The sequence below is a fragment of the Cryptomeria japonica genome, chromosome 2, assembly GCF_030272615.1.
Source record: "Cryptomeria japonica chromosome 2, Sugi_1.0, whole genome shotgun sequence".
In the NCBI taxonomy this organism is placed as follows: Eukaryota; Viridiplantae; Streptophyta; class Pinopsida; order Cupressales; family Cupressaceae; genus Cryptomeria; species Cryptomeria japonica.
In genome coordinates this window covers 3,714,177-3,858,355 of record NC_081406.1, presented here as the reverse complement: position 1 = coordinate 3,858,355, position 144,179 = coordinate 3,714,177, and the positions used below count along the sequence as shown (strand labels likewise).

The following is a 144,179-nucleotide window of genomic DNA, read 5'->3' as shown; positions in this document are numbered from 1 at the left end:
ATAGGATTCCGGTTAACCCTAGGTCCTCAATGACTTTGTATTCTGGCTTGATTGTTCCAGAGCTACCCAATATCACAGATTGATACATTCCCTTGATCTCCTCAGCGCCTATATCTTCCAAGGTGCACTGAATATATGCCCTTACATCTTCTACATACATTATGTCATTGGAAACCCTCAAAAATGCGCATGCAGAGTCTTCCTTCTTGGCTATCTGGGGAACTTCCTTAAAAATGGGTCTCAACCTATCCTTGACTTCAACAACTGTGGGATTTGCAATGAAAGTAGGAGAAGATGATCCAGATGCCATTTCAAAGAAATACCTGAAAATGATCGTCGGTTTGAAAATTTGATTACTTCTCAGATGAATGCTCAAAATCCTTTAGAATGCCTTTTCTTGCTCTTGATCACCTAAGATTCGCCTTTGCTTCACTCTGGTTTGCTTGAATGTTGGGTGAGTGAAAATGAATCCACTTTCTCTTTTTATTAGCGAGTAAACCCTAATCCTTCACTGCCATAAATGCTTAGCGATGTACCCTACTGGATGTCAGTTTCACAGTTTCATGTCGAGTAAACCTCCATCAATGGTCAATACCACTCTCCAGATCTCTTCCAGGGAATATGCAAGATTTGCAATGAGTTTGTCAACTCCTAAGGTGTATGCCTCAATTACCAGTTGAATTTCTTGCCAGTGCAGGAATGCTCTGGTCTACCGGTGGAGTTACAGGTGCACTTGCATCTCCACTTGGTTGTTCAGATTTTCTAACCCATCTCTTGGTGTGATCATGTCGTATTTCATCTACCTTCTGCTTTCCTTTCTCATTTTCTTTATCATTACCGACCGATTTAGTCTTGCTTCTGCAATACTTAGCAATATGACCTATTTTATTGCATGCATATCATGTAACATTGTTCTTTTGAATTGCTTTAACATATTCGGTATCATTCCTTGACCTACATTGATTAGCCAAATGTCCAAACTTTCCTTATGCATGACATTTGACATTTATTCTATAGTCTTCTGACTTATGACCATATTTCTTGCAATTTGTGCATTGACCAGGAACATAATCGTAGTTTTGATTTGCTCTATTTCTACATTGTTTAGCCATATGCCTAAATTTATTACAAACAAAATATCTACCATTGAATTTATAAGCATTAGATTGCCTTATTGGTTTCCCTTGTTCTGATGAGTTCTGCATACTAGTTGTCTGATCTTTATTTGCAATACCGGAGCTTTCACCTTATACAAATCCAAGTCCTCTATAATCATCACTCTGCCTTTGTCTTTTCAGTAAATCATCCAACTGTGCAACACTGATCCTAAATCTTTCTTTATACTCACTTGCAATAGTCAGATCATCTCTCAGAGTTATTATTTGTCTTTCAAGCTCTTGTTCATTATTTTGGGATTGCACCAAATCAGTTTTCAACATATCATTCTCATGAGACAATCTGTCACATTCCTTAGATTTGTTCTGCAGAGATACAACAAGATTTTCTTCCTTCTTCTTTCTGTCCTCAATATCTTTTGACATCCTCATAGTCAGGTCTTGCATTTCATTCTTCATGAGTATGTTTACTTTACTCAGCTTCTGACATTGTTCTTTAAGTGCATCTTTCTCTTCATCATCCAAGTTTTGCAAAAGTTCCTTCCTCTTAGCTTGAGAAAATGATAACCTTTCTTGCAGGACAAGAATGAATTCATTAGCAGAATTCAATTCATCTTGTAGTTTCAAGTTCTTCATCCTTTTAGCATCATAATTCTCAAGTTCCATCTCAAGTTTCTTCTCCATATCCATATTCAATGATTCCGGTTTCAGGATCTTCCTCAAGTTGTTAAACTTCTTCCAAGGTACCAAGCTCTGATACCAATTGTTGGGATCCAAAAACACTGAGAGGGGGGGATGAATCAGTGTTCTGTCGATATAATATGATTTTACCCTTTTATAACATACACATATAAACCGGTAAATGAAGAAACATTTAACTTGAAGCAAATAAACCATCCACAAAAATGAACACCATAACACACAAAATTCATATGTGGAAAACCTCAAAGAGGAAAAACCACGGTGGGATTTGTGACCCACAATATCAATTCACTGGCCATATGAAAAGATATTACAAAATATAGGAGCCTACGCATGCAAGAAGGCACACTGCCTATAGCACACTGCTCAACACAAAAGAGTCTCACTGACTACAAGCTTCTGTTGAGATAAAACAATAATAATGAACTCACAAAATGCATATGCAATGCCAAAAAGAGTTCCAGTTATAGCTTTGTTTTGTACCGGTTCATAAACCTTGAACACTTCTACCGGTATCTCCTTTCCTCCAAGAATGCTTTGCAATCCATCTACTAATCATTGCATGATATAAAATTTGCATACAAATGATCTACATACATATCTTTCGCATTACACAGTTGTACTGCCTTGTCATATATATTCTCTTAGCTCATCCATATGATATCGTTTTCCTCATAATGACCTAACAAACTGACTTATATACCCTTTACAAATAATATGACTTATGTCGGCTTACAATACATTACAAAAGATATACAATGTCAGCCTAATACAATAATTACAAAATGATTTTACAAATAAAACTTCCTTTGGATCCTAGCCTGATGTCGGCTTCCTTGAAGTGCTAGATGTTGGCGTTGGTGCCGGTTGTGACCTTGATTACTCCAATGTCGGTGTCTGCTGGTTGTGACCTTGATTACTCTAATGTCGATGTGTGTCTCCAATAGAATCTTGTTGCCATCAATGACAACATATGAATCCAATGAGTGTCAATTGTCAACAGATTGCATGTGTCTTTCATTTTGAAATGCACTAATTGAATTAAATGTGTGAAATGTTTCAGAGATAGGAGTTCAATCCATTCTGAGAAGACCTTAAACCATCCAACCTAACACACTATGTAACCAAGATTTATGAATAGAGGTGCGGAAAACTTCTCCATTAATTCTCGAAACTTTGATATTATTTTGCCCATGTGTGTGAAATAGAATTTATTTTGACTCTTATAACCATTAGAGACCCTTACAATCCTATGTGACTAGCTATGTGGTTTATTCTGACTTCAAAAACATCTTGGATAGAGCCTCGCTGCTAGCTAGACGTCTATAGCCCTGACGAGGTTATACACTTTAATCTCTCGAATATTTCTCCATTGCCAGTAGGTTTCCATAACACTGATGGGGTTACTCACATGTTCCCATAATCAATCTTTTATCGCACTTGTATGCGTGATATTTCAGTTATATATATTTTCTCTTTTTTGCAATGATATTTTGATATTGATTTTGGTATAACACTTTTTTCTTTTATTTTCTTGCCTTGACTTGTAAGTAATGAAGCTGGAGCAGAACATTGGATTTTTCACTAGCCACATGACCAATTAGGTATCTGTAATGACTTAGAGCATACGATTAATGTGTGAGATATATAGAAATCAATAGATTTTGGGTAACAAGGCTCAATAGTGAAACCTCTACACAACCATGGATAAAGCTTAATCACAAGGTGACATTGAAGATGAATGACCTTAGGCTTCCTAAAAACTTCATGTTCAAGTATCTAGGAAATGAGACCACCTTTGCTCCTTTCAATGCAGACAAGTGAATGACTCAGACAATCGCCTTGTTTTATTGATGCAACTATATGAGAAAGTAATAATGATATGCAACTATATGTTGTGCAATGGTGATATGAAATCAACTATGATGCACTCTGAAATGGAGATATGAGATGCAATGTAGTAAGGAAATATGCAAATGTAGTACTGAAAATTGAAATGAACCCATCCCTTAGATCTAACATCTTTATAGGTGCATGTTGTTCATAGGGTTGAGGAGTTTTGTGTAGGTAGTTCATTGGTCTATGTTTGAAGAGATGGATAAACCTTTTTTTTCCATAGAATATTCAGTTGAGTGTATTTCATGTACAATTTCTGCTATAGCCTCATTATTTTCAAACCAATCCAGTTGTGGTAGATCTTCTTGCCCACAGTCTTGCAAGTGCGAGTGTTTGAGACAAAGATTTTTATAAAATTTAGGGATTGCTGATAGCGTGCAAGTTTTATTATCATAATGGATTTTCAAGGAATTTGGATCTATTTCCTTATCTTCATAAGTGATTCCATCATCTACTGGTGGGAGATGGTTATAAGATCTGTCTATGTCATCTATGTTGCTGTTGTGAAGAGATAGGAATTCATAGTCATGCAAATCAATTATTGATCCTATTTTGTTTATTGAGATATTATTCATTCCTTGGATAAGAGATTTTGGCCCTGTAGTCATGACATTAGCGGTTGTTATGTTTGTTTTTGTTCATGCACTTGAAGATGATGATGAATCCAACCAGGAGTTGATCTCATTAACTGGTGCTATTCTTGTTTCTGTCACTACATTGGTATTTGATGATGTCACACATACAATTGTTGACAAGTTACCCTATGTATAATGATCTGGATTGGTGATTCATTGATAAGGGGTTCGTGAACAACTTGTCTAGAGGCATTGGGATCATGAGGGGGACTAGGTGAAATGATAGGTTCATTTGGTGAGTGGAATTCTTGTGAGGGATATGGAGGATTATGATATGGAAATGAAGGGATGGAGGGATCTTGATAAGGATCTAGAGAAATAATGGGATCTTGTTTAGGACATGAAGGTGAAGGCATAATTTTATTTTGACTTGAAAATGGATTATTAGGAAGGATGGAAGGGATGTCTTGATCTTGCTTAGGAGGTGGATGTTGGATGGGACTTGAAAGGATACTTTATTCTTGAGTTAAAAGGGTATCATTATTAGTGGAATAGAAAAGAATGGGGGGATCATCATAGGATTCTTGATAGGTGGGATCTTGATAAAAAAATGGGTAGGATGAAAGGCTTTGTTCTTGATCTTGATTTATTTCATGACTCATTTCCTCTGATTTTGGATTATCCTCTTGACAAGGGGAAGGAGTTTGAATATGCATGGGATATTTTGGGAAGGTTTCACCAGTTTGGCTCGATGAGAAAGGATATTGAATGAGACTCCTTGAAGTGGGCTTTCTTGGAAATGGAATATATGGCAGCATTGGATCTTGAATTTATGAAGCATGGAAAGGACTAGCATCATGACTTGGATTAGATTGGATTTGTATTATGGATAGCCCTTGGGAGATTGTGTTATTGGATAGAGATGGTGTGGACTGTTCTCGTGTGACTTCAGGGGATGATGAAATGATGGATAGATATGGTTGAGTTGGACTTTGGTTGAAAGAGGTTTGATTTTGGTTGAAAGGGGTTTTAATGGTGGGTTGATGTGATTTATATGATTGATATGTTGGGTTGAAAGAAAAAGAAGGTTGACCCGACTCTAATGTTGGTTGAAGTGAAGTAGGAGTGATTTTGTTGGAGAATGAAGGTTGGCATGTTTGAATGTTCTCACAAGAGAAGGAATGTTAGCATGATAATGATTCCCTTTTGATTAGAGGTATTGTGGTTGTCACTTCCCTCATCATTTTTTCTAACCAATCCCTATGGTTGTTAGGACTAGTCATGTCTCTCATTTGTTGTTGCAAAGTCAGCTAAAATTTCTATGGATGATGATGGAATAGGAATGGAACAAATGAATTCTTCACCTTCCCTATTAAATACATAATGCCATTCCATGATGTTTGCTTGATTAGTTTGGACTGAGATCGAGAATGTTTAAGACTATGATGATGATTAATTTGTATATGACCTTGATACTTGGATATGGAGAAACAAGAGGGGAAATAATGAGACTTGAAGATGAGATGATACAAATACATCTATGTGAGGTTTGGATAATTGTTTTGATGAGGACAAATATGGACCTAAGATCACAACAGATAAGATGTTTTCTCCATTTCTCTGAAAGTGGCAATTTTGTTGGTTGTTGTTGATACTGGATATTGTAATGTTTTTCCTTTGAGGTCTCAAACTATGTTTGTGGTTGGAAGATTTCTGACAAAACTTGATTGTGCTTAACAATTTTTCTGACTTTGTTTTGGCTATATTTTGGATGTTTGATCTTTTAAAAAATAATCATGAAACATAGCACCAAGTAAGAAAATAGTTTGATGTAACCCAAAAAGAGTGTCGTTTATAGTATATTTTCAAATCCTGATGATTGCTAGGATCTTTTGAAACCCCAATTTTTTGGCCAAATGAACACACAACAATCAGACTCTTCTAATGTCAAAAGGTCACTCATAATACCACAACCCACATCTTGATACTCCTTTAGCTCAAACAACCATGTCACACCCTAAGGTGCACCCATTTTTTTGCCTTTTTCCAGAAGTTGAACCAAAGAGAATTGCTTCTCAATTGGATCATTTTCTTGGGAGATGTATGGTGATTGTCTTGGGGGTAGATTTTCCCCCACCCTTGCAATGTGATATTACAAGTGTCTAGATATCGACTCATCTTGGCCGCTAATTCTTAAAGCTTTTTAGTAAAGGTTTCATTTGAGTGGTCATAATCAACAACGTTTTTCAATTCGTTAAAGGAGGTGTCCCAATTTGTAGAGGTTACGCTCTACACATTTTTACGTACCATATAGGCACTAAGGGAGGCATAATGTCGTTATGACAACATGTAACACTCATCGCTTGCAACTTTCGTCACAAACATATTTGTTTACAGTGGCTTGGATTGCTTGTCTTTAGCTATTGCCACTTAGGTTGTTCTCTCGCACTCGGCCTTATGGGCTACTTGGGAGGTAGGCCTGCTAAAGGTTTTATCCTATTGCAAAAAATGCAAAAGCATAAATGGCGAGTATGGCTTTTTGGTCACCCAATTAAGGGGAGAGCATATGCCTATCACTTTCGAGACACATAAGACAAGATCGTTCTTTTTTTTAATCATTCATAGCAATGTTGTCTAAAAGCTATTTGGAGATGTTGCTCCAACAGGCATGATGTTCTTTTTAATCCCACATAGCAATGGTGAATGTTCTTTTTAACCTCAATGATTTGCAATAAAGAAAATGTGTCTTATTTATTTTAGATAACACTAAAGGAAATGTGTGCTAATCTCGGTCCAGTAATACCTGCAAAACCCATTAAAATGTTAGTTGACATTGTGGGCTTACAAGCCTAAATTCTTCCTTGGGTTACAAAACTCTGCTTCATTCTCTGTTATTGCTCTATTTTCATAAAACTAAACATGAAAAATACCAAAAGATCATAAAGGGACTGAGAAAAGACAAAACATAAATTTTTTTAAAATAGGAACTTGCTAAAAATAGAAATCTGCTAAAAATGGTAACTTGCTAAAAACAAAAACTTGCCAAAAACAAAAACTTGCCAAAAATGGAAACCTGTCAAAAACAAAAACCTACCAAAAATGGAAACCTACCAAAAATGAAAACTTGCCAAAATGGAAACATTCCAAAAAATGGAAACCTACCAAAAATGGAAACCTGCAAAAAATGAAAAAAAATTCCAAAAATGGAAACTTTCCAAAAACAAAAACCTACAAAAACTGAAAAATTGCCAAAAATGGAAACCTACAAAAATGGAAACTTTCCAAAAATGAAAACCTTCCAAAAATGGAAACTTTGCAAAAACACAAACTTGCCAAAAATGGAAACCTGCCAAAGAAAGGGCATATCCAATAGTGAAAACCTCTCTGAGGCACTGACACATGAGAGACTTGACACTCTTCCGGAACATTATTAAGAGAGATCACCAATATTGATAGAGCCAATATAATTAATAAATATCAGCACTATAGAAACAACAAAGACATTACATCTGGCGACATCCTTAACAGATCAAGAGAAACCAAGTTCCATAAGGTTTTTCGAAGAAAAGAAAATCAACTTTGCTTGGTCATATGAAGATATGCCAGGGATAGATCCAAATTTGATCGTGCACCATTTATCCACAGCTCCACGAGCCAAACCTGTCAAACAGAAGTTGAGAAAAATGAATCCACATGTGGCACTGCTAGTCAAAGTAGAACTAAAGAAACTACTAGATGTCAATTTCATCCGACCAATCGACTGGTGGATATCCAACATAGTACTTATTTCAAAACCAAACAAAAGCATCATGATATGCACCACCTTCAAAGATTTGAATAAAGATTTCCCAAAAGATGATTTTTCTTTACCCAACATCGACACAATTGTGGATTTAATAGTAGGACATGCCATGCTATCACTCATGGATAGTTTTTTGGGATACAATCAAATCAAACTAGCACCAGAAGACCAAGACAAAACAACTTTCACATACCCATGGGGTACCTACTACTGGAATGTCATGCCTTGTGGCTCAAAGAATGCAAGAGGGACCTATCAACGAGCAATGACCATCATTTTCCATGACATGATGCACATATTCATGGAAGATTAGGCAAACTCTTGGCATACATAGTGTCAAAAAAAGGCATCAAGGTGGATCCTACAAAAGTACAAGCAATTATGGAGATGCCACCTCCTAGAAACATCAACCAGTTAAGATCTCTCCAGGGATGACTAAAATCCATCAGAAGATTCATTGCTCAACTGGCCAACAAGTGCCTCCCTTTCACTCATCTACTTCACAAAATGTTCCTTTTAGATGGGAAGAAAGATGTGAAGAATTATTCAACAAGTTAAAGAAGTATTTGATGAATCCACCCAAGATTGGTGCCACTAATGGCTGAAAACCACTTCTACTATACATATCAGCTATAGAGGTATCTTTAGGAGCTTTGCTGGCATAAGAGGACTCTACTGGCAAAGAAAGGGCCATTTAATACATTAGTAGAACATTGAGCGGTTATGAACTTAATTACACATTCATTGAAAAGGCTTGTCTAGCTGTAGTGTTTGCATCACAAAAGTTGCAACATTATATGTTAGCTCATACAATCAAGCTGATAGCAAAGATAAATCCCTTGAAATATCTACTCAGCAAGGCCACTCTAACAAGCCGACTCACAAAATGGGTAATGATTTTGAGTGAGTTTTGCATTCATTACATGAATAGAAAAGCCATCAAGGGCTAGGCAATAACATATCAATTAGTTGAAGCACCATTGTTAGTTAATCATCCACTATATATTGAATTTCTAGATACAAATGTTCTAGCAGTTAGAACACAATCATGGGTACTGTACTTTGATGGATCCTACACCCAACATGGATCAGGTGTTGGAATCTTATTTATCACTCCTTAGGGATGCACAATCCCAAGATCCTTGATGGGATGGGGTTTGGGATAGACTAGCCTAGTCTATGCTCTAAGATCCTTTCCTTGGATCACCAGGTGTTCTAACCACACCCTAGGGTCTCTAGGACTTCCCCTACTTGTGGAATCCCCTGACCTTGTCCAATCCACCCACCAACAACTTGAATTTCTTCTCCTAAGGTCTCTCCTACTCACGAGATTCAAAGAACCCTTACTTAGGCTAATAAGGGTTTGGCTTGTTCCACACCTTCCTAGGTCCTAGCAAGGATAGGATAGGTCTTAGACATGGTTATCCATGCATTCATGTGCCCCCAAGAGGTTTTCAACTTCCAACTCCTTACCGATTTCACTATTTTGTCTCTTACCTACAAAATAGGGCTACAAGGATTGTGCCCAATTAGGCCTCCTATCCGAACTTTTAGGGCTCCCTCTTGCAGAGGATGCATATGCTTGTGAAACTTCCCAAAAGACCTGCTATTCATTTGGCATGGGCTCAAGGATTTTTCTGGTTTTGGGCCTCCAAGTGTCCGTACACTGCCCTAGGTGAATTTTGGGGTTTTTAAGGGTTTTAAAGAGGGTTTTTAGGCTTGCCAGGGTCACAATGTTGGTTTGTTGATTTCACCAGTTTGTCTGGATTGGTGGAAGCTCCTACTTCTCACCAATGGTTCTCCACTCACCCCTCTACAACTCCTCCAAAGGGTGCCTCCTCCTCTATCCTTCCTTGCTCTCCTGGACCTCTGCAACTTCACCCCTTGCTAGTTGGGCACTGTCTAGTCTCGCCTGGGAGTGGGTCTTTGCTTGGCTTCCCTGCATCTTCAAGGGCCCTGCTTGCTTTGTAGTAATGTACAAGGTCTGTACTCCTATTCCCCATGGTTTCATAGTGATTCCACAATGGGGAAAGGAGTTAACAACCCATTTTCTCAAAATAGTCTAAAACTGGACAGTGAGAAGGTAATTTACAAAATATTTACAAACACACCACACCTGCAAAACAAAGCCTAATCTAAATGCTCAAAATGGAATTATATACACCATACAAGACTCACAACATAGTTTTGTTCAAAGATCAATCCATTAACAATCTTTCCTTACTCCATTTGTGCCGACTGGTAACAAAATTGCAGTCACAGTCAAGTCACTTTTCTTGGGTCGTACAACAACTGACATCCAACCCATTATCTTAGGGTTTGCAACTACATATACTTCCCTTTCCTCAGTCTGTGTGCCCATATTAGGGTTGTCCACGCTAAACTAAGGATTTTGACCTACTAGATGGAAACGTTGCTTGACAACTTTGAAAAGTTGTCATGCAACTTTTGCAACTTTTGAGCAACTTTCTCAATGTTGCTTTTCTTGACTCCTAGGCCCACATTGGGCTATCCTAAGGACACCACCATGCTAAGAAGGACCCTAAACACCTCAAAGGCACACATACCCTCTACTTTCAAGAAAAACTCAACTTTGACTTATGACCCTAGGACCCAAACTAGGACCAATGAGCACATGGCTTTTATTTTATATACAATGGCTTCTTAAAGAAGCAAGAACACAACAAAAGAAAATGGTGGGAGCCCTTTGAAGGGTGCTCCTGCACCAATCCTACAAGCTAATGTTCCCTTGCACAAATAATATCGCATAATATGAAGCACTGGTCACTGGCATCAAGGTGGCAATAGAGTGAAACATCACAAAGTTATTAGTCTACGAAAAATACCAATTGGTCATCAATCAGGTAAATGATGACTATCAAACAAAGGATGAAAAGCTAATATTGTGCAAGAGAATGGTGGATGACTTTAAGAAATATTTTATTGAGATCAAGTTTGAGTAAATTTCAAGACTCAACAAAAAAGATGTAGATGCCATGGCAACCATCACCTCTCTTCTACAAATTCCAGAAAAGAAGTCATTATGAGTTCCTGGTGGAGCAATTGATTTTTCCCGCCTATGATAACCCTGATACCCAAGTCATATGCCACCTAATCGGTTATGAATCTCCAATATACGCGAAAATCTATACTTACCTGAAAGACAATACCCTTCCACCCGATCTATCCCAAAATAAAAATGAAATTTCATCCATCAAATAGCATGTTATACCCTCACAGCCGATACACTTTACCGACGGGGTCTTGATGGTACTCTCCTTAGGTGTCTTGAAAGTGATGAATCTGAAACCGCCTTACAAGAGGTTCACAAGGGTATTTTTGGTTCACATTCAAGTGGTCTTACTCTAGCCAATAAACTTCTAAGAATGGGATACTATTGGCTAAACATGGAAAACAATTCTATCAATTTTCTAAAAAGTGTCCAAAATGCCAAATCCATGACAATCTTATACATGCACTAACATAGGAATTGCAGCCGTTCACTACATCATGGCCATTATGTCAATGGGGACTTAACCTCGTGGGCAAGATCCATCCATCCTCATCAAATGGACACAAGTTTATAATCATAGCCACTGAGTATTTTACAAAATGGATTGACGTTGTTCCATTGACTATTGTTACTGACAAACAAATATCTTTGTTCATCCTGAACTATATCATTTGTCAGTATGGCATTCCCAGTTCCATTATCACTAATAATGGTAGACCTTTCAAAAATCAAGATGTGCAACAAATTTGCAAAAGATTTCATATCTAGTATTGCTTCTCTACACCTTATTATCCTCAAGGGAATGGCTAAGCGGAGGCTTCAAACAAAACCATCCTAAGAATCCTAAACAAGACAATAAACAATGTTGGTCGTGATTGCCATGTCCAATTAAATTCCACCTTAAGGGTATACAACACTAGCATTTGCACCCCTATAGGAGCAAAACCATATGCACTTGTATATGGATCGAAAGCCATCTTACCCATTGAGGTCAAAATTCCTTCACTCAGAGTATCATTGAATGGAATCATCCCATATGAGGAGTACCAGGTAAACAAACTACAAGAGTTGGAGTTGCTAGACGAACATCATCAACATGCTTTTGATCATCTAAAATCATATCAACAAAGAATGTCTAGAAGATCTAACCATAGAGTGAAGCCATGAATATTTAAGGTTGGTGACTTGGTACTAAAATAAAATCCCCGTAATCAATAGGATCGAGAAAAGAAAGGCATGTTTGAACCAAACTGGCTATGTCCTTTCATCATCATATCAACATACAGATCAAGGGCATATCAACTATCTACATCAGAAGGGGACTTGTTTGATGAACCTGTCAACAACATCCATCTCAAAAGGTTCTACACATGAGTCATCCAATGCACAAAAAGCAATAAAAATACAAAAAAAAACATAAAAATCAAAAAATCAAAACAAAAATAAAAAAAATCAAAAGTGCAATAAAATCAAGTAGTGAAAACCTGGAAACTATTTGTGATAGATCGGCTCCTTCATCAATTCCTAGACTACCATATATCCACTTTTCACTATCATTTTCCATATTCATAATTAAAAGCCTTGTATCCATCTCAAGCACAACAGTAACATCTCACCATGGCTTGGTGATCCTTGTATATATCCATAAATAAAGGTCCTGTCAAGACTGGGGGAAAAATATTACACTTAGTGGGGGTAATCTGTTTTAGGCTTCAACAAAATAGACAACCAACAATAGGGAAAAACCCATCAAAACACAAATCAAAATGCAACTCAGTGTCAAACATAGAACACAAATTTCAAAACCAATCGTCAGACTCAACATCAGAATCGGTAAAACACAATACGATGGATGCTCTATTTTGAATCATGGTTTGATTACTTTAGCATGAGGTTTGACTATTTGTATCTTGATTTTTGGTTGTCAGATCTCCTGAGAAACTCAAGGATGTCTTGAATTAGAGAAGAAAGGAAGAGGTCTAATATTTTCTTTGTCTTCTATCTGTGACTGGATAATTTGTACTATGCAATTTTTTCACAAGACATGATTAGAAACATATCATAGAACATATTTCAGATTTGCATATATTGATGGTTCACTCTTGCCTATTTTACGCAAACAACACACAGGTCATCTTGGTTAAAATTATACCTCGACGCTTGTGTCATTTTGTAATATCAAAATCCATGTAAGTTGTACTCAGGCCATCATGGTTCAATTATACCATCGATGTTTGTACTAACTTTCAACATTTTAACAACTCAATGATGATAAAAAGAACACACACAATTGGCCGATGAAATGAAACCATTGCATAAATTAGTTTGCATGGTTACAATAGATTTCATTCATATCAAAGGCATTTAATTATATACATATCATTTAATTTATTTGCATATCATTACATCATTACATTTAGTTGCATATCACTTAATCCTTGTATTTAGTTGCATATCATAATCAATGCATTACACATCATTATCCTTACATATAGTTGTATAGTGTGGCATCCATCCATACAATTGTAAATATTCATATCATAGAACATTATACACATACATATGCATTAACATCATTATTGCATAATCCATCATCATACATGAACATAAACATGAATAAACAAATCATCATATAGGCATATTCATCATATATAACCTTCAAAACATATAGATTACATCATCATGAAACCACACCATCATGAAATCACTCATCACATACAAAACACACACCACATAGACATCATAGGCATTCATAAACATAAAATCATATAGACATGCATATAGGCCTCTAGATTATAAAGTAAATGCATCCATCCATACATGAATATCAACATCATCATACATCAAATTATTACATCCAACTCATCGTAAGTAAATGATTTATGAAAATTATCATCATCACATATAAGCATAGGCATCAAATAGGCACATCATCATAATACATGCATATGATAGGAAGATCATATTGCTCATCGTAAAATCATCATAACAATCATCATATGCATTCATAAACTGAAATCATGACATATAGACATCTATAATCATATATGATAGACATCATAGGCATCCATACATATGGATCATCATATAACATCACATCATCATATACAAGTGCCACATGTAGATCCAAGGAAAAATCGTTGTTGCATCTCATATCAATCTCCAAAATAGTGGCAAGCATACAAATGATATCAAGTATGTATATAAGATACATCAAAAAGAATTATACACATCACAAATGTCTATACAACCTCAAGATAAAATCAGGAATGAATACCTCCAGATGTTGATGGTCTCGCTGCACCTATACCACCTCCAGATGCTCCTGCCCCAGGATCTCCACCAAGTGGATCCCATTGTAATGGTCCTATCACACCCCTACTGTCAATCTGAGAGTAACTCCGTCTAAACCTCGTAGAGGCCACAACTGCATAACTCGGTGTTGTCTGCTCTCGAGGGACCAGATCCTCATATAATTGCTTGTAATACTCAGCCTCTTTGGTCGAGTCTAAACTATCGGCCAACACCTCCGCTCGTCCCTGCCGCTCTATGGCAGTATCCCTCTCAATCTGCAACTGCACAATTTGTCTCTACTACTGTGCAACCTGTGCCTGCAACTACTGAACCAAGGCCTGTAGTGCCCTAATCTAAGCATCTTGCTGATGACTTGGCACATGGATTTGTATGTATCTTTGTGACTATCATGTGGACCGTAGAATCTACACCTAGGAAGAAGTGTCTGCTGCCTTCATCCCTGTGACCTGTGGAGGGGGCATCCCTGATCTCCTCCACTGTACTTTCCTGCTCTCTATATCCTATCTGGCCTTGATGACCCCTGCTTGACCATCATCCTGACCCTCATCATCATCCTCATCATCATATCTATGCCTGCGACCTCCTATGACTTGTGGCATGTCCTCGTCATCAAAAGATAGTACTATCTCGGCCATATCTGACAACCGTGACGCTATGTGATCTATCAAGTACTATGAGTACTCATTTGTCATACCTGCATCACTCATTCCCACAACATAGTCCCAGGTTCGTGCACCCAAACTTAGATACTCTACACAGGATGCATCACTAGATATCGTGGGTCCCCACTCTGACACATCCTACTGACAACGTGCATACAAACATGCTCCTAGTGGTACCCCCTGTTGTCTCCCATATTGCCTATATACACCTGACTATGTAAAAACCTCTCAATAATGAAAGGCATCTGTCTAATCAAGCACCTCAAGGAAAAAACATATGACATCTCTCGTGCATCCTCAGGCCATGCCTCACAATCAAGATACAACCTCCAGATGACCATATCCAAATACACCTGACTATGTAAAAACCTCTCAATAATAAAAGGCATCCATCCAATCAAGCACCTCAAGGCAAAAACATATGACATCTCTTGTGCATCCTCAGGCCATGCCTCCCAATCAAGATACAACCTCCAAATGACCATATTGAAATAACCTAGTTCCTGATGCCAATACTCCTGACTATGTAAAAATCTCTCAATAATGAAAGGCATCCGTCCAATCAAGCACCTCAAGGCAAAAACATATGACATCTCTCGTGCATCCTCAAGCCATGCCTCACAATCAAGATAAACCTCCAGATGACCATATCCAAATCATGTAATTCTTGATGCTAATGCTCCAACTTTTGTAGCTTGTGCTAGACAAAAACACCTGTGTAATCGTAAACATAGGGGCGACTGATTAGTCTATCTTTGTCTGCTACCAGTCAGGTGATCGCTATGTGCTCCTAGGCCCACAATTGTAGTAATGTCACTCCTGCAGATAAACTCGTGTATCCTCGATACACCACCTGATGTAGCTCCTGGTATAGATGTGCCAGCATGCATGATCCCCAAGCAAATCTCCTACCCTCGTTCACCATATCCTCTGGCACCAATCCCCAGCCCACTACTAGTCCCTTCAACCTGCGGTCAGGATATAATAAAACCTCCAATAAATATTGCAAAAAATGATGGCAATGATACATATAAATCAGATATCTCTTGCTAGAAGATCTCATATCCACATATTTTCTCATCCTGGAACACTCATTGCAATTCCTCGGAGCCGCCCTCCTCAATGTGCTCATATGACAAAATATCTCCCACCACAAGAATCCAAAGAATCCTATAGACGTCCTCGAGCGTCACCGTCATCTCCCCAATCGCTAGATGGAAGGTGTTGGTATCACTATGCCACTGCTCCGCCAAAGTCATCAGGAGACCCCGGTTAATCGTATACCGGGGCATGTCAAGCAGAGAAGATAATCCACACCTCTCGATGGTATCTCTATTAGCCTGCGATAGGTGGGGAATCAGTCTCCACGTCTTCAGGAATCACTCCCGAGACTAAAGGACACCTAAATCCACCTACAGATCATAACATATCACAAATAATCACTCTATCAAATCAATCAACACTCAATCAAGTAAACCATATTGCAATCTAACTCAATCGAATAAAAAAGACCCATAACAAGAACCATATCAAGAACCATATCGAAACTAATAAGATGAAATGAAACCATCTTGAAATCAAAATATCTAAAGATCAATCCAATCAATCAAGTAGATCAATACAATCATCCTAGTGATCAATCAAGAACCATATCGAACTCAAATGATCAAATCAATACCATATCAAAATCAAATATTGAACTCAAAATGTCCCATCAAAATCTAAATCGAAATCAAACAATCACAATCAATCAACCCATATCGAGATCCAAAAGACCCATATCAAAATCAATCAAATCAACTTGAATCATATCAAAAATCAATCGCATCAACTTGAACCATATCAAAAATCAATCAGTCAACTTATCAATCAACCCATATCAAAGCCAATCAATCAAAATGATCCATATCAAAACCAAAGAAACACATTCAAATTCTTATCTTTTCAGTTTAATGTGCTAAGACAGTATGCAAATGCGAAAAAACACATGAAAGCATTAAAATATCCCACAAATGTGCTAAAATCCACTACCAAAGCGCTAAATCTATAAATGCGCTAACCTATGGTGCGAATGCGCTAGACTGTCAATCCAATGTGCTAATCCTGGCAATGCGCTATCCTATCCATCAAATGCGCTAAATTCTAACTATGCGCTAAACTATCACGAAAAATGTATTGATATTTTCCTCAGATCGTTAATCCTATGCTTTATACATTCTATGCACTAAAATTTGTTTTGAATGCGCAAAAATCTGACTCTAATGCGCTAAATCGACGACAACCGTGACACAAACATGAAAAACGTGCGAAGTTTTTTTAATCAAAAATCTCACAAATAGGCACGTTTTCAAGCACTTACCGTTGGTCCATGTATGGCGGGCCTCTGGAAGCGTTTGACTCGCTCATATCGGTGGGTGTGGTACAAAATTGACATTTTCTCCAGAGCTCTATTCACCAATCACAAGAGGACAAATGTTCAAATGAACCTTCTTTTTCACTTTTTACCTTTTAAAATGGTTAAAAAGAGGGTTATTAAGTGAGTGTATTTTCCACTTCTTCAATTTAATTAATCCAACAACTTAAATCATTTTTTGGGGGGAAATGAATCAATCTACACATTTTGAACAATTTGAACATCAAAATTTTGCAAAAATCAAACGAGAAATTTTTTTAGAAAATCATCGAAAATTTTGCAAAAATAAAAAAATCCCCGATTCATCTCCCAATGGGGCATTATCGCATTATCATCTATCAGATCAGCATTTGGGGCAAAGAAAAAATTAGCTGGGACAAATCATTTTTTTTTTATCAGCATTAGCAAGCGATTTTTCTTTGAATCAACATGTGGTCATACATCACTTCAAAGAGAGGCAAAATGTAGACGCATAAATCTAACCACCTAATTAAATAAAATTGTAATTTTTATTTAGTTCACTAACAATTTCTATATTAATTAAATTAATATTTAATTAATTCACCCTCTTCCTCTATTGATTAATAAGTTATTCAATTTATTTGATTTAGCCAAATTCTAACTTTTAATTAAATAAATCATATTTATTTAATTAAATCCACCTTCCCCTTGTAATTAAATTTATATTTAATTAAAACCCCTTTTACATTTAAATAGATTAATATTTATTTAAATCAATCCAATGCAAGTTGCAATCCACTTTTTGAAATAAATTAATTTTATTTCAATTAAATCCTAAAAATTCCTTCCACCTGCATTCTCCTACAAAATCCACTTGCATGCCTAAACCCCCTTCTAGACTCTTCTAATCACTTCCATTTAGCCTAACCCCCCTCATAATCATTTGCACATTCCTTAAGAAAAGGGTCACTTCTCAAAAGCCTCCAAAGTCTTCATAAGCCATTACAGGCTTTATGTCTTCAACAAGCTAACCTCCAAAGTCTTAAACTCTAACTCAACCCTTGGTTAGAGACTTTCTCTCTAACTCATAATTTAGGTTTGCTTTTGGTTTGTTGTGCATGCTTTCTTGTTGGTTGTGTGTTATCATTGTTTGCATTTATCGTGGTCTTTGCATCCTATTTCTACAAAGGCATCATGGCCTTCCATATCATGGTGTCATAAGGCATATGGTTGCACTTGACCTTTCTGATCATGTAGTTGGCACATTGTCATCATGGTTCTTCATTCCTTGGTGCATAATGTCAATTATAATATCAAATCTAGACTGCTCATATCACTGTAGCATGATTCTCCTCCATTCATCCTCTCATTCAACCTTCCATCATCCCTATCCTTTTTCCTTTCATTTTTTCATCCTATAGTTCTCATATCCATTTCAAGAGCACACACTTGTGCTTCGAACCCGCCTATCCTCTCGAGGGGGCAAACCACTACCTCCTCATCATCCTTCCTCATCCTACCAGTGACCTTATCCCATTCTAGTCAATTAAGTAAATATTTATTATTTAGTTAATTAATCCTTTATGTTTACCCTCACCTTTTTTTAAATAGATTTATATTTTTTTAATTAGGTTTAGCCTTCACCTTTATCCCTTTACCTTTCATTAAATTAATTTGCATTTATTTAGTTATTCCTAACCTTATCCTACAAATCTTCCTACTAAATCAATTAATTAATACCTACTTAATTAATTAATATAAGATAATCAACCCTCATTACCATTTTTCCTAATATTTAATTCCACATCAACCTCAATCCTTGTCCACTCAATCCTAGCCCTTGAATCCATTTACATGGATCAAGATCTAAACTTGTCACCGTGTGACAAGTGTCCTCACCCTCCTCTTGCTCACACATATGCGAGCATGAAAGGTTGCCTTATAGCCACCCTATCTCTTACACATGTCATGGACATATCACTTTCCAAGTCAATCTATCTTTTACATATGCCACAAATATGCCACTTTCATAAACCACCCTATCTCTTACACATGTCATAGACATGTCACTTTCACAAGCCACCCTGTGTCTTAGACATGTCACTTTCAAGTTCTTCCCAATGTGTACTCACACGTGTGAGCACATCTATCTATTAGACCTTCATCCTCCTTGTGACACATGTCACAAGGCTAAGCCATCAATCCATGTCATCTCTCCTAATCAATCCTAGTTATCCAGTAATCCTTGAATCATAGACATTGATTCTTCTCATCAAAAATATATAAATTGAGGCATTTGGTCTCATTTTTATCATTATTCTTCTATCCTACCCTTATGCTACTATTTTCTTCTCTCATTCCATCATAATCCTCACATCATGCTACTGGTTTGGGCAACCACATTCCTCCCATCAACAACATCAAAAGGAGAAAATCGAGTGGAGTTGGGTGAATCCACTTTAGCTCAATCCAAGGAGTGATGAAGGTATATGCTTATATTTGTATTTAGTTTTTTTTATGTTTAAACACTTATTTATAATTTATTTTTCATCATTTTTCAGATCTTTTGGAAGAAAGATATTAGTTGTTGCCAATTTCACATGGACAAAAAAATAGGACTCTCATATGAAAAATGATGCTTGGATTAAATTGGGCAAGAAGTCATGAGGAACCGATCAATTGTCTCTTACGAAATTTGTCCTCTTGAATGTCTCCACAGAGGACTTTGCATACAAGCTATGGAAGAGGATAAGTGATATTTATCAAACCGAAAGTTTTTCCAATAAGTTTTATCTCAAGAGGAGGTTGTATTCTTTGAAAATGAAAGGTGGAAAATCTATTATTGATCGTTTCAATGAATCTAGTCTAATTTTAAACAATTTTGCATTGATAGATGATAAAATCAGAGGATGAAAACAAATGTTCTTGTTTGTTTGCTCTTTGTCCAAATCTTAGAAAAAATGAACAACTTGATTGCTATACTTCTTTCAAAAGAGATGAAGAGAAATTCTACAAATATTGGCTCCCAAGATGCCTCACATGTGCGGGGAAGGTCCAAAGAGAAAGGGCCTAAGGGGATAAAAAGAGGAATAAGTCTAAAGGGCATTCTAAGACCCCCAAAAAGAGCAAAGAGTTAAAATTGTGGTAAAAGAGGACAAGTGAAGAAATGATTTAAATTTAAGAAAAAATGACTCCACAAAAAAGTCCTCTAATGATGATTCTGATTATTTTTTATTTCAGCTAACATTATTAGTGATTATGCTTGGTTTATTGATTCAGGTTTCTCTTGCCACATGACTCCTCGCAAGGATTGGTTTTCTTCTTACAAAGGACAACAAAGAGGTTTTCCTTGGTGACAAAAACATGAATAATATTGTTGGTAAAGGAAAGGTAAAGTTGTATTATAGTGGTGAAAGGGTTAGAATCCTTGATAATTTTTTACATATTTCAAGACTTACATGAATTTTTTTTTTGTATCCAAGTTGAATGATTTTGGAATGCATGTGACATTTGACAAATATGATTGCAAATTAGTGAGGAGTTTGATGATAGGTAAAGTATCTTAGATAGGGATTTTTTTGACGCTTAGTACCTCCACTTTTAATAACTATGCCAATGTAGCCAGCCTTGAAAATGCATGTATGTTGTGGCACCACATATTAGGTCACATAGGTGAAAAAGGTCTTAAGAACATTCTAAATAAAAAGTTGGTTGATGATCTTTCTGGTTATCCTATTGGTAAAAATGATTTTTGTGAGAATTGTGTGTTTGGTAAACAAAATAAATCATTATTTCCTAGAGGAGTTTATGATGGGGTTCACATAGTTTGCTCAACACTTCACCTAGTTGGTGTTGCTCAAGTGCACCAACTCACCAGGCCTAGTTTTTCTCTAGACCTTCAAGTCCTTCTCAATATCTTCTAGGGATTTATTCTTGATCTCTCTAAGGTGTTTTTCTTCAAGTGTTTTGGCTAGGAACCCTACCAATTCACAGTGCTTCCCATGTACTCAATTATGGTTTCTTGGCTACAAGTTGTCAAAATGACCTCCTACCATTGTGAGTTGATGCAGAGGTGTGGAAGTGTATTCATTCATGTTTTGGATTCATTTAGGGTCCATTTGAGGTTTTACATCAATAGGTTTCTTACCGATTTCAAAATCTTGCCTAGAAAAGGCTACAAGGAATTAGCCCAATTAGGCTTCCTAAAACCGGTTTTTTAGGGCTTGAGTGAAAATGGTCCAAAAGACCCCCAAACAATTTTGGATTTCCTTCAATGGTTCATCTAAAATTAAGTTATTTTTTTGGTTTTGGCTTCTTAACCCACCATTCAATGTGCTAACCCCAAAATGAGGGTTTTGGAGGGTTTCTAGGCCTTCTAGGTGGCAGTGACAGGTCAAGTTGGGGTTTGTGCAAAAAATGAACTTTTAAAGGCTCCTCCTTGCATTGGAAACTCTGTCCCAACTCCTTGGACCCATTCAAAATCTTAGAAAGTGATCTGACATCCACCTCTGCACTTGGCACTTCATTTTCACCTTATATCCTCTAGCCAGGTTGCTCCTGGACTCGCCTAGAACAAGGTGACAATCATACTTAAACTCTTCTCCAATACTTGAACCTGAATATGTACACTATAAATATGTTTTCCCTCCATTTCCCAAGAATTCATGGTGGCAGCACATGTGGAACTCATGGGGCAACCATATTTACAAGAAAACTGCTATATACAAGCCAAAACTGGTTGTTTGCAAACTAAAGCAAGAAAACACTAATGAACAGTATCTACAAAGCTCTAAATTTAACCAACAACACAATAAAACACAAGAGAAACTCAATCCATTTCTGGATCAATGGATTTAATCCATTTTTAATTACAAAATGAGTAAAATCAAGCTAAAACGCTGCCAACTAGTCTGAAAATGAGTAGTTTCAGATTGTTAAGCTTGCAAAACACATTCAACAACATTGGTAATCATGAAAGAGAGGGTTATTATATATTTTCCATGTGTGGAGTCATCCTAGGGCGTTGAACAATCCCTAACTCCATCGCTAACCATTTCAGGACAAAAGTTGTCATGACAACTTTTTGCAATTTTGCAATTTTTGCACTTTTGGTCTTTCCAACCTATAAGACCTATTCCAAGTCATCACAAATGGATTTTAAAACTTTCCTAATACTAATTTAACCCTCCCTAATTCCTGTACCAATTTTTAACACTTTTGACCATCAAAAAGGTCAATTACCTACTCAAACTCACTATTTACACAAAAATGCAAACCTAAAAAGTATGAACACAACCTAGGCCTACATTTTCTCAAACATATAACTCTTGGAACCTCCTGGAGTCCTTATTAACCACTAACTTGGTTAGGGTTAGTACAATCCAAAATTGAAAAAACTAAACAATCTAAGTCCTAGGTGCTCCTGCACCATTCTCCCAACAAAAGAAGATCATGTCTCCTTCTTAGGAATTAGATTCTGATCAATTCCAAGCTTCTTAAACTCTGTCTCCATCACCCATGTATCTTCAACATCATCGATACCCTGCCATTTGATTAGGTGCTCCCAATAGGCTTGATGCCTTGTCTTCTTGGCAATCCTTAAACTCAACACCTTCTCAGCCTTTGGATTTGGTTTGGATAGTAACTGAAGGTTGTTCACACCATCTGAAACCTTTGAGTGACTGCAATATGAACCTTGAACTGGTCCCTTGTATGCAACTAAGTCTGCTATGTTGAAAACTAGTGACAATCCTATGTCACTAGGTAGATCCACCTTGTATGCATTTTCTCCATACTTGGCTAGAATGCCACATGGACCTATCCTTCTCATTTGCAACTTGTTTTGCACTCCTTGTTGTATCCCTTCTTTGTTTAAGTGCACATGACAAGTTCCCCCACTTGAAATTATAGGTTCTTCCTCTTTTCATCAACTTTTTATTTGAGTTTGCTTGTGTTCTCCATCAATGCTTGTTTAACTGATTCATGGACCTCCTTCATTGATTGAGAAAAGTCCTCTACATATCCACTTCTTGCTACTGCACTTCCTAAGTCTCTCAACTCCAAAATGCCTCTTGGGTGCACACCATAGACCACTTCAAAAGGGCTCTTGCCATTAGTCCTATTTATGATGTCATTATATGCATATTCACCTTGTGAGAGTACTTGATCCCATGTTTGACCATATTCCTTAGTAAGGCACGTTAACAAGTTTCCCAAGCTTCTATTCACCACTTCGGTCTACCCATCTGTTTGAGGATGGTAGGCTGATCCAAAAGAAAGGTTGCTACCAAGCTTTTGCCATAGTGTCTTCCAAAAATGACTCATGAACTTTGAGTCCCTATCTGAAACAATGCTCATGGGTAAAACATGTATCCTCACCACCTCTTTGAAGAACAATTGAGCAATTTGGCATGCATCATGAGTAGTCTTGCAAGGCACAAAGTGAGCCATTTTGCTAAATCTGTCCACAATGACATAAATGTTGTCATATCCCTGCTTTATCCTTGGTAAACCTACTAAAAAATCCATGCTAATGCATTCCCGAGGTCTATTTGGTATGGGAAGAGGTTGGTATAAACCGACATTTGTAGAAGTACCCTTGGCCTTTTGGCAAACTATGCAAGTCTCCACATATTTCTTCACATCTTGATTCATCCTTGGCCAATAATAGTATCTTTGAACCAAATATTGAGTCTTATTGACTCCAAAATGTCCACTAAGGCTTCCATTATGCTTCTCTTGTATAAGGTTTTCTCTCATTGAGCCTCTAGGCACACAAAGTTGCCCACCTTTGAACAATAGTCCATTTTGCAAAGTAAAATCACAATACTCACTATGGAAGTGATTTTGATACTCCTTACACACCTTGTAGGCATTTGAGAAGTCTTCATCCTCCGGGTACAAGTCTCTAAAACTGTCCACACCTATGCTTCTCAATTGGATTTCTTGGACTGTCAAAAGTCTTCTACTCAATGCATCAGCTACCCGGTTTAACTGCCCTTTCTTGTGCTTAATGGTGAATGTATAGGCTTGCATATACTCCACCCATTTCATGTGTTTATGACTAAGTTTGTTTTGTGAGTTTAGGAAACTCAATGCTTGGTTGTTTGTATAGACCACAAATTCTTTAGGGAGGAGATAGTGTCTCCACTAACTCAATGCTTGCACTAAAGCATACAACTCAAGATCATAAGAGGATTATTTCCTCTTGGCATCACTTAGCTTCTCACTATGGAAATCTACTGGTCTTTCTTCTTGGCTTAGGACAACACCTACTGTAACATTGCTTGCATCACATTCTACAATGAAAAGTTTCTCAAAACTAGGCAACACTAGCACCGGTTGGGTAGCTATCTTCTCCTTCAAGGTTTCAAAACCTTTGTTTTCTGCTTCACCCCACTGAAACTTTTCCTGTACTCCACCTCTAATGGTGTCTAGCATTGGTGCACATATAGCACTAAATTGCCTAATAAACTTCTTGTAGTACTGAGCTAGCCCATGGAAGCTTCTCACCTCTGTTGCTGACTTAGGAGTAGGCCAATTTACAATGGCTTCAACCTTGCTGGGATCCATCTTGAGGTTTCCTTGAGACAACACAAACCCAAGGTAAACCAACTCCTACTTAACAAACTCACACTTATCCAAGTTCATGGTTAGCTTTTCATCATACAATCTTTGTAATACATCTTGCAAATGATTAATGTGAGTTGTTCTATCTTTACTGAAAATGAGAATATCATCTAGATATACCACCACAAATTTACCTATGAAGTCCTTCATCACCTCATGCATGAGTCTCATGAAGGTTCTTGGAGCATTGGATTAGCCAAATGGCATTACAAGCCACTCATAAAGACCCTCAGTAGTCTTAAATGCAGTTTTCCATTCATCAACCTCCTTAATCCTAATTTGATGATAGCCACTCTTAAGGTCAATCTTGGTAAAGTACTTGGCTTCCCGTAAACAATCCATTAGGTCTTCTATTCTAGGAATAGGGAACCTATATCTGATGGTGATCCTATTTATGGCTCTAGAATCAGTACACAATCTCGAAGTACTACCTTTCTTTGGTGCTAACACGGTAGAGATAGCACAAGGGCTAATACTTTTCCTAATTAGGCCTTGGTCTAAGAGCTCTTGGATTTGCTTGGCAATCTCAACATTTTGTTGAGGGGTCATCTTATAAGCTACCTTATTAGGCAAGGATGCTTCGGGAATGAAGTCTATTTGATGGCTTGTGGTTCTTTTAGGAGGTAAGGTGGTTGTCTTTCACTTACTATGCCTTTGAATTTCTTCAACAAATCTTGCACCTCTAATGGCAAATCTGGCTACTCTTTCTTGTCTTCATCTTTGGGCTTCATCACTAGTGCAAACCCTATACCTTCACCTTCCTCAAGTGTCTTTAAGAACTATTTTTCACTCACCAAAAGACCATTAGGACCTGCTGCCCTCTTTTCACCTTCTTCAAGGATAGACCGAATCTTGAATGTGAATCCATCTTTCTTGAATGAGTATGCATTCTTGGCTCCATCGTGGATAGCTTGTCTATCAAATTTCCATGGTCTTCCTAATAGAAGATGGCATGCATCCATGGGTAGGACATCACATAACACCTTGTCCTTATACCTTCCAATAGTAAAATCCACCCATGCTTGCTCATTGACTAGGACATGTTGGCCTTTGTTCAACCAGGTGACTCTATAGGGATTGTTGTGAGGTATCCTTTGCAATTTGAGCTTGTTCACTGCCTCTTCTGACACAATGTTGTCTGTAGACCCTGAATCAATGATCACTTTGCACACTTTGTCCATAATCTTGCATTTGATCTTAAATAAGGACCTTCTTTGGATTGGCTCTTCTCTAACCGGTTCTTTGATTAAAGTTCTTCTTATCATCAAGTTGTCACCTACCTCTGACTCTAAGGCAACCTTTGAAGTCTTGCTTCTTGAAGACTCTTCTTGAAGATAGCTCACTCTTCTTTCACCACCATGTGATGATGATCCCTTCTCTGGACACCAATATGCTGGATGACCAAGTTGGTTACAATGGTTACACTTCATTGTTGCAAATTATGAGGAACCTCTACCTTGGCCACTCGATCTTCCTCTGAAACCACTATTGGATTCCCTTCCTCTATTGAATCCTCCTTTACTACTGCCACTATCTTGTTGCTCATTGAGTTTAGACTCTCCTTGTATTCTTTTTTCAGAACTTCTTCCTCCAAAGCCTCCTCTGTGGCCTCTATTGTCTTTTCCTCTACCCCTGCCCCTATTGTTGCTTGAGTCATGTCTTGTTTTCAGTTTTTCCTCCGCCTTAAGGGTAAGTTGATAGGTTTGATGGACTGTTTTTGGGCTCATTAGACTGATTTCTTCTTGTATGTTCCATCGTATACCATTTAGGTACCTAGCAACCTTGAGACTCTCTTCTTCCACCGCATGAGATCTAAGGCTAAGTTTGTGAAACTCCTCCCTATAGCTACTGACATCAAGGTCTTTTTGTCTTAAGTTTTGCCTTTTCCTATGAATTTGCACTTCATAGTCATCAGGGTGATAGACTTCTTTGATTTTGACTAACATCCCTTTCCAAGAAGAGATGGGTGCTTTGCCCATTTTGTTCCTTTCATCTTGCACAAATTTCCACCATGTGAGAGCATCTCCTCTCATCCTTCACTTGGCTACCTTGACTCTCAGGGCTTCAGTTATGCCTTCACATTCAAAATGGTTCTCAATGCCTTCTATCCATTCTAGGACTACTTCTGCCTTCATCTTACCAGTGAACAATGACAATCATTCCAGTGATTTGCCACTCAAGGCCTTCAATGCCTTCAGGAAAGGTTGTTTCTCTAGGATAGGATCAGGTTCAGGTATCTTGTCTATCTCTGACACTTCTTTACCCTTCCCTTCTGCTCCTTCCACCTTTACCAACACTTCATCTGCCTTGGTTTCTACCTCTCCAAGCTTACTCTCCAATTCTAGCAACTTCTCCTTCAGGAGTCTATTCTCTTCCTCCTGATCATCCACTTTCTTTGCCAACTCTGCATTGGTCACCATGTTGTTGTCTCCTACAGATTCCACTGAGGACATCTACTCACCTAGCCCAAATCTTATAGGCTCTGATACCAATTTGATGGGGTTCACCTAGTTTACTCAACACTTCACCTAATCGGTGTTGCTCAATTGCACCAACTCACCAAGCCAAGTTGCTCTCTAGACCTTCAAGTCATTCTCGATCTCTTCTAGGGATTTATTCTTGATCTCTCTAAGGTGTTTTTCTTCAAGTGTTTTGGCTAGGAACCCTACCAATTCACAGTGCTTCTCATGTACTCAATTATGGCTTCTAGGCTACAAGTTGTCAAAATGACCTCCTACCATTGTGAGTTGATGCGGAGGTGTGGAGGTGTCTTCATTCATGTTTTGGATGAATTTAGGGTCCATTTGAGGTTTTCCATCAATAGGTTTCTTACTGATTTCAAAATCTTGCCTAGAAAAGGCTACAAGGAATTAGCCCAATTAGGCCTCCTAAAACCGGTTTTTTAGGGCTTGAGTGAAAACAGTCCAAAAGACCCCCAAACAATTTTGGATTTCCTTCAATGGTTCATCTAACCTCAAGTTATTTTTTCGGTTTTGTCTTCTTAACCCACCATTCAATGTGCTAACCCCAAAATGAGGGTTTTGGAGTGTTTCTAGGCCTTCTAGGTGGCAGTGACAGGTCAAGTTGGCGTTTGTGCAACAAATGAACTTTTTAAGTCTCCTCCTTGCATTGGAAACTCTGTCCCAACTCCTTGGACCCCTAAAAAATCTTAGAAAGTGATCTGACATCAACCTCTGTACTTGGCACTTCATTTTCACCTTATTTCTTCTAGCCGGGTTGCTCCTGGACTCGCCTAGAACAAGGTGATAGTCATACTTAAACTCTTCTCCAATACTTACACCTACATATGTACACTATACAGATGGTTTACGTCCATGTCCCAACAAGCCGTGATGGAAGCATGTGTGGAACTCATGGGGCAACCATATTTACAAGAAAACTGCTATATACAAGCCAAAACTGGGTGTTTGCAAACTAAAGCAAGAAAACACTAATGAACAGTATCTACAAAGATCTAAATTGAACCAACAACATAATAACACACAAGAGAAACTCAATCCATTTCTGGATCAATGGATTCAATCCATTTTGAATTACAAAATGAGTAAAATCAAGCTAAAACGTTGCCAACTAGTTTGAAAATGAGTAGTTTCAGATTGTTAAGCTTGCAAAATACATTCACCAATCTTGGTAACCGTGCAAGAGAGGGTTCTTATAGCTTTCCCACGTGTGGAGTCATCCTAGGGTGTTGAACAATCCCTAACTCCTTCGCTAACCATTTCAGAGCAAAAGTTGTCATGACAACTTTTTGCAATTTTGCAATTTTTGCACTTTTGGTCTTTCCAACCTATAAGACCTATTCCAAGTCATCACAAATGACTTTTAAAACTTTCCTAATACTAATTTAACCCTCCCTAATGCCTGTACCAAGTTTTGACATTTTTGACCATCAAAAAGGTCAATTACCTACTCAAACTCACTATTTACACAAAAATGCAAACCTAAGAAGTATGAACACAACCTAGGCCTACATTGACTCAAAACTCTAACTCTTGGACCCTCCTGGAGTCGCTATTCACCACTAACTTGGCTAGGGTCAGTACAAGCCAAAATTGAAAAAACTAAACAATATAAGTCCTAGGTGCTCCTGCACCGGTTTATAAGGCAAAGAGACCATTAGAAATTATTCATTCAGATGTGTGTAGTCTAATGGATGTTGATTCTTTGGTTAAATCATGGTTTTATGTTTCCATCATTGATGATATCTTGAGATAAACTTGGATTTATTTTATGCATTCAAAACTTGAAGTTTCAACTAAGTTTAATTAATTTAAGGCCTTAATTGAGAAGCAATTGGATTATAAGAAAAAATGTTAAGATCTGACAATGGGGGTGAATTTTGTTTCAAGGAATTTGATGATTTCTATAAGAATTCAAGTATTGTTTGATGAAAGACTCCTTTGTATACTCCCCAACAAAGTGGGGTAGCAAAAAGAATGAAGCGAACCTTACTAGAAAGGGTCGGAACCATGTTAAGTGATGCTAAGCTTGATAGATGCTTCTCGGTAGATGATATGGGTACTGCTTGTTATTTGATTAATAGATCTCCTTGTTCAACTCTTATTAACACAACTCCTTATGAAGTGTGGACAAGTATAAGGCCTTCAGTTTCAAACTTAATGGTCTTTGGTTGTGAGGATTTTATTCATATACTTTAGGAGAAGCAATCTAAATTGGATCCAAAAGCTAAAAAATGCATTTTGATTGGTTATGCTGAGAATGTAAAAGGTTATAAGCTTTGAAATCCTCTAACCCGTAAATGATCTTTTATAGAGCTGTTATTTTCAAGGAGTTTAGAGCTTACTCGGGCGAAGAACAACCAAAGGAAAAGACAAAGACAATGCAATTCGAGATAAAGATTGAGAAGCAAAAAAATACACATGCAGAAGAATAGTTTGATAGATTTGAGGATGGAGAAGAAGAAGAGAGTTCAGAGAATTCAAATGAAATGCATGATGAACACACAAAGGAAGATTAATAGGTAGAGCCCATTATTCCTACCTTGAGGAGGTCCACAAGACAAGAAATGTAGTTGATAGGTATAACTCACCGAATTTCCATTGTAAATTTGTTGTTTTAAGTAATAATGGTGAACCAAGATCGTTCAAGGAAATGCTCTTTGGAGGAAAATGAATTTTGGATGTAGGCCATATAGGAGGACATGATGGCCTTGGATAGTTGTGACACCTAGGATCTTGTCAATTAACCCAAAGGAAGGAAGCTTACTAGATGTAAGTAGGTGCTTAAAAAAAAGTTTGGAGTAGATAATTGGTTAGAGCAATACAAGGCCAAACTAGTGGCCAAGGGCTACTCCTAGAGACAAGGAGTTGATTTTGGTGAAATTTTTTGTCCTATTGAAAAATTGACTTATATTAGATTCTTGTTGTCTATTGTTGTTGCTTATGATTTTGAGATTAAAAAAATAGATGTTGAAACTATTTTCTTGCATGGGGATCTTGAGGAGATTTATATGCAACAACTTGATGGTTTTGTTGTGAGAGAAAAAACAATTACTTTACAAGTTAAAGACATCTTTGTATGGTTTGAAACAATCACCCATGATGTGGTACAATAAGTTTGATGCTTTTGTATTGACTTTGGGTTATATTAGGAGTGATGAAGATCACTGTGTTTATATTAATGGCATTGATGATTAGATACTAATTATTGTCTTGCATGTTGATGACATGTTGTTTATTGGTAATGGCAAGGTGATGATTTGAGAAATCAAGGCTCAACTTTCTAGCACATTTGATATGAAGAACTCAAAGGCTACAAAATATATTTTTGGGATGGAGATCAACAAGACAAGGTTTACAAAGAGATTTGGTTAAGCCATAGTAAATATTTCATACTCGTTTGCCAAGGTTTAATCTGCATGACTGTAAGTTAGTTAGTATTCCATTTCCAATTGGTACTAAGTTGAGTTTAGAATGTGTCCGAGTTTTTATGATGATTTTGATGGCATGTCTAAGGTTCCATTGCTAGTGCCATTGGGAGTTTAATGTATGCAATGGTTTGCACTAAACCAAATATAGCCCAAGCAGTGGGATTTCTAAGCAAGTTTATGTCTAATCCTAGTAAAGGGCATTGTTCTTTTGTTAAGAGAGTTTAGATATTGTGAGGTACTTGTTATTACTGTTTGGTTTATCATGGTGTTGATGATGTGGTTAAGTCATTGAACATACAGGGATTTGTTGATGCAAATTAGTTGGGTGAATTGGATAGCAAATTTCCACTAGTGCCTATGTATTTACTTTGTTTGGAGTAGTGAGTTGGATGAGTAAGAGGCAACCCACAACTGCTTTTTTGACCATTGAAGTAAAGTATATGGCAGCTACACATGCCTCTAAGGAGGCGATATAGTTACAAAGACTTGATATTGGTGTTGGTTTTGATTGTAGGACTGTAAGGATTGGATGTGACATTCAGAGTGCTATATGTTTGGCCAAAAATCCCATGTATCATACCCATACTAAGCATGTTGATGTTCAATATCACTTTGTGCGATAGATGGTTGAGAATGGTAAGGTCTTGATAGAGAAGGTTGACATTTGGATAATGTTGTAGATTCTCTTACAAAGCTAGTGACCATGACAAAGTTCTCTTAGTTCAAGAAGGCCACATGCCTTGTTCAATATACTTGATTTTATTTTGTGTGCCTCTTGGATTCAATCACAATGCACAATGTAAAATGTTAGGATAAAGTGACATTAACCTTGCAACCCTATGCCATTCATATGTCTCTGTGTTCCTTGCAAAGTATTCCCTAGGACATGAGAGAAAATATATTAAATATTTATATTTTATGGCTAATTGTAATTGCATTTTCAAGAGATGGACATGTAAAGATGATAAAGATAAATTAAAATGGACAAATTACTCCCCTTTAGGAGTTCACATTGGGATATGAAGGGTCATGCATTGGGAACCTAAGATTGGGATGAGAAAAGGTGTTCATTGGGAGATATGAAGAGTTATGTGAAGTTACAAAGCATCCAAAAGGTCAAAGGTCTCAGTGGCTATGGGTTAGACGCCCATGTTGGAGTCACTTGAAGGGAATTAATATTTTATTATGTCTATTGATTGTTCACTTTCCTAGGCGTGGTTTTTTGCAAGTGGTTTCTTGCGTCTTGTTTTGGGAAACAACAATGGTTTTTCCTCTTCCAATTTGCTATAAATTGGAGCCATAACATAGTTGTTTGATCATCAATTTCTTGAAGGCTTCCAGGTGGTTCCTAGTTTAACCTCCTAGTTTAGTTGAAGTGCAGTAAAGTGTATTATTGTAGCATTTTCCCTTTTGAAAAGTAATAATATGTTTGCCTCTTTCTCTGGTGGAGTTTTTTTCCCAAAACATTTCTCCACGTAAATCTAATGTCTCTTTTGGTATGCTGACTTTATATTGTTTTTGAATGTTACAATCACTTCCATTTTTTCAAATTTATTTCAGATTTGTAATCACATAAAGTAGTTATGCAAGCTTTGTTCACATTGATTCTCAACATGTACAACAATACAATACACTGAGAGTAGAAATTTATCATTAAAATTTAGAAAAAATGCTTTCTAGTTCAATATAGCAAATTATTGTAATTTTTTCAACAATTATAACTAATAGAAAAATTAGATCAAAGGCTTTCATCATTTGATTTCAAGTTGTTGCTATTTAATATTTTATTTATTCTCTATTATACATGAATTGGAAAATGAAATATCATATGTTTGATTAAAATTTTGAAAGGGGATTGCAATAGGGTTTAGTTTAGGTTTTCTAGTGAAGTTGTGTTCAATGTAGAACCTATCTAAATAAGAGAGGTGATTTATTTACGAAGAAAAGCCCAATATAAGTTGGTATAATGATAGCCTTTTCTTTGACTAGTTAAAAGTTGAACCTACGACCACCCATTTGCTAGTAAGGTGCTCTACCATTGAGCTACTACCCTGCTTGGTGACTAATCCATCAATGGTTTAAATATGGCTAATATTTTAACACCTCCCCTTGAGCCACCTTACAAATGCTCGAGGCTTGTGTTTGAGGGTCAAAGCCTATGCTAACTTTACTAACTTGACTTTAATACCAATAATAAACTTTTTCATAGACTAGCTAGGAGTTGAACCAAGGACCACCCATTTGCTACTGGAGTTCTCTACCATTGAACTACCAACCTTCTTGGTGATTGGTCCATATATGGTTCAAGTGTGGCTCAATTTAGAACACTTGAAGGGAAAAGAGTGTTTCTTGAATTTTCATAGTGGCAAGTTCAAAACTGCTTTGGCTAGTTCATCAAAGAGAAAGTGTTTGAGCATAAGTGTTTTAGCAATGCATGTGGAAGTATTGTGGTCTTTGATTATGAAAATGTAGTTGTAGAGGCTAGAAAACAACTTTATGTTAGAGTAGTGGTGTATATAGTGGGTGGCAAAAACATGCCAAACCTTGGGTGTTATTCATTTTGTAGTGCAAAGCAAGATGGCAACTTGGTGGGATAGACGAGTTCTAGATTATATGATATCATTTCTTTTCACCCATAAAGTGCAGTTGATAGATCTTTCTCATGAAAATTAGCTAACATGCACAAAAATTATTTTAGTATTTTGTCATTAAACTGAAATAAAATGGCTTTCCTTATTTTGTTGCAGAATAAGGGGATCTCCTACAATAATGATGTTCATGGAGAACAAGAAAATATTTCTTTGAAGTAGGGCTATCTATTCAAACTTAATAGCCATCTTTGAATCTTGAAATTTATTACTTGCAATATTATCATTTCTTTCAACGATAAAATGGCACATACGCTCATAGAAATCTGAACCAACATTATAAATTTTGGAAGTTGCATATACATCTGACTAAGCATAACAAAATACTACACTTTGTCAATCGGGGCATAGAGAACATGATAATCACTGATCATCGCATCATCATAAAAAGGGACTCCAAGATTTTTGATGTGCACAGCAGATCTTTTTGATCAGTGAGGCATCACTTATTATCTTTTTATGAGAAACTGTTTTAACGATAAATATAGAGCACTGTATGTAGAATGATGAGTGTGCTGCATCATAAAATAATTTCCCCTTGGACACTCCGATTCAGAGATTTGTGAGGAAGAACTGTGCTACTTAGGACTACAACTTCGTCTTCAACAACAACACCTTCACCTAAAAAACAACATAGAACACAAATAACACAAAGGAATATAATTTATTGACAACAGAAATATACGCAGAAGCATCATAACATCAATATAGTCCCTCATACAAGATATTATAATATTAACTTACCTAGAATTGAAATACCATTCTTAGCTCCATTTTTTCCTTGACCCTGCAAAAGAAGTTTATTATATAGGATTGCTTACTGATCTGCTGAATAAATCATCGTATTTTAAATACAGATAAACAGCAGTATTCCTCCATTGAACCTCAACTGGCTCATGGCAATGTCAAGTGCTAATAATGAATAAATCTCAAGAACATTCTGTGACAGAGGGTATTAAAATTCATCCACCTCCTAAGATTCACAAACTAAGTCAAGCATGCTTTCAGTCACATCAAAGGAAAACCTAATTAACTGTCCTCACACAGATTTCAGAACAGTGCAGCTGAGGAGAAGGCCCGGCTTTATGGCAAATGGCATTAGTAAGTCTAGAAAGATGACAAGATGCATATCTCTATTTGAAGAAACCAAGCTGTTAAGAATTTATAAGAGGAGAGAACACTTGTGGGCTATCATGGCATTTGATCCACAACCCCATGCTGTCAGGAAGCTCTCTGCTTTGGCACATGAAAATGAACCTACCAGAATTGATGATGAAGAAAGCGTTGCTATGGAGATCAGCATGTTCCAGGCTAGTATTATTTCTTCTCACTTCCTCATCTACATATGCTGGTCAGCTAAGAGGTTTCGACCAAATATTTTTCATCCTATCCTCAGCAACCAACTAGAGTATATGGTATGTCAGATTTAACTTTCTAACCATGCATTGTCAAAAACCTACTCAATGTGCTTCCATAAGGCTAAACATCTCTTTCAATCAAGGGGTTCCAACTTCACAACATATAGCCATGGGAATAGTGTTCGTGGTAGTATACATGTCACAAGCGTAAAATACAATCCAATAGGTCCACCTCCAACAGCTGCTCAAGGCTGCAGTGGCATGTCCATTCTTCAACCTGATAAGATCCATCTTTAATTGGTCATGGTCTGAGGCTGAGCTATCAATAGCCTATGAATCAGTTGGAAAAAAAAATTGGAAACCATGATGCTCAAATCCCTGTATTGGAAAGATTCATCAACAATTTACTAAACAGCATGGAAAAATAAAAAATATAATGAATGCATTACAAAATTTATAACAATTTGTGTATTTAGAAACAAAAACTCTAGACCATTGAAAAGTTCCTCATGTACGATCCAAATAAAAGAATGGTTGCTGAAGAAATGAAGGAAAGCATTAAACTTCATTTGGCAAGAGACAAGCAACATAGGTGGCAGCTGTAGTAGTACACAAGCACAAAGAATGGATTGGTGATTCCCAATCTATGAGCCAACTGCCAGACAGCCTATTCCAGCCATCTGGACTCATGCTCGACCCATGCAAGACACAGCTCCTATTTTCCAAAACAGCAAAGTCGTTATCCTCTGGAAGAGCTCCCCTAATATTTTCCTCTTCTCAATTTCTTTTCTGTTAAGAGCTCAATGTTTCATTTTCTATATGACAAAAGGAGTATTTCCAAAATGATGGAGATAAACAGCGTGCCTGTAATTAAGTATTAATATACTGTTATATGATCGGTGTACATTTATTCTGATATTATTAATTAGAGGAGCAATAGTCTTTGTCTTTATGGGATCTATTGTTTTCAAAATTTCATGGATCATAGCACTCATTGCAAGAGGATGTATTAGATAACATTGGACAGACAATTATTTTGTCTTACGATGGTCAGCTTCTTGATGTAACCCACATCTTTTAATAAAGCTTCTTTCAGCTATTTTCACGGAACAAATAACAAAAATAATGAATTTAAATCCTACCTGAACTCTTGCCCATTTGCCGATAGATGACTTCCAACCAATTATTGCATGCATTACAATAGCATTGTCCTACAAAAGATAAAAGCATGCCTTGGTCAATTCTGATTAAAGAAAGCATATTTTAGTTTATTTCTAGGAAGTGTTACCTGAACTTCAACATCATCAAGAATGATGCACTCACTCAACCTAACTCCGGGACCAATTCTAGCATTTGCGGAGATTGAGACATTTGGTCCTATCTGTAACACACATATACTGCATATTAATTGTAAAGAAGAAAAGATGAATCAACCAACTTTGAGTTATGTAAAGGGCTATGACTAAGACAAACAAACACATAACCTTAGCAGTTGGATGAATCTTTGAGGAAGGATGAACATAAACATCACCAATAATATTTGCAGTTACAGAGGCATCACCATTAGACAAGAGTTCAGGTGTGTTCAAGCGATATTGTTTTAGGTACAGAGAAGAGCACTTCAGTGACATCCTGAAAAAATAGATATGAATATATTGCACATTGCCATGCTAACAAAAAAATACACTTACCCAAATTTAAGATATCCTGGTGGGTGAAAGATCCTTGGAAGACTTTAAAATGATAAGAAAAAAAATAATTAGAGCATCTGGGTCAGAAAGACAGCACCTTGGAGTCTTTATTTGCTCCCAAACATCTAAGGTCTCATATGTGTATATCTTTTTCTTTCCCACCAATGGGGTGAAAAGATCTTCATCCAATCTGATAAACTCCTTTTGAACTGACCTGAATGGGATGCGTCATAAAATCTTTATTCTTATCAGATCAAACTAAGGTAACTGCCATTAGAAACAAAGCTATCTTCTAGTCAACTGTCAAATAATGTAGAAATAATATCAGAACGTACATTTCAGGATAATGAAAATGAAGAATACTTGTATGCAGTAATTACATATAATCAAAAAGACCTACACAATGATTAGTATTGGTGATTAAAGTTAACCTGTAGGCAAATGGTAAACTTACTTCCTGGAATGAACTGAATCTAGCAACATGTCTCCTTGTATCCATTGTTTTTAGAAATCTCATTATGGGGAAAGTTAAAAAACTACAAAATATATTGTGTGAATAGGTATCAAATGCTATATGTTGTGATAATATGTAAATATTATGAAATTCATGGCATGGCCACATTCTCCCCTAATGTAATTTACCGTTACTGATTATGATAAGGCATGTTGGTTGGCCTCACCTTTCAAGATACTTGAATCATGTCAATAAAAAGAAACATTTATTTTTCGCATTTGCCACTAACAAATGTTATTCATCTTGGATTGGATTAGTTTTCAACTTGTCAAAAGCAACCTTGATCGAAGACCTTATGAACCCTACATAATAAGGCAAACATTTTGGCTATTTAGGATTCAGATAAGGTATTTTAATATGGACCAAAGGAAAACCCTAAATTATATCATTGTTTGTAGTGTAGCTTTAATATTCTAGTCTTATGCTGTAGATATCATTATGAGCCCTAAAATGCATTAATATGTACTCAGCAACAAATTCAGCTCAAATTTGAACTGCAAAATTGATTATTTTGCTTTAATTAAGGTTTATGCTCCTAATACCGAATCGTCCAAATAACAGCTTTGGGAAAGTCTTTTTAATGTGATAATGAGCCAACCTGGTGATAATTGGATGCTGGGAGAGGATTTCAATACCTTATGAACCCTACATAATAAGGCAAATATTTTGGCAATTTAGGATTCAAATAAGGTATTTTAATATGGACCAAAGGAAAACCCTAAATTGTGTCATTGTTTATAGTGTAGCTTTAATATTCTAGTCTTATGCTTTAGATATCATTATTGAGACCTAAAATGCATTAATGTTTACTCAGCAACCCATTCAGCTCAAATTTGAACTACAAAATTGATTATTTGGATTTAATTAAGGTTTATGCTCCTAATACCGAATTGTCCAGAAAATAGCTTTGGGAAAGTCTTTTTAATGTGATAATGAGCCAACCTGGTGATAATTGGATGCTGGGAGGGGATTTCAAAACCCCTCTTTTCCAATCTGAGAAGTTCGGAGCCCTGAAAGATTGGTGGACTTGGCTGACTTCCTCTCTCTTATTGGGTTGATAGATGTTGAGCTTCAGGGTACTTCCTTTACTTGGTCTAACTGAAGACAAGGTGAAAATCTTATTCAAGTAAAGTTTGATAAAAAAATTATTTCAAATGATTGGAATATACTACCAAATTTAACCTTTAAATCTTAGCTAGGGTGGGATCTGACCATAATCTGCTTATTCTACAATGGAAAGGGATAATAAGGAAAGGCCTGTTTCCTTTCAGGTATGAAATTATATGGACCTCTCACTCAGATTTGAGGCAATTTGTTTAAAGTTGGTGGAATAATGTAGGGCTCTCCAGCGTTTTGTCTGGCCCAAAAATAAAGTTAGTTAAAGAAAAAGTGAAAGCTGGAATAGAATGTCTTTCGAAAATATATTTCATAAGAAAGAACAACTTTCAAAAGAAATCAAAGAAGTTCAAGATAGAGTGGACGTTGGAGAAAATGAATTGGAAATTCATATCAAAGAAAAAGAGTTAAGAGATGAATCCTAGAGACTATTGACAAGAGAGCAGAATTTTTGGAAGCAGAAATCCAGGATTCAATGGTTCACTGAAGGTGATAGAAATACTAGGTTCTTTCACCAGTCTACTCTTCAACATAGAAGGATAAATGTGATTAGAAGTCTAAAAACTTTGAATGGCAATATTTTAAGCTCTAAGGAGCAAATTGTTGACGTTGTTGTTTCCTTCTTCAAAGACACCAGCCTAGGGATATAAATGGGCTTCAATATATCTTAGATGTCGTTCCTAATGTGCTCAGTGAAAGAGATAATGTGAAAATGGCTAAGAATATCTCTGTAGAGGAAATTGGGGTTGCTATCTTCTCTTTTGGGGCCATTAAAGCACAAAGGCTGGATAGGTTTCCCTATTCTTTTTTCCAAGAAATCTGGAAGATTGTTTGTCATGACCATGTTGTTGCTGCTAGAGACTTCTTCAAGTTGGATAAACTTCTAAAACAACTTTACTTTTATTGTCTTGGTGCCCAAAAAGGGAGAAGCTACTACTATGTTCCATTTCAGACTTATAAGGCTCCGCAATACTGTCTTTCAAATCTTCTCTAAGCTGATTGTTAACAGGATAAATCCTTTCCTGCATATGATGATCTCAAAAAACCAAAAAGACTTTGTTCCTAGAAGGCAGATTCTAGATGTTCTTTTTACAACTCTTGAACTTATCCATTCTATGGAGAATAACAAAAACTTGGTACGGATCTCAAGCTTGATATTTCTAAAGTGTATGATAGAATGTCTTAGCCCTTTCTTCTTGATGTCCTTAAAAAATCTGGTTTTCAAGGGAAATAAAAGCTTGTGTGACTAATCCTAAATGCTTGGTTTTGGTTAATGGTGTAAGAATTTGTCAAAAATCACCAAGATCTAGCGCCCAAAGAATCCCACAAAACAAGAGAGACAAAGATTGATAAGAACAAACTATATTCTCATCAAGATGAGAATATGATCAACTGGATAAACCATACAATGAAGATGCGCCTACTTATCAAGGCAAGGCCATATAGATATGTGAGCACACGATCATGACATGTGGCCCAATGAGATACAAGGGTAGGTGAGGGTAGGTAGGAGAAATAATAAAATATTCCACAAAAGGTGGATCACCCACCGAAGGTGGAATGTAACAAGAAGATAAGACCACAAAAGGTGAAATTTCTCCTACAAGCAACTTTCCTATGTGCACACTTCCCTAAGTGTCTCATATGCAAACTACGATGAGATGCATTATCCTAAGTCAATTTAAGTAAAGTGTAATTATGATACATAATTTACACCAACACCCCCCCTTAAGTGCAACATAGGGGAATGTAGACTCTAGCTAACAACGCAAGATGGGTCCCGGCTACTAGGTCATGTTAGGTACCCATGTACAAATGCAAATGCAATCAAAGCAATGCAGACTCTCACAAACGGAGAAAGGGAGAAAACCACGTGGGAAAAAACTCCCCCCCAAAAGAGAGATGAAAATACAAAAGAACTCTCAAAGAAGAAGGACAAAACCCCATGTGAGGAAAAATTCCCCCCCATAAGAGAGAAGAAGAGAGACCAAGTAGCCCTCCCTCAATGTAGAATGTGCACCAATGGTAGAAAATTGAAATTGAATGAAGAAGTTGGTCCATGATCGTCGAACAATGTTCCTCCCCTTAGGAAGAAACAAAACCAAAGGTGTCTCCATAAAGTCTCCCCAATCCTGAAGGGAAGATGTAAAAAGAAAACTCAAGATGAATGGAGTCTTTGAAAACTGCTCAAGTGTCTCTATGTTGATGTTGAAAGTTGCCCCCTCCAAATCAGGTGCACTAGGCCACACTGCTAAAAAGGACAATCCAAGATCTAGTGAAGATGAATGTAGAACATAATCTAAAGACTCAAGTGTCTCCTCTAAGGATAAAGAGACCTCCCCCAAATGTTGTACATAAGTATCCACAATCACATCAACCTCGAAAGAATGATCATGTAGAGAAAGAACAAGAGGGTCAGAGTGTTTGTAATGACCCTAAGTCACAGAATTACAATAATATAGTTTAGCATTGTATTCTACAAGAGAGGAGACTATAGATCACTGACTATAGACTAGTTTTCCTACTTCTGAATTGTAATACAAGCTTTCGGCCATGTATAGACTAAAACCCTTTGCTAGGATCGTATTTCCAAGTCTTATCCCATCCCTATAGTGGACAGTAGAATTACTGCCCTTAGGATGGCGACAACCCACAGGCTCCCATGGTTGGTCTAGCCCCAAGAAGGTTGCCCTGTCCCCTAGCAAACTCCCAATCTATTATAGGCAACGGTATATTATGGAGATATCATCCCACCGAGGTACTTAGCAGCATATTTACCCGACACTAAATAATTCAACATACATTGCTAAATTTCATTTCGCAATGTCTCTGGGTATAGCCATCATATCCAAAGACATTCACTGTTTAATATTTTATTATTGTTGCACAAAACTGTGAATGCATAGTAAATGGAAAACATCTTTCAGTGTAAATAAAATGCATACAGAAATAATTCTAATTTATATATTCTGCTAACTAAGGGAGGATAGGAAATTCAGTGAGCCGTAAGTGCACATCATAAAACATGAGATACTTTGCCGGAAGGTTAGTTCAGGATCCCTGTGGTGCGTACCTATATTTTCTTCTATCTGCCGAACTCCCTTCCTCCTATCACACCCCTCATACTGCCTCCTCTTTCCATTTTTGTATGTTGATTCTGGGGTACGAGCCGTGGCTGTTCGCTCAGATGGCTGCCGCTTCAAAAAACTAACGTTTGCAAAAAAAATTGATTTATAACTTATTCCTAAGTTTTATTTGTTTTATGTTTTTATGCCCTCGATTTTGTACAATGGCGACTATGATGTTTATCGTATATAATATTTATTCTATATTTGAAAGGTGTTATAATATTTCATTAGTCACTAATTAATGTTAGATGTATTATAACGATTGCTTTAGAATAAGATATTTTATTTATTTGATTAATTGATTATACTAATATTTAATTGATTTATATTAACATTAATACAAGTTTGATATTGATTATTAATAGATTATTAATTAATCGATTAATAGATTATTGATTATAATGTTAATTTTTATTGATTAATACTAATATTATATTAATACTAGTTTATTTTATTAATTGAAATAGATTATTAATTGATTAATAGATTATTGATTATAATAGCAATATTTATCGATTAATACTAATATTATATTAATACTAGTTTATTTTCATTAATTGAAATAGATTATTAATTGATTAATAGATTATTGATCATTTGATTATTATAATATAAATATTTATTGATTAATGCTAGTATTATATTAACATTAATTAATACTAGTTTATCTTATTAATTGAAATAGATTATTAATTAATTGATGCCAATATTCGCAATAATTACAAGTATATATGTATTAATATATTAGTTCATACATCAATTATGGGTTCGTGACAGTCCACCCCTCCCAAATTTGCTTGTCCTCAAGCAATCTAGGATGAGAAATGATCCCTTCCCCTACCCAAGAAGCATCTTCTTTTGGTAAACCTTTACATTTTACTAAGTATTCTGGAATAGTCCTGTTTCTTAGTCTTTTTTCACGTTTGTCCAGGATCACTTCAGGTTCCAAGATAAGTTTCCCTTCATCGTTTAGTGGTGGCAATTCGACACAAGGGCTGACTTGTTGCCCAATGACCCTTTTAAGCCTGGATACATGAAAGATGTTGTGAATCCTGCTATTCCCAAGTAGTTCTAACTCATAGGCTACTTCGCCTATCTTCCTTACAACCTTGTATGGTCCATAGAATCTCGGCTTTAGAAGAGGATTGCTTATATGGTTGTAATCTCAAAAATACTAGATCACCGATGTCGAAAGATCTTTCCACACGCTTACGATCAGCATATATCTTTTGCTGATTCTGAGCATGGTGGAGATTATCTTTGAGAGTGTTCATAATATTAATGTTTTGCTGGATAAAATCTTTGGCCCCTGGTACTTTGCTTCCCTGAGTGATCAAATCTCCGAATGTAGTGGCCTCATATCCATATAAAGCCTTAAATGGACTCATCTTGATAGACATATGGTGGGTGGTATTATAACAATATTCCCCTAAATGTAGCCATTTGATCCATGCATTTTGTTGTCCTGTTACATAGTTCCTGCGATATCCTTCTACCCATTTGTTAACAATTTCTGTTTGTCCATCTGTCTGGGGATGGTAACTTGTGCTGGGGGTTAATTCTGTTCCTGCTAACCGAAAGAGCTCTTGCCAAAACAGGTTGAGAAACTTACTATCCCTATCACTGATAATGTTTTTGGGTAATCCATGTAATCTAAAAATCTCTTTGAAGAATAACTCTGCTATCTGGGGTGCTTTATAGTGGGTGGAAATTGCAAGGAAGTGTGCGTACTTGGTCAGTCTGTCCACTACTACAAAAATGCAATCTTTATCACGAACTTTGGGTAACCCTGTGATGAAATCCATTGAGATGCTCTCCCATTTTTCATTAGGGATGGGTAATGGTTGTAATAGACTGGCTGGGTGATTATGTTCTGCCTTATTCGTTTGACATGTCATACACTCCTGAACATACTTCATAATATCCCTCTTAAGTCCTTTCCATGAATATCTTTCTCGGATTTGTTTGTAGGTCTTATAGAACCCTGGATGCCCTGATAACGGGTTGTCATGATACTCCCTTAAAACCCTTTCCTTAATCTTGGAGTTTGCTGCCAGGAGTACCCTTCCTTTGTATAGGATGAGTTCTTCTACTATTTTGTATTCATCACTTGGTATTTTCCCCTCCATAATCTCATTCGTTTGTGGGTCTTTAGTGTATTCTGCAATAATGTCTTTTTTCCAATCTCCCATGATACTTGTAAGAGAGTTTATGTGACTTCGACGAGATAATGCATCTGCTACCACATTATGGGTACCCTTGACGTACTCAATGTCAAAATTGTAAGCCTGGATTCGGCTTACCCATTTTTGTTGGCGATCATTAAGATCCTTTTGATTCATAAAGAATCTTAAGCTGTTATGATCTGTTTTGATGTTGAATCTCCCGCACACCAAATATTGCCTGAATTTTGCTAAGGCATGCATGATTGCTAGCATCTCCTTATCATAAATAGAATAATGTCGCTCACTATCTGTAAGTTTACGACTTTCAAAAGCAATGGGATGTTTGTTTTGCATGAGTACAGCTCCAATTCCTTCTCCTGAGGCATCACACTGTAACTCAAAAGCTTGTGAAAAGTCCGGAATAGCTAGGACGGGGCATGAACTCATTGCTATTTTTAATTCCTCAAAGGCTTGTTGTGCTGTCTCATTCCAGCTGAAAGCTCCTTTCTTTGTTAAATCTGTTAAGGGGGCAGCTATTTTTGAGAAACCTTTGACGAAGCGTCTGTAATAACTGCATAGTCCCAAGAAGCCTCTAAGTTGTGTCAAAGTTTTTGGTTTTGGCCATTCCTTGATTGCCCTAATCTTTTCTTCATCCACACTGACTCCTTCTTCATTTATTTTATGGCCTAAATAGAGAATTTCTTTCAATCCGAACTCGCATTTTGAAGCTTTAGCAAATAGGGATTTGGTTTCTAGGATACTTAGTACCTCTTCAACATGCTGGAGGTGTTCTTGCCATGTCTTACTATAGATTAGGATGTCATCAAAAAATATTAACAAGAATTTCCTTGATTGTTTTCGGAATGTGTGATTCATACATGATTGAAAGGTAGCCAGGGCATTAGTAAGCCCAAAGGGTAGAACCAAGAATTCGAAATGCCCATAATGGCATCGAAAAGCTGTTTTAGGCACATCTTCTTCCCTCATCCTTATTTGGTGATATCCTGATCTCAGATCAATTTTTGAAAAGTACTTAGCCCCGTGTAATTCATCCATAAGTTCATCTACTCTCGGAATGGGGTAGCGATTCTTTATAGTTTTTGTGTTTAGTGCTCTGTAGTCTATACACATCCGCATTGTTCAGTCTTTCTTTTTGACAAGTACCACTGATGAAGCAAAAGGACTTGAGCTGGGTTGTATGTGTCCCATTTCTAGGAGTTCTTTAATTGTTCTCTCGATTTCATCTTTATATTTTTGTGGGTGCCTGTATGGAGTAGTAATTACTAGTTTTGCCCCTTTCTCAAGTTCTATGATATGCTCGAACCCTCTCTTCGATGGTAAGCCTGGGGGAATGTCATCAAAGACCTTTTTATATCTCTTGATAATCGGTTGGATGTCGACATGAATGGCTGGCTCCTTTGTGGTAGATTTATCTAGGACTAGGCATTGGGCAACCCACTCACCTCTCCCTCTTCTAACAATTCTTTCAATTGCTTTACATGAAACTAACTAGGGGGACCCGTCAGGGGTTCCTTCTAATGTTATCTCTTGCCCCTCTTGCATGAACTGGATCCTTAAGTTAGGAAGATCAAATTTGAAACATCCCAAGGAATATATCCATGGTGACCCTAGGATAATGTCATTGTGTAATGGAACAACATGCAAATCCACTCTAATGAAGTGTTTTCCCAAAATAATCTCTTGTTGAGGAACTACCTTTGTACACCTAACTAAAGAACCCGTAGCTTGGGTGGCTGTAAATCCTTTGAAATCTCTGGTTTTTAATTTCATTTTTGCAACAAGTTTTTCATCTATGAAGTTGTGGGATGTCCCACTATCAATTAGTGATATGACCTTTCTCCCTTGGATAGTACTTTTGATCCTTAGGACTCGATTCTCGGGAGCTTGGGTGAAGGGAGCTATCACTCCATATTCCTCTCCTTCTTCTTCGTGTCTTGCTTTCTTATTTACATTATCCTCATCCTCTTCCTCGGAGGTTATTTCTATATTGTGTGCCCTTCCTCTTTTCTCACATTTGTGCCCTGGTTCCCATTTTTCCTTGCATTTGAAACATATTCTTTTCTCTTCATGGTCCTTTTTCCCCTCACATTGGTGACCTGGCTCCCAGGGCCCTTTGCACGTGTAGCATTGTCTCGCCCTTCTTAATCTTTTCCTTTCTTCTAGGTTTAGGGAGTCTTTGGGATATTCTTCTCTTTTATGGGTTTCATCCCTCTTATGGAATGGTTTTCCGTGGTAGGTTGAGGACTTGTTGTTATTTGTTGACCCCTCTAACCTTAGTGCTTTATCAATAGCATCATCCAAGGATGTGGGATTGAAGGCACTCACTAGTCCTTTTAGTGAGTCTTTTAGTCCTTCAACAAATAGGTAAGTACGTCAGTCATCATCTATTCCTATTACTTGTACTGAAATTTTCTGAAACTCAGCTATATAATCTTTTACTCCCCCATGTTGTCTAAGTTGAGTCAGTTTTTTGAAATTTTCTTGGGGGTGACTTCTGTCAAATCTTTTGATAAGTCTCTGTGAGAAATCTTCATATGTAGTTATGCTTTGGTGTCCCTGAGTGAAAATACCATGGTACCACCATTCATGTGCTAAACCTTCTAAAGTGCAGGATGGCAAACTGAAGTGCGTCTTCCTCAACCATTGGACTAAGGGTGAGGTAGGTATTTAACTTTTGTAACCAGGCATGAGCGGAAATCTTTCCGGACCCATCGAAATTTGGGAGGTTTATTTTGTTGACTTTTTGTCTCAAATCTTTATTTGTGTTAGCTCGTGCTCTCCTTGGTGCTTTTTGTCTTTGCCCTTCGCAGAATTCTCCAAAGGTTATGAGGTCTCTAACTTCTAGCTCAAGGCTAGCATAAGCTCTGGCATTGTCCACGGTGCTATTTGTATTTTGTATGTCTCTTTCTTCCTCTCCCGGTGATCCCTCTCTAGTCAGGAAAGTGGGTTTGGGTATCCTAGAGGATGAAGGACTGTTGTTATTTTCTGAATGGTTTGAACTTATATCCCTCCCATTCAAGGAATTGCCTTTAAGACTATCGATAGGTTTTCCCATGTTTTGGAGGGCTTAGAGGAGAGCTTGATTTGTTTTTTCCATTTGATTTACTAATGTTTGGTTTGTTTTTTCCATATATGATCTCATTTCCTCGGCCAATTCATTCATTGTGGGTTGTTTCCTTCTTCTCTCGTAGGTTTGCATTAGCTTCACAGGCTGGCAGGAAAGAAGCTCTGATACCACTTGTAATGACCCTAAGTCACGGAATTACAATAATATAGTTTAGCATTGTATTCTACAAGAGAGGAGACTATAGATCACTGACTATAGACTAGTTTTCCTACTTCTGAATTGTAATACAAGCTTTCGGCCGTATATAGACTAAAACCCTTTGCTAGGATCGTATTTCCAAGTCTTATCCCATCCCTATAGTGGACGGTAGAATTACTGCCCTTAGGATGGCGACAACCCACAGGCTCCCATGGTTGGTCTAGCCCCAAGAAGGTTGCTCTGTCCCCTAGCAAACTCCCAGTCTATTATAGGCAATGGTATATTATGGAGATATCATCCCACCGAGGTACTTAGTAGCATATTTACCCGATACTAAATAATTCAACATACATTGCTAAATTTCATTTCGCAATGTCTCTGGGTATAGCCATCATATCCAGAGACATTCACTGTTTAATATTTTATTATTGTTGCACAAAACTGTGAATGCATAGTAAATGGAAAACATCTTTCAGTGTAAATAAAATGCATACAGAAATAATTCTAATTTATATATTCTGCTAACTAAGGGAGGATAGGAAATTCAGTGAGCCGTTAAGTGCACATCACAAAACATGAGATACTTTGCCGGAAGGTTAGTTCAGGATCCCTGTGGTGCGTACCTGTATTTTCTTCTATCTGCCGAACTCCCTTCCTCCTATCACGCCCCTCATACTGCCTCCTCTTTCCATTTTTGTATGTTGATTCTGGGGTGCGAGCTGTGGCTGTTCGCTCAGATGGCTGCCGCTTCAGAAAACTAACGTTTGCAAAAAAAATCGATTTATAACTTATTCCTAAGTTTTATTTGTTTTATGTTTTTATGCCCTCGATTTTGTACAATGGCGACTATGATGTTTATCGTATATAATATTTATTCTATATTTGAAAGGTGTTATAATATTTCATTAGTCACTAATTAATGTTAGATGTATTATAACGATTGCTTTAGAATAAGATATTTTATTTATTTGATTAATTGATTATACTAATATTTAATTGATTTATATTAACATTAATACAAGTTTGATATTGATTATTAATAGATTATTAATTAATCGATTAATAGATTATTGATTATAATGTTAATTTTTATTGATTAATACTAATATTATATTAATACTAGTTTATTTTATTAATTGAAATAGATTATTAATTGATTAATAGATTATTGATTATAATAGCAATATTTATCGATTAATACTAATATTATATTAATACTAGTTTATTTTCATTAATTGAAATAGATTATTAATTGATTAATAGATTATTGATCATTTGATTATTATAATATAAATATTTATTGATTAATGCTAGTATTATATTAACATTAATTAATACTAGTTTATCTTATTAATTGAAATAGATTATTAATTAATTGATGCCAATATTCGCAATAATTACAAGTATATATGTATTAATATATTAGTTCATACATCAATTATGGGTTCGTGACAGTGTTCCCTCGCAACAACTGAAGAAGGATCATCTCCATCAAAGAGAAGATGAATATCATCAATGACGTCTTCCAAATTTGTAATGTAGGACTCCACAAACAAAGTTGCAATGTCTGTCAAGTAGTCATCCCAAGGAACTGTATTTGGAAGACAAGGTATATCCTGTTGCACTGAATCACAAGAAGGCAAAATTGTAGCAACATGCACATCATGAGGTGCAATAGTAGGTGTGATATCAATGGGAGGAGATGAAATGCTAGTCTCAAGAATTTGGTCACATGTGAGAACACCCAAGTTCAAGTAACCAAAGTTCTCCTCGATATCGGAATCAACACAAGAAGTGTGATCATCATCTAAGGAATCAAACTCATCAATAGGAACAAAATCTGAAAAGGAGTATAACCGAGGTGAATGATCCACCACCCCAATAGCAATGATAGCTCTACTCTCCAACTCTCAAATGATAAATAATTAGGTGTGAACTCCACAGTTTGGCCCATGAGTGATTTGATAGATGGAAAGAAGATTGTTTGTCAAATGAGGTACACACAACACATCATTTAAGGAGTTATCCCCATTTGCAAAATATTCTTTCCCAATCATATTCATACATGTATGATTGCCCATCAAAATTGGTGGCATGTTGCAAGGCTCAAATGAATAGAAAATAGACTGCGAAGATGCCATATGATGAGAAGCTCCTAAATCTAGAAGCCATCTCCCTAAATCACGACTTGTAGTAGCACAAAGAGCTTGTCCTTTACTTGTCCCAAAAGTGTGATCGTTTCCTTTATCAAATTCCTTTTCTTTGGAAGAAGACGCTAAAGTAGACATTCTAGAAGGCAAATGGATTCTATTCTTCTCAATAAGATGTTTCAATTCATCAATTTCCTTCTTGTAACAATGGTGTTCATCATGTCCCAACTTCTTGCAATATGCACAATAAAGCTTCTCCTTATATGATTTCCCCTTAGGTGAGGATGTAGAATCACCTTGTTGTGGAGAGGATGATTGTGCTCTATCTTGTTGTGACTTTGGCTTAGACTGCTTTTGATTCTTGCCTTTCCTTGATTGCTTTGATTCCCTTGATTAGCCACCAAAGCCTTGGACTTTGAAGACTTGAGAATCCCCATCTTGATCAACTTTGATTGCTCAAGTATCAACATCTCCGTGAATGCATCAAATGATGGTGGAGTGAAAGAGGCACGTGAAGTCAACCGATGGGGGTGAAAGCTAGAAACAAAGGTTGCATACTGTGATGGAAGCTTGTCCAACAAATTGTAAACCAATTGAGCATCCTTCTTGACAATACCACAATCCTTAAGCTTTTCTATTAGCTCAGTTGCTTTTGTGACATAATCTTGGATTGTATCAAATCTTTGGGATCCAACATTGTGAGTTCATTGTCAAGCTTGTAGCCCCTAATCTCATCAACTTGACCATACAATTTGAAATAGATATCCCAAGCCTCTTTAACTGTAGTACACTTCTCAATGTGAATAATGAGGTCATCTAATACATACTTTGTCAAAGTTCCGAGAGCCATAGAATTTTTCATGAGCCATTCAACTTGAACATTTGGATCAGCTTTAGGATCTGTTGGTGCTGTTATTGTTCCATTTATGTAATGAATGAGTCCTTTTTCCATTAACTTACTCCATGCTTTAATTTTCCATGATGCATAATTATGTGGAGTTAGACGTGGAAATTTAGGAGAACCCATAGCAACAAAATGAAAGATCACAAGATAGAGAGAGGCACAATCACACAAGACACCCTCCCAAATTCAATCAATCAAAGAACCCCCCCAAAATGATGATATGGCACTTTATACTTAGTGTGTGTACAATGGGCCACTTGCAAACAAGGGTAAAGTGGGTTTCTAATTTCAAGATTATAGCCACCTCAAATATTCTATATGAGACTCAAACCAATAATGAAAGAGATCTAAACTGAGATCCAAGCAAATTACAAGTACCAAATAGTCCAAAAAAGACCAAATAATGAAAGTACAATTTCTACTAAAAAATGGTGAAAAACTAATAGCACCACGTGAAAGTAGACAAAAAATTATGCACTTTAAAAAAAACCGACACCTGAAAAGGAGGTCGTATGAGCCTGAAAGAAGCCCGAGAAGTTGCAATATCGAGGATTGGACAGATACAGTTGTGAAAAGCTGAAAATTCTGAAAAATCTATCTACCAAAATCCGAAACTAACCATACCACTATGGAGAGCACGAAAAAATAGCCCACATAAAAAAAAAAATTGCACTGAGAAAAGGCCTCAAAATGACCAAGATATGAGCCACCGAAATCCGACTGCAAAAACTCAAACTCAAACGGTGAGGGGTCAAAAATATTTCGAAAAGTGTTGACGCAATGCTGATATTAGCAATTCGTTATGTTAAATTTGATAGCCGTATGGCCGCCATGCCAAAATTCACCCCTGCATGGTCGTACGAAGGATGATGTCATATGTACGAAAGATGACATCAACAGCTAACGTAGCTAACATGTGACATGTACAAAAATTGATGTGGTGCTGACGTGTGTCACTATACAGATGGTGATGTGGCTAGACCATATGATTATTAGTAGTTTGCAGACTCGTGGGACTTGCCACGGACTCGTCTAGATGCGCAAGTCTGTTGGCGGGCCGAGTCGACTCGCCAAGGACTCGCGGGCCGAGTCGACTCGAGTCTTGGCACAAGACTCACGAGTCTGAAGTTGGGACTCGCGAGTTCGATGAGAAGACTCACGTCGCAATGCAACATGCCTAAGAATTGTTAAAAACTGTTTTTTTTTTAATCTTTCACTAATTTATTTTTGCTTCTTTTTTGCCGTCCTTTCTCGAGTTTTTGTTGAGTTTGAGTCCGAGTCCGAGTCCAATTTTTGGGTCGTCGAGCCCGTGGCGAGTTCGAGTTCGAGTCCTCAAACTTTGTATTGGACCGTTGATTGTGTGTACGATCTTACACGTGGCAGTTTGTAATTCGTTCCATACGATGAGGTGGCCGTTGTGTGGCATTGACTAGGCATCTGTGTGGCTATATGGTAGATGCTTATTGTGCCCACGTGGTACAATCAGAACCTGACATGTCTCCTGAGCAAGCTTGCATGGACAAATTAAACCTTGTTGCGTCATGGCACTGGTGGTAGAGGCTGACGAATTGAAGATTGTCAGGTGGTGGCCTATGACAAGTTGTTGGCATGCAAGGTGGAGTAGAGGCGAGTGGCACTCAGGAGTGGAGGCAGAGTCCTAGTGGTGTCTAGGTTGGCGGGCGCTGGGTGGAGCTAAACTTGAGGCGGGGGCCAGGTTGGGGTGTAGCGGTCGGGAAGTAGCAGAAACCGACAAAGAGTGTAGAACCTAGGCGGAGTGGTGGTGGGCGTAAGAACTGGAGCCTGAGGCAGAGGGTGCACAATGTTGGGAGCATCGGGGTTGCCGAGAAAGCAGCAAAGGCTAGGGAACAACATGAGCTGGATGGTGCAGCTGACCACGATGAGCGGTGCGGTTACCAAGAAGATAGTACAACAGCGGGGGTCGTATGGGCTTGCAAATGGGTATGGGAGCCTTGCAAAACGCGCAAGGATACTGTATTGGGGAGGGGCATAGGGGTCCCCACCTAAAACAATTTTTTTTATTTTTTAAAAAAACTTTACAATAAAAATAATATAAAAATTGAGAAATAAAATAAATATGAATTTTAATAAATTTTGCATAAATTCTTTTTTTTTTTTTTTTTTTGAAAAATCGTACCATACAGCATAATAGGCGAAAAAATTTCCTGATGCCCCAAAACCAACTTTCACGAAAAATAGTCGAATTTATACTCAATTCATAGAAATGGCCTCCTGAACTCAATGGTGAGGTCGGAATTGGCGTAGGACACTCCCAAATTGCACTGTTCCCCAAATTTGAATATGAAATGCACTAAGATCTCTCCAAAAAGACTATCCAATGGAGCCCCAATGGCTCTAATACATGTAAGAGTTTGTCAAAAATAACCAAGATCTAGAGCCCAATGAATAGCACAAAACAAGAGAGACAAAGATTGATAAGAACAAACTGTATTCTCATCAAGATGCAAAATATGATCAACTGGATAAACTATACAATGAAGATGAGCCTTCTTATAAAGGCAAGGCCATGTGGATATGTGAGCACACGACCATGACATGTGGCCCAATGAGATACAAAGGTAGGTGAGGGTAGGTAGGAGAAATAATAAAATATTCCACAAGAGGTGGATCACCCACCGAAGTTGGAATGTAACAACAAGATAAGACTAGAAAAAGTGGAATTTCTCCTACAAGCAACTTCCCCATGTGCACACTTCCCTAAGTGTCTCATATGCAAACTACGATGAGATGCATTATCCTAAGTCAACTTAAGTAAAGTGTAATTATGAGACATAATTTACACCAACAAATGGAATACCTGGGGTTTCTTCTCTTGTGGGACAAGGGGATCCTTTATCCCCTTACCTTTTTATAACTGTGGTTGAGTTCCACAAAACGAATTTCCAAAGGTTGATTGATTCAAAAATTGCAAGACATGATGCCTTTTACAATTCCAAGAAAATTTCTTCCTAGGTGTGCCAAAAGAAGGAACGAACCAAGAAAATTTCTTCCTAGGTGTGCCAAAAGAAGGAACGAGATAATACCAATGTGTTAACAAATGAGCCCATCTAAGATGTTTTATCATGCCAACTCTCCATTGTTTATAGTTTCCCCTTTCCAAAATGATCAAAGACAGATGAAATGAAAAACCCATTACAAACTATGATATTTTTCAAAATTAAAAAGATAGAAACCCTCACATGAATATTGAAACCCCCAAATATGATCAATACAACAAATGAAGCCCTTCCAAAAAGACGAAACCTCTCCAGGACTCCGAATTTCCAAGTAATTAGTTACAAAGCCATGCAGTCAAAAAATTGAATAAATAATATTTGGGGTTGAATATGGAAAAAGCGCATTGGCACAAAGGTAGAGCTCCTCAATACCTTTCCAATGCTACAAGAATCGTGAAAATTGGAGATCGTGACAAAAAGTTATGAGCTTAGTGGTCCAAAATGAAAAAGTTGACTTCAGTGAGCGTAAGACACCCCAAGAAAAAAATCTACAAAAATCATGTACACCACTACGAATTACGTAAAACCATGTTTTGACGATATCTCATTTGAAAAAACCCAAATCCATTGGGGCTAGCAGCTGGTCTTCAATACAACTGTGGGCTTAGCAGATTGAAAAAAAGGGCCATTGTCAGGGGTTGTGGCACTATCTGTGGTGGTAGTGGGGTGGTGGGTTCATGCTTGGACACATGATGGATGCATAGGAGAGGCTTGATGTTTCAAAAGTATCCATTGTAACTTTGTAAGTGCATATATTGCTTATTTGTTGTATGATAGATGGAGTATTGATGCTTTTGGAGGCTAGGATTTTCCCTCTTGAGAGTTTTCCTAGAGTAAATCATATGTTATCGTGTGGCTTTTTAATTTGACCTATGCATTGTGGTTATTTTGTAAAATTGTATGCATGATTTGGTTACGTAGAAAATGGATTAAATGAACTTGGTATTATGCATTATTTCCTAACGTTTCCCCTCAACTCCCCTTTTCTCCTCTACACACCTTTTCCTTGAATTTTAGGATTTTGGGCTTGGTTATCCATGGACCCTTTCCTCAACAGTCACTTTTTCCCCCAAAAACCAGCTTTCCAAATTTCTGAGTTTTAGAGTTTCTCATGTCGGCATCTTTGTCAAAGATGTCATCCCTAGCATGCCTTTCTTCCCAACTCCCCTTTTCCCCTTTAAGACCATTTTACTTAAATTTTGGGAATTTTTGTAGAGTTATCCATGCATCCTTTCCTCAAAAGTCACTTTCCCCCAAAAATCCAACTTTCCAAATTTTGGACTTCAATAGTTTCTCATCTCGGCATCCATATCAGACATATCATCCCTAACATGCATTTTCCCCCAACTCCCCCTTTTCCTTAAATTTTGGGATCCTAGGTTTGGTCATTCATGCATCCTTTCCTCAAAAGTCATTTTTTCCCTCATAATCCAACTTTACAAATTTCAGAGTTTTGGAGTTTCTCATCTTGGTATCCCTATCAGACTTGTCATCCTAGACATGTCTTTCCCCTCAACTCTCCTTTCCCCTCTAAAGCCCTTTTCCTTAAATTTTGGGCTTTTGGGTTTAGTCATTAATGCGTATTTTCCTCAAAAGTCAAAATTTCCCCCAAAATGTAACTTTCCAAATTTTAGAGTTTCTCATCCTAGGATGCCAAGTCTCGAAACTCAATTGTTGGAACAAAAAAAAAATTATCCACATCACTACACAATCCAAGATGCCAATAATAGTCTCAAAATGGACATGATTCAGCATATGAAGGCTCCCACACCCCTCTAACTTAAGGGCCCCTCTAAGACATGAATGATGTACCAAAAGCATATCATTGCTGATGTCAAGGGTATGGTTGTGTGTGGCCATATGAAGATGATACAAGTAGGCATGGGATACATGTACAATTGTACATGACCTTTGTTCTTTCCACAAGATCTCTTGATGGTGTGAAAGACAAATTTTCAAGATTTTCCTTGAAAAGATGAGGAAGGAAAAAGATAAGGAGCAGTTACAGAGCCAACAAGAAGAAAATATTGCAAGAAGCCTTAAGATTTCATTTTATAGTTCTAAATAGTCTTATTTTAAGGCCATATCGATGTGGATTTGTTCAAAATCTATAATAGAGTCACTATAACATTAAAGAATTATTGTAACTAGCAGATCCGCATTGTTTGAGTGTCTTCAAGAGTTCTTTGTGTATTGTATTGATGTGTTCTCGATTGGTTGGTCAGCCAGAAGGCCATAAAATTATTTCAAAGCTTTTGTAATGCAACTTCTCAAGATCAATAAAGAAATATGCAAGTTCATTGCTGGATTATTAAGTAGACTCGTATAAATTTCTGCAACTTCTATTATTTACTTATTGAATGTGTAGAACCTAGTTTATGTGTGCATTTGAGTAAATATAGTCTTTAGGTATATCTTGGTTAAGGTATCTTATTTGATTTCCGTTGTTATATATTTTACATGATCTCCATGCTCTAAGGGATCTATAATTTGTCCCCCAACCCATCATATCAACGCATTTCAAATAAATTACACATTATACACATTTTTAGTTGTGGTCTTTCCATCTTCCATGTTGAAGTGCATAATAGCAATAGGGGCTGTTATATCCATATTTTAAACACTTTATCTGGAAGCCTTTTTTGTTGTATAAAGGTGCATAGTCTTGTATAATCAACCCAACACATAGGTACATTGTGACAACCAAAATAAGGGTACACTATGTAGTGGGTATGGTTTGTAGCAAGGTGGTTGTTCAAACCTTATAGTATCCTATTATTCAGCACCTTAGGGAAACCACCCTTAGTTTAGCAGAGCTAGAAGTGAAGGAGGTCATATCCACCTTAGAAATTGGTGGTTAGTTCTCCAACTTGAATATAGGCTATGTTGATATTCTTCCTAAGTTTGATACCCCTGGCACTTGGGAGTGTTGAGAATGGGCATCTCAAACTTGCTGGTTGACATCTCCATCAGATGGCTTTTGGCTTCAGCAAAGATCATTTTTCGATAAGACTCTTTCTGTGTCTTGGCGAAGTCAAGCATACAAGGGTTTTGGTGTAACATCTGGTTTCGGCAGGACTCTCCAAGCAGTGCGCAAAATTCTCTCATCTTACTGATCTCGTCAAGACAGTTGATGGGTCTTGGCGACATCAAGGAGTTCGGAAAGATGCTTCAAGGCCGGTGACCAAAGTGTAATGTACCCAATTTTAATAAAGTTAATTAATTAAGCGGTCCTAAATTTTAAATAATATCACAAGAACTTATTTAATTAATTAATTTAATTATTAAATAAAGGGGCCCAAATTAATAAAATAATAAACTATTGTCGGCCAGCTTGTAACCCTTCGGGAAACTTCCCGGAGCTCTTTATAAGGCCGAGTTTGGCATAGTTGTAGGTATGGTGAATTTTATATTTTCTTTGTATCTACGAATTCTAGTTGGAGTTTGGCACTGTTGCAGTTTTGGAGGTGCAAGATCCTCCCTATTCTATAGTCGCAGTTTCGATGGTTAGCAGCCACCTTATTCTGCCATTGGAGATATCATTTCTGATATTTCACTTTGTACTTCATTGTCAGATCTATCCCTACCGTGTGGAAATATAATTACAAATATCTAGTTCTTGGTCGTTCAATGTTGTTGGTATATACTCCATGTTGATAAATCATTCCCGTACCTACAATAATCTTATTGAAGGAGGTATTATCTACGATTGGATCCTTCAGTGGAAGTAACACTGTCGTACGGAGTGTTTGGAAGTGTGCAGCCTACTTTTTCATATGAGTGGAACTTACATCCGAAGCCGAAGGGTGCTGAGTATCATTGATTGAGGGACGAAGGTACTTTGCCCTCGGGTACTTCCCTCAGTAATTGCCCTCGATAATTGGCCTCGGGTACTTTGCCCTCAGGTACTTTGCCCTCGAGTATTTGCCCTCGGATACTATGTTGTAACAGAGAGTCAGTACATCACAGTGGTACATGACATGCGGTGGAAAATTGGGTACTGTGCTGTTAAGTACATTACAATGGTATCAGAGCCAAAATCCTGCCAACCTGTGGAATGCTTGTGATGACTACAGAAATGAAAAAAAGGGATAATGAAATTGCTGCCAATAAAATCACCAAGTGGTATAACAAATATCAAAAGAGGAAGAATCTTCTGACATTTCAAGAATATCTAGTTCTGATAGGAAAAAGTATACCTGTGCATGAGGAGGTTATCAGAATCTTTGATGAATACTCAAGTGAACCTGAGGAGATCAAGGCTACTGAATCCTTTGATAGGTACTATGTAAGGAAAAGAAAAGAGGAGTTGGATCCTGAATTACGAACTCAATCAGAATCAAAGAAAGATGAAGACAAGTTCACATGTTCACCCCAGCGGCTGGAGGATATGGACAAGCCAAAGACAACAATTGTCCCTTCAAGTGGAGAACACTTAAACGTTGATGACAACTGCAAGGATGAAGATATTTGTGTGAATTTTGTCAAGCCAACAGTTGTTGATCAACTTCATGGAGATGCGAACTCTAGCAATGATCCCTTACAGGAGCAATCTCTACAGTTGGTTGAATACGAAGTTTACCCTTTGGTTGGGCATGAGAAGTGCATGATTGTCATCTCTCCTTGTAAGTGGCATCTATATGAAGAAAGCAAGTTGGATTTTGATGAGTTATTCCTCAATTCCGAAGAGGGCAATGTTTATATCAGAGAGGAGCAACGCAAGCTGATTGGGGATTTGCAGGTGGTGCTCGCAGTCATGGTGCGGCGTCAAGCTTTCAGCGGATACGGCTTCCAGCATCTGCGCATGGTCTAGGATCCCGGAGCTTGTCAGAGGGCATATAGTTACGGATTGCTTGAGGGCAAACAATCTTTTGGCTGAGAGGACTGTAATGTCCCCAATTTTAATAAAGTGACTTAATTAAGTTAATTAATTAAGTGGTCCTAAATTTTAAATAATATCATAAGGACTTATTTAGTTAATTAATTTAACTATTAAATAAAGGGGCCCAAATTAATAAAATAATAAACTATTGTCAGCTTGCTTGTAACCCTTCGAGAAACTTCCTGGAGCTCTTTATAAGGCCGAGTTTGGCATAGTTGTAGGTATGGTGAATTTTATATTTTCTTTGTATCTGCGAATTCCAGTTGGAGTTTGGCATTGTTACAGTTTCAGAGGTGCAAGATCCTCCCTATTCTGTAGTCGCATTTTCGGTGGTTAGCAGCCACCCTATTCTGGCATTGGAGATATCATTTCTGATATTTCACTGTGTACTTCATTGTTGGATCTATCCCTACCGTGTGGAAATATAATTACAAATATCTAGTTCTTGGCATACAATGTTGTTGGTATATACTCTGTGTTGATAATTCATTCCTGTGCCTGCAATAATCTTATCGACGGAGGTATTATCTACAATTGGATCCTTCAGTGGAAGTAACATTGCCGTATGGAGTGTTTGGAAGTGTGCGGCCTACTTTTTCGTACAAGTGGAACTTACGTCCAGAGCCGAAGGGTGCCGAGTGATGTTGATTGAGGGACGAAGGTGTTGAAGGTACTTCCCTCGGTAATTGCCCTCGGGTACTTACCTCGGTAATTGGCCTCGAGTACTTTCCCCTCAAGTACTTTGCCCTCGGGTATTTGCCCTCGGATACTATACCGTAAGAGAGCGTCAGTACATCATAGCAGTACGTGATGTGTGGTGGAAATTTGGGTACTATGTTGTTGGGTACATTACACGAAGTCATAGTCCTCTACCAAGGTCGCGTGGGATATCGAGGAAGAAAGGAAATTACCTCTTTCTACACCCCGCACAAGAAAAAGACAAAGGCGAATGAGGTCGCAGGATAGCAGGGAGAAAGGAGACCTAGTCTCTATTGATGTTTTTGTAGCTAGGTCGGATTCCTTCTAGGGCCAACCTAGCATATGGGTGACTAATTGGCCTATCGGCCTTAGTCGCATTAATGTGTAAAAATCAATATGTAACTTGTATTTTGGTTTGTCCCTAAATGGGTGATGTAACTTGTGAATTGAGCCGGCCCTATAATGGGCGATGAAACTTGTAATGTGCAAATATAACTTGTAAGTGTGAATAGAGCTGACCCTATGTTAAACATGTAACTTGTAAATGCTTATAGGGCTGACCCTATAATGGGCGCGAAGCATATTATTTGCACGGTCGACCTGAGGTGTACAATGAGGTCAAGGCACATATATATGCAAGGTTCATTCTTGCATCAAGACACACATCAAGTCAGCGAATTAGATCCTTCTTCAGCAGTGAATTTATCCAAGACCACGAATACATCTCTAAGACAGAAAATTGCATTATCAAGATCAGCAAACTTATCCAAGGGCAGCGAACTCATCTCCCAGGTCAGCGAATTTGTGCTTGAACAGCGAACCTCATTCATGGTCTGCTACAGGTATCCTTAATCAGTGAATTGTCCTCTCTGATTAGGGCATCATTCTCAGTCAAGGATAATTGCAGATAAGTTTGTTATAACTTAGATTTTCATGGTGCTGTTCATACTACTGTGTGCCCTAGTGTAAAGTTATATTCTGTTGTTCATATTGCTTCAAGTGTTGAAATAAAATTGTAAAGACACAGTTTGATTATTGCCTAATACAAGTTGAGATTTTTTTGTTGGGTTTTTCACCTCCAAGAGGGAGGTTTTCCCAGGGTACTCTTGTGTTCTGTGTGTTCATTGTGTTATTTTTGGTTATTGCTATTAGTCTGCTCTAAAAACAACATGGTATCATAGCGGGTTTGAATCGATCGTGATCAGATTGTCTAATAGCAGTGAAGCTCTTCCTCCTACTTCATCTTCAACAAGCAATTTCCAGCAGTGACAATGGTGTACGGTTTGAAGGTTGAAGACAAACTTGACGGAGCTTCGAATTTCACTTCGTGGAAGATCAAAATCCTTGTTACTCTTGAGGAAAATGATCTTCTTCAGTTTGTAGAAGGAAAAGATTAGCCTGAGCCTACAGATCAAGAAGAGAAACTCCAATTCAAGAAGAATGTTGTCAAAAGCAAAGAAGATCCTGATTGACTCCGTGAAGGATCACCTTGTACCTATCATTTCCAAGATGTCTTCAGCCAGAGATATGTTTAGAACCTTGGAAGGCATGTATGAGATCAACAACACCAACAGAGCTCTCACCTTAAGGCAACAACTTCACAATGTAAAAATGGATAAAGATGAATTAGTCATCTCATTCTTTATGAAGATTACTGATTTGAGAAATTAGTTGAACACTATTGGGAACAGTATTGCTGACAAAGATCTTGTTATGATGGCACTTAATGGTCTCCCTCAAACTTGGGAACCCTTCATTCAAAGTATCAATGGGAGATCCAAGTTACCCAAGTTTGATCACCTTCGAGCTGATTGTATTCAAGAAGAGTCAAGGTTGGTAACAAGAGGAATTGGGCGTAACCATTATGATGTGGAAAATCAAGTCCTTGCTACTCATACTTCTATGGAAAGAGGCAAAAGAAGAAAGAGGGATAGAGACAGAGAACCAGATTCTGTTTGAGAACCGAAAAAGAAGAAGGATTTATCTCACATTCAATGTTTTAGGTGTGACAAGTATGGCCACATTGCTCGAGATTGCAAATTCAGGTCTACTCATCTAGCTTCTTCTGCGGAAACTGACATAGGGACACCTCAGGAGGAGCCAAGGTCTAATGTCAATTCAAAAGGGTTCTTATTCTAAAAGGTGGAAATAACATTTCAGCTTCAGAGGGAGCCTGACATTTCAGGTTCACAGGGAGCCTCATCGTCTTGAAGATTTGGTTAATGCATTCTTCTCTACAAGAGAAGTTTGAGGTGCAAGCCCTTGTTAATGCATTCTTCTCTGCGAGAGAAGTTTGAGGGGCAAACCCTTGTTAATGCATTCTTCTCTGCGAGAAAAGTTTGAGGTGCAAGCCCTTGTTAATGCATTCTTCTCTGCCAGAAAAGTTTGAGGTGCAAGCCCTTGTTAATGCATTCTTCTATGCGAGCGAAGATTGAGGTGAAAGCCCTTGTTCCACCCTCTATGAGTAGGCATGGTGGATCCACCCTCTGGGAGTAGCCATGGTGGATGTCATGTGAGAGACTCCATGACTTAGCACTTGTGTTTATTCACCCTCTGGGACTAGCTATGGTGAACGTCATGATGAGATGATGACATCACATTGAGGATTCCGTGATGGGCACTTGTGTTCAGTTTTTTTTTTTTCATTCATGGGTGTAGCCATGATGGACCCACCCTCTGGGACTAGCCATGGTGGATGTCACTATGTAACTCAGATATTGAGAAGGACTCCTCACTAGGTTGATGTTTTTGTAGCTAGGTCGGATTCCTTCTAGGACCAACCTAGCATATGGGTGACTAATTGACCTATCGGCCTTAGTCACATTAATGTGCAAAAATCAATATGTAACATGTATTTTGGTCTGGCCCTAAATGGGCGATGTAACTTGTGAATTGAGTCGGCCCTATAATGGGCGATGAAACTTGTAATGTGCAATCGTAACTTGTAAGTGTGAATAGGGCTGACCCTATGTTAAACATGTAACTTGTAAATGCTTATAGGGCTGACACTATAATGGGCGTCAAGCATATTATTTGCAAGGCCGACCTGAGGTGTACAATGAGGTCAAGGCACATATATATGCAGGGTTCATTCATGCATCAAGACATACATCAAGTCAGCGAATTAGATCCTCCTTCAGCAGCAAATTTATCCAAGACCGTGAATACATCTCTAAGACAGTGAATTGCATTATCAAGATCAACGAACTTATCCAAGGGCAGCGAACTCATCTCCCGGGTCAGCGAATCTGTGCTTGAACAACAAACCTCATTCATGGTCTGCTACAAGTCTCCTTAATCAGCGAATTGTCCTCTCTGATTAGAGCATCATTCTTAGTCAAGGATAATTGCAGATAAGTTTGTTATAACTCAGATTTTCATGGTGTTGTTCATACTACTGTGTGCCCTAGTGTAAAGTTATATTATGTTGTTCATATTGCTTAAAGTGTTGAAGTAAAATTGTAAAGACACAGTCTGATTATTGCCTAATACAAGTTGAGATTTTTTCGCTGGGTTTTTCACCTCCAAGAGGGAGGTTTTCCCAGGGTACTCTTGTGTTCTGTGTGTTCATTGTGTTATTTCTGGTTATTGCTATCAGTCTGATCTAAAAACAACAGTCTCCCTCGCCAATCCACGAGACACTGAGACGCATAAAGAAGAGGTCGTGGGATACCGAGGAGAAAGGAGACTTGGTCTCCCCCGTCAACCCGTGAGGAAATCTGAAAGCAACAAAACATTGCAAGCCAGCGGGGGTAGAAGAGGGAAGTCTCCCCGCCACCTCACGAGAGTTTTCCAAAGGTCGCAGATGAGGCACGGGCTAGAGGAGAAAGGGAAGACGCATGCTTCCCTGCCACCCCACGAGTGTTTTTTGAAGCCCGTAGATGAAGCGGGGGGTAAAAAGGGAAGCAAGGAGATCCATTTCCTGCCGTCCAATGAGAGAATCCTAACGATAGTGGATGAAGTGTGGGATAAATGGGGAAGTGAGGTCTGTGTCTCGTCACCCCGCGAGTTGGTCCAAGCGATTTTGGTGTGATATTGGAGTTCGCTAAGAGAGCTTTAAGGCGTTGCCGAGGTGAGGAACTCTTGCCGATAAGCCATGAGACTTAGTGGTGACCACGTTTGATGGGTGTTCATGTGCTGAGTTGGATGTCGATGATCGGTCCAAGTTGGAGTTCGATGAGAGTTCACAAAGACGGTTGAATGAAGCCATTGAAACTTAATCAAACCATTTTCAGGGAAAAGATACAAATCGTCCGAAGAAATGGTTGTAGAAGGTAATCACTTAGTTGATGAAGGTAGATTGGTGATTTGGTTGGATGCTGAATTGAAGACCGATAGTGAATGAAATCTTCTGTACTGCTGCCTGAACAGAGACTAGAACATAGCATTTGAATCCGTATCTTGTATGTAAATACTCTTTACTGTAATACAAGTGATTAGTGCTTTGGTGTGTGGTTTTTTCACCCATAAGGGTTTTCCCACGAGAATTCTGGTCTTTTTTCTCTATGCTTGTGAATCTTGTTGTTTACTCTGTTTTTTGTTATGTACATCTTAATGACTGTAATTTAGGAAGGTATTTTTGTACTCTTCTTTCCTTACAAGTGGTATCAGAGCCTGGCCAGTTGTGTTATCCTTGTGGGTAGGACAAGCTTTTTGTGTTAATTCTGCAGTGGGAGTTTTGCAAAGAACTTGTGTGTGAAATTGTAGTTTGAAGATGGCAAGCACATCAAGGAGAGTAGACATTGAGACGGATAGTGAATCTGTATCTTGTACTGCTGCCTGAACAGAGACTAGAACATAGCATTTGAATTTGTATCTTGTATGTAAATACTCTTTACTGTAATACAAGTGATTAGTGCTTTGATGTGTGGGTTTTTCACCCATATCTTCTATACAAATCTTCTGTATTGCTGCCTGAACAGAGACTAGAACAGAGCATTTGAATTTGTATCTTATATGTAAATACTCTTTACTATAATACAAGTGATTAGTGCTTTGGTGTGTGGGTTTTTCACCGGTAAGGATTTTATCACGAGAATTCTGGTGTTTTTTCTCTGTACTTGTGAATCTTGTTGTTTACTTTGTTTTCTGTTATGTACATCTTAATGACTGTAATATGAAATTAAAAGTAATCCCTGCTTCTCTCCTCTAAGAAATTAACATTTAGGAAGGCTTTTCCGACTCTGCTTTCCTTGCAGGGAGACTATTCAACTTTAGGAATTTGGGACCTAGAACTCAAATCACCAACAAAATGGTGCCATTTTCAGAGACAACTTAGATCGGTATTTAATTGAAAGACTTGGGCTAATAAATATCCACAATGCAAAAAAGAAAATTGGTATTTTGTTGATACTTTCTAAAAACCTTTTTGGTATAAAAGTTAATTTCTCCAATTTTGAGGAGTGATGCCTCTGTCAAGGATAGACTCAAAAATCATTAGTAAAGAAAAGACGTTGAAAAAGTTCAAATATTTGGAATTAAAGAAATGCTTGAGGTGATCCCAACTAAAGTAGGAAGATGACAATCTAAACAAAAGCTAAAAATTCAGGTATGTTATCTGTCCATGATTCCCAAATTACTAAATTAGTAGGTACATCAGTTAGAGGAGGTGCATTAAGGGATCAAGATCAATACACCTTACATGATTCAATTGACAACGGGGTTAGAAACGATAGGAGAACCCTTAGGTGTGATTTATGGTATGTCTGGGAATGAAAGAAATGTTTGTAGAAGAGATAGAGTTACTTCCAAAGAATTGCATAATGAGGGTGTAGATGTAAATGTGCCTCCACCTCCACATGTAAGAAATTCAAGAGGAGGTCGGTATCACAACTCTCCTACATCCTATCATAAAATAGAACAAGAACTAGACACTCAATTCTATGATGTTGATAATGCCACACAGTCAAAGAATGAAAGAAGGGAGAGAGTTATAGATGAAGAGGTAGATTTGTTGAGACATAGGAAAAAAGAAAAATTGAAAGACAACTTGCAATGCAACAAGAACAGCTTGAATTGTAGCAAGCACAACTTGCTTTGAATGCCCAACTACTAAATCAAAACCAACATGCTCAAAATGCACAATAGACCAAATGTTGTTCAACAATAGATAGAAAATCAAAACAATACAAAAAATGTTCCAAATCCGCATGCACGCAATGTGCAACAGGATCAACAGATTCCAAATCATTAAAACCATAAGCAGAAAAATATAAGATAAAACATAAGAGTCAATCCTAGAAGACATGCTCAAAGGTTCACTCTAGTAAGACTGCCATTGGGAATGGAAAAGTATAGGCAGATAGAATTTCAAGGCATTAAAAGATATCCTAATCCAATTCCAAATGACATTAGGGGAAAGGTACCGAAAATTCCAAGGCAATAACAATATCATTGGTAAGGATTTCGTCAATATAACAAATGAATATGAAATAGAAAATGAAGATATTATGATGAAACTCTTTGTGTAATCGCTGAACGAAAAATGCAGAAGAGTGGTACAAAAGCCTTCTAGATAGCAGCATAGACTCATAGGATGAGTTTATGATGGTTTTTAGATTTAGTACGAAGAAAGAGTGGATCCAAAATTTGTAATCCATGAGTATTGGCCATGATCCATTAGTAGCACATGCGGTCAAGAAAATTCTTGCCTTCATGCAGATGGAGTGCCAAGGAGAATTCTTCAGATGTTTCATCTTTTGAGGGTGGCCACGTGTAGAGACACTTGAGAAGTTGGTTGATTGGCACCCATTGCAACCAACTATCAGACGTAGACAAGGCCGAGTGTTGAGAGAACTCAGCATGGAGCTATGCTTTTGAGATCTCTTTCTCTACTACCACAAACATGTGGCTTTGATGGAGGAAGCCACACAGTTGTGAGATTGGGCCCTTCTCCAAGTCAAAAATGCCCGAAAGGAATTGGCTGATCAAATTCAAAAGTCCCAGATGCAACTAGCTCAAGAGCGTACACAAGTTACAACATTATAGAAGACAATGTCTAAGAGAGAGCCGACTAGTGGAGAGAGACAAACAATTAGCAAAGACGACCACCCAACTTGGCGAATAAGATTGACAATTAATAGAGAAGGATAGAAAGTTACTGGAAGGAGCTCGAGATGACCAAGAAGCATTTGATGTAGGCCCCGTAAATGGTGAAGGTAACCTACGAGCAAGAGTTGGTGGCCAACCAATTCCTTTAGCAACTTCAGCAGCAACACTCTCAAGCATCTACCCATGAGTCCTCCGTACATCCAGGGACATCTTCTCACCCTCCTCCCTTCAATAAATATTCTCTTTGATTTGGTTGTGTCCAGCTCCTAATTTTGTCTTTGTTGTGTAGAAGACAACTTTGTTTTTGGGGTGCTGATGTAGTCAGCAAAAGTACATAGCTGTAGTCAACTAAATAAATAATTGTTATGTTTTGTAAGTGAGATGATTAGTTCCCGACTACTTGTGGGTTGTCAGTTGGTAGCCTCAACCAACTTGGTACATTATTTATATGTAGTTGTTTGTAGTCGAAAGATCTCTCTCTAATGTCATGTATTAAGTGCACATCTATTACTAATAATAAAATATATATCTTTCGAATATGTTGTAGTGAGTTATATTTCTATGTTCTATTAATGTGTATTTATGTTTACTCTGTAACAATCTTTCAAGTAGGATAGTGAGTAAATAGTTCCACCATCACTCTATAGGGTCTTTCTTAGCTCGCATATCATATAAAGCTTCCACTAAAGAAAAATCACCATGCCCATATGAAAACTTATTCCATAGACTCCTCATAATTGAAGCCTCCTCACCTCGACCATAAATCTAATTTATTCCGGCCTGAAATTCCTTCATTACCTATCTATCCTCATATGGAGCCTTCTTATTGGTCTCTCGTATATTATGCCATTTAGGATTTAAGGCATAAGCAACACAATGAAGGGGTGTGTTAAGTTTGTTCCATCTTCTATGTAACTTTTCTCCAAAGCATATAAGGAAAGATCTTTGCATCTATTATTTTCTTGACTCTTTCACTCATGGAATCTATTTATTCATAAATTTCTCCCAAACATGGTTTTTTTGAGTTTGCAAATTTAATCATCTCATACGGGCCTAATAAAGTCCAACAAATCTAACATCAACCCAAAAATGGTTGTCAAGGACCAAACCTCTCCACCTCAATTGCAATATCTGATATAGATTGTCTCCAAGCTGCCATGCATCACTAACTACTACGAAACATAAAGCTACTTTGACTTCACGAAGATGGTCAAAAAGAATAAAAGAAGATGCAATTGTGTATTAGTAGGCTTCAAAAGTTCCATCTTGGCAAATTTTCGATAAATAGCTTGTGTGTGGTGATGGTTACATATGAACATCTGTATTTTTTCGCCCTTTTCTATGAGATCTTAAATCCATTAGAACTTGCCTATATATTTGAGTGCATTATTCAGCGAATGCACACAACATGGTGTCCAAAATATATACTTGTACTTTTTTTACACCAACATACCTATTCCTTTACAAACATGGGCAACCTCGATAACAACTTGGACTATATGTGATGCCCTTGCCTCTTTAATGTTGTAACATAGCTGTTTATGAAGAAACTCTATATTTTTTCTTGCCCTAAACAGTCTATTGCCTTTAAAAAATAAGGCCCTTTGCTGCATGTTACCATGACATTAAATAGTGGATGACTTCTAGTATTTGTCCACCCGTCCATTACAATATTGCATCCTTCTGCAGCCCACATTCTTTTCATTGTATGTGATGCCCTTGCCTCCTCAATGTTGTCACATAGATGGATATGAAGAAACTCTGCATTTTTTCTTGCCCTAAATAGTCTATTGCCTTCAAAAAACAAGGCCCTTTGTTGCATGTTACCATGATATTAAGTAGTGGGCGATTTCTAGTATTTGTCCACCCGTCCATCACAATATTGCATCCTTCTACAACCCACTCTTTTCATTGGTGTAGTTTGTTGCTCTAATCGAATTTTTTCTTTATCAATTAGAGTAGTGCAAAGCTTTTTTGACCTAGGTGGCTTATACGCAACTGGTCCATTATTGATAGGTTGAACCATCTCTCCAAAGAAAGGTGAGTAAACAACTATAAATGGTATTCCATTTGCATAAAAGAAGTGTGCAATCATTGCATGAACTGCTTTTCTGAAATATCCCACTCAATTTCAAAACTTGTATGCACAAATTTCAAATACAAATATATGAAAAATCCAAATTTACTTGCAATTTCTTCTATTGCTCAGACCCTTATGAAATACATCAAAATAGAAATAGATAGTAATCCACATAAGCACATTGAGTAACACTTTCAAGATACAAAGGATAAGTGTACTGTTTACTGGTACAACTGGTAAATTAAATATAAAAAATAATAATGTACATGACAATGCATACCAGACACAACAGTAAAATATATCTTTATTCGCACATGCAATCATTACAGAGAAGAAGACCAGAGATGGTTGGCCAAGGATTACAACAGATCCGATAATATCGTCCCCCTTCCTTGACAGTACACGACATATTTAAAGGACTTGACAGTTGCCGAGAGGTACACAACCATCAACCAGCTGACACATAACAACCCGAGACTAACAACCCACTCAATACAATTAATTAATACCTTGTCGGATAACAAATATTATCAAACATAACAATAGGCAATTTATGCTGACAACATCATCCCCCCCAAAAAAAAAGTTGTCTTCCAAACGACAAGCAAACATCAAGTAATATTCGGGAAGACTAATGACAGACAGTGACTTTGACTGGACAACCCCAACTTGTAGTGTACCTACCAAATCAAATGGGGGTCTGGGGGCAGCACCCCCAGCGGGGTCAAGGGGCAGCAACCTTCAAAACCACACGAAACTCCATGGCGCACATGATTTTCATGATTTTTTAAGACACCAGAAACAATGTTGATGAAGCCAAAAAAGAGCTTTAACCAACGTCTACAACATGTCGTGAAGAAACCACTTTGTTGTACGGAATGATGGCATTGAGAGGATTGTACCATATATAACACAATGATAACTCCACATGCAGGCTGAGGTTGATGATGTATGGCTGATTGGTGTTCCTGTACAGGATGCAACCATTGTCGTACGATGCGAAAGAAATGCTCTAGCCGTACGGCGTCGACAATAGGCTTTGTCCGTACAAGATGAAGTATCCTTTGTACGGTGTGGGCAATATGATATGTCTGTACGTGACAGAATTGACGTACGGCAATAACTCTTTGGAACTTCAAAATGTGAATTGGTAGTAGGGAACGAAGCACTAGGTGTCATGGGGAAGGAATGCACCTGTGATACCATACGAGATGAATGAACTTGCCATGCCGTACGGAATGAGTTGAACGCCATACAATACAAAGCAATAACTGTCGTGAAGTTCGTACGATTACTCCACAATTATGTCGTACGGTTCTGAGGTGATGTATGTGGCAAGGAGAAGGTGGTCGTACGTTGGTGATTCCCTCATGGCAGTTTGATGTTTGTACGGTGGTGATTCCCTCATGGCGGTTTGATGTTTGTACGATGATTCCCTCAAGGCAGTTTGATGTTCGTACGGTGGTAATTTCCTCCTGGCAGTTTGATGTGATGTCGTCTTGGTCTTTACTTGCCTTCGTGTCTCCTTCCGTACGGACTCCTTCGTACGGGTTGAGCCTTATTCCCTTCGTCCAACCCCGGATCCTACCAATGTACTGTTTGTCTGTGTGGCTTTTCTGACTTTCACCTCTATACGGATTCGTGGTACGAAACTCTTCTAACCCCAAGTCTTTACTCCTTGTTTGGGTGGTATTCCGCAGGGCGTACAGGTCCTTTTGAGGTAAATGGTGTGCTTCCAAATTCCGTATGGATTTTTTGTACGGATGATGTCCTTTCAACTTGTACAACCTTCTCTCATACAACCCCCCTATAGCATACAAATGACGTGCTTCATTATTCCTGCAACTTTTTTTCTCCTTCTCATACGGCCCAACCCCATACAATTCCTTCGAGCCTGTTGGACTTTGCACTTCCTCAAATTCACCAATCTGTAGCATGTTACAGTCGGGGTGGAAGACTTCATAATCCTCCATCTGCCAGTGAAATAATCCATTAAGAGAACTCATCTCATCCTCAAAGCAATCTTCCAATTCAAGCATCGCTTCATCGTTGGTTTTCATGCCTTTCCTCCCTCCGTCCATCCCAAACTCTCCACCCTCAAACTCAGAGTCCGAGGGTGCCAGTTCTTCACTCACCGCCTGGTTCCTCAATTCAATGACGTGCTTCCTCCTGTCACTCTCGATCAAGAGTGTGTTTCGGTTCCAGTTATGATTCGCCTTGGCAGTAACCAACCATCCCCTCCCGAGGAATGCATCGTACGCCTTCTTCTGTAACCGGATGACTACAAAGTCCAAGAAAAATTTGTGTCCCAATCATTACTTTTTGTGCCATCAATGTTCCCAACGTTTGGATGCCGTGCTGGACGGCACCTACCAAGTGGAAGCTTGGCGGCCAAAGATTCGGCTTTCCCAGACATTTCCACGTGTCTTCTAGTAGTACGTTTACTCTCGAGCCTCCATCGACAATGGTGTTTGTCAACTTCTTCCCCATTATTTCCATCTCAACGGCTGCCATTTTCCTCCCGATGCTCACCGTCAGCAACATTGGATCACTGGACTCATTTCCTTTGGGAGATGGTTTTCCTGTTAGTTCCTCCTCGTGTGGCTTACATTGTTTCTGGATGACTATGTCGTCACTGACTGTATTGGCAATTGCCATTCTCAGTTGCGGCATAGTTTGAAGAAGGTTTGCCACCTTGATGGGTACGGTTGTTTGTAGAACCTGCCAAACTATGTTCTTCTCTGACTCTCGCAATGACATACTTGTAGTTCCATTAGAAGTTACTCGTTCCTTCGCCAACACTTGTTCTACTTTGGATTGTTCCTTTTCCGTACCAAAGTTTGAATACATCGCCTTCTTTGTTTGTGCTCTTGTGATTGCTAAAACTGCGTCCTCTTGTTCCTCCACATCCAGCATATTAATACCCTTCTGATTCAGGCAGTTGGTGTCTTCATGGTCACCTGGTCCACACCATTTGCACAATAATTGTATGTTGTCTTTCTTGTTATGGTAGTCTCTCGCAAAGTGTCCCCATTCACTACATTGTCGACATTGTATGATAGGACGTCCTCTAGAGTCGTACTGTATTTGGTTTCTCCCTCGTTGATTTCCATAACCACTTGGCGATACATTCTGTGATTTCGATGGGTTGGACTCTCCCTGTGTGAAGAGTACTTGCGTACTTCTCATCTTAAAATTGTATGGGCACTCCTTGATTGAATGCCCGAGTACTTGGCAAATTTCACAAAACATATTTCTAGGACAATACCTTTCGTGTGCCCCTCCCTTTTGCACTCAGTACACCATAGTTCATTACCTTCTTTGTCGGTTCCTCTCTCAGCCTTCAATTCTTTCATCATTCTCAACATATCCCGTCGAAGGGCTCGTACGGTTTTGGATTCATCACTGCTACCTTTGGTGCTCTCATCATTGTCGATCTTCCTCTTCTCTCGGGAAGAGTTTTTGTTTTCACTCTCGATGTCCATTGCCCAATTGTAAGCATTGGCATACGAGGACGGAGGCACTACTTTCATCTTCTTGCGCAGTGAGGGTATCAATCCCTCTGTGAACCACCTCTTCTTCAACCCATCGACTGGTTGGTTCTCCATCTTGTTGAACAATTCTTTGAGCCTACGGTTGTAAGTGCGTACACTCTCATTTTTCCCTTGCTTAGTATTATAGATTTCGGCCACGATCTCATTATCATCCCTCAAGAGTTTGAATTCCTCCCGGAACACCCTCTTCAAATCACTCCATCTCGTCTTCTGCTGGGCGTCAAGGTTTGTGTACCAATCAATGGTAATCCCTCGAAGGGTGGCAAGAAATGCCTTCAGCCAGTAGTCCCTGTCATCTTGGTCATTTGCCTCCCAAATGGTTATGCATGTTTTGCAATACCGTACAGGGTCCTCCGACCCATCTCCCAAGAACTTTGGCAATTTCTACTTCTCCTGAGTGTTCAACATTGTTTTCACTTGGAAGGTACGTGTGTATTCGCCTTGTGTGCCAGACCTGGGTGGACTGTTTCGACCGCTACGTTCCGGTGCTTTCCCTTCACTCGTAGCCACACAAGCGTCCTCGGCATGTCCACCTTCAGTGTCCCCAACACTTCAAGTACTTCCAAGTGTGTCGGATCTAAGTGAACTGTTCTGACCGCTACGTTTCGGTGCTTTCCTTGCACTCTCAAACACGCGTGAGTCCTCTACACGTCCACCTCCAGCATCCCAACACTCTGAGTACTTCCAGGCTTCGACTCGTCTCTGTGCTCCCTCCGACCGAGGGTCGGCAGATAACCTAATTGCTTGGCCCCCTGTGGCCTCTTCTCACCTTTGATGGGATCTACGGACATGAATCACTCAAGGCTAACCCGATTTCTTTTAAGGCAACAACGCCAAAATGTTTACTAGTACAACTGGTAAATTAAATATAGAAAATAATAATGTACATGACAATGCATACCAAACACGGCAGTAAAATATATCTTTATTCGCACATGCAATCATTACAGAGAAGAAGACCAAAGATGGCCGGCCAAGGATTACAACAGATCCGACAATACCGTCCCCCTTCCTTGACAGTACATGACATATTTAAAGGACCCGACGGTTGCCAAGAGGTACACAACCGTCAACCAATCGACACATAACTACCCGAGACTGACAACCCACTCAATACAATTAATTAATACCTTGTCGATTAACAAATATTATCAAACATAACAATAGGCAATTTATGCCAACAACATGTCCTCAGATTATCAACAACGTGAATGAATAAACAATCTATTACATTAAACAACCAAAAACTATACTCAAATCAAATTAATAAAATACATTCAGGTCGGTCTCATACTTGTATACTCACTGCTTGCAACTGATTGATATTGAACTCCATTAAAAGTAATCCTTAGATTGTTTGCATCTCAAATTAGATAATCCCTTTGCTGATGTTGATTGTCTGATGGCTTTCTCACTAGCTGGATTGTATCAGACATGGCCCTAGTATGCAAACAACCCTTGTATTAAGTACAGCCCTCATATCGCAATATTGGCACCTTGCAGTGGTGCTGTCCAAACAATGCCCTTCTTACTGCAGCCCTCATATGGCAATCGGCCTCTACACCTGAGATCTATCTTGCTCACTAGTGTTATTTTTGTGACTAGTATCAAACTCCTTGTAGGGTCCTTGAAGTTAGCGTCTCAGATGACCACGAGCTATAGGGTAGTAGGGTTTTCGTCCCACTAATAAGAACCTCTCAGGTTTGCATTTGAGAAGTAGTTGCATTCGTTTAACGCACATATTAATAAGACTTCTTCCATGCTTTCATTCAACCACCCAACCTATATTAATAGCAAGGCCAACAAAGGTCAGCCCAATAGCAAACCGACTTACCACAAGACAGGTCAGTTTAAGAAAATAAAATTATTTAATAGTCACACAAGTTGGCCTTGACAATTTATTTAGTAGTTGCAATTATTCATAAATTTAATTTATTATTTATTTAATTAAAAAATATTGGGCTAGCCGACCCAACCTTAGATTGGGTCATCACATTCTTACCTTGCACATCACATAGTCTTCCATGTTAATTCTTGTAATGTCAGTTGTACAATTTCATAATTCCGATGCATGAATTGATTACATGTTAACATATATAATAATAGATAAACTATTAGTATATAGTTAACAATAAATAATAAATAAAATCAAAATCGAATTACGGTGTTTGCCACTGGTCACACCCTTTCATGTTAACGGGCTGTAATTAAGCGATTCAAAATAAATCGCATTTCCTCACGATCAATCAAGCAAGCGATGATCTTAATGTTTGTTAACGTGTTGTGTTATCATGAGTGGTACATAGGGAAGAGATGTGTCTTCCCACGTGGGAAGACATATCTCTTCACTACATACCCTCTCATTCACATATATATAACATGCATACAATGAGGAGGAAGACAATACCGCAATCGATAAGTGTTGTACATCCTTCCATTCACACTACAGCAGTTCAAATTTAATTTCAGATTATATCTTCATCTCTTCTATCCTCTTGATCACAGAATTTGAATAAACTTAATATGGTATTAGAGCTAAGTTAAGGAAGATCAAATTAAATTCTGTAACGATCATATAGACTTTCACCCGGCTTTTAGTAGATCACATTCCTATAATCCTAATGGCAACCGGAGTTAGGTTTGAAGATCGACTAGATGGAGCATCAAATTTTGTATCTTGGAAATTCAAGATCATGCTTGTTTTGAAAGAAAATAAAATTGACTCCCATGTCAAAAGTGAAATTCATGAACCCTCTGATGATACGGACAAAATTCAGTGGAGCAAGGACAATGAGAAGGCTCTTAAGATAATTGTGGATTCAATGAGAGACCACATTGTGCCAGTTATTACTAAATATGAGACGGCTTTTCAGATGTTCAAAGCCCTAGTTGACATTTATGAAATCAACAACACTAGCAGGGCTCTCACCTTGAAGAATCAACTACACCATATAAAGATGAATAAAGGAGAGACAGTTACATCCTATTTCTTGAGGATCACTGAGCTTAGGGATCAACTATCCACTATTGGACATCTAGTAGACAACAAAGAACTTTCTATGATGGCCCTAAATGGACTTCCTACCTCATGGGAATCATTCATTCAAGGAATCAGTGCTCGTTCTAAATTTCCTAAGTTTGATAGATTGAAAACCGATTGCATTCAAGAGGAATCTCGGCTTGTCACAAGAGGAATAAAACAAAACAATGGTAATGAGGACATTCAAGTTCTAAACTCTAATTCCCACAAGAAAGGAAAGAAGAACTTTAAGAGAAAGCGGGACAACGACTCAAATGGAAAGGGGTCTTCAAAGAAGAAGAGAGACATTTTTGAAGTACAATGTTTCAGATGTGACCAATATGGGCACTATGCAATGAAGTGGCCAGACAGGATCAAGCAACAGGATCGATGGTAGAAGTTCTACTCAACCCTCTCTAGTCAAGTCACCCCCAGTTCCAACACATGGGTGATTGACAGCGGAGCATCTCGACACATCACTGGATTTCGTGAGCACCTAGACACACTTGCGGAAAATTCAAATGAAGAAGTGACAATTGGTGATGACTCAAATTATCCAGTTATGGGAATAGGAACCTGCAATATCAACCTTAAGTCAGGCATATCCCTACAGCTGACTGGAGTTCTATTTGTACCTAGTATAAAGAGAAACTTTGTCTCAGTTTCTGCACTTGAAGATAAGGGTTATAGATTAACCTTTATGGAAGGAAAGGTACTTGCTTGGCCAAAGAACTCCACCATCAAGAAAGCCCACACCATTGGAGTAAGACAAGGGAGCCTCTACAAACTTTGCACCACTCCACCTCAAGCCTTGATTCATGAGACTCCAAATTCGAATGAACTTTGGCACAGAAGATTAGGGCACCTTCATTTCCATGCCCTACCCAAGATAGAGAAGATGGTGATTGGCTTACCCAAGCTAAGTCACAGTTCTGAAGGAGCCTGCAAGGGGTGTGCCTTGGGAAAGAATACTAAAGGGTCTTTCAATTCTAGCAACAGTAAATCCAAAAATGTATTAGAATTAGTTCATTCTGATTTATGTGGACCCATGTTTGTACCCTCCTTAGGGGGATTTTTATATTATGTAATATTTGTAGATGATTATTCTAGAAAGACCTGGATATATTTTCTAAGGTACAAAGAGTCTGAAGAAATCCTTTCTAAATTTAAGGAATTCAAAGCTCTTGCAGAAAACATGACAGGTAAGAAAATCATAACCTTAAGAACAGACAATGGGGGTGAATATACTTCTGATATGTTTAAAGATTATTGTATAAATGTTGGGATTAAGAGGGAGTTAACTGTACCTTATAACCCACAACAAAATGGGGTAGCTGAAAGAAAGAATAGGACTATAGTAGAAGCTGCTAGGGCTATGTTGTTTGACCAAAATATAGAAACCTCATTTTGGGCTGAAGCATCTAGGACAGTTGTGTACATTCAAAATAGATGTCCTCATTCTCTTCTTGACAATAAAACCCCTGAAGAAGCCTTTATTTGTAACAAACCTCACATAAGTCATCTCCGGATCTTTGGGTGCCCAGTCTATATTCATGTTCCCAAAGAAAAGAGATCAAAGTTAGAACCTTATGGAAAGAAAGGGGTATTTGTTGGGTACAATGAAACCTCTAAGGCTTACAGAGTATACATCCCTGGACAAAGGCAAATTGAACTAAGCAGAGATGTCATCTTTGAAGAAGACATAGCATTCAGGAGGTCCAGAAGCTCTAATGAATTAGAACACCAAGATCCTCCTACAAGCATGGATGAGGATCCCACCCCTGAGATTCAGAGGGAGACCCCTGAAAACGCTGAGCATGAAGTTCAAGTCTTACCTTTAGAAGAACATTATCCTGAAACTAGGAAGAGACCACTTTGGGCTAAAAAGATGCTTCAAGAAGCTGAAAATTATGCTGCTCCAAAGGGGACCTTTGGAGAAAGTCAGAGACCTAACCTATTTTCCAGTTATGCTTCCTTGATGAGTGAGACCATTGATGCCGAACCTTCCTGTGTTGGAGATGCTCCCAAGCATCAAGTTTGGAAAGATGCTATGTCAGAAGAGTATCAGTCAATTCTGAAAAATGATGTCTGGGATATTGTTCCTAGGCCTAAAGGCAAATCTGTGGTATCTTCTAAATGGCTCTTCAAAATCAAACATGCAACAGATGGCAGCATTGAGAAGCACAAAGAAAGGTTTGTTGCCAGAGGTTTCTCACAAAAAGAAGGTATTGACTGTGAAGAGACATTTGCTCCTGTTGCCAGATACACTTTTGTCTGAGCAGTTTTGGCTATTGCAGCATTTAAAGGATGGAAAGTCCATCAAATGGATGTTAAGACTGCTTTTTCTAAATGGTAAGATTGAAGAAGAAGTTTATTTGGAGCAACCTGAAGGTTTTGTGATTCATAAGGTTGAATCACACTTATGAATCACATGTCTGCAAATTAAAGAAAGCCCTATATGGACTGAAACAGGCCCCTAGAGCATGGTATGAAAGAATTGATCACTATCTCTTGGAGTTAGGTTTTTCCAAGAATGAAGCAGATCCAAATCTCTACTACAAGGTAATCAATGGTGAATTATTAATTCTTATTCTTTATGTTGATGATCTACTAATCACAGGAGAGGATAATCATATTTCTCGGTGTAAGAAAGAATTAGCCTTTGAGTTTGATATGAAGGATTTAGGAATTCTTCACTACTTCCTTGGATTGGAAGTTTGGCAGCAGGCAGATGGTATAATCCTTAATCAAGGAAAATACACCATTGATATACTCGAGATTTGGAATGATGGATTGTAGATCCATGACCACACCTATGGAGACAAATCTGCACAAGCTATAGGAAGCAGCTGCAGAATCAGAGTTTGCAGATCCTACCCTCTACAGACAGATTATTGGATCTCTGATGTATTTGGTAAACAAAAGACCTGATATATGTTATGTTGTTAATACACTAAGTCAGTTCATGTGTGAACCTAGGGAAATACATCTTGTTGCTGCAAAGCATTTTCTAAGATATCTTCGAGGAACTATTGGTTTTGGTTTGAAATATAAACATGTAGATCTTGACATACATGGATTCACTGATTCTGATTGGGTTGGAAGCGTAGTTGACAGGAAAAGCACATCAGGATGTTGCTTCAGTTTAGGATCAGGAATGATCTCATGGATATGTAGAAAACAGTCTTCAGTTACTCAGAGTTCTATAGAAGCTGAATACATTGGAGCCTCCATGGGAGCAAGAGAAGCAGTATGGCTCCAAAAATTGCTCGTAGGACTGTTTGGTCAGCCCTTAAATCCTACTGTCATCTATTGTGACAATCAGAGTTGCATCAAGGTTTCAATGAATCCAGTATTTCATGACAGGTCTAAACACATTGAGATTCCTTATCACTATGTTCGAGATATGGTGGAAAGGAATATGATCCGACTAAATTATATTAGTACAGGTGATCAGAATGGAGACATTCTTGCCAAACCTCTCTCTAGGATCAAGATTGAACACTTTAGAGATAAACTTGGTATGGTTGAAAATGTTATTTAATTTTGAGATAGTCTCATTTATTCTGATATACTTATATATTTAAGATGTTTAATGTGTAAACTCTTTTATTTGTCATGTGTGTGACTCCATGACTTCATGGGCCCCCTGTGAACATTATTGAAGGGTGACGACTTTTCAATAATGAACACTTGTTTCAAATTGATATTGTAAGGTGACGATTTTACAATTATCAATTTATCTATCTTGATGGATATCATGTGACTTGATATCTATGGACATGTCATGATAGTATATATCTCTGAGACATTATGGTAGATATCAGTTGGTTGATATCATTAAATAAACCATAATTATGATAGAGATCTTCATGGTGAATATTATGGACATAATATTCGTGGACATGCTATGAATCGTTATCAGTATGGTAGGTATCATGTGACTTGATGCCAGTGCACATACCTTACTTGATAACTATGAGTTATGGTGAGTATCATGAGACTTGATATTCATTGTTGAACCATATCTCTGAATATCACTATGGTGTGATATCTCTTCTCTTCACAATCAATGGATGAATTGTGATGTTTTCTCTAACATGAAATGTGTCCTCCCTAGCTAAGAGGGAATGTTAATTCTTGTAACGTCGGTCGTACAATTTCATAATTCCGATGCATGAATTGATTACATGTTAACATATACAATAATAGATAAACTATTAGTATATACGTTAGCAATAAATGATAAATAAAATCAAAATCGAATTACGGTGTTTGCCACCGGTCACACCCTTTCATGTTAACGGGTTGTAATTAAGCGATTCATAATAAATCGCGTTTCCTCACGATCAGTCAAGCAAGCGATGATCTTAATGTTTGTTAACGTGTTGTGTTATCATGAGTGGTACGTAGGGAAGAGATGTGTCTTCCCACGTGGGAAGACACATCTCTTCACTACGTACCCTCTCATTCACATATATATAACATGCATACAATGAGGAGGAAGACAATACCGCAATCGATAAGTGTTGTACATCCTTCCATTCACACTACAGCAGTTAAAATTTTAATTTCAGATTATATCTTCATCTCTTCTATCCTCTTGATCATAGAATTTGAATAAACTTAACATTCCAATGGGGTTTAAGCTGCCAACATGTAGTCTCTTATGAGAATTTTGTGTCGTTACATCTCTAGAAAACACATCTGCCTATGTCTCTCTATTCTGATTATGAGTTGCAGCAGTTGCCCCTATCATTGAAGCATGAGAGGACCTCATATTATAAACTTTCCCATCAGCCCTTTTTTGATCTCTTCACAATCAAATGTAAGCTTTGTCTTCTCACTAGCTGGATTGTAAGCTGTTGTATAGTGAAGACAATGGAGTACAAGACTTGATTTCTCACAATCACATAGTCTTCCAATGGGGTCTTGTACTCCACTGTCCTCACTATACAACAGCTTACAATCCAGCTAGTGAGAAAGCCATTACACAATCTGGTACTCAATTGAGGACTAGCTGGATTGTAAGCTGATGTGAGGGAAAACAAGTCTTGTAGCCATTGTGGAAGCATAGTGATTGTGACAAAGCTGATGTTGATTGTGTGATGCCATGATTGCAGGTCAGAGGGATCTGAAAACAATAAATGAAGGCAAAATCAGAAAATGAATGCAAACCTGGCGGTGGATGATGTATTCCTTGGCGTTATGGGCAGCATTTCTATCTTCTCTGGTGCCTTTGATGGCTTCCTGTGGTAGGTGAATGCTTGGATAGGAAATTAGATTTTGTTTTTTACCTTTAAAGTGCATTTTTGGGTTGAGGTACTCGCTGGAGATGCTAGGATTCCTAGTGGGAGACACAGGAGACGACAGGATTCGTTGGTGCAATTTATCCTTCACCAAATCACATATTAGGGTGTGCATGAAGTCTTGGATATGCTTCCCCATCTCCTAGACGCATCTCCCAGTTACATTGTCTTGAACTGCTTACAGTACCACTTGGGTTCAATGATGGACTAGGTGAAGCATTTTCTGATTCCATTGTGCATTAAAATTGGGTTTCTTGTTTGTTTTTCCCTCAGGCACAACTCATTAAATTATATGGCCATTGGTGAAGGCAGTCTCTTTACACTAGCATGCAATCTGGTATACTGTTATACTTCCAAGTTTTCTCTGTCATTTTTCTTTTCTAATCCTAGTTTGAAACAACCATTGTAGATCTTCGTTCATCTTTCATTGTGGAGCATTCACTAGTTGTGGACAAATCAAGCTATGATGAGACTATTTTGATGGCTAATGGGAAGCATCAAGAACCAAGTTTTTATTGGTCTATAATACTATCAAAAGTTTGGAAAGTCTTACCCAATGTTATTTGATGCTTACTTGTTTTCTTTATTGTTTGTAAGACAACTCTTTCCTTGAGGGTATGATGTAGTCAGTATACAATGCTTTCATCACATTTTGTTAATGTGGTTGTATTTGACCATGTATTGATTGTTTGTCAGCTTTTGGGTAGTTATAGGAATCAATTAATAGACAGTTATATTCTCGTGGTAACCGTCTGGTCTTTTAAATAGCCATTGCATAGTCAACAAAAGTTGTGTAATCCCTGGCTGACCATCTCTAGTCTACTATAATAACTCTGTGCGAATAAAGATATACTTTTACTCCTTTGTTTGGTCTGCATTGTTATTAATGTCATTAATTATTAATTCAAGTATTAATTCGATTAGATAGTAGAAGAGTAAACAACAATTTGTTGCACTTGATCATATTCCTTATTGTTGTCACTGCAGTTTGTCAATTGTATTTTGCTAAACTTACAGCATCTGTCAATAGAAAACACTATTAAGTATTGTTGATTATTTGGGGAATTCACTGAGTGATATTTGTAAGAGGTTTTTCTTGCTGTCACGAAGCATATTTGCTATTCACATTAGCATTTGTAAATATCAGATTGCTGTCATATCAATTATGACATTTGGAAACATAAGGGTTTCATCATTGGCTGTTGTTAGATAAGTTAATTCATTGTTTGTAATTACTGTCATGACTATATCAGCATTTCTTGTTCAGATCTGCTGTCATAATTGATTACTTTTGGCATATGAGGGTTTCCATATTTCTATTGGCCTTTTATACTGTCTGATCTGCTGCAATATCCATGTTCTTTGGATGTATGAGGGTTTCACGTATTACTTTCTGATCTTTAGTGGGCTCATCCATATTCTAATATTGTTGTGTGGTATCTGTACTTTACATCTCATATTTATTTCATTTGTACAATCGGAATTTCCAATAAAAATTGCATATTGCCGAAGATTTCCAGCTAGGGATATTACATCTAGAGGACCAAGTACTTTGACAAAATGGTCGGTTAAGGCAAAGATTTATCAACTTCACATTATATTTCAATATACTTATAATTTCATAAATTTAGTTGAAAAAAAAAGAACATGAATGTCAGTATGTATAAGTAGGATATGACTTGTCTGTATTTGTGTATGTGTATAGGTATATGTATATATGCAACTTGATGCAAGTCATCTGCTCACACCAACAAATCTATGGTTTAGGGATCTATACAACTTACATTGTACAATTGTACCCTCACACCTGTGCAATCTCAAAATAAAATTGAAGATTGGTGACACAATAAGCCTTCAGTGCCATCAAACATGTAGCCCTTTAACAAGATTTTCACAAGCATTTCTTTGGGGAAGAAATTCACGCCATACAATATCTTACAATAGGCAGACAAAGAGAACATGCTATCACTTGAAGACAATAATGGGAGCACTAGAATTAAGTTCTAAAGGTTGAGAGATAAATACAATCCCAGAAAATAGTGACACAAAACAAATCAATAAACTCGTACAAATAAGTAGTCCTCAGCCCTTGTAAAGCTAAAAAGCTGTATGCTTGCTAGCAGTTATAAGGTGAGAGCTCAACTTATAATCTTAGTATCTCTATCCTTCCTATCATTCAATGGAATATTTTATACTGTATGTTCCAATACCTAAGCAATACTAGACCCTTAATGTCAGCAAGTTATAATTTCTGACTATACATGTGTTGCTAGAGGAGTTCGAAAAGTATTTATGGATGGAAATAAAATTTAAATAAAAGTAATATAAAATTTATTCTTTTGAGGGGTTAAAATGACAGGTTATGAGGGAAAATATTAGTTTTTTAAGAAATTCTAATATTAATTCCTAGAATGTCAAGTCAAGATGTAATAATAGAAAACTGCAAGATCAGAAGATGATTGTGTAAAGAGTGATATTTGTCTCGCTTTGTTTTGCTACTTTAAACACTTTTACGAGACAAGAGACTAGCTTGTAAAATCTTTTCCTCTTTAACATGTTTATCTTTCCTAAATTGGGAATTTAATCTCTAATACTAAGATTAAACAAGTGCTAATATTCTTCATATAGGATAAGTTCACAAATATACTCGACAATTTGTAGCTGCCTAATCTTATATTGACATATCAAAATGGAATGGATTTAGTTAGGAATGAAAATATTATCACATAAACTTAATAAAAGTTATACTATCAGACAAGAAAGAGTTAAAATCAACTTACTGTGATGAAAACTCCAGGGATTCAAAGCTGGATAGACGCCGGAAATATCCTGATAATAACAACAGATTTGATTACATGAAAAACTCGAATTTTAACATGTCCAATACAACAATACAACTTTATTTCCGATTACAAGAATTGAACCTACAAGTATGAGTTAGTAAACAATAATTTGCACCAACAAGAAGATCAGTTAAATAGCAAACATACTGTCCGCGCCTGTTCGTCATTCAAACACCTTTATATTTTGTCTTTACATGATGCTTATTAGTTTTCAACTACCAAATTACCCAATAAGAGATGCCTTCATTACCTTGGCATACACAAAACCCTCAGATCAAGATCAAGATCACATTTCTAAGCCCTCAGATTGTGTATGTTTTTGAAAAGATTTTCAACCTATGTCTGAGATTGTGGAGGCCTTCAATCTAGTTTTCCTTCCATCTGTTACTCAAGGGATCCATAATTCAAAAGATTCTCTTCAACAAATGTCTTTCAAGGCATGTTTGGGTTTATTTTCTTGCATCTCAGTTTTTTGGATGGGATTTTTCTCGGACTTCTGAAAATAAAATCCAAAAGCTAAGCAGGCCAAAACCTTGCTCCACCTCTATTTTTTTTAAAGATATTGTACATCATGCATGCAAAGTAGAGATTCATTGTTGTTATTGCCTTTCAGTTGCATAAGTTCTGGAAATTATGCAGGCCACTGAGTTGGCACTTCAGGGCATTGCGGAATGGATTCTAATAACTTGAATTAAATCACATAACCTGAGGATAAGATGCTGAAAACATTGAAGCAGAGGAACTAGGATTTAGTGGATTGTCAATGGGAGATATTGCAGTTTTCTCAAAAGTCTTTACCAAGCTCAAATATGAAAGAAGCAAATGTTAAAATATAGCAACCCCTTGGTGTTCAACTCTCTAAACAAGATTTAATTGGCATGGCCCTAAGTTGGCAGCAACAGAAAAAGATAGCCCGAAAAAGGAATATCTTGTATTTTAAATGCATGGTTATTGGGCATAAAGACAACACTGATAAACCTATCCCTGTCCCCTTTCCTCCCCAAGAAATATATCACACTTGAACAAGTTAAGGAGAAAAATATTACCCATATTGACATTCCAATCGTCAAGACAAGTACAATCTTGGCCATCAAAATGCCAGTCTCAAGCAAAAGTTAAAAATTTCAAAATTGTCATGAACTGCCAAGTGAACCCATCCCTGTTCCACACAAAATCTCACACATGGAAAAACATGAGAATGTCAGATTTGAAAATAGACTCTAGGGAAATAAAAAAGAGTAGTATCGAGTATCACAAATGGATGATGTCTTGGATTGTTTGAGTGGAATCAAATACTTTTCAAAGATTGACATCAAGAGCAATCATCATCAAACCAGGATGAAAGAAGATGAATGAAAGATTGTATTCAGGACACATGATGGTTTGTACAAGTGGATGGTGATGCCATTTGTACTGAGTCTACAGACAAATGCCCCAAGCATGTTCGTGAGGCTGATGAACAATGTCCTAGAACTAGTTCTTAGTATGGTTGTGGCAATGTATTCAAAACTTATGACAAGAAGAGTCAGTCTGAACTCTCTCCACCAAATAGGCAAACAAACAATCAAGTTCAAGACAGCACGGCCCACTCCAAAAACAAACTCCCACTCAAATGAGCCTTCAATCCATATTGCTTTGGCTAATATCAATGACACTTGTCATTGACTTGCAATCGTGCTGGAATCTAAAAGTACAGAAAATGCTTACCAACAGAAGTGTATTTATCTTTTGATTAACAATGCTCAAGGACTCAAAAAGACAACCAAATGGCCATCAATAGCTGTCTAAACAACCAAGAAGAATGTCTCATAAAGTTAAGCTAATGATGCCAGAGCATACTACATCAGACTGAGATGTCCTACACAAACAGCATTATATGGTCTCCAAGGGATCAAAGAATGAAATGAACTTCCAATTCTTGAGTACACTGCCCCTTTGGATCAATGGAATGCAATTCCCATCTGCTACACAGTAGGCACGGCTGGATGGCATTGGAATACTAACGGAAGAAGTGAAGGTGGTCCTCATATCACCAAGTGCCGTGCACTCATACTCCTCAAGTCCAACTTCTGAAGATATACAGTTGTCTGCTATCCTAGACAAGCTGTCTTTGTAATATCAGCTAATATATTTCTACTTTGTTTGTCTATGGCTTTTTATCATTACATATCTTCTTAGACTTCTCTTCTTGTCTGCATGAACATTTATACACAAACCAGAAGTTTGATCCAGGTGATCAGTCTATGGAGTAGTCATATTTGTAACTCTTATCAATATATTTGATTTTATCAACAAGAAATTTTTTGAGAATTCATTTCGCTGTGCATGAGAGGAATGGAACAACACAAAGTCTCATGACTAGTAAAGATCAGTTTAAAATGTCAAGTTAAAAAACCAACCTCGTTGTTTAGGAGTAGGTGTCAGATTCTGCATTGTATGAAATATATCCGGAGTAAAAATATAAACTCCGCAGTTGATGTAATCACTGACCTGTAGAGATAAACAAATCAAAATTTCAAAAAAACAAACAAACCTTTTCTCATATATTACCTTCTCACTCCCTATCATTTTATATCATAGAACTTTAATACTTTCTAGAACACTAGCTATAAAATGAGAATGGGAATCATTTCTGCTTGAGTTGAGGCAGAAAGAATTGAGTTGAAACATTAAAGCTTTGTGCCATGCAAATAGCTACAGAACCTCAAAAGCAAGATAATAATTTGAAACCCAGGAGATGCAGTGAACATGCATACATGTTCAAAAACTTGTAGGCCATACATGATCTATAGTTATACACATAATCTAGTTGTAGCCTTCTGCGATTTTATACAAGATTAGACATGAGACACATACAGTAGTGTCAACTGACAAACTGTACTACTAAACTGTAATTAGCTACACCATTGCTCAAATATAAACCCTCCAGAAAAGCTGTATTTGGCAGTACATGAGTTTCTGGCTTTTCAGCAAAATGTAGCAATTCCTTGGTCTCTGTGTCTGCAACTAATTCACCAAACTCGCCTGTAGCTTCAGTTGAAACCTGAGATTGAAATGTTTCAAACATATTCAGTACTAGAGAAATAAGCATTACCTTCTCGTTACACAATTCAAACCATATAGACAGATAAAATCAGTTAAAATAAACACACTTATTGTGGAGAACGGCATTTTTTGATCCAAAAGAAATAACAACTTATTTATGCAGACGAGATAAGATACTTGATGTAATTTATATTGACTGTCAAAAGAATCTCAGCAGAAACTCATGAAAATTATATAGAGAAGTTTCAGTTTCCTAAGCACAGACAATAATGTAATGGTAGTGAGAAAGAATCCAACTGGGAAGAAGAGACAAAATCGCCTGACCTTTTTGACAAGAATTGTTCCAATCCCTCCATATGTACGATGTGCCACTGTCAAGAAGCAAAAAGGTGAGCATATTTATGTAAATATAATAAACAGGTCATCAAGACGGTGTTGATATAGTGCAACTACAACTAACATAAAACAGTTTTATTGACATACTGGTCACATGTATGTTTGAAAACAAGCAGCGGCTTCAGAAATACCAAAGAGAAATTGGCATTGCTTAAGAAGCAAAATAACTTGGAGTAGCAATTTACAAATATCACATAGAGGAGTTGATTGCTTACTTTGCATTTCTCCCAGTGGAAAACTGCAGCAAATATCACAGTGCATTACAAAAATCTCTTTCTGGAAACCAATGCAACCAACAGTTCTTAGTGGACAATAACTCGTCATCAAAAGCAGAGTTAAGAAAAGCAAAGAAAGCAATAAATAAAAGTAAAACTGGATATTTTCTACAGTTGTCACTATGGAGACACTGGTGCACAGACAGAACTTGGGCAGAATAAAAAATGTCCCCTTAATAGAGAAAAGTTAAAAGTGCCATTATAATAATAACAGTTAGGACCTCACTGGATTAGGAAAGTATATGGGCTCAAAAGTTCCAAAACTTAGCAAACTTTAATACACAGAAAACTAGCATTGTTGGACTTGGCATCAAGCCAACATTTTGCATATTAATGTGGTTGATAAAATGCAATTTTCCTGAAACAAAAAGGAAGCTTACTGGACTGTCCTCCATTAAAAGATCGCGGAATTTAAACAATGCGCCAGCTGAACCATGGGGTTTATCCTCACAAAGGTATCTACAAAATTTTAAATTTCTGTCAGAAAAGTACAGCGATTTTTTTCCATCTTATAATTGAAAGAACTGTAACTGTAACTAAAAAGTTTCAACAGACAGAAGAATCACAATTAGAAAATAGAAAGAAACTCAAGCTATAAATAATAAATGCATCCAAAATACAAAAGAAGTCTGTAATTTGCATTAGTTTAGATTAGCAATTAATGGTCATGTTGAGATCTGATTTATAACTCTGTAATAAAATTGTGCTTTGTTAAACCCTGTCAATACTTGAAACAGTACCAATTAAAACTAAGGCTGAAGTAAAGCTACCTTAGCAAAGAAGCCAGAACACAGTGACCAGCCTGTAGGGCAATAGTATGATTCCACTATGGGTCCATAAATAGAGCCTAAGAGGGCCACTACTACCCTTGGGTCAGCAACAGCTAGAGGACTTACTTTTTATGACTGTTATTACAAAGCCTATTGACTTCTGCATAAATGTAGAGTAGCAAATTCAACCTGAGTTGGGTCTTAGGTGTGTGTGATATTTGTTTTCTGTTTGTATGGTGAAACTTCATTGTTGTCTATATTAATGATTATTTTTATGGGGGGCACCAAATTTTGTCTAAAAATTGCTATATACTATACCATTTCCTATTTGAACATTGCCTTCAACTGTCATACTAGGGAAATAAACGTGAAGGATTTACTTCTACAATAATTTGTTCTAGGGAATGGCTTTCTGTGCATATCATTTCACATGTTGCAATTCGATGATTCATATTGCAGTTTCTGTTTTGCTATGAAATTTTCAGTGTGTGATTTTAAGAAGTTTCAAACTAGTTCATGTTAGTTGATTTGTTCTGATTTGTTTTGGGTTTGGACTTGGGAATTGGTAAGGGATGGAAGCAGATTGAATGTTATGTTTTGTGAAAATGATCATTTGTGAGGATACAACTAGCCCCCATTACAAATTTTATAATAATTTTTTCTCACATCTACTCAAATGCCCCAGCACATTCTGCCTCAGAAATGTGGTTCAGCTTCTTTCCAATGGTGTGCTTGACTCCTTCTCATTGAGATAGATTTACACCTCTCCAACCACTCCCTTAATGATAATCACATGGATAAACACATATTATGAGCTTCATCATTTCTATGGGAGTTACATTGGCCTTGGATGTTAGGTTTTTTTTTTTTTAGTAAAAGGCATAAGCCGTAATTTATATATTAAAGTGAAAAGATTAAAAAATGCCAGAATTATAGTACTGGCCAAATTACATAAAGATTGCAAGATTTTGCAATTCATAGCAGGCTGTTATCTTAGTATATTAGAACATCCTATATCATAGTCAAAAAACCACCCATCTGAAAGTATATAGACCATAATTACAGCCTACAGGTATGGCATATACATATTGTTTATCAACAAAATATCTTGGATGTTAGGTTTGATTCTAAAGAGGGTACCATGCTGTTAATGATAATATAGCTATGGTCGGATTCCTTCAGGCTAACATAGTCAATACAAATGTCTAATTGGCCTATCGGCCTTAGACATTTATAGAACCGATTTAAATATGTATTAAATATGCAAATGTAATTATGAATCGGTATATGTATATTAGCATAACCGATTTGCTAAATATCAATTAACCAATGGGGCCGACTTGGAAGTCCACCACCTCTTGTATTGGGTCGTGATGTTTTTGGAGAGTGCCGACCCTTGGTGAAGGGGCACCTCCGTTAAGTATAAAGGAAGATCGAATCTTCCTCCCTTGGCGATGAATTGATATAGATTGAATACTTCCTTCAGCAGACTGAATACATCCTTCAGCAGTCCGAATTCACTCTACAGCAGATCATATTCCTTCATCAGGAGATCGCACATTATATTCTAGTCAGATCGAAGAAGATAACTCATCCTTTGGCAGTTCATGTATCTTACAGCAGTTAGGATTGCATATACAGCAGTCTAGGGTGATTTGATCTATTAATATAACTTCAAGGAGTGAAGCATTCTTGTAAAGACATACATATACTTATAAATATAAACAGAGATTTTTGTTGCTGGGTTTTTTACCTTCAAGTTGGAAGGTTTTCCCAGGGTATAGGCTGTGCAAACTTGTGTAGATTGTTTTATATCTGCATTGTTCAAAATCTGATCATAAATTTAACACATGCTTCCTCTTAGAATCCCCCAGATCAGCCCTCTTTCTCTTAGACACTCCTCAATGAGAACCATCAGATCCTTTCATAGGATCAATGATGATACCAATGACCCCTCCACTTCAAGCCTGGACAGATATATTTGATGACACTTACCTCCTATCTCTCTAGTACTCCTCAACTTATGCTCCCTAGAGATCCTGTTACCCTTACTTGGCTATTTGTATTGGTTTCTTGACCATATATAATTGTGGTCCACAGCTGTACTGTATCTTTGTTTTTGTTCCTTCACCTTTTTGGGCCTCTCTAGGATTTTCTCTTCATAGAACTTTCTATTGTATATTGATGAACTCTCAAGTCCCATTGACCTACTTTTGGTCATCCATGAACGTTAATATAATTTCTTTCTTTCATTCTTGCATAATTCTATTCTTAACTTTGACTTGTGAGACACAATTCTAAGTTTATGCATTAGAAATCAAAGACCTATGGTTGGGTACACTAGAGAATTTAGGACATAATTCTAGACATAGAATCGTCATGTTTCCTTGTAGTTTTGTCTATTGCCAAACCTAAGTCGGTATTACATGTTCATTCAATATTAAATGCTCTAATCTGTTTCTCCAATTTGCTTGATGTATTTTGTATTGTGATAATACAACATTCTTCAACTCGGTTCTTAAATTTCTAGTTTTTAGCTTCTTTCTCATTCCTCTCCTTCCAATTTCCCATTTTCTTGGTGCATTTTTGGCATCTAGTTTGCCAATTTAGCAATTAAGGGGCACCAAGCTTTAACAAAGTGTATGATAATATTTAATGAAAAGATATTGACATTCCTTATATGTTTTTTAACCTTTGGGAGCTTGAAAAGAAGTTGATTAGGAGAAATAACTTTAACAGACTCTAAAGCTTCAATATACAGTGATATAAAATGTCCATAGCTTGTGGCTTAAAGAAACGTGCAGGCTACCATGAACCGCGGGCTGTCACTTCAAGAAATATTATGATCCTTTTAATGAATACAAAATATCTTAAACAAGTGGCAAAAACTGGCGAAAGCCATTAACTGATCCTATACTTGCATGCATGCATTCTTTTGTTAGCTTAAAGTTTAAACTTGCTTGTTGCTTCTCCTTGAAATACTTACCTACAATTCATAGTAGTGAGTTATCGAGCAATAGGATCCCTTTCTCTTGAACTGTGAAAATGGAAATGGATATTATTTTTCTAAATTATAATTTGCACTAAAAGAAGTTATAGTCCTTTCCATGTATTTAAATGTTGTGCAATAATCAGCTAATATATAACTAATTCTTCTTTCAGAAAATTCCATCATAGAAATGTAGCGACTCATATAGGAAAAGGAATATGGTACAGCTCAGACATCAACTGAATTCTACTCCGTAGAAAACTGCCATGATCCAAAATTTTCAACGCATGGTAAGGAAACAGCAGGGGTCACACCATAGTTAATTCCCCTTAAAATTATAGAAACCCCATAAAAAACCACAGAATTTTTTATTTGATGAATGATTACTCACAGCTAAGTACAATATGCATCACTATCTCACAATAAGCATTGCTATGATGACAATGTAAGGTAAAAAATGGTGCAGAGACCAACCTTACAGGAATTTTCAGTTCACTTGAAACATTGGATAGGTAGAGAGTAAATAGACGCTCATCATAAAATCCAATAAGGTAAATGTGAGCCAAATTTGGAATCTGACACAAAAATAGTATATACAAATTCCTTTTAGTATGCCTCAAACACTCCAAAGAATCTTCAAATGATCATCTGCAATAGTTATGTAAGAGTAGAGTACCTTCTTGCAAGAAAGAATAGGATGATGAACCATTGGAAATCCAGCTAGAGGGAATAAAGGTTTTGCTATATTAAGTGACAGAGGCCGAAAACGTGTTCCTGTATATATATAGAAACCCAATTTTAGCAAAAAGATATGATAATAAAATTTCAATTTTATCCTCTATAAAATTTATCAAAGCTGTAACTGTTTTTAAGTAATGGGTTACCTTTTGTTGGTCCTCCCACCATGATAACAGCAATCGCTTTTCCATCATCTGCCATACTTGTCCTGAAAATTCAATACATTAAGAGACTAAATCCATGGGGATAAGGTATCATTCCTTATCTCTACACATAAAAATGGCAGATTGATGAAAGAATAGTCAAAAGGAGATCATCCAGTGTTTGTAACTGATAATGTAGATTTTTTTAACTAGAAAGCAGGACTATTTTCCAGAACTACATTTTTTTAATTGATTAATTTCTTATAGAATAGGTAGCTACAAACTACTAACTTGGAGGACTGCATTAACAACATAGTCTAGAACGCATTGTCAACAAACGTTCCATAAACAATTTCACTAGATAATCCATAGATAAGCCCTGACTACCTTCATTAACTAGACATTAGCTTTGCAGTTAACTTGCATTACTTCATTCAGCTTTAGTATATTATTTTCCCTTGACTATTTTTGTTCTAATTGTATATTTATGGATCAAATCCAAGGATCACAAATGCATCCAATGCCCCCTTTACAACAACTACTAGTAATCATGTGGTTAGTAATGTCAATATTGGTCATGATTTGTCCCAATGAAGAATCGATGAGATTTATTTATTTTTAGACTGCAAAAATCGATGTAGACCCCCTATAAGCTACATTGTGTCAAGAAATTTTTTTAAGATGACCAATGACACTTGCACAACATGCCATCCAGTACCACACTGACAGGGAGATTAGAGCTCATGACCACTTGCCTGAAACAAGATGCTTTCAGCCAATTGAGTCAAGTCCGCTACTCTGAATCAATGAGATTTTGATTTCTATTGTTTATTTGGGTTTCATAAAGATTGGAACTAATTCCTCATTGCTTAATCATGCTCGATTCTTTGTGTTTTGTTTCATTTCTAGCGTTTAGGATTTTGCAACACATTGTAGCCACATTTTTAAAAATACTTTTCTTCATTAAACCTAAGTTATGCATCAAATTTTGAAAATGTACCAAGTTTATATTTCGCTTGTTTTTCACTTGTTTTTTGTTGCTTGATCATGTTTCTTGGTCTTGTGAGATAAGTGCCTATTTAAAAATATACTTTAAGTGATAGAATGGCTAGGAGGATACATCAGAGTTTTAAAGATCATATAGCTGATTGATTTCACATATTCAAAACTAGCATGTCATTGGAAGTAATTAGTTGAACAGCCTCAAATGTTCAAAATACTATCCAAGTTGTTTCTACTTGATTTTTTCATATGCAAGGGAGGGAGATGACATCATTGAGGTTACTGGAAAGCTTCATGCAGCTACTTTCCATTTTGTAATGTCCTCATTTTGAGCAATTTTGTTTCTTGAGCTTTTGGCTAGTTTCCGAGTTTTCCTGTAAGGTTCTTGGTGTGTTTGGGAGGACTTCAAACATCTTGGACGATATAAGTCCAATATTTCAAGTTTTTTGTTGGTGGCGCTGAATTTAGTGGATGTCATGGATTACAATGATGCTTCAGAAGCAATTTCGAACTCCTGGGATGTTCTCCAAACTTGTTGGAGATCAAGTCTATTTTTAGTAACTCACCAAGTTGGTATCAGTCATCTTCCCACATCCTCAATTAAATCATGGTGTGTTCAGATTTGATTTTGAATGCCTTGGCAATGCTTACCACAAGTCTTATGGTATATTCAAAATATACACTTAAGTCTCTAATGTTTAACACTTAAATATTTACGTAAGTGTTATATTTTAATAAAGTTTATTTTTTCCCCTCAGAAGTGGACACCTAGGGAAATGTGAGGGGACTTGCAAATGAAAAACTATTTTATATTTTTGAAGAGATCTTTCAAGAGGAAAACTGAATTATTTTATATTTTTGAATTTCCTTTTCCCTCCAAAGCTATAAAAGGAGGATTCAGCTCTTGTTTGGAAATATGTTGAAGATTACACATACCGTTATGCTATTGGATTGAACTTGTGTGTCCTTTCTAATCTTGTGAGGACGAAAACCCTCATCAGATTTCTAGTTTCAGATTTGAAAGATAATCCCTAGCAGGATTTGGGTGTGGTTTCATTTCAAGGATCACCATTGTGCTTCAATAGACTTTTTAGTTTTAGAGTTTCAGTATGGAGGTTCTTGATGTTTTCTATCCTTGCTGATTTTTTATGAGTTTGGTGAAGTTTGAAAAGAAATGTGGAGGTGCGTTTCAATGTTTTTGAAGATTTCCATTGCAGGTCGTACCATGCACTTGTAGCTGGCTGTACCACTTGTTGGAATTAAGGAAACTCAAGATTATCATCTAATACCAGTTTGAACAAGGTCTATGATGAATCTCCTTCAAGCCATAAACATCTAAGATGGTATTTATTGTGATGCAGACTTGCACTTCACTCCAGCTAGGCTGTACCATACATTTTGATGCCTAGTGCTAGGCATGGGAACAAAACAGTCCAAGCACTGCACTTTGAGGGTTCTTTCAAGGCTGGTTGGTGGCGTTTTGATCTTTAGTAACTATTTGTACCTATTTGGGGGCGCACAATAGATGTTGAAAGAATTTAAAGAGGTCGTACAGCCATTGTTCCTACTACAACAAGGTAATTTCAGACCCACATAAGTCTGGTATCAATTTTCAGTTTTACATCACATGTTTGCAGTGATCTTGGTGTGTGTGGGAGTTGCATTTCATGGTGTTGAATGATCTTGCGAACCTTCTCGGTGTGTTGGACGTGATTTGGAGCTCGCCTGGTGAGTATCCCTGTTTTTGGCATTCTACAGCTTGTTACAGTTCATTGCAAACCTGGGTATGACTAAAAACGATGATGTTCATACCTGCAAATAATTATTCTTAGTCATTTTGAGAATATTGAATGGTGTTGGGTATGCGTTAAGTTGTTGGAACTTCATTGGAGGTGATCTATGCAAAATTTGGTGAGAGTTTTGAGGAGTTTGCATTGCTGTTTGAATTGCAACAGGGGACATTTCAGACCTGTAGCCTCTGTAATAGTCAGTTTCAGACTTGTGATATCTTATGCAACAGCATTGCATTGAGAGTGATCGATTAGAGTTGACATTTGGCAATTGCTTTGGCTGATAGTGGCTATCCTAAACCTGTAGACACCACCCAAAGGCATATCAGACCTATCAAACCATTTAGCGGTTAGTCATGTGTTCTCAGACCTCACAAGGTTGACCCAGCTCACAAACTCAAGGTACTTTGTTTATTTGACAACTCGGGATCCTCAATTAGGCATTCCTCTCAACACCTTTTTAAAATTTCAGCTCCATTGTTTGTGAATTTAGAGTAATTTATCCCAAAGAATGAAGCCATTGGATGCCAAGAATAGCATCGATGTCTCCAATGCTCACCACATAGAAATCATCATTGACTTCATAGTTACCCAATTGTAGACTCACACGTGGAATTCTCCTTGAGCAAGAAATAGTGAATACATCAACAACCATGGCTCTCTAAAGCCTTCAAATTTTTTAGTTTCGAGGCCTCTCCGTGCTACAATTCCTTCGTCAATGAAGTTATGTGTAGCACCACTATCAATGAAAGCAACAACTTGCTGCCCACAAAGCACTACACGAACCCTGAAAGAGACATTCTTTTGCATACTTGAAAGCTAGGAAAAAGTGCCTTCATTTTCCCTTTCTTCTTTAGACTCTTCTAATGCTTCTTTCTCCTCATTCTCCTCCAAATCAGTTTGTTGTTCTGAATTTTCTGATTTAGTTTCATCAAATGAAAATACTCCCAGATGAAGAATTTGGCCTTTCATAAAGAACTTTATAGCTTGGGGTCCATGGCCCCTTCCATGTGAAGCATATTTTTTTCCTCCTTAGCTCCTTTTGGAGGTCATCATCTTTTTATGAAGGGAGATATTCGGTCAAATTTGACTCCTTGTTAAAATGCTTCTTGTCTTTTTTGTGTTGAAAGGTCTTAGGTGGAAATTTACTCTTGGGAGCAACAAATTCCATGTTTCTTTCTTTCTTGATGGCTTCTTAAAGCATTGGTGGGTCAAAACTTTTCACCAATTCCTTGAGAGGTTCGGTTAGCCCTTCAATGAACAAGACCACCAGTCTTCTTTTTGAAATGATTTGCAGTAAAATAGAAAGTCTCTGAAACTTAGGGATGTAGGCATCAATGTTCCCTTTCCATCTCAACTATCCCAATTCTCTAAATTGCAATTCATGGTCTTTTTCGTCAAACCCTTCAATGAGTTTATTGGTGAACTCGTCGTAGGTGGTTACAAGTTTTTGGCCTTGGGTTACCAAGTCATGGACTGGTCCATCTAAGTGCAATGTGGCAACTTTAATTACCTCTTCTTTCAGCATTGGTCTCAAGGACAAAAAGTTGTCCAACTTCTAGACCCAAGCACAAGCAGTAATCGTATCACTCTCATCAAAACGACCTAAGAATCACCTTCCCTAGAGCTTGTCGGTAATCTCTCTGCACCACAGGACCTTTGTTCTCTATTCTTCCACCACCTCTCTTCTACTAGAGTTTGTGGCAACTAATAAAGTTGCCTTCTTTTCTCTTTGTTATAGTATCTCAATTCTCTATCACTCATAGAGAACAAGCCACATGACAACATAAGAAATACAGGCTGGCAAGATCACCCACTTTGATACAACTATAGTATACAGCCTTTTGTTTTCTTAAAAATTTTAAAAATGAAAACAAGATGTAATGCAACAACTGTTCCACATTCTAATCACTCAAATCCTATAATGGGAAAGGTGAGAGCATACGATATTCAGGATTTCTACAATTAACTTGAATGTTGTAACTGAAAAGGAAATGCACTAGGCAGCAAGCTGGCAATTTTCACTTATTCAATGGAGTGCTTACGCAATACTAGAAATGAAAACAAGCTCTTCCACTTATTCAGCGGTGAGAAAATACAAAATATCCACTTATTTAGTGGGAAAAGAGGGCACTTCCACTTATGCAATGGAAAAGCAAAGAGAACACTTCCACTTATTCAATGGGGAAGCTTAATACAAAATAACCACTTGTTCACTGGGGTAAGTACATCAGCGATAACTAAAGATCAAACCCACTAACAATACTAGCATCCGCTGTTTACAATATAAAACGCATAGAAAATATCAGCTCTTTGACACTATAACCATCCAAAGTATTAAAAGGCTAGTCCGTATGCAATATAGTTATACAAACACTGTTTAAAAGGAATAACCGCTGATATGAACTGATGGTAATCAAAGAGTTGTAACACCCCCGAACATAAACTGAATAACTTGGATAATCAATGAAACCCAACAAGAAAAATACTTCAAATAGATCATGATTTGGAAAGTTGCAGGAATCAATTGGAACTCACTGTTGTACATTTTGTAGACAGCTGAATGCTAATGCAACACATAGAAAACTCAAATCCAACTATATCAATCGTAAAATGGGCACTCAAAACTACATCTAACAAACTCCAAGCATATCACAAAGGAAGAGATAACTAGTAGAAACCAAATTAAAAAAAATAGAGGTTTTTTGCTGCTGGTACAAGAAGTAGATTGGTTGTACAAACCCCCAAAGATGATGCAAAATACATAAATTTAACACCGAGGCCCATAGAATGCCATCATCTGGTCAAAGTGCCTCCAAGCAAGGTGAGATGGGCTCAAAATTGTAGCAACTTGATTTCTGACTCACAACATCTCAAACTACATGGTATGGCTTGGTATATGGTAAGGCCTCAAGAAAATTCATAAATCTGCCCATGACACCATATAGCCAACATTAAAATATGTCACTCCAGTCTGAACAGCAAGAACACTCCAGCAAACTCTGAGATGGTATTACAAGAGGTATGTCCAGCAATGGAGAGCTTTGCAACAAGGTACGACCTACCTATAAGGAATGGTACGGCCTGTCTAATCTCCAAAAACCCCCTCAAAATGAAAACTCACACATTCATCAACAAAGCAAGGAAAGCTACTCAAAAGACATCAAAATCCTCCATTCTTGAAGCAACTCCAACTGAAACTTATCTTGCAAGCACAACTCTAACTTCTAAATGAAGCTACCAAATCAGCTAGGGGGCTTTTCATCCCCGAAATCAGCAACTCCAAGAAGGTTTTTGTCCCTCAAGAGGTTTGGAAGAACTCAAGTTCTCTCCAAGCAAAGCAAATAACATCTTCAAGTCAACCTTGCAAATGAGCCCCCAAAAAGACCTTGGAGAATAAATATTATTTTTCATGCATAAAGACCGCCAACCCTAGGCATCCAACTTGAAACATAACTTAACACCTTTTTATTGAGCCGTTAAAATAAGTTGCCCTTTCAATATTTTTCAACATTAGACAACTTAAGTGAGCAATTAATTAATAACTCGATAAGTAACCCAAGTTGCATAAAGCACCAAAATGATATAACTATGCAATTATGATTAAGCCAAAATGATCCCAAAGTCTTAGGATGATGATTTGAAGCAATCAAGTGACTTACTAAAAATAGCATGCACCTCCAAGAAGTTTGGAGAGCTCCCAAAAAGTCGAAAATCAATTTTGAAAGTGTCCTAAGGCTCTTCAAAATCAACCGAGCTCATTGCTAAGAACCAAAGTCACCGTTTAACCAACCTTGAGCACTCCGAGAAGTTTGGGGTTCTTCTTAGCTCACCAATTAGCCTACAAGAAACTTGGGAACTAGACTAATTGTCCACAAACCAGTTTTGCTTAAAATGAGGACATTACAAAAAACCCTCTTGTCTTATATGAGATAACTCCACTCAAGGATCACAATTGTGCTAAAAGTTTCTAGTTATTCCAGTTTCAATTTTGTAGTTGGAATTTTATGTTAGTTTGAAGATTTAATAATAAGTTCAAATTTGTGAGGCTTTTCAAAGTAATATATTTTGTTTGATATTTAGTAGCAAATCTTGTATTTCAAATTCAATAATATTATTGGGCATACCATTGCAGAGTCATACCAATATCTACTGTATTGTACCTTATCGAAGGCAGCCATATTGTTTTTGTTTATTACATTATTTGCCTAGGGGCCATCATACATCTTTACAGATATGCAAATGTTATGAGTCTAATATCATATATTCCTAAGTATATATTAAATATTTCTAAGTATAATAAGTAAAGCACGTGTGGCATGCTGAACCTTATCATTAGTCTTAGTTACTACCTTAACCCATATTAACTAGAATAAAGGGGCATGTCCCTATATAGTTATCCCTATAAATAAGGAAGAGAACTCTCTTCCAAACCATCATATCATCAAATATTGAATTCATACATTATTATCTAATTATTGGAGGCCACCCCTTCAAAGTGGTCTACTATTTTATAGATATTTACATTTTTTCACAAAAAATATCATAACAAGTGGTATCAGAGCTACGATTTTAGCCAACATTTTTGTTTCCACCATAACTTAAATACTATTGCAAATTCATACCTGATTTTTTCTAAGTTTTGAGGTATGCATTAGATATGCTCTCAAAAAAATTCAAAATTTGAAGGTAAGTTTTCCACATGTTATTGAGATTTATTTTTTTTCATTAATTTGCTCTATAGGGTGCAAAATTCTTGAACATTTTTTTTTAAATTACATTTTTGGAAAGCTTATCAAAAATAAGACGGGGTTGATTTTTTGTAATTTACAATTAGACACAAAAAAATATTCCTTAATTTATTGATCAAAGTTTGGTCAAAATACAAACATCAAATTCTATCATAACCTAATGTTCTAAAATTTTATGGTTACAAATCACACTAGATATTATCCCCATTACTTAATAGAAATAATAATCTAAAGTTCAAACAAAAACACACATGAAACAATGTCATCTTTAGGATTAGAAGACATTTCTACACATACAAAATCCAAAGACACTTTATTTTCCACCTAAAATTGAGAAAGGAATTCCATAAGGACATTTTATTAAGAATGAGTTATTTGACCCATTTGTAACATCCTTAAATGAGGGTTCAAATAGGTTTAAAAAAGAATTATTATCATACTTAAAGCCCCAGCAAAACCACCAAAGTTGGTACAACCGTAACAAATCAAATCAAGAGATAGGAGAACCTTTTCAAGGTCAACAATTGTCTACCAAGAATAAACATCAATAGATTTGATGATAGAAATGTAATTTCATGGATAAGTCTCATAGAATAAAAATTCAAAATTCATAATATATCATATAATGCCATGATTGACATAGCCTTACTATACTTTGAATTAGGACCCCTAATATACCATATAATACATCTTGAACCATTATTGAGATATAGATATGAAATGTAATGAGATGTATTCTAATAGCATGTCAAGTAAATAAGAAACCTCATTTTATTTATTTTAAATAAATGAGACAGAAGCTGATAGGATAAAACTAAGAGTCATGTCAATATGTGTGTCAAAATTGGCTGAATATATCATACTGTAATGCTTCAAGGTATTATACCCTATAGTCTAAGGACATTAAACAAATGAAAGTTAATCACTCAAAGACTGATGTGGCACTGACAATTGATAATGTTGCAGCTATCAAGTCATCTTTCTTGGCCTTCCCCTTGCCACGATATACATAAAAATATATGGTTATCATTACAACATAATGGCTCAGCACTGGTCTTTTGAAGATATATGAAAATTTTAATAGTTGGGCTAGAGAAAAGCCTCGACATAAAATTTACAAACTCTAGCATGGCGGACTATTCTATGCCTTGGATTATCATATTCTGCTAAGAATGCAAGTTCAGAACTCTTGAGCTAACAATAGATGCACTAAGCATAGAAATGCTAGCTGGATTTTTCTGCCATAATTTCAAAAATTCATTTCCATGAGAGCAATCTGAAAGTTTATCCATTCCATGGAGGAAGACCTTAACAAAAGCCTGGCTCATTGTGATCGGTGCATATTCCCTGTCACAGAATTTCTCTATGGAGAAGCTTTGAAATTAGGTCTAATAATAAGCACGAGTTAGCATTTGAGCCTTAAGCCTCACCCAGCTCAAAAATAAAAAGAATCAAATCGAAGCTACCAAAGTAGCCTATGGGACTGCAAACCTGAACCCGCGATCCAATGCAATTTAGGAGTGCATAAAAGAACAACCCAAGGGTCAAATTGCAGCGCTTCAGATTCCTTCTACAGAGAACCTTTGATTATCAATTCTGATAACAAAACCCCATGTTTCTGCAAGTATAGTATCTTCAAAGATGGCAGGAATAGTGTTAAATCTCAGGGTGTCCTCGAGACAATAATCAAAGGAGGTCAAAACCTGTAATAGCTTCTTTGGCAATTAAAATTGCAGAAATAGCATTTTCTGGTTTACTGTGGACTGGTCTGGCAAAGTAAGAGTCGGCCATGTAATGCACTTCAGCAGAAACTTAAGAAAGGGCTTAAGAAACGGGACCAAGCCAAAATTAAATAAGCCTAACTGGCAACTTACACCAAAGACAATGGAACGAAAATTTATTGCTAAGATAATGGATCAGATAGTGAGACCCAAAACCTCACAATGTAAACAAATTAAGCAGTTGAATCCACAAGATTTGTGCAAAATATTGCTGAGATCTTCTTGATTTGTCAGCTACATGAACAAATCACTACATATCATGGAAGCTAATTGTTATTCAATGAAAACATCAAATTAAGCATACATTTCCGACATTTGTCACAATGCCCAGGGCATTAACCTTATCAAAGCAGGAGTATCGCAATTAAATTTCAGCAAAATAATGTAAAGAATTTTACATAACTTACTGGCGTTATACTTGAGCCAATCTCCAGAACTTCTCCAACGCTACTGGTATTCAAACTATCTTTGCCAAGGAAAGCTTTGAGATACAAATAGTTAACAATGGAAATTGAGGAAATATGCAAATAATTGCAGAAAATGATGATAATAGGTTGAAATAAAATGATGCGTTAGTTGGGAAGGCAACATAAGGTGCAAGAGATCATGTATGTTCCAGCTGTTATGTCAATTTCTCTCTTGTAATGTGTTCGACACTTCACCTCTGGAATTTGGGCAACTGAAAAGATGTAGACCCTGCAACAGCAGCTACGTTTCTCGGGACTTAATTTGAATATTTCCAGCTATGCCAAATGCCACCTTTCCTGATGTGACATCACAGCTTTACGAATTTTAAGAAAAATAAAATTCATCACTTCAAGCAAATCTCATCCCTGCCATGATGTGTCCCCCGGGCCCCAGCTCATCTCCTCGGAATTTTTGGGACGGCCCAACCATTTAGTTGAATTTTTTATAACGGTTTTTAACCAGCTTCACAGAGTATTCATCAGAGAAGCCATGGCATAGCAGTTTAGAGGAAGGCCGATGACAGTTTGGGACCAAAAGAATTGGACCGCAGATGGAATTGAATTTATGTAAATGAGAATTGTAATAATTTTAATTTTTGTTAGTAGAAGGTTAAGAGAGTAAAAGAGTAAGTAGGTTTGAAATCAAAGTTTTAGATCATGATTTTATTTTGAGAATGAAGAATTATAAGATTAAATATTAAATAGTTTATGGGACAGACAGTCTTATCTTTTTCTATTTTTGCAATTCAATTTTTTTTATACAAGATGATGATGGGTTCTCTCAATTTCTTGATAGTCTCTTCACTAAAAAGACTATACCAAGAATCAATTGTCAAGACTAAAACACAATTTTTCATGATGTTTATGTAAGCATCACATTCTGAAATGAAGTATCTTTCATATTCAATTGCCCTTAAAGGGCAAAACATACACACCCTTTCTTCCCAAGTTTCTTTCAGTCTTTTCCACCACCCTATTTCACATTGTAGTTGATGAGAATTAGTTCTTAATTGAGCAATAAGAATTTTGACTCTCCATGAGATACAAGCCATTATGCACGCTTTTTGAAAAGTATCACGTGGGATTCAACTCCTCAATATAATATTTCTTTTTTCTCCCTAACACTTTACTCCAAGTATGCTTACTATGTTGATCTATAACAAAAGTCTGTTTCTCTTTGTTGTAATTGAAAAAGTTTGGGATGGGGAATTGAAAGCTTATTGTTGTTTTATTTTCTTCAAGAAAGTTTTTGTTATGGTTTATAGAAGCTAATTATGGAAGCGAGATAGGTGTCAAACAAGGTTGTCCTTTTTACCATACTGTTTCTAGTCTTTATACTTACAAACTAGAAAAATGGCCAGATATGCAAAGTGGGGACAATGTTATTTTGGGAGACTATTTTGTGACGCTTCTCCTATACATCAACAATTAATCTTGACTCCTAAATCTATACAAGGGTCAAAAGAGTATTTATGTGCCTTAGAGCAATTATGCAAGGAGGTAGGTATACAAGTCAATACTAGCAAGTCAAAGATCACGATCTTCTCTAATAGAAGGTAGAAGGAAGGAAGAGCAGCTAAATTCTTATTTTGAAAAGAATATCCTAAAGGAAGTAATATTTAGTACAAATATCTTGGTAAACTTCAACAACAAACTCAATTGGGATACATGGAAAAGGAAGAGAACTTTTGCAAAATAGAATTAGGAAGGTAGAGTTATTGGACTAGAAAACTATGTAGATTCTTTTTGGGTTTTTAGTTATCTAAGTGATTCTTTACAAGTGGGAATTATGGGCTAGCAATAATTCATTGGTAAAATGGAAGGAAATTGAGAGGTTTCAAAAACGCATTACTAGAAGAAAATTCAACTCAAAACTTCAATGCTTTATGAGATTCTTCTTGTTGGAACAATACCTTCCCTATTGAGGCCATTACTATGGTATGTCTCATAAGTTATCTTTAAAAATCCAAACGATTGAAAACACATTTATGGCTTAAGGGTGTCAACAAAGATGTCTTCAGTGAGAGAAAGAAGCAATAGATAAAACAAAACATCACTTGAGTGGATGAGAAAATAGGGCATTCACCTAAATATGTGCCCAAATAATAACAAAAAAAGGCTTTGTTATAGATAAATTTTTCAAGTACCTATGGGGGATAAAAGCAAGATAATGAGTCCAATTTTAGTGGAAGTGTTAAGCTTGGAAAAAAAATTGATAGGAACACATACCCATTTAGGAATGGGATCTTGAACCTAAGCTTGTACCTATTTGGAACAAGTACCGCTTATGGTTCAAGACTCATTCCTAAATGGGTGCTCATTACAAATGTGTACCCCTTTAGCATGGGTACATGTTTCATAAAGCTATTCAATTTTTTCCAACTCACAAATTTATTGTCACCTATGTTCACACAATGAGAATAATTTCCAAGGGCGCTTCAAAATGGATACCCACGTCAACAAGCTTCATCAAACCCCCTCTTTTCACTTCATCCCTTCATAACAAGCAGTTTGCTATATTTCCAAGTATGTGGCCTTCCTTATCTCAATTGTTTACATTATTTTTTTCGATGTTATTGCAATTTCTAAGGTTTAGGGTTAATCTCTAAATAAATGGAGATAATATATTTTCCCAAAGATGAATGCATATATTGATGCTATGGCTATTGTGTAATAGATTGTGGAGGCTTGTATCTATAATTCTAATTAAGAAATTCATCCTATAATTTATTCAAATAAACTAGATGAATATGAGACTAGTCAAATAGAATGGGAAGGCTCATATCAACAATCCTAACTATGTGTTGTCCCCGTATCATAGTGGTTGTAGGCTACGCACCTCTGGGTGGAGGTCTCGAGGTTGAAACCCCCGAGCCTCATGTAGTGTCGTCCAAGTTGGGCGGTATGGTGAGGTGGAGGTTTTCCCACCCCCCACTGACTATGACTGTCTGTAGGTTCCCCATCCCAAAAAAACATCTGCTTCGCCCACTAGTGCCGACAAACCAATCTAGTAGTGCATATTGCGAGAAAGGCCTAGCACAAATGTAGGGTAAAGTTTGATATCAACTCTCACTGTCAGTGGCTCGATCGATGGTTTGTCTTTGTTCATTGGCCAATGGAAATAATGGTTGGTGCTCTCAAGCCGTACAAGTGCTTCATCGAAGATGCCTTGGCTCATGACATGGAGATGAGGTCCTCCCATGTGATCTCATTGGTTCATAGCTCTAGTCAAAAGCGCTTGCCCTTAAAAAAAAAAAATCTAACTAAGAAACCCATCATTTTGTAAGTATTTTCCTTCATTCAAGAATTAGCTTTATTGAACCAATACCGTAGCTAAATATGATGTATATACCAAATTAACTAGTATTGAAAAGGTAAATGGAGATTTATTTGTTGTAGTATACCATTACTTTGATCAAGTATTAGTTCTCAATTGAAAATTTTTATTTGGATTTGGATGGTATAAGAGAGTTTTGAGAAGAAATGATTCTTGAACCCCAATAAGAAAATTTAAAAGAATTTTCAGAATGAGTCAAGACATTGTTGGCATGTTTGGCATAACTGATGAAGATGAGATGATGATGGATGACTGTACTGGTAGAGGAAAGATAACATGATCAGTTATTTGTGATGTCATTGATGGCAACCAGGGTCAACTGATGTTTAATGATGAACTTACAGTTGGTTTTCGGTGATTGACTTGTTGGCTAAGTGATTTGGTCTACCGGAGTAAGAGTTTGACAGTTTGACAGAGTTTACCGGCAAGATTGCGAATGAGGACCTTAACCGGTAAAGCAGATAAGGTTTGATGGAATCGGGTGATTGGCAATGTTTGGTGACTTGTGGTTTGATACATAATCTTTTATGATGGAATTGAGTATGTAATCGGAACCACATCCTATGATGGTTACTGGAAGGCATGTTTTGAATTTCTAATGAAGTGTTGCCAAGGTTTAAGAAGGGTTTAAGGACCACTAAAGAATTCTCTTAACCGGTAATGATTTTTTGTTTGGCGGTGATCTACATCAAGTTCATGTGTTGATGATAATGCGGCACAAATTGTGTGATGTGTTTGAAAGATGTTTTGGCGTGTCTAAAGAACGAATTTATTGAGAATGTGCAAAGTGCTTAGCAGAATGTGCTAAGGGTTTGACTTTGAACTAGATCGACTTGTTGTGATGATTTATGATCATTCAATGCCTAATATTGATTTATAATTGATTGTAATAATCCATATGATGATCTATAATGAGTTGTAAAGATTTGTGATGATCTATGTAGTAAGTCTTAGGGTTTTGATGCTGACCTAGTTGTAAAAGTTATTTATGTCGATAAGGTTGATGTTTTGAAGTGTCGGTGATATTGAGAAGTGTGTGAAGTCAAACCAGTGTGTGTGAGAAGATCTGCCAGTGAGATCTAGACTCGGAACTTAATTGGATCTGATCAAGCAAGCAGTTGAGTGCTATACACAGATCATTCATTGTTGCTCTCTAACAATTACAACAGCTAAAATCCCTTAACCGAGTAGGTCCTAATAGGCCTCATATTGTAAAATCCCCTAACAAGGTGACTCAATATCTGAGTTATAAATCCTCTTGCGAGGTTGATCCTAATGGATCAAAGCTTCTAATAAGGCTGAGGTAACTCCCTTAACCAGGTGACTCCTAACAGGGTCTACTCCTAACAGGGCATCATTGTAAGCTTCTAATCGGGCTTGGCTCCTAATAGGGCGCATTCCGAAAGAGTGCAAAATATTTGTGGGTTCCAATTCCCACTGTGGTTTTTTCCCTATTTGGGTTTCCACGTGAAAATCATGGTGTTCATGTGTGGAATGCTTTTCTTGTGATGTTCATGTTTTATTTCTAATAACCGGTTAAGACAGTTTATGTTTGTATATCAGCGATCTTAAAGTGGGTACCAGTATTAATGATTATATGGTTGATGAAGCATTCTAATTAGTTAATAAGTTGGTAATAGTGTTTACATGATCTGATAAGGAAATTTGTTATGAAGATTTGGTTTAAGTGTTGAATGTTTTCAGATATGAGATAAGTCTTTGTTGGTATTGAAAGTTCCAATTTTTGTTAATACTGATTCACCCCCCTCTCAGTATTAACCGGATCCTCTAGGATTAACATACACCCCCAATTATTCCTCCCATTTCAACATAAAAAAATGTTCAAGAAGAATGTTTCATAAGTTCCCACTACCTTTTCCTACATTTATGGGCAGTAAAGTGGTGTAGAGGTATGTAGAAAACATCTATTGGTCCTATATGTGATAGAATTTGTTGATGCTCACTTTATCCATTACTTCATTCAATGTAGAATAAGAAGTTATTTATTCTATAATCATATACCTAAGAAATTTTTGAATCCTTAAAAACTTCATGTCTCCCCCTATGGGCTTATCTCTTAGTAGACCAAAATGTCACAAGATTGACTCATGTGGGTATCTAAGTAAACACTTGTAATGTTAATGATATTCTTCATCTCACAAAATATACCTCAAGAATAAACACCAACACCATGATGATTTCTAACTTCTCTACAAATTTCCTAGTGCCTATACCATGAAACTCTTAGGTAAGGATTCCATCCCTTAAATTCCCCTCCAAATTAATTTTTTATTATCTCCCATGGACCTAAGATCACATCTTGTTCCCATCTAGAATAAAGGTTTTATTTTATCACAAGCATCTTAAAAATTTATTACATCCTTAAGCTTAGTTTGCTCTCTAGAAAGAGCTATTTCAACACATGCTCTCATTTACCATTTTCAACTTCTAAAAATCTCCACATATGTTGAATATTATTTTCTTCATGAGCCCTCTATATCCAAATAAACATTTTAACATTTTTTAATTATCAAGTATAAATATCTGATCATATGAGATGCAATGCCATTTTGATTTCATTAAATGTTGACTTGGTGGTCAGCACCTCTTGCGGGTTCATGACATGGCTTCCTCTCGCCTCCCGTGGATCCTTGTCTCTAGCCACTCTCTCGTTCACTAACAGTTCGAGATTTTGGCGTAACGACAGTGGTGATTCCAAAAAATGGTATCAGAGCATTGGGTTATGGGTTCAAATCCCAGGAGGTCCCATTCATTTTGTTGGTGCGGAACCCTCAGTTGGTGTTGAGGGGGGGATTGTTGACTTGGTGGTCAGCACCTCCTGCGGGTTCATGTCATGGCTTCCTCCTGCCTCCAATGGATCCTTGTCTCTAGCCGCTCTCCCATTCACTGGCAACTCAAGCTTTTGGTGTAACGGCAACAGTAATTCCAACATTAAATTTGTTGGAGAATACTTGGTGTGAAACTACTATGATATTAAATTGAACAAAGTGTTTGCAAATCCAAAATTATATTTTTAATTCAAAATTATCCACAAATATAGTGTGATGGCACAATCAACAATAATATGAAAAAATAAATAGTACCATGCAAGTGACACATAATTTACATGGAGAAATTATTTTAGGGAGAAAAATTCACATGCAAAGAGATCCAAAGCTTGTATTAAAATGCAAATAAGTTTACAATGATATAAATTCTCTCTTAAGATTCCAACAACACTTTATTATTTCAACAATTTGCAAATTAACTCCTATTCTATAACACAAGTCTCCAATTTATATAAGAGCTAGGATGAGAATATCACCATAGTATCTCAAAACAAGGGTCAAATCCACCTAAAAAAACTATATGTCTCAACTCCTAAAAACCTTGTACATAAACTTAATAATTAATAATTAACTATTGCACGTCCTTCACATGGGCACCCAAACCATATTCAATCAATGTTGTTCAATATTGAGTGCTCTATTACTCACTAAGGGATTTCATAGCTAACATGCACAACTAGAAAACCTTGGTACCCTACTTAGGATAACACAGAAAATACATATAACAATATTCACAAACATGCAAATCCAAGTGGTCCCCACTACCAAAGCAAACACTTAGAAGGAATATTCTACTAATATTCTTTATAAGCATCATTAATGATTGAATCCACCTTTATAAATGCAATTACAATTTTGTTAGGAAAATGGTGTCTCAACCTTGCATTTACATATGCTTACTATTAATAGTAAGTTTACATTTGAGCATGAATTAGTCCAAAAAAATTTAAAGCTATGGATTGTCTAAATAAGCATGGTTATAAATTTTGATTGCAAGATGGAGGATATATTAATAGATTGAGATCTATGGGATGTTATTGATGAGAAAGTCTTTAGACCTATAGATCATATTTAGACTACTCAGTATGATATTATGGACCATAAAGCCAAGGGTCTAACTTATTGTGCTTGGTAGACTCTATTTTAATCAATCTCCATGAAGGGTCCTTTGCAAAAAAGTTATGGAAGAAACTTGGTAAGATGTATCAAGCCAAAGTTTTAGTAAGGTTTTTTTGAGGAAGAAATTATATTCCTTGAGAATGGAAGAGGGTGGACAACTTACGAACCACCTAGAAGCAAAATGTCAGATCTTGCTTTGTTTTTTACCTGATTTGTGAGATTGTATTATTATGGCTATTGGTAGTACTTATGTTATTTTGAAGACTAAAGATGTGGTGGGTTTTTTGCTTTTTGAAGAGATGAGTAGGAAGGTATCCATAAATGCTAAGGAGGCCCTAGGTGTTCATGGAAGACATAAGGAAAAAGGTAAGAAGAACGTGAAGCTTAATAAATCCAACTCAAAGGGGAGATCCAAGTATACTAGAAAGTCCAAAGTTATTTGGTCAAATTGTAGTAAGACTGGACACTTTTGTAAGGAGTGAAAAGAATAAAATAATTTAAGAAAAAAAAGAAATTTGATTATGATGTCTTAGAAGGAAGGTGATGATATGTTAACTTAGCTTTGGCCACTCATGTAGGTAAGGACTCATGTTTAATTAACTCAGCTCATATTTTCATATGACCTTTAATAGAGATTGGCTTTCTAAATATGGAAAATCTAATGGAGGTAAGGTGTATTCAGATGATGATTTTTATTTAGATATTGTTGGTTGTGGTAAAGTTAGAATCAAGTTTCCTAATGGTAGGATAAAAAGAATTAATGTTGTGTTGCATATCTCTAGACTAGCATGAAATTAATTGTCTATGAGCAAACTAATAGATGCAGGTATGCAGGTAGTCTTTTTTTATGCAAGATGCAAAATGGTCAAAGGTGTTATGTTGATTGCTAGAGGCGTTAGATTTGACACATTGTATAAGCTGGATCTGCATACACTATAGAGAGTAATAGTACTTCTATGAATACTTCATTGGAAGAGGTTAGGGTTTAACCTTCAATAGATGGTCATGGATTTCGAGTACCTAAGGGTGCTCTTTCTTTTTGTAGATAAGACTATGTTGCATATGGCACCAAAGACTTGGCCACATTGGAAAAGAGGGTCTAAGGACCTTGAAAAATAAAAAACTTATTGAAGGTTTGAATGATTGTAATCTTGATTTTGATTTCTATAAGCATTGTATTTATGGAAAAAAACATTGCATTCAGATTTTCTCGAGTTCTAGTAAATCTTGTGGTGTGTTGGATCTTACTCATTCTGATGTGTTTGGTCTTGTAGATGTAATTCATGTAAAGGTGGAAAAATGGTGAATGATAGATCAAGAGAAAAACTACCCTTTCCCTCAAAGAGAGATGAGAGTCTCACTATTGATTACCTTTCAAACACTTTTCACCATGTTACATTAGGAAGAGGAGAGGATAATTCACTAGATTCAACCTTCAAAGAAGAAGATTGAATTCTGAATGAAATGAGAATGATAAGTTGATCCCCTCTTCCTTATTTGAAATGGAAAGGAATTGATTGAATTGTGTAATGCAAAAGTGACAAAGAAATAATTATAACTTGAGATCGGAATATGGGATGAAGTTGTGCACCTGGATCTGGCAGTGATATGTCGAGACAAAGTTGCCCTGCAAATTTGAGGAAAAGTTGTCTGGACCATGGCGGGAATGTACACGGTCCTCCGAAAAATCCGCGAAACGAAAAGGGTTTTTCTGGCTCTACAAATGGACCCCGAATCTGAAAGTACAGTTGTGCACCTGCAACCTACACACAAAAAAGAGAGCAAAATGGGTTGGGATTGGGGGTTTGTCTTTAGGTCAAACCCCAATTTTGGAATTAACCAAGTAATGAAAGAAAGTACTTGCAAGTAGATATAAATGAAAGACTGAATTATAAATCACCTCAAGGGAGGTTGTGATAGTAATGTTGATAGAAGTGCTTGTGTGGAATTGAATATTGAAATCAATCTCTTCTTCAATGGTTGAATCCTTGACTTGAATGCAACACCTAGCCTTGAAGGGAGATTTGAGAATGCTCAATGCTGGAAAAGAATGCTTGAATGCTCTTGAATGCTTGATCGTTTGTGAATTTCCCACACATCCAACTTATACAAATGAGAGGATGAATGCCCCTTAAATACATGTTAGTGAATTTGGTTTTCTTCATGGGCCGACATCGAGGGAGTTTCCCACCCAATGCGGAACCAACAATGCAACCCTAGGAAGGATCCTGCCCCTAAATAAGGCAGGGACAGGGGTGCCATGCCCCTATCCAAGGGGGGACAGTGGCGCGACGCCCCTGTCCTACCCCTTTCTCTAGGGAAGAGTGCGGATGGGGTGATGTAGAGGCCAAGGAAGAAGCTTTTTTCTGAGGGCTAAGCAATCTTCGGTCTCTGATCAGACTAGAGGATTCAAAATCGCGTGCGTGAGGACCCTAATGCAGTCGAAAATTGCTAGGGTCACAATTTTATGACACTGCAATTCCTTCCATTTCAAAATCCACATATTATGTTTCATTTAGTGATGATTATAGTAGAAGGACATGGGTAAAAATTTTCATTTAGTCAATTTAAAGGATCTAAAGAAATGGTTGAGTTGAAGGCTAGAATGAAGATTTTAATTTTGAGGACTAATAATGGTGGTTAATTTACTCTAAAGATTTTGATCTAGATTATGTAAATATTGTGGCATTCATAGACAAAAGACAACTCCATATATTCTTCATAGCAAAATGGAGTTGCAGAAAGAATGAACAAGACATTGATGGAGAAGGCTAGGAGTATGTTAAGTAGAAGTTGCTCTAGAACAAAAGTTTTGGGTTGAAGTTGCCATTGCTTGTTACCTAATTATGTTTTATTGAGTCAACCATGGCTCTATGATAGAGAAGCTATACATAATGGCAAAGAAAACACCTATAGCATAATGAAAAGATGAGAAAGAGTATGTTTTTCAAATCTATTGTAGAATAAACAAATGGAAGTGGAAAAAGAAGTTGCAACAAATAAGAAGCATAAAAAAGAAGATGTGGAAATCCTTGTGCAAAAAGATCAAGAGAAAAAAGAAGAGATTGTAGTAGAGGTTGAGAGGCAAAAATAGAGTGCAACCATTAAAGAGGAAAATGATGTTGCGGTAGTAGATGAGTGTCCTTTGAAGGATGTGAAGGTTTTGGAAAATGGAAGTTTAGTTGGGAGTAAAGATGAAGGAAAAATTACAGCCATAGCACAGAAAGAGGTAATAAATAATATTTTTTACTTTTATGATGAACATGATGATATGATGTGTGCAGATGAAGTTGAAAGAAAGGATGAGGAGGTGAATGTAGGTAACAACAAAGTTGGAGCAATGTGGCACATGGATGTTGCTAGAATAATAAATCTTCATATTTGAAGATGAAGAAATTATTAATGCTAAGATGATTGGTAAGGGGGACGTCATAGTGGTTGGTCCTTTGCAGGACTTGAAGATATTGAATGACATGATACATCACAATGCAAAAAAGGAAATGGAAACTGTTGATTTCCATAATATTTATGGTGAAGATGTAGTAGTTGTGGACTAGTATGCAAATGTTGCTTATGGTAGTACATATGCATATTGGTTGAGGTGGTCAGAATGTGGTGGATTGGATCCCACAAGATTAGAGAAGAGAAAAAGTTGCAATTGGTGGAAGAGGTCGGGTTATGGTAGAACCAATTCCAAATTATGAGGAAGGAGTACAAAATAGAATTATTGGAAAAGATGGATGATTATTTCAGTTAGGAGCAGGAAGAGGATGAAGAAAAACTAAATTTTGTGGTACTTGTCTCGACGATGAACTTTGTTGTGGATTATTTTACATTTGAAAGGATGGTTCAATCACCCAACTCCATTTTGTGAGCTATGCTCACAAACTTCCCACCTTACACGATTGATGTAAGAGCATCGATAAATTTGCAATTTGTAGAAGCCATTAAAAATTAGATAAAACAATGCCACTTTTTCAGCCATTGAAGGCAAACACCACTCTTCAAGCATCAAAATAGAGAAATGTCTTTTTCTTAACACGTATTTGGGAGAGAAATTCAAAGAGAATTCGTCATGATGCATTCTCTTAGCAAATAAAATTAAATTAAATTAAAAAAGTATGGTGGCAACCTTGAAATAGAATCAAAAAATCAAACGCCGCTACTAGAGGAGAGAAAAAGATAGAGAAAGCGAAGCATGGAAGTGGAGGAGTCGAAGTGAAAATGAAAGAGCAAAAGGCTTACATAAGGAATATGTAAGAGTTTTTAATTTGCAGATAAAAATGAATGCGTAGGGGAGATGGTAATAGCGAAGCCGTGCTGAAAAGAGGATTGGAATAGTGGAAGAGAGGGGACGGTGTGTGGCAAATTGAAGGCCAGAACAAAACACGCACAAAGAACAAAGCAAGGTGTGTGTCGAAGACCATTTAGTTGATGAAAATCAAAAGAAAATAAAAAGGCATTTCTTTACGAGATTAAAAGAAGTGCCAACATTATAGAAGAAGAGTGGCCAATCTAATGAGAAGGAAAAGTGGCACTAATTTTGGAAGAAGATATAAGGGAGCGCTGAAAAATCAGAGGTAAATGCATGAGAAGAGAAAGGTGAAGCATGAGGAGAAAGTGTAGTTTATAATTGCATATCAAAACAGTGAGAGTTGGGGAAAAAATGGGTGCATGGAAGAAAAAGAATGTATAGACACATAGGGAGAAAGTGTAATTTAAAATTGCAGATCAAAATAGAGAGATCAAAATAGAGAGAGTTGGAAGAACAAGAATGTACAAAGAGCATAGCAGATTAAAAGAAAAATTATGAAATAGCAGAAAGCTAAATGAGAAAGGTGCACTAGAAAGTTGAAAAGAAGAAGATAAGGTGGAAACAGTGCTGGAATATTTAAGAAGAAGGGGCTGCCAGATGAAAAATAGAGTGTGTGCAATAGGAATGTGTAAAATAGTGAAGAGAGTAGGAAAGAAAACTAGAAAGTGCATGGTAGGAAGAATGTGAAGTGGACGCAAAAGAATATGAAGGGGTGCATGATCTGGGTTGACATTTAATAAAAGAGGAGATGCAAATATTGGGCGGTTGCATAATATGCAAGAAAGTGGAGGAAGAGCAAATTGGAAAATTTTAAATGCAGATTGAATTAAAAGAAGAAAAATAGGTGGAGTAGCGTAGGAAAGAAGATTTGAAATGTTGGGGGTCTTCTGCGCTCAATTTTTTTGTTATGTTATCTTTGGGAGATTTTAAATTTTGAAGATAGATCATGTATTGTTTCATGAACTTTGTTTCAAGTGTGAGTTAGTGGCAGGGATTCTAGACTTATCTACGGACCCAATGTGAAACAAGTGTGAGTTAGTGGCAGGGATTCTAGACTTATCTATGGACCCAATGTCAGTTATAAACTAATTTAGAAGGGATTTGAACAAGAGGAGAGAGTTGCAAAACATTTAAATAAATTAGTGAAGGCCGGGAAATTAGAAAAGCAATTAATTATCAATTATTCTCTCAGCATATCTATAAAAGAAAGGAAAAATATAGTGAAAAATATATCCAATTCAATTTATCGATTTCTTTCATTTCTAGAGTATTTGTGTTTGAAAATCAATTCAAATATTGTTGGTAAACAGTTTTGTCACTACAGATTTATCATCAAAAATGACCATGTATGTCCTGAAGAGCAATGACAAACATCCCAATAATTGGAGAGATTGTTGTAGAACATCGACCTTCCTCTGCTTTTGAGAGGGGCAGCTCCCTCGTATGATGGGGGTATTTATAGTTTTTGTGCACTTTTAACCTAGAAGACATAAAGGAGAAAACATAAAACTAAAAGAAAATGAACAACAAAAACCCTACTGAAAAACATACAAAAACCAAATAAGATTCCATAAATGATAGCAATTACAAGGGAGTTTATCAACAAATATGTTTAGCCGTGCAATGTCCATAAATGAAGAATCACGAATCTCAACAAGCTAAGATACCAAACGCTGATTGTATACAATTACATCAAATGCACAGATTATTAATGTCTAACACATGCATATAAAATAGGTCACATATTAACCGCATACTGCATCTCCTACACTGTATATGCCTCTGGCTTGCTTGTGTACCCAATTGTGATATACATGAATATGCATTTCAACATTACAAGATAAATTTTACTTTCTTGCACAATTTTTTGGGGATTTGAAATTATTGCGACTTATCTCATTATGACCATCAAAAGCAATTACAATGTCTAATCAATGCCTGTAAATTTGCAAGACTCTCGCAGAGGCTACACTTTATTGGTGTTTCGCATCTTTCAAAGTGCCAAATAGTTTTCGAAACTGCACTGCAATACGTGAGAATTCATTCCCTTGAAGCATCTTGTCGAGCCTATGATATGTATTTTCATCAGATATAAATATATCATTTCTACTGCAATTGTTACCTCCCGTGTCTTTGTTAATCGTCACCATCCACCATTTCTTGATTTGAGCATCATCTCAAACGGTGAGAAGCTCTTCATAGTCTGCCACGTCTTTCTCGCCATTGATTACAATGGATACTATCCATACTCCACCGATATTGCTCTGTATCCATAGTCTGCCGCGAATTTGCTTCTTCAATACGCTTCCAACATAAAATGTATTTGCTTGAAATTTCTACAGCCCGTTCAACGAATGAAATTTGTGGAGACCCTTCAGTCATCGCATCCATGATGAGATTACATCTCCTTGAGAATTTCTGTCTGAGAATTACGGTATTTGCATGCGTATCCGCTAGAGTATTTCCAACTACAAAGCTCCTATTCATACGCTTTGATGGATGCTCATAACATGTTTCAAAGCTCCCAAAGACTGTTGAATCAGTTTTACACCTCCCAATCATATTTGTTTGAAATTTTGTTTAAACCATTTTTAACAAATACATTTTGTGCTCCTTCTGCGACATAGCGCACCAATTAATATTTGCTTAGAAGTTTCTAAAACCTTGTAGCCTGCAATCATTTCATTTCATGAGAACACCTCTTCGATGCATTCAGTCGCACCCTAAAGATGACATATATTTGAGAAATTCTGTTGAACAGTTCCTGTGCATTGTCTAGTATGATTCTACGTCTTGCATGCATGTACACGACAGCATTTCTTACTTGTCAGAAGCCGTGGCTTTGTCTTTACTCCTGTTATTTGCATTTGCTTAAAATTTTAAAATCTCTTCAACAAATGATGCAAACATTGCATTCTAAGAGATAACGTCTCTTTGGATCATTCTGTCGAAGTACTAATTTGCCATGGTTTTTTCAGCATTTGCGTGCTGCATATACCCTGAGAAATGTTTCTTTAATGCATTCGGTTAATTATTCCATATTCTGTATATAATATATATGCACTCTTTCAGGCAGTTATAAGGGTTAACATATAGTTTGCAAGTTGGATTCTTGAAGTATGAAAGCACAATTGGTTGAAGAGTTCAAAATTTTTCTTTCGAATGAAATAAAGTAATAGAGGTGAAAAAGTTAAATTCGGGGAGCTCTGAGAGCATATGTAGGTTTTAAAGTTAGAATTTTCGGGCATTTGAGCAAACTTAGTCTAAAGATTAAGCGTTTTGAGATTTTAAGCAACAAGGGATTCAAAAGCTGAGTTTCTCGAGCATTTAAGCATTATCGATTAAAGAGCAGTTTGAGAGTTAGAAATTTTGAGCTCTTCCACTTTTAGAACATTTGAGCAATAAAGAGTTCAAAAATAAGATTTCCAAAGTGATTAAGCAGGTTTGAAAGTTAAGAAGAAATTGGAATGAGCTCAATGACACTTATAAACCCACCTTTCACAATTTAATCAAAAGAAGATTTTAAATAGAAAAAATAATAATTAAATATTTTAAATATTAAAATTATCTTGATAATCATTAATTTTCCCATGACTCCCTAAAGGCTTGATATGCAAAAATCGTCATAAATTTTGACGGAAAAAAAAAGAATTTTGCCCCAAAATTTTCATTATAGATTTAGGGGATAAAACAATCACAACCCATAAATATTTTCTCATGACTCAATACTGGGGGTGAGATTTTAATGCTTTCTTTATTAAGGCTTACAAAAAATGAAGCATTAAAATATCACGAATGACAAAGTGGGTTGCCACCAAAAATAATTAGATTACCTAAGGTGATACCAATAACATGCCTATTAAATGGTTTCCCTTGACTCTTTACGGTTCTCAAGATTTAATTGTTTTCACGTTTTGGCCGGTGTAAAAGATCAGCCCAGAGCACACACATAGGGCATATCATGATCTAGCTCTTAGGATTGAACTTGATGTTGTAAATATGGTATGACGTCCATTTTGACTCAAACATTCACAACAAATTCAATGGTGGGGAAGATAGGAAACATGTTTCTCACCTCATGACAGAACTCAAAGACAAAGGGCTTTGGACTGTATTCACATAGATACACATCTAGAAAACTCTCAGAAGTACAAATTAAAGATTTTCCCGACATTAGATTCTTGATGCAAAAGTTCAAAATTTGGAAGTTTGAAAATTAGGGCAACAAATATGAAACCTCTCTAGGTTGTATTGGAATTTTGGGAGTGAAAACCCTTTGATATTTTGAGGGCAATTTCATTCAAAAGTTGCATCCTTGTTGAAAAATATTGTAGTTAGTTTATTATGTAGATTTGTAGAGAAGGGAACTTCAACTTACAATGTTTATTTCCATATATCATATTCAGATATATTACTATAATTTTCTAATTATTCCAAAATTTTGTTGTGTATTTCATGAATATAAATCAATTCTAGCATTTTTGTGAATTTTTATATCACATATGAAAATATTGATTAATTTTATGGCTTAGTTTATGTGAAATCAACACTATAAATTTTAATATTTTAGCTTTAAATTTGCATGGAGATTATTTTAGAAGTTCCATAATATATTTTATATTAAAATATGTTGGAGATATTTTAAATTTAAACATATTTTCATAAAATTTATGTTTGGTGCATTACAACCTTGTCCAAGTAGACTTGATGTACAAGTGAGGTCATCCTTAAAAGACCTCATGAATGTCCAAATGAAGAGCCCCTACCCATCCAGCAAGATCCATAAGCCGGATCCAACACTTTATTAGCAAAGGGGCACCAAAATATATAAAAAAAGGTCAAATTTTTCATCAAAACTTAGGCATATTGGACATCTTAAAGAGCCAAGAATTACAATAGAATGTGATCTTACACCTATAAGAGTTCGCTTATGTATAAAAGTCCAAGCAAAGGTACTAATTTTACCGAAACTTTTGCACCCCCAACAAAGATCCATTGATCATTAAGCATTGGGAAAGGCAAGATTTTTGAAGATGGTATTCCAATTTTACTAAATATCTACCTATTGAGCAATAAACATTGGGAAGGGGAAGATTTTGAAAGTGGTAATCCAAGTTTACTAAGTATTTATCTTTTTTGGCCCCACACCAACTAATTGTCTTCACTAGAAACTAAAAGAATATTGTTTTCTTTCATTCATTTGTCATATTTTCTTTGAAAGAGAGGTCACAAGTTCAAATCTCATAAAGGGTAAAGTATGTACGCCTCACTTGTAGCAAAATTAGATGTCTTCCACAAAGAGTAAGGGATAGCCCCATATTGCTATAAGCCCTTGTAGATCCATATACAGACTATCCGACATCATAAACTATAAAAGAATCTTTCTTTCTTGATAATCAAACTAAAATCCTTCCAACCCATTTTTTATTTTAGTTGGTAGTACTTTATCACACCAAAGATCATGCATGATTTCTTTGCACTCCCTCAATTTTGGAATGTGAAAGAGAGAGCCATAATCATATTAACTTAAAACTGGCGGTCTTTGTAGTTACGCCGCTTTGCCCTGCGGTCTGTGTTAGCTGCCACGGTCAGTACTCTGTCGCCACTTCAAGAGACTCAAATGTGTGTATCCGTGCATTTGTCATATGAATTTTCCCTGCACCATACAACACAGTGTTTTTGTTGTGTCGGTGAGGTGTTAGGTAAACTCGACTACCTAACACTTGTATTGCAAATATGACTCTAAAGTTAGATTAAACTATAAAAAAACAATTCAAAAATTGGCAATGGAAATTGGGTGCAAATTGATATATGTGAGAAGACGAATGTTCATTTTCCTACAAATTAAGTATGATCTAAAAAATCATAAAGATCGAAAAATTATTATTATTAATTTATTTTCGAAATAGTCTTAATTATTGATCATTTGGAAAGAGCAATACAAATTAGTGTTCTTATCAATGGTTAATAATGCATTTTATATTATGAATATAAGTGTAGATAACATTTCCATTGCATTTATTGAAATGAGTTGTATCATTTAGAAGTGTCTTATAGTTAAAATGTGGGGTTGCATATTAGACAAGTAGATTGGAATAGAATAGAGAAAGGATTTACAAAATTTAATTTCTCGTATACTTAACAAATCATTGTGAAGTAATTTTAAATGAATGAGGAGGTGTATTGACTAAATAAAAGAATGTGTTCTTGAAAATTTGATTGAATAACAAATCAATTTGAAGTAGTTTTAGATGAATGAGAAGGTGTATTTACTAGATAAGAGAACGTGTTCTTGAAAATAGAATTGAACAAAGTAACTACTTACTCATAATGCTTAACAAAGTAAAGTACATGTGTTGCTAGCAAACAATAAATTACAAACTTCATTTTTGTAAATTTAGTAATTCACCTATTTGTAATTAATGATCTATAAATATATACAAGTTAGAGCAATTGAGATTTAGAATAGGTTTTGGTGGTTTATATGATCGAAGCTTTGGATTTATTTTACCAAATTTTGTGGATAAAGTAGCCAATTAAATAGCCTTTTGCTTTTCAATGGCACTTATTAAGAAATAAAGTAGGTAAGCATGAATAAAACATTGCATGGCAATTAATGTGTGGCCACCAATGAAAAAAGAACATACCACCACTAACATTTTATAGCATATACTATAATATTATAATTTATCATAACTTCAATAAATATAACCACTGTTAAACATAAGCTTTCCTGAAATTAGTAGTCGTGTGTGTGTGCGCGCGCACGCGCATGCGGGCACACACCAATTATAGAAAAAGAACCAACAAAATTTCTTATTTAAAAACAAAAGAATAAAATTCAAAGTAAAAATAAATTTTAGTTTTAGTTTAAGCATGCATCAATAATTTGATGCAAAAAATATTAATTGGACATAAAATGGTTTATTTTCTATTATGGACAAGCATATGAAGTAACTATTAAAAGTTATAAGTGCATATGAGAATAAATCCAAACAATTCTAATATAGTTAATTTATTTTTGTAGTAGTTATGTACTTATTACAAATGTAATGTGTAGATCAAATAAAATGCAAACGCTTATTTGAAATGTTGAGTGAAACAAGTTAAGATGATTCAAGGTTGGTTGTCTTGTTAGCAGAGCAATATATGTTGATTAGCAAGTGCAAATAATATGATCTTTTGTACCTAGTCATTTGACAGTCTTTTTTAACAACATTACAAGGAAGTCTTTTCTTGGAATACATTCATTAATTGTATTAAACTGCTCTAGAAATTTCTGATGCAAATGTAATTGTTAAAATAATAAGGGATGTTTGTGAGTAGGTCTTGAAAACTAAAATTTTGATAAGCTAAAATTTGAATATTTAGAAGAGTATATTTGTTTTCCAACCCATGTTTTCTCATATATGTATTTTTTCTATATTTAACATGTCCAATATATATATTAGAATGTTATTCATTTGGAAGCAAGAACAATTACACCCAAATTTCCAATTGTACACTTGTATATATACTTTACAATAGTTATCTAATGGTTAAGTTTTTTATTGTTGAATATTAAGAGCCCATCATGAAGTTGTAAACTTCAAAGGATCGACCAAGAAATAAACCAACCACAAGAGAATGTTTCAACCAGAGCAAGAATGAACAATGGAGGGCACAATAGAATAATTGAGATGAATTGATATGATACAATGTATAAATGAGTCTTGCTTATAAAGGCAAGGTGATGAGGTAGATATGCAACTATCTGGTTACAATATTAAACAATGAGCTATGACTCATAGCTATCTAGAGTGATACCTAAGATAACTAACATGAACAATATGAAATGAAAGTTTCTTGTGACATCTAAGGTTTCATAAGTAAACTTAGCAATGTGAATAGGTGCTAACTATGAGCTAGTTAGAATATAACCTTATTCACACCAACACCCCCCTTAAGTGCAACTTAGGGAAATAAATTAGTATGCAAATGGTGCAAGGCTAATATGAAGATGCAATATATGGGTCCCGAAAAATAGGTCATGCTAGGTACCCATGTACAACTAATGATGCAACTAATCTCTTATTGACATAGAAAGGAGAGAACCATGTGGGACAAAACTCCTCTCCAAAAAAGAGATACAAATTATGTACAAGTGATAGAATGAGTAATGTATGGAGGTCTCAACATCAACACCCCACAACAACTACATCCATCATGAGAATCCAATCAATAGAATCCCCATAGGAGGGAAAGAGAGAGACTATGTAGCTCCCCAATAATGAATAATCACCTACAAGAATGGTAAGTGTTTGAGTACAAAACATGATCCAATGCCGACAAACCGCTTGTCTCCCCTTAAGAAGAAACAAAACCATGTATAGATACAAGTATGCTTCCCATGTAGGATATGTTGAAAAAGATATAATTTGCATGAAGAATGAAGATGATGTATCTGAAAACTTCTCAGGTGTCTCCTTGTCCAAGAGATATGATGATGCTACAATCCAATCACATACATTCTCCTTACCAATGAAAAGGGTGACAAATTAGAACTGTGTGGAAACTGAGGTAGAACAAACTCCAAAGATGAATATGCTGTGACAACATGAAGGAAATGGGCATTATTAAATAAGAGAGATAACCCATCAAACGTATCCTCCAAATATGAAGTGGAATAATGACAAATCAAGTAGATGAGATATTGGATTGGAATCCATCCTACAACCACAAATATTAAATATTGAATATGTCCTCCCAATTTGAAAGACAATGATGGTCCTACTAGTCAAGAATGATGGAAATCTCAATCAATGACTTTGGATAAGAATTCGATGGAAGTGAAGGTGGATCAACTATCTCTAAAGAAGAATTAGGAACCTCTGAAACAACCTCAATGAAAGTGTCAAAAACCTCCAAAGGATCATACTCATGGGATATCTTCTCTGAAGAATGAAGAGGAACAATAGGATCATTTGGGAATGGTTGAGCATCAAGATCTCCATATAACTCCCAAATGTGAGTCAAAAGAGCATTTAAGCACACTCAAAATCAACAATAGACTCGAAGATGTCATCATCAACATGCATAGTAATGACTTACAAGACTTGAGCCCTATTGCATTTTTAAGAAATATTTGAATGAGGTGTGGTAGGAAGAAGAATAAAATTATACAAATATGGACTATGATAATCTTCAAAATCTCAGAGATAGACCCAACACATGATTATAGAAACCTCCAAATATAACGTGCAACTGAAAAGGAAGCCCCCCAAAAAATTTACCTCTCCAAAAATTAGGATGACCAAGTTATCAAGTGAAAGCCACAAATAGAAAAAAATGAATAGATAGTACCTGGTCCTGAATATAGTAAAGGTGTGTGGACTAAATGATAGAGCTCCTTAATATCTTTCCCACACAAGAATAATAGAAAATCTAAGATTGTGGCAAAAAGTTATGAGCTCGGGATCCCAAATAGAAGGGTTGACTTCAAGCTACAAAAGATGTTGATAAATAGCGAAATCAGGCGGATTGACGTGCACACCACTACAGAGTTGGTAGAATCATCTTTCCAATGATATATGAAAGTGGTCCCTTGAAATATGTAGCTTCATGATGGGCTCTTAATCTTTCCAACAATTATAATGATATGCTCTTGACAAATGTGAAGAATTTTTTCTAATATATACATGATTAATTCAACAAAAAATATAATCACAATTACCATGTCCATATTTTGTTACATTCTAACAATATAAATATTAGTATTCTGAATACCTTCTCCTAAAAATATTCTTTACTTAAGCATCTAGACAAAATTTCCAGTGAAGTCCATGTTGAGAAACAACCCAGTATAAAATAACTTCTTCAAGTGTATGCATGTATAGAATTTGTTTCTTTAATCAAGGATTATTATAAATTAATTATGTGATTGCATAAATCAACAATGAGAAATAAATTAGTAAATCGTGTCAATAAAAGATTTACATAGAGAAGCCCTTTCAAAAAAATCCACACAAGAAAGAGGACAAGTATGTATTAATATTCAAGTGTGAGATTCATCCACAGGATAACATTCTCTTCACTCTAATGGTAGCTATGTACCTATAAATAGCCTCATCTAAAAGCACCATCTCATACCCTCAATATATAAGCATAGAGAGGAAAAAACCATAACCAGTTTATCAAAACCATGCTATCATGTAAAAATCCAATCTTGTTTCTTGGAGAGCATATTTCAAAAATAACAAATAAATTAGTAAATTCGCATAGACACCACATGGGTTCAATCAATTGTCCCACACCATAATAGTATCTTAAAATACTGCAAGTTAAATGAAATCTTAAAATTAACATTATCTCACTTGACATTATACATTGAAAATATATCCATCTAAGTAGAATGAATATAATTTAAGTATAAGTATCAAGGCCAGCAACCTTCTTGCACTAAGAGATCATTCGTGGTTTTTAGCTTTGTAAGTGATTTTGCAACATTATCCAAAGTGTCAAACTTCTCCAATAAGTCCTTACCATTCTCAACCATTTCTTGCAAAAATTGGTTACATACATAGGCATGCTTAATAACTATTAGTCCACGCTCAACTATTAACTTCTTTTGACTTCGACTAGAACCTCTTTTCCTTTCCTTCAAATCACGAATGATCTTGACTATTAGTCCACGCTCAACTATTAACTTCTTTTGACTTCGACTAGAACTTCTCCAATAAGTAGAGGTTGCTAGAACCTAATTTTTTCTCATTCTATTGAAAATTTAATGATATTAACTTTCCACGATCCATACTGTTTCTACTGAATGTTTCTAAATTTGATTGTGTATGTGTTATTTGCATCAACGTTTCTACTCCTTATATTCTTTTGACATCCTCACGATATATCACAAAATGTGATCCAATACAATAATGCAAAAAAATATCAATCTCAATATTTTGCAAAGCTCAAACAATGTTTAGAGTGTTTGACAAAGCTTTGTAAAATATTCTGCAATGATATACTGTGTTTTTGTGTTCCCAGCTACAGGAAAGACATAAAGAACAACTGAAGAACAGTAGTTACTTGGATAGGATCAAATTCCAGTTGCTACTGCTTCACAGATTTGATATTATATATTCAAAACCGCTCCAACAAATGCTTAAATTTCACATCTAAGGTTCTATTAAGATCTTGAACCGGCTAATTTTTGTTCAGTTGTATGTTTCTGCAGGCTGATACGGCCACTATATTGTATTTGTATGAAAGTTACAACATTGCATAGTTGTCTTTGTAATTTTGTTGCTCGTTTAGAACTATTTCTATTTATTAATGATATCAGATTTCCACAATCCATAATAATAAGTTGTTTCTATTTAGTTTTTAGAATAATTTTACCTATTAAAGTTGTTCCTTTATTCCTGACAACTTATTAATTGATTGTCTTCTTACTTACTGTGTATCTTATTCATTTACTTGGTTCAATAAGAAAAGAAAAAAAACCCTGTAAGCTATAAATGAGAGATTTGGAGAGTATCACGGGATGGAGGTGAAGTGGGTGGAGACAGAGAAGCGACCTTTATTGACAGTTGATAAAACATTAATTAAAACTGAAGCCTTCGTACGTACTTTCCTATTACTGATCACACACACTAAGACTGTTAGTCAATGAAAATATCTGAACCTGTCCAAATAATAATAATAATTAAGTAGGCGGTGGTCGTATGAAGGGGAGACCGTGTAATTTTCCAGAGGATACTGCTCTTGCGCTAGGTACCCAAAATATGGATAGAAAAAAGATTCATTGCAACCGCATTACGCAACAGAGATTACTGACCTGTGAAATACAATCAATTTTTTTTAGATCATATTGTACCTAATGGTAAAACATTGCATTACCTTACGTTTTGGACTTACCTTGATTTATTTGTTTTTATGTAAAAGTTGGTGAATTATTTTAATTTTTTTATTAGATTAAAGAATTAATATATAAAAGTATAGCAGTTTACAGCAACATAATAGCTGTAACATCAGCATTACACCATTATAACAGCAAAAAGATGACAGCATACTAAACAGCTACAACTGCTGTTAAAAACAAACTAGACATAACTTCTTAATAGTTGATGTTGAAGACATTGTTAAAATATAACAGCTGAATAAGAGCTGTTTTTCATTGCCAACACAAAAATAACATCCATGTAACTGAAGGTTGAAGCTTAAGGTAAATAAATGTAGCAAATTCTGGTAGAAGGTTGAAGCTGAAAAGAAACAACAACTTAATTAAATTTGAAAGGTGTATTTAAAGCATTTTGTCTATGTAATCAGAAATAAGAAATGAGAAATGCAATCGTAATGACAATGTGATGAGAAATGAGATAATTAGAAGTTGAGTAACAATTCATTTTTGAAACAATTTGACATGCAAATGACAGGTAAATGCATGAAATATGCCATGTTTTAGCTTTTGTGGAGGTTTTATTTTATTACTCCAAATAAAATAGAACCCTCACCATTTGTTTCCAGCTAGATTCACAGCTTTTTGCATGGAAGACTTTAATGGATTTGTATTCTTGGTGTTTAGTATTTTAGAAAAACATTTATTTTATAAATGATTCTCTTCTATTATGAGATATCTCTCAGCATATTTTTTTAAATATAAGTATATTAGTTGTAAAATGCATCTAAAAAGCAACCATTAAAAAGATAATTATTAAACATTAAATATGATTAAAAAAAATGGTTAACAAATTAACTCTACATGGCAAATTGGACGGGTCTTCCAGTTTAATCATTGAAAAACTAATAGATGACTCCCCTGAACTCTTTTACTTCTACAGAATTAGTTAGCAGGTAAGGAAAAGAAAAAAATTCATAAATGAAATTAGGTGTAAATGCAACAATTTTTCGCAGCCTGGATGGTTTGAAAACGGTCGTTTGTGACAGGAAACGCGTTTTGGTCGTCGACACACGAAACAACATTTTCTCGTCGTGTTTCTGGCAACATAGCTTTCTAAGTCGTCAAATAGAGAAGACTAGGTATGCAACTCAACTGTAGAACCCATCTTGCTATGATTCTACATTACTTGTTGAAGAGGCAAGAAGAGAAGAACATGAGCTAAAGCGTGTTGTAGTTGGCTTAACTTTGTCTCGTAGATATGCATGGAGAATTCGAGTCTATAGATTAGTTACATAATCATGAAGAGAGGAGACCAGGCAAATTATTTGAGTTTGTAGGACGAAGCATATTGTTTGAGTTTCTATTTCGAGGGGGAGAAAAGAGTGACACAAAGCTTGACATTGAAATTTCCAAAAAAATTTAATTTGATAAGTTTGTAAGAGTTAGAAATCATGTTGTGGACATGAGAGGATCTTTGAAGAGCGGTTTTTCATGATCATGTAAAATGGAAGAGCGAAATTATTTTACTTTTGATTGATCTTTGATCTCATATAATTTAAGGGTCTAGATTCATTTGTAGTTTATGCATCTATTATCTTGGATCAATTTTGCAGATACAAATATAAATATTATTTAAATTTGTGAGTGTGGATCCAACTTTTGAACTTCCAAATTTTGAACTTAAAATGGGTTCAAGCCAAACCCTTTTCAACTAATCGTGACCACAAACTTGAGTGTGAATTATTTAAAGTGCAAGGTAGATTGTTGTATAAAAGGATGAATCCTAATTTTTTACAATCATCTTGTTCTAGGTCATGAAGTATTTTAGAGAATTATTTTGTGATATCAATGTTAGCATAGCATGAGCATGACACCTATAGTTACATATGACTATGCTTATTGCATTATTATTTACCATGTCTTTGATCTTATCAAAACTATTGAATTGGATTTGGAGGTTTGACATAACGAAAACACCTTTGTCAAGCAAGCTACCAAGGTGTTTTTAGGCATCACAAATATTTATTCAAGGTCCATACACTAAGGTAAAGGTGAATTTAATAGCCAAATTTTGTCATATCAAATTAAAAAACAAGGTAAATTCTACACATCGACTAACAAATTTGAGCATATGAAAATCATTTACATAGTTGCAAAAATAATCCAAAATGATGGACATTAGATTTATCATTTTAGAGGTGGTCGTTTGACAAGGTGTATGGTGTTGTTATAGGGACAAATCATCTTGTACCATTAGTCACAATCAAACCAATATTATATCTTAAGTTAAGCATGATTATTTATTTAATTACTTTCTTGGCACATTTATTTATTGTTCAAGGCCTAGCTTAAATATTTCAGATTGATTTGTTCAAGGCCTATGCTTCATAAGGTTGGGATCAAATGCACTGAACCCTAGAAGAAGGATTGGAAGTGATAGATCTAGACACCCCTTTTAGAAATTGCAAGACTTTTAAAGGATACTTATGAATTTCCCACTACATTCACATGGTTTAAAAACTCAATACTAGGTATCTTCAATCCACACCCACTCAATAGCACTACATGTTTCAAATTGTCTAGCCCAACATTTTGGAGCCTAAATTGGCCCATGCTTCTCATGCCCTCCAAGAAGAGTCATGGAATAATATTTTTATGGTTGGCCTCAACCACCTTACTTGCCCTTGACATCTTCTGAGCCTTGTGATCATGAAGCCTCTAGATGGTTCAACTATGGAAATTTTCCTTGTCTTGGTTTGGTCATTTTTTTTTGTTTCTGACACTAATCGCTTGCTAAAGAAGAAAATGAAAAGGATATGATTACTAGTTGGGAGCTTGTTCTTGATAATCCAAATCCTACTAACATTTAAAGAAATTCAAAATGATCAATGATTCACCTCTTACTAGTGGCTTAGCTCTTGTCACTTAGTGGCCTTGTCTTTTCTCTCATTAGATTTGTCAACTAAGGCCTTGTTTAAACTTCAAGTATTGACATTTTTTGCCTACCTTTTTTTTTTGTGAATATGTGTAATATTATTATTTTTCTTTATAGAAATACATGATAGTTGTTCTTAAAAAACAATATGAAATATAATTTTAATTTTCAATTATCCTCATAACTATTAGTCCACGCTCAACTAGATTAACCTCTTTTGACTTTGACTAGAACCTATTTTCCTTTCCTTCAAATTGAATGAGAGTTAGACATTAAAATCACGAGTTGTATAAGTAGAGGTTGCTAGAACCTTTTTTCTCATTCTATTAATCCATAATATTTCTACTCATTGTTTCTAATTTGATTGTGTATGTGTTATTTGAATCAACGTTTCTACTACTTACATTCTTTTGACATCCTCACAATAGATTACAAAATGTGATCCAATATGATAATGCAAAAAAAAAAATATCAATCTCACTATTTTGCAAAGCTCAAACAATGTTTACAGTGTTTGACAAAGCTTTGTAAAATATTCTGCAAGGATATACCATGTTTTTGTGTTCCTAGCTACAAGATGTTGGAAGTAACGAGTACTCTGAGAGGGGGAGGGGGTGAATTAGAGTACACTAAATCTTTAAATTCATAATAACAATACTAAGATGGCCACAAAAACTAAAAACTAAGAGTCCATTTGAAAAACTTGCATCAACATGTGACTGTGAAAAGAACATAAGAGAAAACAGAATAAGTGTATCAGAGTACTAAACATAACTAAGAAACCAACACCATGACACAGTTTTTGTGCTGAGTGAAAACCCTCGAAATCCAACTAGATTTCATCATAGGAAAAAAAACACTCCAATCCTTTTATTAATCTTAAACACCAACCAATACATCCAATTTAGCAGCCCTGCTGCAAGGAGCTTCAACCCCTATCCTTTTCAACAATTTTTGAGTGGATTCATAATGATATATTTGCAATCTGTTTTGCAACTATTTTATCATGAACCTTTATTACAAAGCAAAAAATATGATATCCAGTAAGTCCGCCAACAATAGAGATCTCAAAATAAACAATACAGCTTTTCTTTCTTTCCACTAAAAACACACTTCAGCTTCACCTACATTTACATATTTATATCCCCTTCTTTAGAAATTGATACATACACATAAATGTATCCAAAGCATTAACTGAACCAGACAGTTAACCACTGCTCTTAAAAAAACTGATTTTGAGTTTATCGATCAGACCACAACCCGTGTAGGGTTTAATTTTAATATCAACTTCTCAATACAACCTATCCAAAAAGAACCCTTTCATAAGAATACAAATGCTTGATATGTACCCACAATATCACTGAAAAACCTTGATTAAAAACTGGAGGGTGAATAATAAAATCTTCTAAAGTAACCCTCGTATAGGGTAACCAACTAAAACAATCTTTATAACTGCTTTGATAAATCTCTAAAAATTTCTCGAATCATCCTGCAAAAACACTTGATATAATCATAGTAACAAACCCGTAAAGGGTTAACAAGAATCTACAATATAATTCCAATAACTACCTTTGAATCTGTAAAAATGAAACCCTTAACCTTTTGTCAAATCGTTTAAACAAAAAAATAGTTACTATGCTTCTACAGTGCCAGAAAATGAGGAAAGGACAAATAGTTATATGCAACTGAACCATTAAAAAACTTGCTTCATATTTCCTTTCGACACTTATCATTTCTCCTCAAAATGAAATTATTGTGTGCATACCTGTGATTAGAGAAAACGATAAGATTACCAGCAGTGAGCATGTGTAGAGATCTAACTGAAGTCTTTATCCTTGACAAGAAACCCATCAATGTCCAGAGCAAAGATGGGAGCAAGAAATAGTAGAAACACATAACCATCAAAGCATTCTCCCAGTTCTAAATCACCAAGCAAGTTCAGCTAAAAGCGGCAAAACAACAAGGGCTTTGGCAGTGAAAAGAAAGTATCAACAAAATAAACTGAGCTTTCTTTGAAGTCCGGAATATCCCCAAATCATAATAGATTTCCTTTTGACATCCGAGATGAACTCATAATGCCAACCACGTGAGTTAAAAGTAAACTGACTCAAGTCAAACTCAACCATGATCTATCATTGAGTTAAAGTGTGAAATAGGCTGAAATAATGATTGACATGACGTGGCAAATAAAACCCACATACTACCACCGAAGAGCCTTGTCATCAAGGACAAATAGAAAAGTCAACAAACTCCCCCTTTGTCCTTGATGGCAAAAACATAGCCACCATTGAACAGAGGGATAGAAGTATATCAACCATATCATGTAATCTAGACTTGGGAATCAAATACTCACCAAATTATTAAGTGAACCAGAAGCACTTCTGACATGCTGAAGCAGTTTGATGTACAAGTGCAAAATATATTGCCGAAAGAACTGAAAATCAAACTGTATCAATAACCAAGCATCAAATCAACTGAGTTAACTTTTAAGCATCAAACATCATTGAAAGATCAAAAAGATGATCAAATGTAAAGACCTGACAACCAAGATATCATTGTCAAGAATCAGAATTAGAAAACCAAGTTGTAACCAATCCGAACCAATAGAACATTGAAACTGTGTAAATCTGAAATAGTAGATATGAGTGAGCAATCTGACCATCAACCTCTGAACCAAAGCATCTTTGTATAACCTCTGAAACAGTAGATATAAGCAACAGAACCATCATGACAAGCATTATCCTCTAAAACAGTAGATATAAGCAACAGAACCATCATGACAAGCATTCTCCCCCTTTTTGTCAGCAAGGACAAAGAGGGCCTGGGTGGGAGCATGGTGAGAAGCTCCCCCATACTGGAGAAATTAGGTTGAAATAAAGGATTGAGAGTAAACTCCCAATCGATCACGCAACCGCATGAATGTATCCTTCGGTAAAGCTTTGGTAAAAATGTCTGCAACTTGTGCCTGGGAGGAAACATGAACAAGAATGATTTCATTTGTAGTCACTTGATCACGTAAAAATTGCAGTTTAAGTGCAACATGTTTGGTACGGGAATGCATCACAGGATTTTTTGAAATTTGAATAGCACTGGTATTGTCACAGAATATATTCATAGGTTTTGATATCACAACACCCAGATCTGCCAACTGATAAGACATCCAAAGCATTTGAGTACAGCAAGTTGTGGCAGCAATGTACTCAGATTCAGCTGTGGACAAAGTGACACAGTCTTGCTTCTTGCTGTGCCAAGAAACCAGCCGATCACCAAGGAAGAAAGCTACATCACTAGTACTGCGTTGATCATCAACACAGCCTCCCCAGTCAGCATCAGTATACCCTATCAATGTAAAATCACCATGTTTTGGATACCATAAACCAAAGTCTAGAGTACCTTGGATATATTTAAAAATTCGTGTTACAGCATTTAGATGAGATTGTCTAGGGTCAGACTGATAGCGTGAGACCAAACAAACTGCTTGCATTAAGTCAGGTCTAGAAGCAGTAAGATAGAGCAAGCTTCCTACCATAGACCGATATTTACTTTGATCGACATGTGGAGAATCATCAACCTTAACCAGCTTACACCCAGTTTCCATAGGTGTACCAACATGAGTACACTGGTCCATCTGAAACCTTTTTAACATCTCTTTTGCATATTTAGTTTGTGAAATAATAAGTCCATGTTCTAGTTGTGATACTTGGATACCCAAGAAAAAAGATAAAGGTCCTCGCATTGACAGTTCAAATTCAGATTCCATAATAGTTGAAAAAACTCTGTGATAATTCATCATTTGTAGATCCAAATATGATATCATCTACGTAGATTTCAATAGCTAGAAGATCATCACTAACAACTTTAGTATATAATGTACTATCAACACTGCCTTTAGTAAAACCTTTAGAAATCAAATGTGAATCAAGTATAGAATACCAAGCACGTGGTGCTTGTTTCAGGCCATAAAGTGCTTTCTTTAATATGTAAACATGATCTGTATAATCAGAAGATTCAAAACCTTCTGGTTGCTCCATATATACCTCTTCTTCTAAATATCCATTCAGAAATGTTGTTTTAACATCCATCTGGTACACTGTAAATTCCTTAAATGAGGCATATGCAAGAAACATTCTAATGGATTCTAAACGAGCTACAAGAGCAAAAGTTTCCCCAAAATCTATCCCTTCTTGTTGAGCATACCCTTTGCACACAAATCTAGCTTTGTTTCTAATAACTTTTCTTGATTCATCTAACTTATTCCTGAAAATCCATTTTCCCCCAATTACATTTTTGTCTTCTGGACGAGGAACAAGTTCCCATGTTTTATTTTTCTCAATTTGATTAATTTCATCTTTCATTGCATTTAACCAGGATTGATCTTTTAAGGCTTCAGAAACATTTTGTGGTTCAAAATCTGTTAAAAGACAAAAATGCTCAGCCATCTGAGCTTGTTCTATTTGTTTTGCCTTTCTACGAGTTATTATACCAGCATCTTTATCACTTTCAAGATGTCGTTTAGCAATTATCTTGGAAGGTGTTTTCTGAGGTATATCTTCCTTAAAATTAGGAACTTCCTCTTGTTTACTTGAGCTGGGTTCATCCACTTTGGTACCAACTGGTTCATTTGATGTTGAGGCATTGCCGACTTCTAAATTAGATTCTTCATCAACATCTTGAATCTGATTTTTCATCACATTCCGATTTTCATTGAATACTACATTAACAGATTCAACAATTTTATTCAAGCGTTTATTAAAACACTTATATGCTTTGTTGTTTGAAGAATAACCTAAGAAAATTCCTTCATCAGATTTAGCATGAAAACTATCAAGATTTTCAAAATCATTCTTGATAAAACACTGACAACCAAAGATTCTAAAATGCTTAACAGATGTTGTTTTTCCATACCAAAGTTCATAAGGAGTGCAAGTTGTTCTCATTCTGATTTGTACTCTGTTTAATATATATACGACTGTATGAACAACTTCTTTCCAATATTTATCAGATAGATTAGATTCATTAAGCATAGTTCTTGCCATTTCTTTTACAGTTCTGTTTTTTCTTTCAACTACCCCATTTTGTTGGGGAGTCCGAGCAGCAGAGTACTATCTTTTAATCCCATGATTTTCACAATACTCAACAAAATCTTGAGAAGTGAACTCACCTCCCTTATCTGATCTTAGGCATTTTAGTTTCAAATCAAACTCTTTTTCAACCATTTTTCTAAATATTTTAAACCTATCAAAAGCCTCTGACTTATGCTTGAGAAAGGTTACCCATACCATTCTGGTGTAGTCATCTATGAACAACATAAAATATTTTTCACCATTCAGTGACTGTGTTTTCATAGGACCACACAAATCTGTGTGAACTAATTCTAGTGGCCTTGAGGACAGAAACTCCTTAGATTTGAAAGATGACTTAGTTTGTTTGCCTTTTACACATTCACTGCAAACAGAGTTTGTAGGTCTACTAATCAGAGGTAGACCTCGAACATTTTCATTTTTGCTGATTCTGACCATATTATCGAAATTAACATGACCAAATCTCTTATGCCGTAACCAATTTTCATCTATATAACTCATAACACACATGCCTGCACTTTGTTCTTGATTTTTGGAGTCTGACAAATGATACAAATTACCAAGTGTTCTGAAACCATTTGCTATTATTTTCCCTGACTTTTCTTTAATCACACATCCGTAAGAATTAAACACAACTTGACGTCCACTATCACAAATCTGACTAATGCTTAGCAAGTTATACTTTAATCCTTCAACATAATAGACATCATTTATAGGAGTGTCTTTGTTTATCATGATTGTTCCCATTCCAGTAATGTATAGACCTGTATTGTCACCAAATTTAACAAAACCTCCTGGATGATTTTCTAAAGCTGAAAACTTGTTTTTGTCTCCTGTCATATGATGAGAACATCCGCTATCCAAAACCCAAATAGAAGATTTGGTAGATATTAGAGCTATTTGAACAAGCATAGATTGTTCAAGTTTGGGTCTCCACATTTTTGCAGGTTTTTGTAACTTTTTACAGTACTTAGAAGTGTGACCATATTGATAACATGTAAAACATCTTATGTCTCTGACAAAACCAGAAGATTGTTTATGACCAAAAATAGGAACTCTAGCAAATCTGCAAGTATTTACTTTATGCCCAAACAGATTACAAAAATGACAATAGCCATGGAAAAATCTGTTATTCGGAAACTGATTTCTGTTTGTTGTTACAGAATTATGATGTGAAGTTTCACCTTTTTCAGTAGAACGTTGTTGTTTTTCAAGAGTGTATACTTGTTTTTGTAGTGTACTAATTTCTTGTTCTTTTCTTTCAATAAGACTTCTCTGAGTTTCAATAACCTTGTTTGCATTAACTATATCAAGTTGTAAGATCTGATTGGAATCTTCATAAGAAATTACAAGTTTCTTAAATCTTTTTACTTCTTGAAGAGCACAAAGAAGCTCTTCTTCGAGATTTACATCTTCTATTACAACTTCAGAATCTGGTTCAGATTTTACTGCAACTGGTTTTTCAAATTCAACTTTGGTCATAAATAGTGTTTCACAACCATCATCATTTGACTCATCAGATTCATCTTCAATCTCTTCTTTTGACATAAGACTCTTCTTTTTAAAATTGTTCAACCTTTTATTAGGATTCCAAGGTTTTTTAAACATTTTTTCAGATTTATCCTCATCTTTACTTAGATCTAAATATGGACATTTTGCTGCAAAGTGTCCAGTTTTACCACAGCCAAAACATTTAAACTTTCCTTGAAACTTCAGCCTGAGTTTCCTAACCAGTAAAGTTTCAAAAACATCAGATAATTCAGACTCACTCTCTTCCTGTTTCTCAATTTTAAAAGTTGTTTCCTTAGAGGTAGAAGGGGTATTACCAATTCTCATTTCATAAGCAGTAAGTGTACTTTGAAGCTAATGCACAGTCATTTTAGAGAAATTTTTCTTTTCTTCAAGAGCAGATATCTTAGTTTCAAATTTTGGTAATAATGTTCTAATTACTTTTGCAACCACATCATGTTCATCAATTTCTTCACCAAGACCCTTTTGGGCATTTACAACTTCATCAATACGAAGAAAATAACTTGCCACTGACTCATCATTATTCATTTTCAAATCATCAAACTGAGTTTTTAACGTAATCAATTTTGATTCTTTAACCTTTCATTACCTTGATAAATGGATTCAAGATTTGTCCATACCTCATTGGCTGATTTGAAGTACATTACTTTAACAAATACTTCTTTTGATAACCCACATAGAATTGCAAAGCGAGCTCTCTTATCCAGTTCATATTTTGTCTTTTCATCTGCATCAGTAGGTACAGTAGATGGTACATCATACTTGTTAGATACAACTTCCCACATTCTGACATCCAAATAATGAATAAATGCTTCCATTCTAACTTACCAAAAAATGTAATATGTGCCATCAAATAAAGGAACTCTAGTGAGCGAGGCACCTTCGGCTTGAGACATGACAACTTCCAAAATAACCAGGATCGATCCTAGGACAAACCTATGAGGACCCTACGCTCTGATACCAACTGTTGGAAGTAACGAGTACTCTGAGAGGGGGAGGGGGTGAATCAGAGTACACTAAATCTTTAAATTCATAAGAACAATACTAAGATGGCCACAAAAACTAAAAAACTAAGAGTCCATTTGAAAAACTTGCATCAACATGTGACTGTGAAAAGAACATAAGAGAAAATGGAATAAGTGTATCAGAGTACTAAACATAACTAAGAAACCAACACCATGACACAGTTTTTGTGCTGAGTGAAAACCCTCGAAATCCAACTAGATTTCATCATAGGAAAAAAAACACTCCAATCCTTTTATTAATCTTAAACACCAACCAATACATCCAATTTAGCAGCCCTGCTGCAAGGAGCTTCAACCCCTATCCTTTTCAACAGTTTTTGAGTGGATTCATAATGATATATTTGCAATCTGTTCTGCAACTATTTTATCATGAACCTTTATTACAAAGCAAAAAATATGATATCCACTAGGTCCGCCAACAACAGAGATCTCAAAATAAATAATACAGCTTTTCTTTCTTTCCACTAAAAACACACTTCAACTTCACCTACATTTACATATTTATATCCCCTTCTTTAGAAATTGATACATACGCATAAATGTATCCAAAGCATTAACTGAACCAGACAGTTAACCACTGCTCTTAAAAAAACTGATTTTGAGTTTATTGATCAGACCACAACCCGTGTAGGGTTTAATTTTAATATCAACTTCTCAATACAACCTATCCAAAAAGAACCCTTTCATAAGAATACAAATGCTTGATATGTACCCACAATATCACTGAAAAACCTTGATTAAAAACCAGAGGGTGAATAATAAAATCTTCTAAAGTAACCCTCGTATAAGGTAACCAACTAAAACAATCTTTATAACTGCTTTGATAAATCTCTAAAAATTTCTCGAATCATCCTACAAAAACACTTGATATAATCATAGTAACAAACCCGTAAAGGGTTAACAAGAATCTACAATATACTTCCAATAACTACCTTTGAATCTGTAAAAATGAAACCCTTAACCTTTTGTCAAATCGTTTAAACAAAAAAATAGTTACTATGCTTCTACAGTGCCGGAAAATGAGAAAAGGACAAATAGTTATATGCAACTGAACCATTAAAAAACTTGCTTCATATTTCCTTTCGACACTTATCATTTCTCCTCAAAATGAAATTACTGTGTGCATACCTGTGATTAGAGAAAACGATAAGATTACCAGCAGTGAGCATGTGTAGAGATCTAACTGAAGAAGTCTTTATCCTTGACAAGAAACCCATCAATGTCCAGAGCAAAGACGGGAGCAAGAAATAGTAGAAACACATAACCATCAAAGCATTCTCCCAGTTCTAAATCACCAAGCAAGTTCAGCTGAAAGTGGCAAAACAACAAGGGCTTTGGCAATGAAAAGAAAGTATCAACAAAATAAACTGAGCTTTCTTTGAAGTCCGGAATATCCCCAAATCATAATAGATTTCCTTTTGACATCCGGGATGAACTCATAATGCCAGCCACGTGAGTTAAAAGTAAACTGACTCAAGTCAAACTCAACCATGATCTATCATTGAGTTAAAGTGTGAAATAGGCTGAAATAATGATTGACATGACGTGGCAAATAAAACACACATACTACCACCGAAGAGCCTTGTCATCAAGGACAAATAGAAAAATCAACACAAGAAAGACAAAGAACAACTGAAAATCAGCAATCACTTAGATAGGATCAAATTCCAGTTGCTACGGCTTCACAGATTTGACACTATATATTCAAAACAGCTCAACTCACATCTAAGGTTCTATTAAGATATTGAACTGGTTATTTTTGTTCAATTGTATGTTTTTGCAGACTGATACAACCATGATATTGTATTTGTATGCAAGTTACAGCATTGCATAGTTCTCTTTATAATTTTGTTGTTCGTTTAGAGATGTTTCTGATTTGTTTTCAGAACAGTTTTGACTATTAACCTTGCTAGTTTATTCCTTGAAAAAAAAAAAAAAAAAAAACTTTGTAAAGTATTATATTAACATAGGTATTAAGCTATAAATGAGAGATTTGGAGAGTATCACGGGATGGAGGTGGAGTCGGTGGAGACAGAGAAGCAACCTTCGTTGACAGTTGATAAAACACTAATTAAAACTGAAGCCTTCGTACGTACTTTCCTACATACTAAGATTGTTGGTCAAGGAAAATTGCTCAACCGCTCCAAATAAAATATTAATCAAGTAGCCGGTGGTCGTATGAAGGGGAGACTGTGTAATTTTTCAGCGGATACTGCTCTGGCGCTACGTACCTAAAATATGGATAAAATTGATACAGATTACAGAACAAAGATTAAATTTGGTAGCCGTATGATTGACCTGTGAAATACAATCAATTTTTTGATCATATTGTAATGGTAAAGCATTGCATTACCTTACGTTTTGGACTTACCTGGATTTATTTATTTTTATGTAAAAGTTGGTAAATTATTTTAATGTTTTTATAAGATTAAAGAATTAATATATAAAAGTATAACAGTTTACAGTAACATAATAGGTGTAACATCAGCATTATAACATTACAACAGTAAAAACATTACAACAGCAAAAACTTAATAAAATGATAGATTACAAAACAGTTTTTTTTAATTGGAGTAAGCAATTTCAAATTACAAAGATGAAAGTCAGTTGTAAGTAAACAGTTGTTACAATAATAAACACAGCAACACGATGTCACTGGAAAACACACAGCAACAACACGAAATTGGTTTCAAAACATCAGAATTACATGATATCATCAGCAGAAGTAAATGTCTCATGGATACAATCACGTGATATCATCAGCAAAAATAAAAGTCATGGTTGCTGTCATCTTCAACAAATAAAATCATGGCTGCTTTCATCTTCAACAAATACAATCATGGCTGCAATAAAGGTTCCACCATTTTGTACAATCCGCTCCAAAGCAATGTCCATCATAAGAAACTTCTTCCAGATCGTGAGAAACGGCCAGCGTTGTCCTTTGGATCAGTAACCTGCAAAGTGGCTTCAAATGCCTGGATCTGAGCTTGCAAATTGACCAAATTATTTTGGAGATCAGAGTTAGCTTGGAGATAATTCTTGAGGATAGTGACCTTGAGTGAAAAATTGTCAGCAAGCAACAAGACCTCAACTTGTAAGGGGAAAAAGCTGTGAGAGAAGGAAGCTAAGCAACAAACTCTCCAAATGAACCTGGGGATAGTTTGCTTGGGTCTGAGAAATGATGTTATGGTTTTGGAAAACTCCAAGAAGTGTTGATCGCTAAGTCCATTTTGAGAAAAAATAGCAGGGAAAATGGAGGACAAATGGAACTGAAGAGTATGAGTGTGAGGGAAGAGCCAAAAAGCGTGCTTAATAGTCTCTTTTTTTATCACAAAGGGGCATGAAGGAGAGAAAGTGATGAAAGAATGACGATTCCTAATAGGCAGTTTAATGTGAAGAACTTTCCTTGCAATTCATTGGTATTGAGCATCAGCTTTGGACTTCCAAATCTGGGAGCTTAGCTTATTTCATCTACCTTGGGTAAAATTGCATCTCCACTTAAGGTTGAGGCATGGAGCAAAGGCAAAGGGAGGGAGAAGTTGTCGATAAACCATCTTAAGAGGAAAGTAGCTAAAGCTATGATTATTGGGCCATTTCCAATCTTTGAGAAAGTTATCGTGGCAAGGGGTCGATAGCAAACATAATAATTCAGGGTTAACAAGTTGCTAGATTTCAAAATAACATTCTTGTTAGCTGGAGAGAGTTTCAATTGTGCTTTGAGATGGTCTGATGTTAAAAACAAACTAAACATAATTTCTTAATAGTTTGTGTAAACGTATAAATCTGACCAACCTCATTCCCCTTATTAATTAAATTAATTTCTCCGCATTCATCTATTTGATTAAATAAGTTACTCAATTTATTTAATTAAGTTCACCTAAGTCTTTTCTAACCTTTAACTAAATAGATTTCACTTTATTTAATTAATTCCCCCTCCTCCCCTTTTAATTAAATTGATCTTTGAAAAAAAAAAAATCTAATTTATTTATTAATATCTCCCACTTGTATTTATGCAAGTTGCATCTATTTGATTGAAATAAAGTAATATTATTTTAATTAAGTTCATTTTCCCTCCACTTGCATTTTCCTACATCTCCCACTTGCCTCCTTAACCCCCTTCTAGATTCTTCTAATCAATTCCAATTTAGCCTAATCCATCTCCTAAATATTGTCACATCCCTAAGCAAAGGGAAGTCACTTCTCAAAGCCTCAAAAGTCTTTGAAAACTATTAAAGGCTTTATGTCCTCAACAAGTTAACCCTCAAAGTCTTCCAAACCATTAAAGACTCTTACATAACCATTAATGGTTAACTCAACCTTCTTGCATGATTAGAGAGACTTTTTCTCTAACTCAACCCTCATCTAACCCAAGGGTCTCATCAAACATTCATGGCTTTAACCTTGGTTGTCCTTTTAACCCTTGCACAAGAGTTTATTCCTTGGAATAAAGCTTTATCCAATGGATAATCCTAGTCTAACCTTAACCCTTACCTCCTAAGGTAACCTCCATGTCTTCTCAAGCATTTAATGCTTCTTTCATCTCCTCTCAAGCAACCTCTTGTTGACAATTGTCACAATTTCATTGGTGAGAATTGTGAACATGGATTGATTAACTTTCAATCCCAACCCTTGTTAAAATTATTCAATCTTGACCATCCCTATTTTCCCTATAAATAGAGCTCTCATCCTTCATTTTAAGGATCCAAGTTTTATGCATCTAACTTATAGAAATTTTACTAAGCATCTAACCTCTCTTTGTTAAAACACATTAAGCATTTAGAAGCATTTTTAATATCATAGCATATCCATGTTAGATTAGTATATCATTGCTAGGATAATTAGTTAATCTTATCATCATCTTTATGCTAGATTAATCATCATAGATTTAATAGCATACATATCTAGAAATGCATTCATTCTTATAATCAAACATCACTCGTTCTTGTAGTTGTCATTCCTAAGTCACTTTGCTCAGTGATCTAAGAGCAAAAACATTGGCTGCAGGGATCGTGTGAGATAGAGAACAATGGGACACCCCTTGGGAAGTTGAGCTATTCAATATAGCTCCTATAACTTGCACCAATAGTCTCATTGGTGTGTGGACACTTTGAAACTAGACTTTTACGTTTATGTCGCCCATATTTCCCACACACAGTTTGAATTGTGCTTTGAAATGGTCTGATGTTAAAAACAAACTAAACATAATTTCTTAATAGTTGATGTTGAAGACATTGTTAAAATATAACAACAAAAACTAAACATAGCTTCTTAAGGATTGTTTTTCATTGCTAGCACAAAAAAAATATCTATGTAACTCAAGGTTGAAGTTGATGGTAAATAGACGTAGCAAATTTCGGTATAAGGTTGAAGCTGAAAAGAGGACAACAACTTAATTAAATTTGAAAGGTGTATTTAAAGCATTTTAACTATGTAATTAGAAATGAGAAATAAGAAATGCAATCATAATGACAATGTGACGAGAAATGGGATGATTAGAGTAGTGTATAAGAAAATGACACACAATTTTATTGTAAAATGCATCTAAAAATAAACCATTAAAAATTTAATTATTAAACACTAAATATGGTGAAAAAATGGTTAATAATTTTACTCTTCGTGACAAATTGGACAGGTCTCCAGTTTAATCATTAAAACACTAATACATGATTCCCCTAAACTCTTTTACTTCTAAAGAATTAGTTAGCAAGTAAGGAAAAGTAAAAAAATCATAAATAAAATTAAGTGTAAATGCAATGATTTTTTCGCAGCCTAGATGGTTTGAAAATGATCATCCATGACGGGAAACACGTTTTGGTCATCAACACGCGAAACAACATTCTCTTGTCGTGTTTCTGGAAACATAGTTTTCTGAGTCGTAAAATAGAGAAGACTAGATATGCAAGTCAATAGTAGAACCCATCTTGCTATGTATCTATATTACTTGTTGAAGAGGCAAGAAGAGAAGAACATGAGGTGAAGCGCATTGTAGCTGGCTTAACTTTGTCTCATAGATATACATGAAGATTTTTAGTCTATAGATTAATTACATAATTATGAACATAGGATAGGAAACTAGGCAAATCATTTGAGCTTGTAGGACGAAGCATATTGTTTGAGCTTCTATTTCCATGCGGAGAAAAGAGTGAGACAAAGCTTGACATCGAAACTTTCAAACAATTTAAAATTTGATAACCTTGTAAGAGTTAGAAATCATGTTGTAGGCATGAGAGGATCTTTGAAGAGCAGTTTTCCATGATCATGTAAATGGAAGAGCAAAATCATTTTACTTTTGATTGATCTTTGATCTCATATATTTTAAGGGTCTAGATTCATTTGTAGTTTATGCATCTGTTATCTTGGGTCAATTTTGCAGATACATATATAAATATGATTTAAATCTGTGAGTGTGAATCTATCCTTTGAACTTTCAAAAGTTGAACTTAAAATGGGTTCAAGCTAAACCCTTTTTCGACTAATCGTGACCCATCAACTTGAGTGTGAATTATTTAAACTGCAAAGTAGACTATTGTATAAAAGGATGAATCCTAATTTATTACAATCATCTTGTTCTAGGTCATGAAGTATTTTAGAGAATTATTTTGTGATATCAATGTTGGCATAGAATGAGCATGACACTTCCAGTTACATATAACTATGCTTATTGCATTATTATTTAGTGTGTCTTTGATCTTATCAAAACTGCTGAATTGGATTTGTGGGCTTGACATAATGAAAACAACTTTGTCAAGCAAGGTACCAAGGTGTTTTTAGGCATTGCAAATCTTTATTCAAGGTCCATACACTAAAGTCAAGGTGAATTTAAAAGCCAAATTTTGTCATATCAAATTTTAAAAAAAAAGGTAAATTCTACACATCGACTAACAAATTTCAACACACGAAAAATCATTTATATGTAGGTGCAAAAATAATCCAAAATGATAGTCATTAGATTGATCATTTTAAAGGTGGTTGTTTGACAAGGTGTATGTTGTTGTTATGGGGACAAATCATCTTGTACCATCAGTCACAATCAAACCAATAGTATATCTAGAGTTAAGCATGATAATTTATTTAATTACTTTTTTGGCACATTTATTTATTGTTCATGGCCTAGCTTAACAATTCCGGATCGATTTGTTTATTATATATTGCAAAATTAATTAACTTACCATAGGATTATTTAGTAAGTGATTTTTATTAATGGAGAGGGAATCAATAAGGGCAGCCCAACAACTTGGATCTTCACTCGATAATTCCCTTGCATCACTGCTCAAGACAAGGTGAGTCCCCCCGATAAACCCATCAAATGATGGAAACAACCCAAAAGACATTGACATTGGGCGAACTTGGCGAAACTCAAACCTTGGACCTACATGGGAAGAACCCAAAGCCTTAGCATGAGGTTACGAATTGGGCATCGAGGTTACCCCCATTTATGTAGGTTTTAATTATTCACATACATATATAAATCATAAGAATTTGGGTAAACTTTAGAAGGCTATTAAGGATTTTAATAATTTTATGTATTTATACTGGGTAAGTGCACAAAGATGGTGTTCAAAAAGGGGGTATAAGTGGACACATTTTTTCTGAAATCAGGTGAACCTGAACTTGGAGGCAAAATTTGAAAGTCGTCCACTCAAGATATGAAGATAATCAAAGAACAAATATTGTAGTACTCTGAATCTAGTTTCCAAACTACTAAACTTTTTCAAAATTGGATAAGATTAAGGGGGTCAAATCCTTCACGCACGAAAAACTGACCCTGATTTTTTCTGAAAAACATAACATAGTGTCTGACATGTGTATCAAAAAAGTCATAGTTAGATTTAGTATTTTGACAAATCCTTTGCAAAAAAGATAGTTAAGAGTGAGCACTAGAAGATGTGTATTTTTTTGTAATTTTTTGTTGAGTATTTTGTTTTTTATGATTTTTCCAATCGAGCACATCCTGAAAATTAGGTACATGTTCGTGCACGAAGCATAAGTTGCACTAAACAAATCGAAAATACAATTTATTTTTTTCAAATTGTAAAGAATCAAGTGCACTATAATAATATTTTTTTAAAAAAAATTTGGATAAGTATATCTAAAGTTATTCAAAAAATGGTGCACCTATGTCTGTGAGAACTATGGAGACACTAGTAAAAGAAATTCAATAATAATATGTTATTGTTGTTCAAATTGAAAACAAATTATATGGTTAGAAAACTCAGAAGATGGGTGAAAATATGCTGGAAATTTTAGAAATACCCATTTTATGAAGTGTAAACCTGATGATGACAAAGTCGATAAACCAAGTTGATAAAATAAAACACGTCAAAACTGAGAGAAATGGAGGGAAATCAAACTTCCAATCCGTAGCTTTGTCATCCAGGCCTATTTCCAAGCCTAAACAGTCAAAAGCACGTATGGGGTACTTATTGTTTAAAAAGCGTGTACGGGGTATTTATAGTGTAAGTAGCGCGTATGCGCTTGTTTCCCTATAAACAGCGCGTACGAGCTATTGTATAATATGATATTCTATGTATAATATGTGTATATACATATAATATATGTAATATATAATATGTGTATATACATATTGTTGGTGTAAATAAATATTCATTTTGGATATTATTACACTTACTTAAGTTAACTTAGGATAATGCATCTCTTCGTAGTTTGGATTTGAGACACTTAGGGAAGTGTGCACATAGGGATAGAGCTTGTAGGAGAAATTCCACCTTTTGTGGTCTTATTTTGCTGTTACACTCCACATTCGGTGGGTCATCCACCTCTTGTGGAATATTATATTATTTCTCCTACCTACCCCTAGTATTTCTTACCTACCCTTGTTTCTCATTGAGCCACATGTCATATTTGTGTGCTCATACATCCATATGGCCTTGCCTATATAAGCAGGCCTATATTCATTGTATTGGTTAATCCAGTTGATCATTTTGCATATTGATGAGAATACAGTTTGTTATTGTCATTCTATTGTCTATTTTATGCTTTTCATTGTGCCCTTGATCTTGGCAAAATCCTACATGGTATCAGAGCTATTGGAGCTTCATTGATTGGTTTTTGGAGACATCGTGGAAGGCTTCTATTTTCGGATTTGGGGATCTTCATTTTTTGGGGGCGTCATACAACAATTTGGACATCACCATTGAATCCGGGAGGCCGTTTCCATAAATTTTGACTATAAAGTCGACCTATTTTGGTGAGAAATTTTTTTTCCCCATTTTGGCTATTATCATACGGATTTCGAAATTTTTTTATTTATTTTTTGGAAAAAAAAAATTCTGAAAAATTTTGAAAAAAAGTTTTTTTTGTGCGCTGTTTTGGGGGTCCGCAGACCCCCCCATACTTGCGTGTTCCACTTGTTGCAGGACGTACCTGCTGTCACCGCCGCCCGTACTTGCCAGTCTCTGCACCCGTGTACCGCCCGCTGCAGTGTACCACCCGAGAAGTCGCCGCCGCCGGCCGTCCCATCCTCCCGGCTCCGCACGTCGCCACCGCCGCTTGCTACTATCGCCGCCGCCGGCCGTCC

General features: G+C 36.2%; 2 protein-coding genes across 2 annotated transcripts; both read right to left on the bottom strand.

The window, feature by feature from the left end:
- Positions 1 to 33,898: 33,898 nt before the first annotated feature.
- On the bottom strand, positions 33,899 to 101,134 carry LOC131052309 (uncharacterized). The gene is made up of 16 exons (XM_057986936.2): positions 100,513 to 101,134; positions 90,785 to 90,846; positions 90,577 to 90,674; positions 90,375 to 90,475; positions 86,522 to 86,600; positions 86,082 to 86,142; positions 85,795 to 85,841; positions 85,376 to 85,468; positions 84,825 to 84,915; positions 82,363 to 82,411; positions 36,789 to 36,905; positions 36,485 to 36,632; positions 36,289 to 36,381; positions 36,143 to 36,211; positions 34,387 to 34,429; positions 33,899 to 34,263 (listed from the first exon to the last, which is right to left on the bottom strand). The coding sequence occupies exons 2-16, from the start codon at positions 90,837 to 90,839 to the stop codon at positions 34,163 to 34,165; spliced, it is 1,245 nt and encodes a 414-aa protein (XP_057842919.1). The 5' UTR covers positions 90,840 to 90,846; positions 100,513 to 101,134; the 3' UTR covers positions 33,899 to 34,162.
- A 29,620-nt stretch (positions 101,135 to 130,754) lies between these two features.
- On the bottom strand, positions 130,755 to 134,434 carry LOC131873719 (uncharacterized). Its single transcript, XM_059216902.1, has 5 exons — positions 134,237 to 134,434; positions 134,037 to 134,159; positions 132,167 to 133,949; positions 131,371 to 131,716; positions 130,755 to 130,887 (listed from the first exon to the last, which is right to left on the bottom strand). Exons 1-5 carry the CDS (start codon positions 134,432 to 134,434, stop codon positions 130,755 to 130,757), a joined length of 2,583 nt encoding a protein of 860 aa, XP_059072885.1.
- Positions 134,435 to 144,179: the final 9,745 nt, after the last annotated feature.

Coding starts and splice junctions, on each gene's coding strand:
- LOC131873719 (XM_059216902.1), bottom strand. CDS start 134,434: ATGGAAGCATTTATTCATTATTTGGATGTCAGAATGTGGGAAGTTGTA. Junction 131,717..132,166: donor CCTAAGATCAGATAAGGGAG/GTGAGTTCACTT, acceptor CTGTTAATGTAG/TATTCAATGAAAATCGGAAT. Junction 130,888..131,370: donor GCCTTAAAAGATCAATCCTG/GTTAAATGCAAT, acceptor TACTAAAGGCAG/TGTTGATAGTACATTATATA.
- LOC131052309 (XM_057986936.2), bottom strand. CDS start 90,839: ATGGCAGATGATGGAAAAGCGATTGCTGTTATCATGGTGGGAGGACCA. Junction 86,601..90,374: donor GAACTGAAAATTCCTGTAAG/GTTGGTCTCTGC, acceptor AAAATTTTGTAG/ATACCTTTGTGAGGATAAAC. Junction 36,382..36,484: donor AGATTCATCCAACTGCTAAG/GTTATGTGTTTG, acceptor TGTGTGTTACAG/ATAGGACCAAATGTCTCAAT.